The 133092-nt window shown below is 45.9% G+C and overlaps 2 protein-coding genes across 4 annotated transcripts; one reads left to right on the top strand and one right to left on the bottom strand.

The window, feature by feature from the left end:
* The first annotated feature begins 54944 nt into the window (after positions 1-54944).
* arf1 (ADP-ribosylation factor 1) lies at positions 54945-87682 on the top strand. 2 transcript variants are annotated; one of them, XM_067978818.1, is made up of 5 exons: positions 54945-55046; positions 82478-82659; positions 84117-84227; positions 85250-85374; positions 85907-87682. In XM_067978818.1, the coding sequence occupies exons 2-5, from the start codon at positions 82521-82523 to the stop codon at positions 86066-86068; spliced, it is 537 nt and encodes a 178-aa protein (XP_067834919.1). In that variant the 5' UTR covers positions 54945-55046; positions 82478-82520; the 3' UTR covers positions 86069-87682. The 2 variants fall into 2 exon arrangements, with proteins under 2 accessions (XP_067834919.1, XP_067834918.1); XM_067978817.1 differs by having other exon boundaries at positions 54976-55084.
* Positions 87683-88147: 465 nt separating this feature from the next.
* c3h1orf35 (chromosome 3 C1orf35 homolog) lies at positions 88148-121429 on the bottom strand. Of its 2 annotated transcripts, none has more exons than XM_067978831.1 (8): positions 121240-121429; positions 115997-116147; positions 110819-110864; positions 106290-106372; positions 103178-103250; positions 92174-92256; positions 90235-90351; positions 88148-88830 (listed from the first exon to the last, which is right to left on the bottom strand). In XM_067978831.1, the coding sequence occupies exons 1-8, from the start codon at positions 121331-121333 to the stop codon at positions 88608-88610; spliced, it is 870 nt and encodes a 289-aa protein (XP_067834932.1). In that variant the 5' UTR covers positions 121334-121429; the 3' UTR covers positions 88148-88607. The 2 variants fall into 2 exon arrangements, with proteins under 2 accessions (XP_067834932.1, XP_067834931.1); XM_067978830.1 differs by having other exon boundaries at positions 88148-88833; positions 121240-121427.
* Between the last annotated feature and the right edge of the window lie 11663 nt (positions 121430-133092).

The following is a 133092-nucleotide window of genomic DNA, read 5'->3' on the forward strand; positions in this document are numbered from 1 at the left end:
CCGTCTGGCCCCACTAAAGAAAGTTTTTTAATTACCTCATGGCATTTCAACACTTTTACCTGGCGGCCCGCTCAGGGGTGGATTAATACAACAACAACAATTTGCATTTATATAGCGTCGTTAACATAGTAAAACATCCCAAGGCACTTCACAGGAGCGTAATCGGGCAAAAATTGACACCGAGCCAAAGAAGGAGACATAAGGTCAGGTGACCAAAAGCTTGATCAAAGAGGTAGGTTTTAAGGAGCGCCTTAAAGGAAATGAGAGAGAAGGAGAGGTTTAGAGAGGGAATTCCAGAGCTTCGGGCCTAGATGGCTGAAGGCACGGATGCCAAAGTTGAGGCGAAGGCAGTGGACGATGGACAAGAGGCCAGAGTTAGAGGAATGCAGACTTCTCAGAGGGTTGTAGGGCTCGAGGAGGTTACAGAGATAGGGAGGGCCGAGGCTATGGAGGGATTTGAACACAAGGATAATAATTTTTAAAGTGAGGTGTTGGTGGACCGGGAACCAATATAGTTCAGCAAGCACAGGGGTGATGGGTGAACGGCACTTGGTGCGAGTTAGAATACTGGCAACAGAGTTTTGGATGAGCTCAAGTTTATGGAAGTTGGAAGATGGGCAGTCGGCCAAGAGAGCATTGGAATAGTCGAGTCTGGAGGTAACAGAAGCATGGATGAGAGTTTCAGCAGCAGATGGGCTGAGGCAGGGGTGGAGATGGGCCTGTTAGCAACAAAGATAATCAAATATTAGGACACATCTTAAGGGTATTTGACTGTACTTCAAAACAAGTTGTTCTAGCCATGAGTAAGTCACATTTGGAACACTGAGTACATTTTTGACAGTCTGCCTTCTAAGGGATGTTTCTGAATTGGATAGGGTTCAGAGTAGAGTGAGGGTTGTCCCAGGACTCCTGCGCCTCTCATGTAACAAAACATGAACAGGAAATGCCTATCAGGCACATTAGGCATATCTATATTTTGAAGATCATCCCATCCATCATTTTTGTCACCAGGGCCGATTTTCACTTAGGAAAAGGCCAAAAAATGGGGTCGGTAACCATACCGCACCGTTAAGGCCAATGATCGGCCAGCTGTAAATTTCACAGGGGCCTACCACTGGGTGGCCAAAACGCCTGCCTGAAACAAATAGTCAGCCTCTTTCCCATGCAAATCAGAGTCCTAATGACGTAGTTAGGACCCCGATTGCAATTTTAAGGGACATATGAGTAGAGCTTGCAATGTGTGCGCTCCACCCATGTGCATTGGCGGTCTGATCAGGAAACAGCCAGAAAAATTGGATTGGAGCTTAGGGGGATAGAACCTAGGCTGAGATCACCAAGACGCACTAGGTCCTGAGCTACTGAGATAGAAGGGGTGGCATTGAAGGTGGAATGTTGAATCAGAATGGTTGAATGTTCTGGAGAACAATCTTACCCTTGAGCCCCAAACCTTACCTGTATCCCAAAAAACTTTCCACTCATATAGTTATGAGTGCCCTTATATTTCTAGCACAAATATTGGTTTTATTAACCACCATATGGTGAGAAACTAGGAACGTAGAGGAGCAAAGAGATTTGGGAGTCCAAGTACACAAATCATTTAAAGCTTGGAATTAGGTGCAAAAAAACAATCAAAAAAACTATTGGAATATTGTCCTTTATCTCAAGGGGGCTGGAATACAAAATGGAGGAAGTTATTTTCAATTGTACAGAGCCTTTGTCAGACCCCATTTGAAGTACTGTGTTCAGTTTTGGGAACCGCACCTCAGGTAGGACATTTTGGCCTTGGAAGGGGTGCAGCATAGATTCACCAGAATGATACCGGGGATTAGAGGGTTAAATTATGAGGCCAGGTTGCATAAATTTGTCTTGTATTCCCTTGAGTATATAAAACTGAGGGATGATCTGATCGAGGTGCTTAAAATGTTAAAATGATTCGATAGGTTAGATACAGAGAAATTATTTCCTCTGTTGGGGAATCAAGAATGAGAGGACATGATCTTAAAGTTAGAGCTAGGCCATTTAGAAGGGAAATCAGGACGCACTTTTTCAAATAAAGGGTAGTAGAAATCTGGAATTCTTTCTCCCAAAAGGCAATGGATACTGAGACAATTGGAGCTTTCAAGACTGAGATTGATAGATTTTTTTTAGGTAAGGGTATCAAGGGATATGGAGCTAAGGCGGGTAAATGGAGCTGAGGTTCAGATCAGCCATGATCTAATTGAATGGCAGAGCAGACTCGAGGGGCTGAATGGCCTATTCCTGTTCCTATGTTCCTCCTCATAGCATTGAAAGGGTGGCCATTTTGGATCTGAGACCGCAAGCAGCCAGCCCTTTCCCATCATGCACTTGATGAAGCACAATAGGCTCTAGTTCTTTTGAAGAAAATAGAATTTATAAAGTTGATGGATAGATCCTAATGCTGGAAAATGGAAAGGTTTTTAATGATTCCTTCAGTTAAAAATATTTTTAGACTGCCTTTTGGTGTTGCATTACTTTTAAAAACTATTAGCAGATCTCCTGTGGCATTGCACACAGTGAGTCAGAGGGTGCACCTTTCATAAACACTGTATTTTACTATGTAATGCACAAAGTATTATTCTGTTGCATCAATAAAGCAAATTATCTGGCCATTATCTCATTGCTGTTTGTGGGACTTTGCTGTGCGCAAATTGGCTGCCGCATGTCCTATATTACAACAGTGACTATACTTCAAAAGTACTTCATTGACTGTAAAGTGCTTGGGACATCCTGAGGTCATAAAAGGCGTTATGTAAATGCAAGTCTTTCTTTTGGCTGAAGGGCACTGTCTGCCTTTAGGGCCACAATGTATCACCCCTGTTAAGTTAACATGAGGTGAAGTCAATCAGAGTTTAATTGCAGATTGGAATATACTTGTTAATTTCAGTCCTCAGGTCAATGACTGTGATGGTGTGACATCTGGAGTGTGATATCTGGTATGAGATCTGTGTGTGATGCGTGACACCTGGGGCTCAATTTTAAAAGGGTGGCGGGATGGCAGCGGTGGGGGGGGGGTCAATGGGCGGCGTGGCAAACCCAAATAAAAAAACTTACCTTTCCCCAGGTGATCGCAAGGTAACTGATGCTCATTAATCTTGTTTCCGGGCTGGCTGCCGACAGGAACTGCAACGCCGAGGTGGTGGGGGGTGGGGGGTGGGGGGTGGGGGGGGGATGGGAGAAAGATATTAAGAGAGATGAGAGACATCATTTGGCTCTGGAACAGAGAGTGGGGGGGGCACAAAGATCGGAGGGAGGGGTCAAAGATCGGAGGGAGGGGTCAAAGATCAGAGGGAGGGGTCAAAGATCGGAGGGAGGGGTCAAAGATCGGAGGGAGGGGACAAAGATTGAGGGGGACACAAAGATTGGGGGACATCGGACATCATCGGAGGTGGGGGGGAGACATCAGGGGTGAGACATCGGAGACATCGGGGGGGAGACATCGGACATCAGAGCAGGGGGGTGCAGGTGACATCGTTTGAAAGGTAAGTTTATTTTTTTTTTAACTTTGTGAAATGTTATTTTATTTAATTTATTTAGTTTATTTTTGCCTGATCCGCCCCTTCTTCACCAGGCGTGAATCAGACGCCATGGGAAAGCCGCCCAGGTAAGTTGAAAATCGTTGCAACTACCTACTATGTAACAAATAAAGTACCTTAAGTACCTCAGTGAGGTACATTTGCTTCTTTAAATATTGTCCCTCCGGCTTTAATTGCCAGCGGGACTTCCGGATTCCAGAAACCCGTGCGCAAAGATGCGTCTGTGTGAGACGCGGAAGTCAGCGGGTTGGAGCCGGGTTCTTTACCCGCTCCGGATTTTACCAATTTTCACTGCCCCTCTGCCCCCAACTCACCCGGACTTTCATTTGAAAATCGAGCCCCTGGTATATGACATCTGGTGTGTGACATCTGGTGCGTGTGATGTCTGTAGTATGATGTCTGGTGTGTGATGTCTGCAATATGTTGTCTGGCGTGTGACATCTGGAGTGTGATGCCTGGACTGTTACAGACTTGCACTAAACACAAGAATTTATGTACACAAATGGCATTTGTGATGCATTTGCAATCGTGCAAGGGAAAATGTAAATTAAAATGTTAAAAATAAAACAAGTAAAAGTCTGAATTCTAGTCAATCACTCACTTAAACAAAGTACCATCTACTGTCACAATAATAAATTAAACACCAAGATGGAATTAAAATAGATTCCTGTCAAAACTGTTTAGAGCAGAAGGCTATTAATACAATTTAAGTGGTAACTCAATTCTCTTCATACAAGGTTCGAATTGAAATTTCAGCATGTAGGTTGGGTCTGGCTGAGATTCCTGGCTCCCGTTCAAAGTCGACAGCCACAAGGAATCTTCAGGTGCGGAATAAAGCGAGACTGCAGCTAGGCATAACAGTAACTCTTTCGATGCCGAACCCAGAGACAGGATGAAGAGAATACCAAATTGAACTGTTTGCCCCAGGAATACTCATTCAGCGAGGCTTTGGCCTCTGGATCAGATGTTAAACCAAAGCTCAATCTGCTTGTAATGGTGGTTCCTATGGACGGTAACAGTGCCACCGTCACTGTCACTTTGGGGATGTTTTCTGCATTAAAGGTGCTATAAAAATGCAAATTGTTTTGGTTGTTGCTGTCATCATCTTGGCCAGCTTTGTCCTCAACCAACACTACCAAAAACAGATCCACCAATCATTTATTCATTGGTTGTTTGTGGGATCTTATTGTGTGCAAATTGTTGCCTATATAACAATATGTCAAAAAGTCATTCAGTGGCTTTCAAGTATTTTGGATGTCCTGGTGACGTGAAAGGTGCCATAGTGCTATATAAATGCAAATTCTTTCTTTAGCGCAGCCAGATATAGAGTAAAGCTATGTCTGCTTTGCCTCAATAATGTGCTTTATCCCTAACCTCATAAAACACACCAATTGCTTCTGTGATTTATTTTTCATCCTCAAGACCTCTCCGAGGAAAATTTGCATTAGTATGTGCACCGTGGAACTTCACCAACTGGTTGTGATTGTCCCAAACATATTGCATGCAGGAATGTTACAGCCAGCCAAGAGAGCAGACTTTCATCTTATCAGCTTGGATTGGATGTCAGAAAGAGTAAGGACAGTGTGTTAACCCCCCTGCATCAGCCACAGTAACACTCAGGCCCCGATTTTAACGGGGAGGCAGGAAGGGTGCAGGGAAGCCCGGTAGCAGGTGAAGGCCCTGCTGATCTTAATGGCATGATCTTCATCATTTAAATGATTCTGTGCAAACTCCCGCCTAACAGCCGACCAAATTGACTGCCTGGCCGAAGGACGGGAGCAGTAATTTAGCGGCAGGAGGGCGCAGCCGGTGACCCGTGGGAACAGTCCCCGGCAGTCAGTGGGGGGGGGAAAGTCTCATGCCATGGTGGGAGGGGGGGAGAAGGAAAGCTGAGGCCGCGATCGTTGGTGGGGGGGGGGGGGGGGGCGGTGTCGGGGCTGGGAAAGATGAAGGTTTTCTTATGTGTTCTGAGGGGAGCACTCCTGCTCCTCCTGGCCCACAAGCAGCTTAAAACCAGGCAAAGTTCTAAAACTTACCTGGGCCTCTTCTGGCCAGTCGACTCCTCCCGCCATGTTTCTACTGCCGGGCAGCAGACAGCATGGGAATCCCCCTGCATTGGGGTTAAAAATAAGTCCCGGCGCCGAGGAATGGGGTCGGGTTGGGGTCAGGTTGCTCGATTCCAATATTTTAACTGTGACCCCACCTGACCCACTCCCGCCCGTCAGGATGTTAAAATCGAGGCCTGTCACCAAAGGATCAAATATTGAAGAGTGGAATAAATCTTAATGGAGTTGAGCAAGCTGGTCAGGATTTGAGATGAAGGACGCATTGATAAAGGACTTGATCTACATTTGACAATTGGACAGACTGTGTCTCAAATGGAGCCCACGGTATTTGGGAACAGTCCAAGCTGTGTTAATAATGATGGGGCGGGGGGGTGAAAATGGTCTTGGGCAGCAGAGCAAAACGGGCGAAAGCGAATTGGCAACCCGTTTTACACCACTTCCGATTTACTTTTCCACTGTGGAAAAGAAAAATCAGACGAGATATAATACGGGCTGCCAATTCGCCATCGCCTGTTTTGCACTGCCCTCCCCAAGACCAATTTCACCCCTGCTGGCTCATATTTGAGGTTATGCCAGACCGTGTACTTGGCAGAGCAATGTCATTCACTGACCTTTTGTCGAGGGCCATTGCACCAGCCAATGTCTTGCTGGAGGCTCAGTGCGGGTAATGTTGCAACAATGCATCACAGAGTCATGGACTGTGGACCTTTTTTTTTATTTGTTCATGGGATGTGGGCATCCCTAATTGCCCACGAGAGCAGGTCAGAGGCTGGGGATTCTGCTGCGAGTGACTCACCTCCTGACTCCCCAAAGCCTTTCCACCATCTACAAGGCACAAGTCAGGAGTATGATGGAATACTCTCCACTTGCCTGGATGAGTGCAGCTCCAACAACACTCAAGAAGCTTGACATCATCCAAGGTGGTGAGCCGCCTTCTTGAACTGCTGCAGTCCGTGTGGTGAAGGTTCTCCCACAGTGCTGATAGGTAGGGAGTTCCAGGATTTTGACCCAGTGACAATGAAGGAACGGCGATATATTTCCAAGTTGGGATGGTGTGTGACTTGGAGGGGAACGTGCAGGTAGTGTTGATCCCATGTGCGTGCTGCCCTTGTCCTTCTAGGTGGTAGAGGTCGTTGGTTTGGGAGGTGCTGTCGAAGAAGCCTTGGTGAGTTGCTGCAGTGTATCCTGTAGATGGTACTCACTGCTGCCACGGTGCACCGGTGGTGAAGGGAGTGAATGTTTAGGGTGGTGGATGGGGTGCCAATCAAGTGGGCTGCTTTGTCCTGGATGATGTCAAGCTTCTTGAGTGTTGTTGGAGCTGCACTCATCCAGGCAAGTGGAGAGTATTCCATCATACTCCTGACTTGTGCCTTGTAGATGGTGGAAAGGCTTTGGGGAGTCAGGAGGTGAGTCACTCGCAGCAGAATCCCCAGCCTCTGACCTGCTCTTGTAGCCACAGTATTTATGTGGCTGGTCAAGTTAAGTTTCTGGTCAATGGTGACCCCCAGGATGTTGATGGTGGGGGATTCGGCGATGGTAATGCCGTTGAATGTCAAGGGGAGGTGGTGAGACTCTCTCTTGTTGGAGATGGTCATTTTCTGGCACATGTCTGGCGCGAATGTTACTTGCGATCTGCAGCTGCAAATCGCCTACATGTAAGCAGCTGATTTCAACCATGCCACCATAAGAAGTGGTCAATTGGAGACCAAGCACAAAACGAGCAAGAAGTAGTAAAGCTTTTGGAGTTACATAGAGCTTACAGCACAGAAACAAGCCATTCGGCCTAACTGGTCCGTGCCAGCGTTTATGCTCCACACATAGAAACATAGAATCATAGAAAATAAGAGCAGGTGTAGGCCTTTCGGCCCTCTGAGCCTGCTCCGCCATTCAATATGATCATGGCTGATCCTTTATCTCAATATCATATTCCCGTTCTTTCCCCATACCCCTTGATGCCTTTTGTGTCTAGAAATCTATCTAGCTCCTTCTTAAATATATTCAGTGACTTGGCCTCCACAACCTTCTGTGGTAGAGAATTCCACAGGTTCACCATCCTCTGACTGAAGAAATTTCTCCTCATCTCAGTCCTAAATGTCCTACCCCGTATTCTGAGACTGTGACCCCTCGTTCTAGACCCCCACCCCCCAGCCAGGGGAAACATCATCCCTGCATCCAGCCTATCTAGCCCTGTCAGAAATCTATATGTTTCAATGAGATCCCCTCTCATTCTTCTAAACTCGAGTGAATACAGGCCGAGTCGACCCAATCTCTCCTCACATGACAGTCCTGCCATCCCACGAATCAGTCTGGTGAACCTTTGCTGCAATCTCTCTATGGCAAGTATATCCTTTCTTAGGTAAGGAGGACGAAACTGCACACAATACTCCAGGTGTGGTCTCACCAAGGCTGCAGTAAGGCATCCTTGCTCCTGTACTCAAATCCTCTTGCAATGAGCCTCCTCCCAACCCTTTTCATCTAACCCTATCAGCATATCCTTCTTTTCCTTTCTCCCTCATGTGTTTATCTAGTTTCCCCTTAAATGCATCTATGCTAGTCGCCTCAACTATTCCTTGTGGTTGCGAGTTTCACATTCTTACCACTCTCTGGGTAAAGAAGTTTCTCCTTACTTCCTTATTGGATTTATTGGTAACTATCTTGTATCTGTGGCCCCTAGTTTTGGACTTCCCCACAAGCGGAAACATCTTCATCTTGTTCCATCCTCCGCCCTCAAAAAAAAGCAATGCTGAAATGAAACCCCTGAAATGATCACAAATCAAGGATGGGGAGGGAGACAACGCATAATCATAAAGATATAGTGTTAAATCATACAATGCTAAAAGTGTTGACTACACGTTTTAGTATAGTCAGCAAATAGATTTAGAACAAAAGTGCCGTTTATACAAGCAGCAGCCAATTCTTTCACTGTATTAAGGAACCGCACATGAAAGTCAACATCAGTCATTTGCACAGGCCCTGCCATGAGCAGTCTGGTTTGATTTAACAGCTCATGACAACGTGGTTATAGTTCTATTAAATAGTTCTATTTTAATAAGGCCATTCCACTCAATCTGTGGAGTCTGGGACATCCTTGGCTTCTTACAACTTTCCCTTGCCCTCATTTGTTGGGCTGCAAGAACAGGAGAGTGAACAGGACTGATTCCAGCTCAGTGAACATCCTCAGAGCTGGGCCAGCAACGAGTGCAAGACCAGACACACACGGGGCAACAAGTCTGCTGAGGGCCAGAAGAAATGGTTGAGGTGGGCCACAAATAGGCCTGGGGCTGTATTACGAGAGCCACTGTGATAGAATAACCAGTACAGGCCAAGCTATGTTGGCGGAGCAGGAGGGAGTGTTTACCTCACAAGCAGCTGCATAAACAGTGTAGGCTTCCCCCCACATGAACAGCGTGCACCTCCAGTGCTACAGCTGAAGTCACACATGCACAGTCACCTTTTCTGCTTTTCCACACAGTTTATTTTCCTTGGCAGTAAATTGTTGTGCTTTACTGTAGATGCTCCCTTTGTTTTTATTGGCCAAATGCCATCTAGGTGTGGTATGGTTATTTATACAAACGGTAACCCTGTTATTATATCTATAATACTCCATGTTGGCCAAATTAAAAGCACAACCTTCCAAATACTTGTGTACGAGGAAAGATCACAAGATCTTGCCCAAGACTTCAATACAATGGAGCTTCTTACCTCCATTAATCTTCCCTTCCTCCGACAACCTACAGGCTTTTAAAACTCAAACCTGACGTCACCTAACCGCTACTTGATTTGCTTCATCTTCTCTCCTATTCTTTTTGACCTCATTGCGGCCTTTCTCTGTATCGGGGGGCTTGATTTCTTTACCGAGGCGTCTCGATAAAATGAAAGTTTGCTCCAACGGTTATGAAGAGTTTCCCCAGTACACTTACACACCTGTCCCTGTCTCTGTTACCCTGACACAGAACTTGCCGGTTAGAGGCAGCCTCAAGGTGGACATTGTAGGTCTGATATTCTGACAGGCACTTCCACCTTGTACACTGGACCCCGCATATTGGGAAAACATAGGCACTGGGCCTGTGATTCTCTGTCTGTTGAATTCGATGCGACTTTCAGATATTCAAAGGCAGTGGACAAGGTTCTCTGCAGGCACTGCAAATTCAGCAAAATCATAGAATCTTTCAGCACAGAAGGAGGCCATTCAGCTCTTTCCCCATAGCCCTGCAAATTTTTCTTTTTCAAGTATATATCCAATTCCCTTTTGACAGTTACTGTTGAATCTGCTTCCACCACCCTTTCAGGCAGTGCATTCCAGATCATAACAACTTTCTGAGTAAAAATAATTCTCCTCGTCTCCCCTCTGGTTCTTTTGCCAATTATCTTAAATCTGTGTCCTCTGATGATCAACCCTCCTGACAGTGAAAACAGGTCCTCCTTATTTACTCTATCGAAATCACTCATAATTTTGAACACCTCTTTTAACCTTCTCTGCTCTAAGGGGAAAAATCCCAGCTTCTCTAATCTCTCCACATAACTAAAGTCCCTCACTCCTCCGCACCCTCTCCAAGGCCTTGACATCTTTCCAAAAGTGTGGTGCCCAGAATAGGACACAATTCCTCCAGCTGAGGCCTAACCAGTGATTTATAAAAAATTAGCATAACTTTCTTGCTTTTGTACTTTATGCCTCTATTTATAAAACCAAGGATCTTGTGTGCTTTTATAACAGCCTTCTCAACTAGCTGCTGGGTGCCCATTACGGATGACCCCTGTGTAGGGACAGATCATTACATTACAACAGTGACTACACTTCAAAAGCACTTAATTGGCCGTAAAGGGCTTTGGGACGTCCTGAGGTCATGAAAGGTGCTGTTTAAATGCAAGTCTTTCTTTTTTTACTTCCTTTTTAGCCACCACTAAGGAGCATGTATCCTACAATCAAGGTCCTCTCAAGTGATCCCCCAGCCGGAAGTGAGATCCGACTGTAAGTTGAAGCTTAAGGCTTCAACAACAGCAGATATGGTGTTAGCGAACACTTGAGCACTCTATCCTTGTGAGCTTCCCTCGAAAGTCGCCCTGGAATTTCCATTCACTCCATGGTGCTCTGCAGGCACCCCAGAACCTCTTACATTCTCGCACAAATGACAGATCAGCACTATTCTATCCCATTCCATGTATGGAGTTATGATGATTCTCAAAGGACTGCAAGAAGTATTTCTGCTGATTATTGAGTGCAGCTCAGCATGCAGCCCCTCAATACGAAGCTGTAGGGCCCATAGCAGCTTCCCATGTGCCCCAGGCTTCCCTTCTTCCTCAACAGTGACTACACTTGAAAAAGTATTTCATTGGCTGTAAAATGCTTTGGGACATCCTGAGGTCATGAAAGGTGCTCAGTGCTTCACCATGTGTTTCCTCCTGCATCCCCTCTATCTGATTCACCCAAAGGGGATGTAGCTGGGCTAGTGCTTGTGGGGTCTGGGTTGCTTGACAAGGCCCCATGTGGCATATTTCCTGGTACCGACCGCAATATCTTAGGAGCCTCCCTATACAAAATAAATGTTTGCATGGGGTATGCGGTAAATGGTACAGTAGCATGGCCAATACAATGGCTTGCAGCTGAGTGACTGCCTGATTGAGCATAAAGGGCTAACAAGAAGAGTTTGAAGAAAGCACTTACCACAAAACCACCAAGCACTCCTTCTCCCACCCCTAACGATGGCTCCACCCCAATTATTTAGAGGGCCTGTTCTTCATGTTGGTTATGATGGAACAGGTTAGGTCCACCACTAGTGCAGGGTCCCCCCTGAAGTTTGTGGACAGATTTCTCCAAGAAAAACATGCGTATAGTTTGAGGAACAAGAGTGAGTTGGTGAGAAAACATGCCAGAATTTCATGATGTAAAGGGACTTGCAGACACCAGTGGTTAAAGAAAGAAAGAACTTGCAATATATATATAGCGCCTGGCATGTAAGGTGATGTCCCCATGATCGAATAGCCTGCTGGCACTCACTGTCTGAAATATAAGAAGCCTGGGTACGAGAATAAGCTATTTAGCCCATTGATGACATTCCCTCTAAAGCTCTCTGGTCTAAAACACAAATGGTATAACTTTGACTTTGGGTGATAGTGTAAAACGGACGATATCAATTTAGCCACCCGTTATACATCTGTCCCGATTCTCATTTCTATTGAAGTCAATGGAAATGAAAATGGGGAGAGATGTATAATGGGCGGATGTTTTACACTATCACCCAAAGTTAAAGTTAGCCCCAAAAGAGCGGCTGGGAGAAAGCTGGTGCCTGTGGAACATACAATTCAGCACTGAGAGAGACAAAAGAAGAAAACTGGAGAAAACTAAAACTGAACTAGACTTTCTGGACTGATATCAAAGAAAGAAAGGAAAAGCTTGCATTTATATAGTGCCTTTCATGACCTCAGGATGCCCCAAAGCACTTTGCAGCCAATGAAGCACTTTTTGAAGTGTAATCACTGTTGCCATGTTATAATCAGGAAATTCACACAGAGTAATCTTTACATGGAATGAGCTTCCGTGTAAGGTAGTGAATGGAATCAGCTTGATGCAATGATTGGGGGAAGGGGGCTGTAGGTTTTCTCTGGATGGATGAACCCGAATGACACCCCCTCTGTATCTTGTACAGAGAACAAAAAAAATATTGTTGTTGACTCTGTGTGTGATCTAATCTTGATGCATTTTAATTTCCAGTCAGTGAATCTGGTAATTGTCGGCCTGCTAATTAAAGACTCCCACCAAACAGTGGTTGCTGATCTCAGTGAGTGAGGCCAGGGACACTTTCAATCTGATTCACGCCTCAACCTGTTGAAGGGGGTGACATGTTGGTGCTCGTCATAGTGAATGAGTCATTTCTGGAGGAATGGAAGTTATATTATCAGCACCGATAATTAGTCACAACTCAGGTTTTGGAGGGGGAAGGGGGTTGAAGTGAGGGCAGGTGTACTGAATAAATTTTTGCCAAATTCTGATGTACTGTTGATGATTAACCAGCCATGCACCTGCCCTGAGCTTGATTTCCCTCCCCCCACTGCTCCAACCGGGATCAGCCACCAGCCGCCCCTTCACCATGCACCACATATAAATCCTGGTGGAGTAAGAGGGTTAGGAACCTGGTTCCCAGCCCAGTTCCTTCTTTACTGCCACTAACTCCATCATCCTGAATGAGCGCTAGGCAGCCGGCATGCCAGGACAAGGCAAAGCAGGTGTACTTGCTCTCCGCCCAGTGCATCCCTGAAGATATTGTGCCAAGTTTGTGGGTAAATCAGTCCCGTTTACAAAGGGTCCAATAGAATTACATAGAATTACATAGAATTAAATAGCACAGAAACAGGCCATTCGGCCCAACAGATCCATGCCAGTGTTTATGCTCCACACAAGGCTCCTCCCTCCCTACTTCATCTCTATCAGCATATCCTTCTATTCCTTTCTCTCTCATGTGTTTATCGAGCTTCGCTTTAAATGCATCTATGCTGGTTTCCTCAACTACTTGCGGTAGCGAGTTCCACATTCTAACCACTCTCTGGGTAAAGAAGTTTCTCCTGAATTCCCTATTGGATTTATTAGTGACTATCTTATGTTTATGGTCCCTAGTTCTGGTATCCCCCACAAGCGAAAACATCTTCTCCACGACTACCCTATCAAAACCTTTCATAATCAGGTCACCCCTCATTCTTCTCTTTGCTAGAGAAAAAAGCCCCAGCCTGTTCAATCTTTCCTGATAGGTATAACCTCTCATTTCTGGTATTATCCTAGTAAATCTTTTTTGCGCCTCTCCAGTGCCTCAATATCCATATAATATGGAGACCAGAACTGTTCACAATACTCCAAGTGTGGTCTAACCAAGGTTCTGTACAAGTTTAACATGACTTCTCTGCTTTTCAATTCTATCCCTCTAGAAATGAACCCCACAGCTCGGATTGCTTTTTTATGGCCTTATTAACCTGCATCACTACTTTTAGTGATTTATGTATCTGTACCCCCAGATCCCTCAGCTCCTCTACCTCATTTAGACTCTTATTATCCAAGCAGTATGTGCCCCTTATTCTCCCTAACAAAATGTAATACCTCACACTTATCTATATTGAAATTCATTTGCCAATTACACACCCATTCTGCTAGTTTATTAATGTATTTTGTCGCAGTCCTCCTTAGTATTAGGTTATAGTCCAACAGTTGGACTATAACCTAATACTATAACCTAAAACTGTTGGACTATAACCTGGTGTTGTAAGATTCCTTACATTTGTCCACCCCAGTCCATCACCGGCATCTCCACATCATAGCTCCTCAGTATTAACTATACCCCCCAATTTGGTATCATCAGCAAATTTTGAAATTGTACTTCCGATTCCAGAGTCCAAATCGTTTATGTAAACGGTGAACAACAGTGCTTCCAGCAGCGATTCTTGTGGAACACCACTTCCCACCTATTGCCAATCTGAGTAACTACCCCTTCAATTCCTGCCACAGGGGCTGGATGGTAATTTATGGAAATGATTGGCTGTCAACCACCCCAATACCCACCCACTCTGTCAGTTGCAGCTCCAGTGGTGCAGGAACCTGCTACTTACATGTGAATCAGGATCCTGGTGGTCCTTCTCTTGTAGCCTTGGACCTTCCTCGCTCTGGATTTGCTGCTTTCTACTGCCTTATTTCAATCTTCAATGGAAAGAAAGAAAAGAAAGAAAGACTTGCATTTATATAAGGCCATAAAAAAGCAAACCGAGCACTGGGGTTCATTTCTCGAAGGAAAGAATTGAAAAACAGACAAGTTATGTTAAACTTATATAGAACCTTGGTTAGACCACACTTGGAGTATTGCGAACAGTCTGGTCTCCATATTATAAAAAAGATACAGAGACACTGGAGAATTGGAGAGACATTGCTGCAGGAGTTCCTCAGGGCAGTGTCCTAGGCCCAACCATCTTCAGCTGCTTCATCAATGACCTACCCTCCATCATAAGGTCAGAAATGGGGATGTTCGCTGACGACTGCACAGTGTTCAGTTCCATTCGCAACCCCTCAAATAATGAAGCAGTCCGAGCCTGCATGCAGCAAGACCTGGACAACATCCAGGCTTGGGCTGATAAGTGGCAAGTAACATTCGCGCCAGATAAGTGCCAGGCAATGACCATCTCCAACAAGAGAGAGTCTAACCACCTCCCCTTGACATTCAACGGCATTACCATCGCCGAATCCCCCACCATCAACATCCTGGGGGTCACCATTGACCAGAAACTTAACTGGACCAGCCATATAAATACTGTGGCTACGAGAGCAGGTCAGAGGCTGGGTATTCTGTGGCCAGTGACTCACTCCTGACTCCCCAAAGCCTTTCCACCATCTACAAGGCACAAGTCAGGAATGTGATAGAATACTCTCCACTTGCTTGGATGAGTGCAGCTCCAACAACACTCAAGAAGCTCGACACCATCCAAGATAAAGCAGCCCGCTTGATTGGCACCCCATCCACCACCCTAAACATTCACTCCCTTCACCACCGGCGCACTGTGGCTGCAGTGTGTACCATCCACAGGATGCACTGCAGCAACTCGCCAAGGCTTCTTCGACAGCACCTCCCAAACCCACGACCTCTACCATCTAGAAAGACAAGAGCAGCAGGCACATGGGAACAACACCACCTGCACGTTCCCCTCCAAGTCACACACGATCTCGACTTGGAAATATATCGCCGTTCCTTCATCATCGCTGGGTCAAAATCCTGGAACTCCCTTCCTAACAGCACTGTGGGAGAACCGTCACCACACGGACTGCAGCGGTTCAAGAAGGCGGCTCACCACCACCTTCTCGAGGGCAATTAGGGATGGGCAATAAATGCTGGCCTCGCCAGCAACGCCCACATCCCGTGAACGAATAAAAAAAAAGAAGGTGCAAAAAAGATTTACCAGGATGATACCAGGACTGAGAGGTTATACCTATCAGGAAAGATTGAACAGGCTGGAGTTCTTTTCTCTAGAAAAAAGAAGACTGAGGGATGACCAGATAGATTATGAAAGGGTTTAATAGGGTAGACGTAGAGAACATGCAGGGGAGACCAGAACTAGGGGTATAAATATAAGATAGTCACTAATAAATCCGATAGGGAATTCAGGAGAAACTTCTTTACCCAGAGAGTGGTTAGAATGTGGAACTCGCTACCACAAGGAGTAGTTGAGGTGACTAGCATAGATGCATTTAAGGGGAAGCAAGATAAACACATGAAGGAGAAAGAAATAGAAGGATATGCTGATAGGGTTAGATGAAGTAGGGAGGGACGAGGCTCAGGTGCTACATAAACACCGGCATGCACCTGTTGGGTCTTTCACGACCTCAGGACATCCCAAAGCACTTTGCAGCCAATGAAGCACTTTTTGAAGTGTAATCACTGTTGCCATGTTATAAGCAGGAAATTCACAGAGTAATCTTTACATGGAATGAGCTTCTGTGTCGGGTAGTGAATGGAATCAGCTTGATGCAATGAATGGGGGAACGGGGCTGTAGGTTTTCTCTGGATGGATGAACCCAAATGGCACCCCCTCTGTATCTTCAACAGCGAACTGAAAATTATATTGTTGTTGACTCTGTGTGTGATCTAATCTCGATGCATATTAATTTCCAGTCAGTGAATCTGTAGTTGTCGGCCTGCTAATTAAAGGCTCCCACCAAACAGTGGTTGCTGATCTCAGTGAGTGAGGCCGGGGACACTTTCAAACTGATTCACGCCTCAACCTGTTGAAGGGGGTGACATGTTGGTGCTCGTCAAAGTGAATGAGTCATTTTTAGAGGAATCAAAATTATATTGTCAGCACCGATAATTAGCCGCAGCTCAGGTTTTGGAGGGGGAAGGGGGCTGGAGTGAGGGCAGGTGTACTGAATAAATTTTTGCCAAATTCTGGTGTACTGTTGATGACTAATCAGCCATGCACCTGCCCTAAGCTCGATTTCCCTCCACTCCTGCTCCAACCGGGATCAGCCACCAGCCGCCCCTTCCCCACCTACCACTATAAATCCTGGTGGGGGCAAGAAATTTAGGACCCTGGGTCCCGGCCCTGATCCTTCTTTACCGCCACTATCTCTGCCATCCTGAAGAAGTGCTAGGCAGCCGGCATGCCAGGACAAAGCAAAGCAGGGCTACCTGCTCTCCGGCCATTGCATCCTTGAAGATATTGTGCCATGCTTGTGGGCAAATCAGTCCATTTACAAAGGTCCAATAGCCCCCTCAATTCCTGCCACAGGGGCTGGATGGGTAATTTATGGAAATGATTGGCTGTCAACCACACCAATACCCACCTCTAGTGGTGCAGGAACCTGCTGCTTAAATGTCAGATGCACCTCTAGTGCTGCAGGAACCTGCTGCTTACATATGAATCAGGGTCCTGGTGGTCCTTCTCTTGTAGAAAAGACATTCCCAGATAAAGAAAGAAGGAAAGAAAGACTTGCATATACATAGCACCTTTCACAACCTCAGGACGCCCAAAGCACTTCACAGCCAATGAAGTACTCTTGAAGTGAAGTCACTGTTGTAATATAGGGAAACGCAGCAGCCAATTTGCTCACAGCAAGGTCCCATGAACACCAATGAGACAAATGACCAGGTAATCTGTTTTTGTGCTGTTGGTTGAGGAATAAACCGAGGCCCATTTTACGGGCTCCCCCGGGATGTAAATACGACTTGCATCCTCTCAAGACCCAGGAAGTTTGAGGTCAAAGAGTTACAGCAAATGGGTGTTGTTTAGATTGGAGAAGAGTTGAAAGTGGTGTACCCCAATGGTCAGTGCTGGGCCCAGTTTCGTTGTCAATACCTATACACGATTTGGACTGGGACATTGAAGCACGATATTGAAATCTGCCGCCAATAGAAAAGTAAAGGGTTTAGCAAGCAGTTAGGAGGATTGTAAAAGAAACTTCAGGAAGACAGACAGATTAGTGGAACGGGAAGATGGATGGCAGATACAATTTAATATGGATAAGTCTGAGGTAATACATTTTGGGAGAAGAGGCAAGGAATGGGAATATACACTCAATGGAAAGACACTGAAGGGTGTGGAACAAAAAGACGTATGGCTTCGAATACATAATTCCCTGAAAGTGTGAGTGTGGATAGATAAAGCCATAAAAAAAATCAATAGCACTTAAGGTTTTGTAAATAGGGGCAAAATGTACATGAGTAAAGATGTCATTATAAATTTGGTTATGCCGATATTTGAAGCAGAGGAAGATGCAGGGTTATGAGGAGAGTAGGGCAGTGGGAGTAGTTTCGTATTACTCCAATAAAGATCTGATACAGACACAGTGGGCTAAATGGTCTCCTTCTGTGCTGTAAACTTCTAATTCTCATATCCAGTATGGCATTAATACTTACTCAATATATATTGGGGGAAAAATTGGACAGGGCCTATTATTGGGCACAGACAGCGCAATCTGCTATTACCCCTCGCCCAATGGTCCCTACACAGGCAGGACGAGACTTTCGTCAGCCCTGAGGACTTACCTTCAAGCAGCATTCCGAATCAGCGTTGCCACGAGGATTCCACTTTCCACCAGCAGGGGAAGCCCCAATTTCTTAAAGGCAGGCTGTCTCTTAAAAATCTCTTATAGGTCCCAGTACCTGTTATTTGCTGAAAATAACAGTCTGCTGTCTGCACGGAGTCTGAACGGAGATCAGACATCGCACATGTAAAACACAGATGCAGCTCCCGTCCCTATGTTTACAAACTGATGAGTTATGTAAAAACATTGAATAAAGGTTGCGCACTACTGAATCCCACATCCTCCAATCTGCGTGCCAGACCTCACCAATCTGCCGATTTGAGTTTGCACCAGGCTTGCGAGAGTGCATGCACCAAGGTTCTCTGCTGATGCACCAGAGAACTTGGTGCAAGAGGTGAACAGAAGGAGGGACATCCTATATCCCTGGAGAGGGGGGGTGGGGGGGCACAAGAGGCCCTCCAGACATATTCCCAAAAGGCAGTGGGAGGCAGCGGGGGATGAAGTCAATGCCAGGCGCACAGCATCATGAACATGGATGCAGTGCAGGAAGAAGCTCAATGGTTTGACATGAGTGGTCAAGGTGGAGTGAGGTCAACTGTCAAGTGGCATCTCCTACCAACTGCACCACTAGCCGCATCCACTGCTCCACGCACTACACCCCCCCATCACCCACATAACAACAAGCTCTTTCCATCAGTACTCAACTCTTCCAATCAGATGCTTCCTCTCACCCTTGCACATTACCACTGTTGCAAGCTGCCCAACCACAACTCACAGGCCATGCACACTGGCAGCTATTCAACAATGACAGGCAAATCACCCAGACACATGTCCCTCTTTCTTGCAGGAGAAGGTGGCGCATATCAGGAGGCAGCAAGTGCCAATGGCATTTAGCCCTCGAACCCTGTTCCGCCATTCAATGAGATCATGGTGGACCTATGACCTAACTCCATATGGGCCTTAGCCCCATACTCCTTAATATCCTTGGTTCACAGAAATCTATCAATCTCAGATTTAAAATTCACAATTGAGCTACCATCAAGTGCCGTTTGCAGAAGAGCACTCCAAACTTCTCCCACCCTTTGCGTGTAGAAGAGTTTCCTAATTTCACTCCTGCACGTCCTGGCTCTAAATGTATGTCCTGTCCACAAAAAGCAGGACAAATCCAATCCGGCCAATTACTGCCCCATCAGTCTACTCTCAATCATCAGCAAAGTGATGGAAGGTGTCATCGACAGTGCTATCAAGCGACACTTACTCACCAATAACCTGCTCACCAATGCTCAGTTTGGGTTCCGCCAGGACCACTCGGCTCCAGACCTCATTACAGCCTTGGTCCAAACATGGACATAAGAGCTGAATTTCAGAGGTGAGGTGAGAGTGACTGCCCTTGACATCAAGGCAGCATTTGATCGAGTGTAGCACCAAGGAGCCCTAGTAAAATTGAAGTCAATGGGAACCATGAGGAAAACTCTCCAGTGGCTGGAGTCATACCTAGCACAAAGGAAGATGGTAGTGGTTGTTGGAGGCCAATCATCTCAGCCCCAGGACATTGCTGCGAGAGTTTCTCAGGGCAGTGTCCTAGGCCCAACCATCGTCAGCTGCTTCATCAATGACCTTCCTTCCATCACAAGGTCAGAAATGGGGATGTTCGCTGATGATTGCACAGTGTTCAGTTCCATTCGCAACCCCTCAGATAATGAAGCAGTCCGTGCCCGCATGCAGCAAGACCTGGACAACATCCAGGCTTGGGCTGATAAGTGGCAAGTAACATTCGCGCCAGACAAGTGCCAGGCAATGACCATCTCCAACAAGAGAGAGTCCAACCACCTCCCCTTGACATTCAACGGCATTACCATCACCGAATCCCTCACCATCAACATCCTGGTGGTCAACAGTGATCAGAAACTTAACTGGACCAGCCATATAAATACTGTGGCTACAAGAGCAGGTCAGAGGCTGGGGATTCTGCGGCGAGTGACTCACCTGCTGACTCCCCAAAGCCTTTCCACCATCTACAAGGCACAGGTCAGGAGTGTGATGGAATACTCTCCACTTGCCTGGATGAGTGCAGCTCCAACAACACTCAAGAAGCTCGACACCAGGAAGGGAAAAGCAGCCCGCTTGATTGGCACCCCTCCACCACCCTAAACATTCACTCCCTTCACCACCGGCGCACCATGGCTGCAGTGTTTATCGTCTACAGGATGCACTTCAGCAACTCGCCAAGGCTTCTTCGACAGCACCTCCCAAACCGCATCCTCTACCACCTAGAAGGACAAGGGCAGCAGGCACATGGGAACAACACCACCTGCACATTCCCCTCCAAGTCAGACACCATCCTGACTTGGAAATATAACGTCGCTGAGTCAAAATCCTGGAACTCCCTACCTAATAGCACTGCGGGAGAAGCTTCACCACACGGACTTCACCACCTTCTCAAGGGCAATTAGGGATTGGCAATAAATGCTGGCCTTGCCAGCGACGCCCACATCCCATGAATGAATAACAAAAAAAAAGTCCCCTAGTCCTAGTATTCAAGTATAGCAGACCTCCAAAAACAGTTACAAATGTCTCGGCAGCCAGAAGCAATAATCCAGCCACTAACCTGTAAATCCTGCATGGTCTCTTTAAATAGCGCTGGTGGGGGTCTTCCATGCACTTTAAGACATGTTCAGATGGTCAAGGTTAAGACTGTGCGTTGAGTTGAGCGTTAAGTTCCAAAATGTTGTCTATCACTTTAAATTAACGTTGCACGTTGATTTTATTCATTTTCTCCTTACTTTACGTGCTTCCGGCGTTCAGTATTTGCGCATGCACTAACTCATATACCAAGATGGCGTCCAGCGCATGTCATGCTGGAAACGTGCGTGCACAGCCAAGACGCCATCTTGGATGTTGGAGAGGCCGCGTAGCACCGAAACAACAGGCACCACACGGCCCAATTTAGCGCCCATTGTGTCTTGGAGAGGATACAGAGAGGATTTACCAGAATGATACCAGGGATGAGGGGCTTCAATTATGTGGAGAGACTAGAGAAGCTGGTATTCACATGATAGAATGATAATGGAGTTGTTCTCTAATCATAGCAATCAATCTCTATCATTTAGTCTACGACAGACATGACACAAGGAAAATCCCAAGTGGTTGAGAGCTTTGGGAACCACAGGTCCAAAGTCCAAAGTCCAAAGTTCCACCCAATCATGCTACACTTACCACATGTCATGTCTCAAATTACTCATATATTGTATCCCAAAATGTTATTTTCTGAAATAAATCTATCTAATTTGCATTTGAATGAATCAATACTATCTGCTTCCACTGTCTCCCTAGGGAGTCTGTTCCATAGAGTGACCACTCGCTCTCTGAAATATTGTTTCCACAGATTAGTTTTGAATTTGCCTCCCTTTCAAGCACAGGCCGTGTCCTCTGTTTCTACTGTTCTGGACAAGGTGAAATAGCTTGTCATGGTCTACATTATCTCATCCCTTTAAAATCCTAAGAACAGTAATCATATGACTCGCAACCTTCTCTTTTCCAGTGAGAACATGCCCAAATTATATAATCGCTCTTCAAAATCCAATCCCTCCATCCCCTCAATCATTCTGGTTGCTCCCTTCTGTATCCTTGCAATAGCTGCAATATCCTTTTGGTACTGTGGTGACCAGAACTGTACACATAGTATGGTGGCACCAATAATTTCTAAAGTGGCAGGAATGCCTTACTATTTTGGCTCAATATTGACCTTTAATACATCCCAACAGCTGATTTGCTTTACTCACTGTCACTGATCATTGTTGCGATAGCTTCAATTTTTTGTCAATCAGGTCCACCAGATCACTTTCATTTTCCATGCCCATTATTTTCTTTAATTTAAGTGATAGTCCCTTCCTGGATTTTTTTTTTGTTCCCAAGTGAAGCACTTTGCATTTAGGACCATAGGACCATAGAAAAGATACAGCACAGATGGGGCCATTCGGCCCATCGTGTCCGCGCCGGCTCGAAGATCAACCAGATGCCCATTCTAATCCCACCTTCCAGCACCCAGTCCGTAGCCCCTCAGCTTATAGCACTTTAGGTGCAGGTCCAGGTACTTTTTAAAAGAGTTGAGGGTCCCTGCCTCTACCACCAATTTGGGCAGCGAATTCCATATGCCCACCACCCTCTGGGTAAAAAAGGTTTTCCTCATGTTCCCTCTAATCCTTCCGCCAATCAGCTTAAATCTATGTCCTCTAGTTCTTGAACTCTCCGCTAAGGGAAACAGGTACTTCCTGTCTACTCTATCTGGGCCCCTCATAATTTTGTACACCTCAATCAAGTCACCCCTCAGCCTCCTCTGCTCCAAGGAAAACAACCCCAGCCTATCCAATCCCTCCTCGTAGCTGCAATTTTCAAGCCCTGGCAACATTCTTGTAAATCTTCTCTGCACTCTCTCCACAGCAATTACGTCCTTCCTGTAATGTGGTGACCAGAACTGCACACAATACTCCAGCTGTGGCCTTACCAGCATTTTATACAGTCGCATCATTACATCCCTGCTTTTGTATTCTATACCTCGGCTAATAACCGAGACCATTCCGTATGCCTTCTTCACAACCTTATCTACCTGTACTGCCACCTTCAGGGACATGTGCAGATGCACTCCAAGGTCTCTCACTTCCTCTACCCCCATCAATATATTCCCATTTACTGCATATTCCCTTTTACTGTTTGCCCTCCCTAAGTGCATTATCTCAACCTTCTCCGGGTTGAACTCCATTTGCCACTTCTCCGCCCACTCCACCAACCCATTGATATCTTCTTGGAGTCTACAGCTATCCTCTTTTTTGTGTTGTCTGCAAATTTATTTCAGATTTATTTCAGAAAATAACATTTTGGGATATAATATATGAGTAATTTGAGACATGACATGTGGTAAGTGTCCTATGGGCTTTTACCTTTCTGACCAGTCTGCCATGTGGGACCTTGTCAAATGCCTTACTAAAATCCATGTAGACAACATCCACTGCACTACCCTCCTCAATCCTCCTTGTCACTTCCTCAAAGAAGTCAATCAGATTTGTAAGGCATGACCTTCCCTGAACAAATCCATGCTGACTATCCATGATTAAACCATGCCTTTCCAAGTGACAGTTTATCCTATCTCTCAGTATTGATTCTAATAGTTTGCCCACCACCGAGGTAAGACTGACCGGCCTATAATTGTTCGGCCTTTCCCTCATACCCTTTTTAAACAATGGTACTATGTTTGCAGTCTTCCATTTCTCCCTGTATCTAGTGAGGATTGGAAAACGATCCTCAGATCATCCGCTATTTCCTCCCTAGCTTCCTTCAATAGCCTATGAAACAATCCATCCGGCCCTGGTGACTTATCAACTTTCAAGGATTCCAGTCCCTCTAGTACTTCCTCTCTCGTAATGTTTACCTTATCCAATATTTCACACATCTCCTCTTTAACTACTATGTCCGGATCATCCCTTTCCTTTGTGAATACGGAGACAAAATATTCATTTAAAATCCTACCCACATCCTCTGCTTCTACACACAAGTTACCCTTATCATCCCTGATAGGTCCCACTTTTTCCTTAGCTATCCTCTTGTTCTTAATGTACCGATAAAACATCTTTGGGTTTTCTTTAATCTTACTAGCTAATTTTTTTCATGCCCTCTCTTTGCTCTCCTTATTTCCTTTTTTACGTCATCCCTGTACTTTCTATACTTCTCTAGGCTTTCTGCAGTATTTAGTTTTCTGTGACGGTCATAAGCTTTCTTTTTCTGCTTTATCTTGCCCCGTATACTACTAGACAACCAGGGGGTTCTAAATTTGGCAGTGCCACCCTTTTTCTTTGAGGGGACGTGTACCTGTAGAATTTCACTTTTTAGTGCCTCCCATTGGCTTGCCACTGATTTCTCCTCAAGTAGTTGTGTCCAGTCCACTTCTGCCAAATCACCTCTTAGTTCTGTAAAATTTGCCTTCCCCCCAATTTAAAACATTTACTCCTGATTTAACTCTGTCCTTTTCCATAATAATGCTAAAACTAACTGAATTGTGGTCACTATCCCTAATATGGTCACCCACTTGCCCATCTTCATTTCCCAGGACTAAATCTAGAATTGCTTCCCATCTTGTTGGGCTTGTCACGTACTGACTAAAAAAGTTCTCCTGGACACCGATCAAGAATTTTGCGCCCTCTGTGCCCCTCAATCCCAGTTGATGTTAGGGTAGTAGAAGTCCCCTACTATAATTGCCCTCTTATTTTTGCACTCAGAAATTTGCCTACATATTTGATCTTCTATCTCCCTTTCGCTATTTGGGGGTCTATAGTACACTCCTAGTAGTGTGACTGCCTCTTTTTTATTACTTAGCTCAACCCACATGGCCTCGATTGATGATCCATTCAGCATTTCATCCCTTCTCACAACTGTAATTGATTCATTAACCAATAATGCTACTCCTCCTCCTTTTTTATCACCCTCTCTATCCTGCCTAAAAACTCTATATCCAAGGAATCTTACAACACCAGGTTATAGTCCAACAATTTTATTTTAAAATCACAAGCTTTCAGAGATTATCCCCTTCATCAGGTGAATATTGAGCTGCCAATTATCCCCCTCTTTAAGCCAGGTTTCCATTATAGCAATGATATCATGCTGCCATGTGTATATCTGTGCCCTTAGCTCATCTGCTTTGTTTGTAATACTCCTTGCATTGAAGTATATACCCTTTAACCCCATCAAATTCCTGTACTGAACACTATTTAACCTTTGTTTCTTTTGCCTTTCTGATTTGCTAACTACGTCACTAACTGCTTTTCTACTTCCCGTTTCCTGGTCTGAATTTGTCCTATCTGTACCTGCCCTTTGGTTCCTATCTCCCTGCCATACTAGTTTAAACCCTCCCCTACAGAACTAGCAAATGCCCCCGCAAGGATATTGGTCCCGGTTCTGCTTGGGTGCAACCTGTCCAGCTTGTACAGTTCCCGCCTTTCCCAGAATCGGTCCCAAAGCCTCAGGAATTTAAACCCCTCCCTTCTACACCATCTCTCAAGCCACGCATTCATCTGGTCTATTCTCCCATTTCTGCTCTCTCAGTAGTAATCTCAGGATTACATTGGGAGCAATCCTGAGATTACTACCTTAGAGGTGCTGCTTTTTAATTTATTTCCTAACTCCCTATATTCTGCTTGCAGGACATTGAATTTGAGGTGTGTTCCATTTGATGTGCGTGCCACTTTATTGTGTGTTCTATTTGATGTGTGTTCCACTTGACGTGCGCGCCACTGGACGTGTGTGCCACTTCATTTGTTCTATTTGATGCATGTTCCACTTGACATGTGTTCCATTTGACGTGCGCTTCATTTGGCTCATGTTCCATTTCTAAAGGCTATTTTTGGAAAGTTAGATATCCACAAAAAGATCATGCAGTCGTTATATGTGAGCTGTTGAAACCATAATTGCAGTGTTCGTCATACTATGTTGCAACTCGGGATAATCACACCTGTCTTTATTAAGAGGTTTGGTCAGGTAAAAAATATTCACTGGAACTTGAGTCATTCATACTACAAAACAAGCATACAAAAAAGGACGCAGGAATCAGCTGTTCAGCGATTACAATATGACTCCTTGCCACTCACGCAGATTCTTGGGCTTTATAAAAAGGGATATTGAATACAGAAATGAGGAAGTGATGTTAAATTTGTACAAGACACTGGTTCAGCCACAGTTGGAGTATTGCATGCTGTTCCAGTCATCCAATTATATGGAGCATATTAGAGCCCTGGAAAAGGACGTTAGAGATTCAGTAGAATTATACCAGGAATGAGAGGCTAGAGTTAGAGGCTTGAAGAAGTGTAGCCGTCTTCACTGGAACAGAGAAGGTTAAGGTGGGGAATCTATTAGAAGTTCTCAAAATTATGAACTGCTTTGAAAGGGCAAATAATGCAAGTTTGTTTCCACTGGTTGGCTAATTGCTAATAAGGGGACATGACCTAAGAAGAATGAAGGGGAGAGTTAAAAGAAATTCTTTCACACAGAGGGTTATCACAACATGCAATGCTTTATCGCAAGTGGCTATTGAGGCAGGGCCTGATTCTCATCCACTGGACTATATGTCAATTCTAAAGGGGGCGTATTATCACGAATGGAGGGGCCGGTGGAATGCGCAGGCCGATCGTCCGGTAGGTGCGGCAGGAGGCCCAGACCCAGACGAGGGGGTTGGGCCTCTTTGAAATAGAACCGCCTGGCGCCTCGCCTCAAACCGGCATCATGATGCAGCTCGCCATTTTCAGGCTGGCGCAATATTGGATGGTAAGTCTTGGGGGATGGGGGGTTGGTGATTGCGAGGGGGAGGAACCCGGGGTGGCATTAGCCTAGATTATTTTTGTGGGGCCTGGAGGAGCATCCCACCAGCCCTGCCTTCACTAAACCAAGTTAATTTCTGTCTGAAAAAGCAGGTATGTAGGTGCCAGCAGGCCCCACGCCAGAGACTTGAGCAAAAAATCCAGGCAGACACTCGAGTGCATTACTGAGGGAGTGCTGCGGTGTCAGAGGTGCTGCTTTTCGGATGAGATGTCCTGTCTGCCCTTTCAGGTGAACGTAAAAGATCCCATGGCACTATTCAAAGAAGAGCAGGGGCGTTCTCCCAGGTGTCGAGGCCAATATTTATCTCTCTACCAACACCTAAAACAGATTATTTTGTCATTATCACACTGCTGTTTGTGGGGCCTTGCTGTGCGCAAATTGGCTGTAGCGTTTCCTATATTACAACAGTGACTACACTTCAAAAAAAGCACTTGGTTGGCTGTAAAGCGCTTTGGACATCCTGAGATCGCGAAAATTCTTTCTTTCATTAAAACCACGAACCACTGCTTGGCCCCCCTCCCAGAACTCATCTAAGGTGCTCGGCCGTATCTAAGCCTGCCGATCTTACTGCTCCCTCCACGGCTGGCGAGCTGCCTCTTGGGCTGCAATTGCCACCCACAGCTCGCCAATAATAAACAAATGAGTCGGGCGCACCAATTTGCCACCAGCCTCATTAGGCACGTACAATGCGTGCTGCACCCAGATCCTGCCCTGATTTGGGCACGATCCAGTTTCTAGGCCCAGATTTGGTAATTTATCTCATTGCTGTTTGTGGGACCTTGCTGTGCGCAGTTTGGCTGCTGCGTTTTCCTACATTACAACAGTGACTCCACTTCAAAAGTACTTATTGGCTGTAAAGCTCTTTGGGATGTCCTGAGGTCGTGAAAGGTGCTATATAAATGCAAGTTCTTCCTTTTTTATACAGCCACTGAGCTCTAATTGGACACATCGCTTTAAATTTCAGCTGCATGCTCCAGTGGTTTGAGTGCCAAAGCTGTGCTGGGATGTGATGATAACTATTCAAATAAGCTGACCTCATAAAATTGTGCTCTGTCAGCTGTGGGCTCACTTTATGCTGGCAGCCAGCCGTTCCCAGAACAGATTTTGTGGGGAGCGAAAAATCAAGGTCCAGGTGTCAGAGTAAAGAAAACGTAGGCTGAGATTTTCAGCTTCTGTGCTCTCCAGATCATGCTTTTCTATCTATTAGGAACATAGGAACCAGAGTAGACCAATTAGCCCCTCGAGCCTGTTCCGCCGTTCAATTAGACCATGGCTGATCTGTATCTCAACTCCATTTACCCACCTTTGATCCATATCCCCTGATATCCTTATCTAACAAAAATCTATTGATCTCAGTCTTGAAAGCTCCAATGGTCCCAGCATCCACAGCCTTTTGGGAGAGAGAATGCTAGATTTCTACTAGGAAATGGGTGGAAAATTTCAGGTGAGCGATAAAGCGGAAACATCTCGGCCTTGGGCTCTTCAGCTTTGAGAGGAGGTGAATGAGAGGGCACCATACGAAGTGGCCCTAATTATCTTCCAATGAGATTTAAATCTGCAAGCCCCACTCTGAGACAGGTGCTCAGCTGACTGTATTGAGAAGATGATTAGTGTTCATATTTTGGAAGAATGGGATCGTCCAATCATTAATTATTGATAAAGGTGGCTTGTGGAGAAAAACATCAACACAGACTTGATGGGCTGAGAAGCCTTTCTCTCTGCTATATTGTTTGATGGATCTATGATTAATCCCTTTATTTTAAACAGTTAACAAATGCATCAAATTGGTGCCGGAATTTATGCAAACCAGGGCAAATTTTCAAATTGCACTCTCCCAACACGGAGTCTCACCTGCTGGGAGCGCATTTTGAGAAATTGCTGGTGTGTTCCCTGTGATTTTCTGTCCATAATGGATGGGGAGGATGCCCACGAGTTCCCAGTGGGCAAGGCTCTGTGCCGGGAACGGGAACACATTCACAAAATGGCCCCCGTCGCTTTCTCTTTTAAACAGTAACAGTTTCTGTAAGCTGGCAGCATCTCTTAACATCTGAAACTTTTGTTTTTTGAGGAAAGGATTTGGCTAGACTGTGTTGCCCCCCCTTCCTCTCTCCCCACCTCCCCCCCCCCCCCACCAACCCCAATACCCTGCTGGCATTCACTGTCAAGGCTCACGCATATGCAGTAATGTCATTCAGGTCAGGTAACAGAAAATGACTGGCACCAGTGGAAGTAAACCCCTGTAAGGAGTTAATACTCTCAGGGGGGAGAAGAAAGCAGTGGAGAGGAGCAGAGGGGCATCAGTAAAAACTGTCTATGGCTAAAGCTAACACTTGAGACTTTCTATTGATCAAAACCTCAGCCACAGAGACCTTCAAACCAATCCAAACAAAGCTAACATACAGATCTTCAGGCCAATCCAAACAAAGCTAACATACAGATCTTCAGGCCAATCCAAACAAAACTAACATACAGATCTTCAGACCATTCAACTTGCATCAAAGGTGAACTTTGTATACCTGATTGTGTCATGGGTGTTGCTGTACCTGATGTCAGTGCCACTCCTTATAACCCAAACTCAGGCTATCACTTAAACAAATGCAAAATACTGCAGATGCTGGAAATCTGAATTAAAAACAGAAAACACTAGAAAGCACTCAGCAAGTCAGGTTGCATCTGTGGAGAGAGAAACAAGAGTTACAGTTTTAAACATTAACTCTGTTTCTCTCTCCACAGATGCTGCCTGATCTGCTGAGTGTTTTCCAGCATTTTCTGTTTCTTTACAGGCTAAAACTTTGCAATCTTAAAGATAGGAATTCCATTTCTGCACTCGCCAGCCCCTGATTCCCCACCAATTCACTTTAATAGAGATGAAATTGCAAGCTGATGTGAAGAGAAATGGCATTTCTGGACCTGAGTCTCCAGTTTTCGTCCACTAGGAAGATCTTTCTGCTACAAGCAAGGGATTCTCCATCAAGCGGACCAACTAACAACTGGCAAAATTCGCCCACAGAGCAGAGAACAAGGCCTTTTCAATAACATCAACTTACATTTATATAGCGCCTTTAACATAGTAAAACGTCCCAAGGTGTTTCACAGGAGTTTAATCAGACAAAAATTGACACCGAACCAAAGGAGACGTTAGGACAGGTAACCAAAAGCTTGGTCAAAGAGATAGGTTTTATGGAGCATCTTAAAGGAGGAGAGGTGGAGAGGCAAAGAAGTTTAGGAGGGGAATTCCAGAGCTTAGGGCCTAGACAGCTGAAGGCACAGCTGCCAATGGTGGGGTGAAGGAAGTGGGGGATGCACAAGAGGCCAGAATTGGAGGAACACAGAGGTCTCGGAAAGTTGTAGGACTAGCAGAAGTTACAAAGATAGTGAGGGGCGAAGCCATGGAGGGATTTGAACACGAGATGAGAATTTTAAAATCGAGGCATTAGTGGACCGGGAGCCAATGTAGGTCAGCAAGTACAGGGGCACTGGGTGAATGTGACTTGGTGCGAATTAGGATATCGGCAGTAGAGTTTTGGATAAGCTGAAGTTTATGGAGGGTGGAAGATGGGAGGCCGCCCAGGAGAGCATTGGAATAGTCGAGTCTGGGAGTATCAAAGCATGGATGAGGGTTTCAGAAGCAGATGGGGTGAGGCAGCGGCAGAGACGGAGGATGTTACGTAGGTGGGAGTAGGCAGTCTTGGTGATGGAGAGGATATGGAGTAGGAAGCTCAGCTCAGGATCAAATAGGACATCAAGATTGAGAACAACCTGGTTCATCAACACATTAGGTATTATTTGAGCTGAACATGAAAAAGAATAAATGAAGTAGGGTCGAGAGGGCAGGAAAATAATATTTAACTGTTCTGTACATTTCACAAGAGCTGACAAATGAAAGGCAAGTGCACAAAAGCTCACTACTACCCCCTGCTGTAGGTTCTATCATGCAATTGCAGAATAATCTTTGGGTTGGATTAATGTAATGTGTAAAGGAAAATCAACAGTGAAGAGTTTATTATAAGGTGCATTGAACAGTTCAGAGAATGTCAAGAGGAAAGCCAGTATCTTAACCCTAAGATCAGAACAGAAATTTCCCTTTTTGGTGAGAGAGCTTAAGGTGCTCAAATCAAATCCTGGCCAACATTGTTGTAAGCCAGACGTTAACCTTAAACTAACACACGCAAGAATTTTGTGAAGTGTTCACACGAGAGAACCACACGCTGAAAAATTTCCCCCATGGAGATTGTGGTCCTGAAATCATTCCTGGGTATCCTTTGCTTTTTCTATAAACTATGTGAGCTTTAAGGATTAGCTTTGGTCAGGTTTTGGGGTCCTGAGGGTGCAACAAAGACCTATATAAATGCAAGTTCTTTATTTCCTGCTCCAGGAGGTAAAGCAAAGGAGGACAGTGCTCTTTGGAGCAGAAGCTCACAGAGGTGGCCCAGCAAGCCACTCAGTCCAAACTGCATGAATGGAGGTTGCCGATTGCATTGATGTTGGGACTAAAACTTTTAACTAATTTCTGGGATGTGGGCATCACTGGCAAGGCCTGCATTGTGTGGCCTGGAAGGATCCTGTAGCATAGAAGCTTCATGTCATTGTAACCTCTGCAGCCATGATAAAAGGCATCCCAGTAATTGCAGCTGGCTGTAAGTCATAGCTCGAACTCTCACTATGGACTCAACGATAGGTGGGAAAGACAGGTCTACTCTGACATTACCAGCTAAAGAAACAAAGAAAGACTTGCATTTATATAGCGCCTTTCATGACCTCAGGATGTCCCAAAGTGCTTTACAGCCAATGAAGTACTTTTTTGAAGTGTAGTCACTATTGTAATGTAGGAAACACTGTTGTAATGTAGGCCCAGCCATCTTCAGCTGTTTCATTAATGACCTTCCCTCCATCATAAGGTCAGAAATGGGGATGTTCGCTGATGATTGCTCAGTGTTCAGTTCCATTCGCAACTCCTCGGATAATGAAGCAGTCTGTGCCCGCATGCAGCAAGATCTGGATAACATCCAGGCTTGGGCTGATAAGTGGCAAATAACATTCGCGCCAGACAAGTGCCAGGCAATGACCATCTCCAACAAGAGAGAGTCTAACCACCTCCCCTTAACATTCAATGGCGTAACCATCGCTGAATCCCCCACCATCAACATCCTACGGTTCACCATTGACCAAAAACTTAACTGGACCAGCCACATAAATACTGTGGCTACAAGAGCAGGTCAGAGGCTGGGAATTCTGCGGTGAGTGATTCACCTCCTGACTGCCCAAAGCCTTTCCACCATCTACAAGGCACAAGTCAGGAGTGTGATGGAATACTCTCCACTTGCCTGGATGAGTGCAGCTCCAACAACACTCAAGAAGCTCGACACCACCTAAGACAAAGCAGCCCACTTGATTGGCACTCCATCCACCACCCTAAACATTCACTCCCTTCACCACTGGCGCACTGTGGCTGCAGTGTGTACCATCCACAGGATGCACTGTAGCAACTGGACAAGGCTTCTTCGACAGCACTTCCCAAACCAACGACCTCTACCACCTAGAAGGACAAGGGCAGCAGGCACATGGGAACAACACCACCTGCACATTCCCCTCCAAGTCACACACCATCCCGACTTTGATGTTCCTTCATCGTCGCTGGGTCAAAATCCTGGAACTCCCTGCCTAACAGCACTGTGGGAGAACCTTCACCACACGGACTGCAGCGGTTCAAGAAGGCGACTCGCCACCACCTTCTCAATTAGGGATGGGCAATAAATGCTGGCCTTGCCAGCGACGCCCACGTCCCATGAACGAATAAAAAAAAACGTGGCAGCCAATTTGCGCACAGCAAGCTCCCATGAACAGCAATGTGATAATGACCAGATAATCTATTTTTTTTTGTGGTGTTGGTTGAGGGATAAATGTTCACCAGAACACCAAGGAGAATTCCTCAGCTTTTCTTTGAAATAGTACCATGGGATCTTTTAAGACCACCTTTTGGGGGAGTGAGTTCCAGATTTCTGCTACTTTTTGTGTGAAGAAGTGCTTTCTGATTTCGCTCCTGAATGGCCTAGCTCTAATCCCCCACCAGAGGCAATAGATTCTCCATATCTAACCTGTTGAATCATTTTATCACTTTAAACACCTCAATCAGATCACCCTTCAATCTCCTATACTCAAAGGAATATAAAGCATGTTTATGGAACCTGTCCTCATAATTTAACCCTTTAAGCCCCAGTATTATTCTGGTGATTCTGCGCTGTATGTCGTCCAAGGCCAATATATCCTTTCTGAGATGCGGAGCCCAGAACTGAACGCAGTACTCCAGATGGGGTCTGACCAAAGCTCAAGGGAATACAATCCAAGTTTATGCAACCACCTGAAGGCTTTGTTCCCTCATGAAATCATTTTCCAATTCATGCAGCACAGAGTGAATACCCAAAGGGATTCCCATCTTCCCCAACTTTCGGTTAGCTGTAACCTACAATTCTGTCTCTTATTGCAAATTGAAGACTTTTGCAAAAATGTAGAGGCAAAAAAAGTGATGCAAAATGTTAAATGCAGAAATTGATAAATGTTCAGTGCTTAAAAATAACAACAGGCCTCCAACAACTCCTACAACATCAGCCTTACTTGAAGAATTATACTGCAGCAGGCCAGGACAATGCAGAGGTGAAGCATTCATCTTGTCCATTCTACGGAGCGGAGCTGGGCCTGAAGTCACGGAATGGGCGAGGGAATTTAAATGATTTAAATCATTTTAATGATCATTTTAATGATTATTTAAATGATTATTATATTTAAATGGAGTTATCACCTGCCTGAAGGACAGCCTCATTTGGGCCAGCAATACCACATCCCATAAGATCAGGATCGCCGCGAATCGGGCGTGTGAAGTTATACCACTGGCAGACCATCACAAAATCAGAATGACGTTCCCACCCAATTATCTGATTGACCAATAATGACACGTAGTGCAGTGGGATCGAGAGCGATTATAGGGGTCATTTTTCAACTTCGCTCAAATTTTCGATGCAAAGTCAGAAAATTGCTCCTTACATAAAGGAGGAACTCGCATTTATGTCATGCCTTTCACATACTTGGGACATCCCAAAGCGCTTCACAGTCAATTAATTACTTTTTTTGTAGTGCAGTGGCTGCTGTTTTGTAGACAAACATGATAACCAATTTTCACACAGCAAACTGGTGAGATTTGAATTCATTTTATCTGGATCATTAGTCCAGACCTCTGGATTACCAGTAACATAACCACTACACTACCGTACCCTTCAGTGGACTAAAAGGATGGTCCATAGAACCATAGAAAACATACAGCACAGATGGGGCCATTCGGCCCATTGTGTCCGTGCCAGCTCGAAGAACAACCAGGTGCCCATTCTAATCCCACCTTCCAGCACCCGGTCAGTAGCCCTGCAGCTTACAGCACTTTAGGTGCAGGTCCAGGTACTTTTTAAAAGAGTTGAGGGTCCCTGCCTCTACCACCAATTCTGGCAGCGAATTCCATACGCCCACCACCCTCTGTGTAAAAAAGATTTTCCTCATGTCCCCTCTAATCCTTCCGCCAAACAGCTTAAATCTATGTCCTCTAGTTCTTGAACTCTCCGTTAGGGGAAACAGGTACTTCCTGTATACTCTATCTGGTCCCATCAAAATTTTGTACACCTCAATCAAGTCACCCCTCAGCCTCCTCTGCTCCAAGGAAAATAACTCCAGCCTATCCAATCTCTCCTCGTAGCTGCAATTTTCAAGCCCTGGCAACATTCTTGTAAATCTTCTCTGCACTCTCTCCACAGCAATTACGTCCTTCCTGTAATGTGGTTACCAGAACTGCGCACAATACTCCAGCTGTGGCCTTACCAGCGTTTTATACAGTTCCATCGTTACATCCCAGCTTTTGTATTCTATACCTCGGCTAATAACTAAGAACATTCCGTATGCCTTCTTCACAACCTTATCTACCTGTACTGCCACCTCCAGGGACCTGTGCACATGCACTCCAAGGTCTCTTACTTCCTCTACCTCTCTCAAAATATTCCCGTTTACTGAGTATTCCCTTTTACTGTTTGCCTTCCCTAAGTGCATTACCTCACACTTCTCCGGGTTGAACTCCATTTGCCACTTTTCCGCCCACTCCACCAACCCATTGATATTCTCGTGGAGTCTACAGCTATCCTCTTCGCTATCAACTACACGGCCAATTTTTGTGTCATCTGCAAATTTGCCAATCATGCCCCCTACATTCAAGTCCAAATCATTAATATATACCACAAACAGCAAGGGACCCAATACTGTGCCCTGTGGCACACCAATGGAAACGGATTTCCATTCGCAAAGACATCCATCGGCTTTTACCCTTTGTTTCCTGTTACTGAGCCAATTTTGGATCCAATTCGCCACATTTCCCGGTATCCCATGGGCTTTTACCTTTCTGATCGGTCTGCCATGTGGGACCTTGTCAAATGCCTTACTAAAATCCATGTAGACAACATCCACTGCACTACCCTCCTCAATCCTCCTTGTCACTTCCTCAAAGAAGTCAATCAGATTTGTAAGGCATGACCTTTCCTGAACAAATCCATGCTGACTATCCCTGATTAAACCATACCTTTCCAAGTGTCAGTTTATCCTATCTCTCAGAATTGATTCTAATAGTTTGCCCACCACCGAGGTAAGACTGACCGGCCTATAATTGTTCAGCCTTTCCCTCGAACCCTTTTTAAACAATGGTACTACGTTTGCAGTCTTCCAGTCCTCCGGTACCTCCCCTGTATCTAGTGAGGATTGGAAAATTATCCTCAGAGCATCCGCTATTTCCTCCCTGGCTTCCTTCAATAGCTTAGGAAACAATCCATCCGACCCTGGTGACTTATCAGCTTTCAAGGATTCCAGTCCCTCTCGTACTTCCTTTCTCGTTATGTTTACCTTATCCAATATTTCACACATCTCCTCTTTAACTACTACGTCCAGATCATCCCTTTCCTTTGTGAATACGGAGACAAAATATTCATTTAAAACCCTACCCACATCCTTTGCTTCTACAAACAAGTTATCCTTATCATCCCTGATAGGTCCCACCTTTTCCTTAGCTATCCTCTTGTTCTTAATGTACTGATAAAACATCTTTCGGTTTTCTTTAATCTTACTAGCTAATATTTTTTCATGCCCTCTCTTTGCTCTCCTTATTTCCTTTTTTACGTCATCCCTGTACTTTCTATACTTCTCTAGGCTTTCTGTGACAGTCATAAGCTTTCTTTTTCTGCTTTATCTTGCCCCATATACTTCTAGGCAACCAGGGGGCTCTAAATTTGGCAGTGCCACCCTTTTTCTTTGAGGGGACGTGTCTGCATTGTACCCGTAGAATTTCACTTTTTAGTGCCTCCCACTGGCTTGCCACTGATTTCTCCTCAAGTAGTTGTGTCCAGTCCACTTTTGCCAAATCACCTCTTAGTTCTGTAAAATTTGCCTTCCCCCAATTTAAAACGTTTACTCCTGATTTAACTCTGTCCTTTTCCATAATAATGCTAAAACTAACTTATTTGTGGTCACTATCCCCAATATGGTCACCCACTGTCACTTCACCCACTTGCCCATCTTCATTTCCCAGGACTAAATCTAGAATTGCATCCACTCTTGTTGGGCTTGTCACATACTGGCTAAAAAAGTTCTCCTGGACACCGATCAAGAATTTTGCACCCTCTGTGCCCCTCACACTGTTTGAATCCCAGTTGATGTTAGGGTAGTTGAAGTCCCCTACTATTATTGCCCTCTTATTTTTACACTCAGAAATTTGCCTACATATTTGTTCTTCTATCTCCCTTTTGCTATTCGAGGGTATACAGTACACTCCTAGTAGTGTGACTGCCCCTTTTTTATTTCAGCATATCATCCCTTCTCACAACTATAATTTGATTCTTTAACCAATAATGCTACCCCCCTCCTTTTTTATCTCCCGCTCTATCCTGCCTGAAAACTCTATATCTAGGGATATTGAGCTGCCAATCATCCCCCTCTTTAAGCCAGGTTTCCATTATAGCAATGACATCATGCTGCCATGTGTATATCTGTGCCGTCTGCTCGTCTGCTTTGTTTGTAATACTCCTTGCATTGAAGTACATACCCTTTAACCCCGTCAAATTCCTGTGCTGAACACTATTTAACCTTTGCTTCTTTTGCCTTTCTGAGTCGCTAACTACGTCACTAACTGCTTTTCTACTTCCCGTTTCCTGGTCTGAATTTGTCCTATCTGTACCTGCCCTTTGGTTCCTATCTCCCTCCCCTACAGAACTAGCAAATGCCCCCGCGAGGATATTGGTCCCGGTTCTGCTTGGGTGCAACCTGTCCAGCTTGTACTGGTCCCTCCTTTCCCAGAATCGGTCCCAATGCCTCAGGAATTTAAACCCCTCCCTCCTACACCATCTCTCAAGCCATGCATTCATCTGGTCTATTCTTCTATTTCTGCTCTTGCTAGCACGTGGCATTACTGAGATTACTACCTTAGAGGTCCTGCTTTTTAATTTATTTCCTAACTCCCTATATTCTGCTTGCAGGACCTCATCCCTTTTTTTACCGATGTCGTTGGTACCAATGTGGACCATGACCTCTGGCTGTTCACCTTCCCCTTCAGAATGTCCTGCAGCCGCTCCATGACATCCTTGACCCTAGCACCAGGGAGGCAACATACCACCCTGGAGTCACGTCTGCGGCCGCAGAAACACCCAACTGTTCCCCTTATGATGTAATCCCCTACCACTATTGCTCTCCCATTCTTTTTCCTCCCCTCCTGCGCAGCTGAGTCACTCATGGTGCCATGGTCTTGGCTCTTGCTGCATTCCTCTGATAAGCCATCTCCCCCAACAATATCCAAAGCACATATGGTCCCTTTCCTGATCCTGATCCTGAGTATTAGTTAATAAGCAGGGAAGTTGTGCTAAACCTTTATACAATACTGGTTAGGCTGGGGTATTATGTCCAATTCTGGGCGTCACACTTTAGGAAGGATGTCAAGTCATTGGAGAAGGTGCAGAGATTTTCCAGAATGATACCATGGATGAGGGCCGTCTGTTGTATAGAAAGACGAGAGAAACTTAGAGCAGAGAAGGTTAAAGTGAAATTTAATTAGAGATGTTCAAAAATTATGAGGGGTTTTGATAGAGTATATAGGGAGAAACTGTTTCCACTGATGGGAGGGTTGGTAACTAGAGGACACAGATTTAAGATAATTGGCAAAAGAACCAGAAGGGTGTTGAGGAGAATATTTTTACACAGCGATTTGTTATGATCTGGAATGCACTGCCTAAAACGGTGCTGGAAGCAGATTTAATAGTAATTTTCAACTTGTCGTATCCATTCCTCTTGCAGAGGTGTGAAAAATGTTAGCAAGCTGCAATTGGTGCTCAAAGTAAGAACTTACACTTATATAGTGCATTTCACATTCTCAGAATGTCACCAAGCACTTCATAGCCAATTAATTATTTTTGAAGTGCCATCACTGTTGTTATGTGCAGAAGGTTGAGAGGTGATCTAAATGATAAAAGGATTAGATAGAGTAGATACAGAGAAACTGTTTCCTCTGATTGGGGTATCCAGAACAAAGGGGCACAATCTTAAAATTAGAGCTAGGACATTCAGGATGAATTTATGAAGCACTTTTTCACACAAAGGGCAGTGGAAATCTTGAAAACTCTCTCCCAAAAGGCTGTGGATGATGGGTCAATTGAAATTTTCAAGACTGAGATCGAAATATTTTTATTAGGCAAAGGCTGGTAAATGGAGTTGAGGTATAGATCAGCCATAATCTGATTGAATGGCAGAACAGGCTCGAGGGACGGAATGGTCTAATCTCATTCCTTTGTTAAAATGTCCCAAGTTATGAGGGAAAACACAGCAGCCAGTTTGTGCACTGCAAGGTCCCACAAACAACAATGAAATAAATGAACAGATATCCATTTTTGGTGATTTTGGTTGAGGAAGAAATGTTGGCCAGGACACTTTGAGAGCTCACTGCTCTTCTTCAAAACATGTCATGGGCTTTTTCAGGTCCACCAGAACAGACAGACTGGTCCTCAGTTTAATATCTCATCCAAAATACAACAATGCAACACTCCCTCAGTGCTTCACTGAAATGGCAGCAGACATTCTAAGCTCATTTCAAAAGTGGGCTTGAACCCACAACTTTCCGACTGAGAGGTGAGAGTACTGCCAACTGAGATTGGCCAGTTAATTCTTAATCCTTCCCATTCAGTGCACATTCACACTATGCTCACACTGGCAGAAGCATGAAATTAATCACACAGGATGTCTGCTTGGTAGAGATTGAGTCATTATCAAATGTCAGGTCACCAGCCGTTCAAAAGTGTGATTCCTTCGAGTTCGGGAACAGAATAAAAGAGAAAGACTTGCATTTAAATAGCATCCTATCACATCTCTCCTCACACGGAAGCACATCTTAAAGTGTCAGGCGGATGCTAAATAAGGAGTCAAGAAATAAAGGGATTTCGAAAGACTCATCAATCAAGGCTGCAGCATAGGGCTGGAGAAAATTTCCAGGATGGATCGAGGTAGTGGAGGGATTTGAAAATGAGGCTGAGGCCAACAGTTAAAAGAGACGTGCTTTCCTCGTTGAGTTAGGAACATAGGAACAGCAATAGGCTATTCAGCCCCTCGAGCCTGTTCCACCATTCAATGAGATTATGACTGATCTGTATCCTAACACCATCCACCACCTTGACTCCATATCCCTTAATATCCTTGGCTAGCAAAAATCTATCGATCTCAGATTTAAAATTATTAATTGAGCTAGCATCTATTGCTTTTTGTGGGAGAGTGTTCCAGACTTCTACCATCCTTTGCATACAGAGGTGTTTCCTAACTTCTCTCCTGAATGGCCTGGTTCTGATTTTAAGGTTATGTCCCCTTGTCCTAGACTCCCCCACCAGCGGAAAAAGTTTCTATCTACCCTATCAATCAATTCCTTTCAACATCCTCAAAACCCCAATCAAATCACCCGTCTATATTCCAGGGAATACAAGCCTAGTTTATGTAATCTCTCCTCATAATCTAATCCTTGGAGCCCTGGAAACATTCTGATGAATCTGCGCTGCACTCCTTCCAAAGCCAATATATCCTTTCTAAGATGAGGTGCCCAGAACTGTACACAGTACTCCAGATAAGGTCTAACCAGGGCTTTGTATAGCTGTAGCAAAACTTCCTCCCCTTTATCTTCTAGCACTCTAGATATAAAGGCTAACATTCCATTAGCCTTTTTGATTTTTTTTTACCTGACTACTACATTTTAGTGATCTGTGTAAATCTATTTGGACCTCCACTGTTCCTAACTTTTCACCATTTAAAAAATACTCGGATCTATCCTTTTATGGTCCAAAATAGATGACCTCACACTTAACTGCGTTGAAATCCATCTGCCACAGTTTTGCCCACTCACTTAATCGATCAACGTCTCTTTGTAATTTTATGCTCCCGTCTATACTACTTACTATGCCACCAATCTTTGTGTCATCAGCAAACTTGGATATTTGGTTCTCTATTGTGTTATCTAAGTCATTAATAAATGCAGTGAATAGTTGAGGCCCCAGCACAGATCCTTGTGGGACACTATTAGTTGCTTCCTTGCAATTCGAGCACATACCCATTATCCTTACTCTCTGTCTTCTACTGCCTAACCAATCTCCTAACCAGGTCAATCATTTGCCTTCATTCATTGATTCATTGTTGTCACATTCATTGATTCTAGAAAGCCCAAATCCACCTAAGGTATGAATAGTGCTCCCATATCTAGCAAAGCTCTTCTCACACCTCACTTGCTCCCACTTAAAATGCGTACAGTATTGTATTGGTCATGGAACTGGACTGGACTAGCAATCCAGTGGTTGGGAGTTCGAATCCCAACACGGCAAAATTGAGAAATTGAATAAAATAAATTTGGTGATTTGTGTGCTGACACCTGAACAAAAGAATGATGATGAAAACTGCTGGATCGTGGGAGCACCATCACCAGAAGGACTGCAGCAATTCAGGGAAAAGTCCACCTTCTCAGGGCAACTAAGGTTGTGCAATAAATGATGGCCTTGCCAGCATCACCCACATCCTGAGAACAAACTAAATTAACTTGACATCCACTAAGGTGATCCTTCTCTCACCTCTGGGCTCCAAACCTTCTCACTACCACAACGTTTCTTATCACTCTATTTTATCAATGTTACTATGGTCACTGCTTCTCTGTACTTTCTTCTCTTGATTTTTGCTAAGTACCTCTTCCTCCCATCACTTTCATTATGTTGATATCATGTCATATTGCATTGCCGTTTCATTCTTTCTCAAGATGTCAATCCTTACCTTTCTCAATTTTCTCATTCCTGTACAGTCTATGGGCTTTTAGAAATCCAAGCTTGGCTTATTTCAGTCACTACTTATTGATTTACCTCATCTTCTCTCTGTTCAACCTCGGTGCTGCCCAGACCTTGATCCTTTCTCTAGCATTTACTCAATAAAAAGGTTACTTCATTACTTAGTATTTTTGGAAACTAATGGAATCAAGGGATATGGGGATCAGGTAGGAAAGTGGAGCTGAGGTAGAAGATCAGCCATGATCTTATTGAATGGCGGAGCTGGCCAGAGGGGTCATATGGCCTACTCCTGCTCCTATTTCTTATCTTCTTATGTTCATTCGTTATGATGGGATTCTTTTTGATTACACATCTATGCCTGTTTCTGTTACCCAGTTTCAGAACTTCTGATTATAGCCAGGCTTGAAGTGGACATAATGAGGACATAGTAACAGATTAGGGGCGATTTTAATCTTGCGAGCCCAGCGGAAACTGGGCGGGTAGGCAGTTAAACCTGGCGGGAGATTTACGCGTCGCATTCCCGCTGTCTTATATTTTAATCTGCTCTTCTGAGTAGGCGGGAAGGACGCCCATCTGAAATCGGCAGGGTCTTCTTTAAATATGCAGATCTGATTAGGTATTTGGGCCCGGATTGCAATTTTAACTGGTGACCTGAGATGAGGAAGCCGCTGTGGCTTTCCGGCCAGGAGAAGATAGTGGGAAGAGGAGCCAGGGCCAGAAGAGGCCCAAATAGGTACATTTTGTTTTACTTTTAAAAATAATTTCATTGAATAGAATCATAGAAAATTTATGGCATAGGAGGAGGCCATTTGGCCCATTGTGTCCGTGCCAGCCAAAAATGAGCCACCCAACCTAATCCCACTTTCCAGCACTTGGTCCGTAGCCTTGTAGGTTACAGCACTTCAGGTGCACATCCAGGTACTTTTTAAATGAGTTGAGGGTTTCTGCCTCTACCACCCTTTCAGGCAGTGAGTTACAGACCCCTCCCACCCTCTGGGTGAAAAGGTTTTTCCTCAGCTCCCCTCTAATCCTTCTACCAATTACTTTAAATCTATGCTCCCTGGTTAGTGACCTCTCTACTAAAGGAAATAGGTCCTTCCTATCCACTCTATCTAGACCCCTCATCATTTTGTACACCTCAATTAAATCACCCCTCAGCCTCCTCTGTTCCAAAGAGAACAACTCCAGCCTATCCAATCTTTCCTCATAGCTAAAATTCTCCAGTCTTGGCAACATCCTCGTAAATCTCCTTTGTACCCTCTCTAGTGCAATTACATCCTTCCTGTAATGTGGTGACCAAAACTGTACACTGTACTCAAGCTGTGGCCTAACCAGTGTTTTATACAGTTCCAGCATAAGCTCCCTGATCTAATATACAATGTCTCGGCTAATAAAGGAAACTATTCCATATGCTTTCTTAACCACCTTATCTACCTGTCCTGCTACCTTCAGGGATCTGTGGACATGTACTTCTTCTATACCTTTCAGTAATCTCCCATTTATTGTGTATTCCCTTGCCTTGTTTGCTCTCCCCAAATGCATTACCTCACACTTCTCCGGATTGAATTCCATTTGCCACTTTTCTGCCCACCTGATCAGTCCATTGATATCTTCCTGCATTCTACAGCTTTTCTCCTCACTATGAACCACACGGCCAATTTTTGTATCATCTGCAAACTTCTTAATCATGCCCTCTACATTTAAGTCTGAATCATTAATATATATCACAAAAAGCAAGGGGCCTAGTACTGAGCCCTACGGAACCCCACTGGAAACATCCTTCCAGTCACAAAAAACACCCGTCGACCATTACCCTTTGCTTCCTGCCACTGAGCCAATTTTGGATCCAACTTACCACTCTCCCTTGGATCCCATGGGCTTGTACATTTTTGACGAGTCTGCCATGATGGACCTTGTCAAAAGCCTTGCTAAAATCCATGTCGACTACATCAAATGCACTACCCTCATCAACTCTCCTTCTTATCGCCTCAAAAAATTCAATCAAGTTAGTCAGACACGACCTTCCCTTAACAAATCCATACTGACTGTCCTTGATTACTCTGTGCCTTTCTAAGTGACGGTTTATCCTGTCCCTCAGAATCGAATCCAACAATTTGTCCACCACTGAGATTGGACTGACTGGCTTATGAGGCCAGGAGAAGCAAGTTTAAGGCTGGCAACTGACCAGGTGAGTGCAGATGAAAATCTCCCAGGCCTTATGCTGCCAAGGACAGTGGGGGATTTGGCACTCGCCTCAGTCCCCCACCCACCCAATTCCCTCTCCAAGTTAAAATTGGGGCTATCATAACATATTTAGGCAGGAAATCTTTGATCTATCTAACCCACCTAATAATCCTGAAATGCACCAAGGGAATACTGTGGATAGTTGGGATAGACGGACCGTGGATTCTGGGTAGCAACTTAATTCATGATGTCATTGGTGATGTCACAGAAGGAGGAACTCAGCACAAACCATGAGGTCACAAGTTCACAAGGTATGTTCAGGTGATGAAGGCCCTTCAGCCCATTTGATCTCCTCCTTCCTGAAATACCAACTTCACTGTCTTCTCATTGCAGCATCTAGCTGCTTCATAAATGAAGCTGGTGTCTGGTCCTCAATCTCCATTCCAACTGGTGAAGACCCTCTGTGTGAAGAAGTACTTTCTGATGTCTGTCCTGCTGCCTTGTTGTACCTGATAGTATTGTTCCACCTTTATCTTCTCTATGCTGTTAAGTGTCTTATAAGCATCTGTTAGGTAACAAGGAGTGACTGGGAACATCGATGAATATACAAATAGCTCCCAATACGTTCTTTAGGATTGTGGGAGAATTCAATAGGCTGCATGTCCCATTTTAATTACAGATGCAGCTGCATTTGAGATCATGTGCAACCAGAGGGACATGACTCTAAATTGTGCTCTGAGTGGTGAGTGCGGGTTTGAAAATCGGGGCTGTATCACAGCCCTACGTTCAACCTGAGCTCATAACGAGCAAGGTTCCGCAGTTTCACCCCTTAAATACTTGACTTTTCTTTTGCTTCTTTAAGAATTTGCATTTATTTGGAACCTTTCACATCCTCAGGACATCCCAAAGTGCTGTACCGACAATGAATTACTTTTGAACTATAGTTACTGTTATGTAGCCAATTTGCTGTTAGCAAGGTCGCACAAACAACAAATGAATGAATGACCCGTTAATTAGATTTTGGTGGTGTTGATTTGAGGGATGAATGTTGGCCAGGGTACTGGGAGAACTCTCCTACTCTTCTTTGAAAAAGTGTGATGGGACTTTTTACATTCATCTGAAAAGGCAGACAGGGCCTCAGTCTAACATCTCATCCAAAAGATGGCACTTCTGACAGCAGCCCTCCCTCGGTACTGCACTGAAATATCAGCTTAGGTTATGTGCTCAAGTCCTGAAGTGGGGTTTGCACTGATAATCTTCTGAACTAAGCTGACAATGAATCATAAATGGTATGGAATAAACATGTGCTCTATAACCCATGGTTCAGCCATTTTTTCCAATGTTAACTGTGGGAAGGTAAATTAAACAGAAAGAAAGACTTGCCAGTGAAGTCCACATCCCAGCAATGAATTTAAGAAAGGCAAGGCTCCCAGGGGTACCGATGCTCTGGAGAACATAAAGTGCCCCCTGCCTCCCCCCACTCCGTCTCAATCAATGGAAATTTCCACAAACATTGTCCTTCACTTTGGAGTATTCTAGAGTGCAACAATGACAATGGAACCAACTTGTATTCATATAAAATAATTTCTCATCACTTTGTGGGATGGAGATGTCAAAAAGGAGATGGGAAGCAATTAAGAGTGAGAAGGAGTGAAAGGATGGTCAAATAGATAAGTTCAAAGGAGTCTTTTGAAGAAAGAGAGAGACCTATTAATGGAAAGCAGTTTTGGAAGAGAATGCCAAAAAGCAGGGACTTAGTGACTGAAAGATTGGTCTCTGATGGTGGAGCAAAGAAAGAAGTTTCATTTATATACATCCTCAGGACAGCCCCGAGTGCTTTACAGCCACTGAAATACTTTTTGAAGTGGAGTCACTGTTATAATGTGGGCAAAGACGACAGCTAGTTTCACATATTGCAAAGTCCCACAAATAGCAATGAGATAAATGATCAGATAACAACTGGTGCAGATTGAGGGATAAATGTTAGCCAAGACACCAGGAGAATTCCCCAGCTGTTCATCAAAATAGTGCCATGGGATCTTTCACATCACCTGAGAGAGCAGGCAGGGCCTCAATTTAACATCTCATCCAAAATGCAGAACCTTTGACAGAGCAGCACTCACTTGGTACTGCATTGAAGTGTCAGCATAAATTAAATGCTCAAGTCACTGAATTGGGGCTTCAACCCACAATCTTCTGACTCAGAGGTGAGAGTGATACCACTGAGCCCAGCTGACACCTAACCAATTTGACGGGGGAATGATAGATTTCTATGGAAGGATGAGCACGATGGGCCAAACGGCTTCCCTCAATGTTATGTGCCTTGGTGAAGAGAGTGTAAAGGTGCAGAAGGTGTGGACTGTAGCATACAGTTGGAGAAGTTTGCTGACATTAGCTGGAGGGAGACATGGTCCAGGGCCTTGAAATCAAAACACTGGAGAACCAGGAACCAGTGGCATTTGGCAAAGACATGGGTGATTGGTAAGTGGCACATTGTGTGTGAGAGGACTCGGTCATGGAGTTCTGGTTTGGTGCAAGAACCCCAACTATCTTTGATGCTGTTTGGGGTGTCCAGGCATAGGGTAAGCATGGAATACACTTTGGGGACATGTGTATCAACTTCCTGCTGATTGGATTTGGGTGCAGGTGATCCACAAATTCATTCCTTCACCCAGGTCATTCCATTGTGGTAGTCTACTCTATTCTCTTCATTTTATTTCAGTGCCTTTAAGTCATTCATGAAATTCCTCGTCAGTTAACGACCAATTGCTAAATTGAGTCACTGCTGTTGACTTCCTTTTTCACCCCCAATTTTTCTCTCTGTGTTTCCCAAAGGTACTGAATCATCCTAAGGTACAGTTCCATGGGCATCATCCAGTGCCAGCAGGTTATTCAACTGTGGAGGGCTTCATTGAAGAGTTAATGCTGCCTATACGTACACACTTGCTAGCAAGTCCCACTGGATAGTTATCAGCAGTGAGAAGCCGAGGGAATTAAAGGTACACCAGGCACGAGGCCTGAGCAGGCGATAAATAATTGGCCACACATCTGGGTCACAGGTACAGCCAGGAGAGGAGTGGGGCCAGAGGCAAAGAGCAGCGCAAGCACAGAGGTGAGTTGGAGTTGGGCACATCCATCAAAATATATCCATTAAATGAAATTACTTGTTTAAATCTTACATGCACTTTTCATGCTCCCAGCCCTAAGCATAGAATTTGAGGCCTTCATGTAGCTGTGCTTGGGATGGGGAAGGTTGCACAGCTCCCCCTGGTATAGCTCTACTTGATGGTGATGAGGGATGGTGAGGCCCTACGGCTCCACCTGGTGGTTCAACTCCACTTGATGGTATTGGTGGTGCTGAGGGACGAGGAGGTCTCACAACTCCACCTGGTGGTGCATCTCTACCTCATGGCTGCAGAATCTCCGAATTTAATCATGTTCCTCCAAATGTAGCCTAAAAAGGATAAGGTTTACGTTTTCACACTCCCAGTGTTTAACCACTGGGAGCACTCCTTTACCCAGGGAGTGGTTAGAATGTGGAACTTGCTACCACAAGGGGTAGTTAAGCAAATAGCATTGATGCATTTAAGGGAAAGCTGGATAAACACATGAGGGAGAAAGGAATAGAAGGGTATGCTGACAGGTTTAGATGAAGAGGGGTAGGAGGAAGCTCATGTGGAGTATAAACACCGGCATGGACTAGTTGGGCCAAATGGACCTGTTTCTGTGCTGCACATTCTACATAATTCTATGTAATTCTGTGCTCTAATCGAAGAGTGGGGGAATTCTTCCAGTGTTCTGGCCAGCCTTCCTCCCTCAACCAACACCACCAAAACGGATAAACTGGTCCTTCATCTCATTTAGTTTGTGGAATCTTGCTGTGCATAAATTGGCTGTCAAGTTTGCCTATATAATAACAGTGACAGTACGGCAAAAATAATTTATTGCATGCGAAACGCATTCAGATGTCCTGAGGATGTGATAATGTCGTCCTATGACGATTCAGTGAATTTATCTGGTAAGTAGCTGAGCCATACAGTTAGGGATGTTCTAGTTCAATCCTAGCAGAAGTCACTAGATACCAGGTATTAAGAGTGAGCTTCCTGGTGGCTCCCCAGTCAGCTGTGGCTCAGTTGATAACGCTCTCGCCTCTGAGATAGAAGGTTGTGGGTTCAAATGCTACTCCTTGATAATTTAATCTCATGGGGTATTTCAACGACCCTCATATTAACTGGGATATAATCAGTGCAAAAGGTATAGAGGGCACAGAATTCTTAAATTGCATTCAGGAGAACCTTTTTAGCCAGTACGTAGAAAGCCCAACAAGAGGGGGGCAGTTCTGGATTTAGTTTTAGGGAATGAAGCTGGGCAGGTGGAAGGAGTATCAGTGGGAGAACATTTTGGTGATAGTGACCATAATTCAGTTAGATTTAGCATTGTTATGGAAAAGGACAAAGATAGAACAGGAGTAAAAGTTCTAAATTGGGGAAAGGCCAATTTTACCAAGCTGAGAAGTGATTTAGCAAAAGTGGACTGGAAACAGCTACTTGAAGGTAAATCAGTGTCACGGCAGTGGGAGGCATTTAAGGGGGAGATTCAAGGGATAAACATGTTCCCACAAAGAAAAAGAGTGGGACTGCCAAATCTAGAGCCCCTTGGATGACAAGGAGTATACAGGGTAAGATAAGGCAAAAAAGGGAAGCTTATATCAGACACCAACAGCTCAATACTGCAGAAAGCCTAGAGGAGTATAGAAAGTGCAGGGGTGAAATTAAAAAGGAAATTAGGAAAGCAAAGAGAGGGCATGAAATAATATTGGCAAGTAAAATTAAGGAAAACCCAAAGATGATTTATAAATACATAAAGAGCAAGAGGATAACTAAGGAAAGAGTAGGGCCTATTGGAGACCAAAAAGGTAACCTGTGTGTGGAGGCGAAAGATTTTTTTTTATTCATTCATGGGATGTGGGCGTCGCTGGCAAGGCCAGCATTTATTGCCCATCCCTAATTGCCTTTGAGAAGGTGGTGGTGAGCCGCCTTCTTAGCGCGCTGCAGTCCGTATGGTGAAGGTTCTCCCACAGTGCTGTTAGGAAGGGAGTTCCAGGATTTTGACCCAGCGACGATGAAGGAATGGGAATATATTTCCAAGTCGGGATGGTGTGTGACTTGGAGGGGAACGTGCAGGTGGTGTTGTTCCCATGTGCCTGCTGCCCTTGTCCTTCTAGGTGGTAGAGGTCGCGGGTTTGGGAGGTGCTGTCGAAGAAGCCTTAGCGAGTAGCTGCAGTGTATCCTGTGGATAGTAGACACTGCAGCCACGGTGCACCGGTGGTGAAGGGAGTGAATGTTTAGGGTGGTGGATGGGGTGCCAATCAAGCGGGCTGCTTCGTCCTGGATGGTGTCGAGCTTCTTGAGTGTTGTCGGAGCTGCACTCATTCAGGCAAGTGGAGAGTATTCCATCACACTCCTGACTTGTGCCTTGCGGATGGTGGAAAGGCTTTGGGGAGTCAGGAGGTGAGTCACTTGCCGCAGAATCCCCAGCCTCTGACCTGCTCTTGTAGCCACAGTATTTATGTGGCTGGTCCAGTTAAGTTTCTGGTCAATGGTAACCCCCAGAATGTTGATGGTGGGGGATTTGGCGATGGTAATGCCATTGAATTTCAAGGGGAGGTGTTTAGACTCTCTTGTTGGAGATGGTCATTGCCTGGCACGAATGTTACTTGCCGCTTATGAGTCTAAGCCTGGAAGTTGTCCAGGTCTTGCAGCATGCGAGCACAGACTGCTTCATTATCTGAGGGGTTGCGAATGGAACTGAACACTGTGCAATCATCAGCGAACATCCCCATTTCTAAACATATGATGGAGGGAAGGTCATTGATGAAGCAGCTGAAGATGGTTGGGCCTAGGACACTGCCCTGAAGAACTCCTGCAGCAATGTCCTGGGGCTGGGATGATTGGCTTCCAACAACCACTACCATCTTCCTTTGTGTTAGGTATGACTCCAGTCGCTGGAGAGTTTTCCCCCTGATTCCCATCGACTTCAATTTTACCAGGGCGTCTTGGTGCCACACTCGGTCAAATGCTGCCTTGATCTCAAGAGCAGTGACTCTCACCTCACCTGGGTATGGTTCTTATTGAATACTTTGCATCTGTCTTCACAAAAGAGGGGGACGATGCAGAGATTGTAGTTAAGGAGGAGTGTGAAATATTGGATGGAATAAACATAGTGAGAGAGGAAGTATTAAGGGGATTAGCATCTTTGAAAGTAGATAAATCACCAGGCTCGGATGAAATGTATCCCAGGCTGTTAAGAGAAGCAAGGGAGGAAATAGCGGAGGCTCTGACCATCATTTTGCAATCCTCCCTGGCTACAGGCATGGTGCCGGAGGATTGGAGGACTGCTAACATTGTACCGTTGTTTAAAAAGGGAGAAAGAGATATACCGTGTAATTAAAGGCCAATCAGTCTAACCTTGGTGGTGGGCAAATTATTGGATCAATTCTGAGGGACAGCATAAATCGTCATTTAGAAAGGCACGGGTTAATAAAGGACAGTCAACGTGGATTTGTTAAGGGAAGGTCGTGTCTGACTAACTTGATTGAATTTTTTGAGCAGATAACAAGGAGGGTCGATGAGGGTAATGCGTTTGATGTAGTGTACATGGATTTTAGCATGGCTTTTGACAAGGTCCCACAAGGCAGACAGGTCAAAAAAGTAAAAGCCCATGGGATTCAAGGGAAAGTGGCTAGTTGGAACCAAAATTGGCTCAGTGGCAGGAAGCATAATGGTTGATGGGTGTTTTTGTGACTGGAAGGCTGTTTCCAGTGGGGCCCCACAAGGCTCAGTACTAGGTGCCTTGCTTTTTGTGGTACATATTAATGATTTAGATTTGAATGTGGGGGGCTTGATCAAGAAGTTTGCAGATGATACAAAAATTGGCCGTGTGGTTGATAGTGAGGAGGAAAGCTGTAGACTGCAGGAAGATATCGATGGACTGGTCAGGTGGGCAGAAAAGTGGCAAATGGAATTCAATCCAGAGAAGTGTGAGGTAATGCATTTGGGGAGGGCAAACAAGACAAGGGAGTACACAATAAATGGGAGGACACTGAGAGGTGTAGAGGAATAAAGGTTCCTTGGAATGCATGTCCACAGATCCCTGAAGGTAGCAGGACAGGTAGATAAGGTGGTTAAGAAGGCATATGGAAAAGTTTCCTTTATTAGCTGAGGCATAGAATATAAGAGCAGGGAGGTTACGCTGGAACTGTATAAAACACTGGTTAGGCCACAGCTTGAGTACTGCGTACAGTTCTGGTCACCACATTACAGGAAAGATGTGATTGCACAGAGTGGGTACAGAAGAGATTGACGAGGATATTGCCAGGGCTGGAGAATTTTAGCTATGAGAAAAGATTGGATAGGCTGGAGTTGTTTTCTTTGGAACAAAGGAGACTGTGGGGAGATTTAATTGAGGTATATAAAATTAAGACGGGACTAGATAGAGTGGACAGGGAGGACCTATTTCTCTTAGCAGAGGGGTCAGTGACCAGGGGGCATAGATTGAAAGTAATTGGTAGAAGGATCAGAGGGAAGCTGAGGAGAATTTTTTTCACCCAGAGGGTGGTGAGGGACTGGAACTCACTGCCTGAAAGGGTGGTCGAGGCAGAAACCCTCAACTCATTTAAAAAGTACTTGGATGAGCACTTGAAGTGCCGTAACCTACAAGGCTACGGACCAAGTGCTGGAAAGTGGGATTAAGCTGGATAGCTCTTTTTTGGCTGGCACAGACACGATGGGCCAAATGGCCTCCTTCTGTGTCGTAACTTTCTATGATTCTACTGTTGTAATGCAGGAAACACAATAGCCAATTTGTGCACAACAAGCTTCGACAAACAGCAATGAAATAATGAGCAGATAATCTGTTTAAGTAATATTGATTGAGGGATAAATATTGGCCAGAACACCAAGGACAACTCTCTCATTCTTCTTTGAAACAGTGCCCTGGGATCTTTAACGTCCACCTGAGAAGGCAGACATCTCATCTGAAAGGTGGCACCTCCAACAGTGCAGCACTCTCTCTGTACTGCACTGGAGTGTCAGCTTGGATTTTGTTCTTAGGTCCCTGGAGTAGGACTTGAACCCACAACCAACTGACTCAGGCGAAAATACTACCACTGAGCCACAGCTGACCCCTCTAGAATCATGTGTAGGCCAGCTCCCTGTGAACCAACTGAGTTTTTGTATCAATCCAGCAGCTTCTATTGTCATTTTTGTTTCCTGGCATAAGATTCTACAACTTTCCATGGTTGGATTGTGAACACACTTCTTGGTTGCCCATCCAGTACCATAATTACAACACTATCAACCCTGCTTCCAGTTAAGGTAGGTTGGCCCTACAAGCTCCATCTCCTCTCTGGAATGTGCAACACTGATCACTGACTTCACAATCATGTTCTGACTACTCGATTGGCATGGAAAATATATCCATGCAGGAATCAGATCCTCTTCTCCACTTCCCAATTGCAAATCTAAACAGTTAAATTCCTGATGACATCAGGCATTCCCACAAAGTCTAGCACAGATCCAGGTTGTGTAAACCTTCCAGCACAAGGCTATAGCCAAAATCACCTATGGCTCTCTTAAAAAAACAGACTTTACCCTGGAGGAAGGCCTTCTCGGAACCACTGCAATGCAGCAACAAGCTGCAATTGACGTGAAGTAGGAGCAGGATCTATCAACTCGGTTGTCTTATCTCACTGTATGGCAAAGCTATGGCTCTTGGATTTAGAAGATATTACAGATGAACTGCATTTAAAAAAGGAACAGAACAAAGGGGAGGGAAAACACTCACACACATACACGGAAATATCTATAAACTGCATGAGTGAAAAACAGGAGATGGTTAAATGGCAAAAGTGATTTTAGCAAGAGACGGTAGGAGGCATAAGAGAAATCAAAGAGATTAAAGACATTTAGGAAAAGAAAGACTTGCATTTATACTGCGTCATTCATGACCTCAGGACATCACAAAGCGCTTCACAGTCAATTAAGTACTTTTGAAGTGTAGTCACTCTTGTAATGTAGGAAACGCGGCAGCCAATTTGCACACAGCAAGGTCCCACAAACAGCAATGAAATAATAACCAGATAATTTGATGTTGGTTGAAGGATAAATATTGACCAGGATTCAGGGGCGAACTCCCCTGCTTTTCTTTGAATAGTATTGTGGATCTTTTACATCCACCTGAGAGGGCAGACAGGGCCTCAGTTTAACGCTTCATCCGAAAGACGGCACCTCCGGCAGTGCGGTATGCCCTCAGTACTGCACTGGAGTGTGAGCCTGGATTATGTGCTCAGGTCTCTGGAGCGGACAAGAATCCACAACCTTCTGACTCAGAGGCAAGAGTGCTACCACTGAGCCACAGCTGACGCAGCCACAGAAAATGTGTGAATAGCTGAGGACGTGGGTACTTATAAATGGAAGCATGACAAATTGGCAAAGCACTGCAGGCTCCAGTGGCCCAGGAGAACGGGAGATGAAAACAGCAGGTTATGGCTCTCAGGTTTTCCACACGACATGCAGTTCCAGCTACTACACAAATAGTTGTGAGAATATGGAATACTCTTCCCCAAAAGGCCACTGGGCTAATTTTCATATACAGTACACAATGGGCAGGCAATGAGAAGAGAAATCACACCAGCCCTACACTATTCCACAGGTCCACTATTCTCTGGGAAAAGAAGAACCTCCTAACATCTAACCTAATTCTTCATAGAATCATAGAAAGGTTACAGCACGGAAGGAGGCCAATCAGCCCATTGAGTCTGCGCCGGATCTGTGCAAGAGCAATCCAGCTGGTCCCACTGCCCCGCCCTATCCCCGAAGCCCTGCAAATTTTTTTCTTTCAAGTGCCTATCCAGTTCCCTTTTGAAGACCATGATTGAATCTGCCTCCACCACCCCCTCGAACTGTGCATTCCAGATCCTAATCACTCGCAGTGTAAAAAAGTTTTTCCTCATGTCACCTTTGGTTCTTTTGCCAACGCCTTAAATCTATGTCCTCTGGTTCTTGACCCTTCTGCCAATGGGAACAGTTTCTCTCTATCTACTCTGTCTAGACCCTTCATGATTTTGAATACCTCTATTAAATCTCCTCTCAACCGTCTTTGTTTCAAGGAGAACAACCCCAGCTTCTCTAGTCTATCATGTAACTAAAGTTCCTCATCCCTGGAATCATTCTAGTAAATCTCTTCTTCACCCTTTCTGAGGCCTTCACATCTTTCCTAAAATGCAGTGCCCAGAACCGGACACAATACTCCAGTTGTGGCCGAACCAGTGTTTTATAAAGGTTCATCATGATTTCCTTACTTTTGTACTCTATGCTTCTATTTATAAAGCCCAGGATCCCGTATGCTTTTTTAACCGCTTTCTCAACCTGCCTTGCCACCATCAACGATTTGTGCACATATACACCCAGATTTCTCTGTACCCCTTTTAGAGTTGTGCCCTCTAGTTTATATTGCCTCTCCTCGTTCTACCTATAGAAATGTATCACTTTGCGTTTTTTCTGCGTTAAATTTCATCTGCCACGTGTCCGCCCATGCCACCAGCCTGTCTATAGCCTCTTGAAGTCTATCACTATCCTCCTCAATGTTTACTACCTTTCCAAGTTTTGTGTCATCTGCAAATTTTGAAATTATGCCCTGTACACCCAAGTCCAAGTCATTAATATATATCAGGAAAAGCAGTGGTCCCAGCACCGACCCCTAGGGTACACCACTGTACATCTCCCTCCAGTCCGAAAAACAACCGGTCACCACTACTCTCTGTTTCCGGTCATTTAGTCAATTCTGTATCCGTGTTGCTACTGCCTCCTTTATTCCATGGGCCACAATCTTGAAGATAAGCCTACCATGCTGCACTTTATCAAACGCCTTTTGAAAGTCCATATAAACCACATCAACTGCATTGCCCACATCTACCCTCTCTGTCACCTCATTGAAAATCTATCAGGTTAGTTAATTTAACACAATTTGCCTTTAACAAATCCGTGCTGGCTTTCCCTGATCAATCCACACTTGTCCAAATGACTGTTAATTCTATTCCGGATTATCCTTTCTAAATGTTTCCTCACCGCTGAGGTTAAACTGACTGGCCTATAGTTGCTGGGTTTATCCTTACAACCTTTTTTGAACAAGGGTGTAACATTTTCAATTCTCCAGTTCTGTCCTTACATAATTTGTAAGCGTGACCCCTGGTCCTCCCTAACCTATTCAGTTAGAACAACTGGTCTACAGGAACACTAATCCCTTCATTATCTTATAAACCTTGATCAAATTACCCCACGTTTATGCTTCTCTGAATTATACAGACCCAGCTCTTTCAGCCTATCTGGGTAACTAAGATGGTTTAGACTGGGAATTAATCTTGTGGCCTTCCTCTGCATCCTTTCTAAAGCCTCAATATAACTCACCACGTGAGGAGACCAAAACTGGACACAATATACTAAGTGAGGCCTAACCAAGGTTCTTGTACAAGGACAAAATGGTATGCTTGGTTTTATAGTGAATTGTCTTGTAAATACACTCTAATCTTGGGCTCAATGGCCTTACTAATCCATATTTATATTTTGAATTTGAGCCAAATTTGTGGTCATAGAATCATTGAAAGTTACTACACTGGAGGCCATTCGGCCCATCGTGATTTGGGCAGGGGGGACAGCCTCCCTAATCACTTTATCTTCGAATGGCCCCAATGCTTTCGCTTTCCCCATTACCGATATGATGCTGCAAGGCCTTCTTTACTCCTCCTCTCTCTGGCGACTGTTTGAGTGACATTGGGCCGTCCTTGGGTTTCTATGGCAACCGATTCCTGCCGCTGGCAGGTGACGACGTGAGGGGGGCGTGTCCCGGCTCGCTATTGGGTGACCTCAGCTCGTCACCCTCCCCCTCCACCCCGCACGGCGCAAAGAGAGAGAGAGGGAGAGGAAAAGCTCGACGGCCGCCATCTTGAGCCGAGGTGAGGAGATTAAATGACCGGGGCGGCTTGTGGCTAAGGTAAGGAGCGGGCGGTGGGTATAGGAGGAGTAAGCGTCCCGGGAACGGGTAGAACCGGCGGGAACACAGGCGGATAAGTATCCCGCCAGAAATAAAGAGCTGCCGTTCGTGTGAAGACGGCTGCCATTGTTCAGGGATGTGGGGGGGCCTCCGGAGTATCGACCGCCGACTTGATGCCGCCCCGCAGACCCCGTTACTGCCGCCCCTTCGATTTCTCTTCGTGCGCTCGGTATCGGAGCCGATTTTAATCAGTTTGCGCTCTCGGCCGAGGCATGGTGGTTTGAGTTCCGCCACCTTGGGTTCGTGAAGGAGAGGGAGGGGTGGATGGGCGGGTGATAAAATGTGCCCTTTAATGCATCAGTTCCTTTTATTTAAAGATTCCCCCTTCTCTTGTCACGGATATATCTCGATTATAATCGTATGGAGAGGAGAGATGTTTCCTATGAGATTAATTTAAAGTGTGTATTAGTTAGTATCTTCCTATTAAATGGCACTTTAGGTTACATGTTAGGACTGAAATAATTCAAATGTTCACATTTTTAAAACAAAGTTAAGGCCTAGAATTTGCTCCAAAAATAAGGAGAGCCGACGACCGCTCACCGTTATAAAGATACCTCAATACATGTCGCATGTCACGTGACATGTTGGAGTACTAGCATGTTGATTGAGCAAAGGTATGTGTGAGTAGTCGATGTGAACTAAATAAGTCATGTCATTCATTGTTTTAAATGCTGCGTGAAGCATCACCGTATTGCTAAGTGTGTGTGTCTGAGACTAGCTTTTCATACGGATAAAATCTTCCTAAATCCTTTTGTCTTTTCTCCCCATATGATAACTTTTTTTAAATGTCCATCTAATAAGTTGCACTCTTCCCTTTCTCCATTAGCTGTACTTTAGTCCAGGGTTTCCACTGCTCGATGTGATTCAATGATTCATTTATTTTCTGTTATTCTGCACCAAGGCCCAAGTACATTTTCGCCCTATGTTTTGTTTCCATGTGGAGATGTTTATTTTTGTTTGTACAACTAGAAAAACCATCAGAATTTTTTTTTTTAAAAAGGGCTACAGAGTTGCAAGCGTCTCATTCTTTTTAATTGAGGGACGATTTGCAAATTTAAAAAAAATCTCCTACTATTGATTACTATTTTGTTGTTTCATCCTTTTATTTTGTGGCCCAAGCTCGCTGAAAATGTAAATTTTGGGTTGAGGTTTGCGGGGTCTCCCAGGTGAAAAGTTTGCAATCCTTCCAGTCCATGCTTGGAGGACTCTGCTAGTGATTCCTCTCCTTTGGAGGCGAATGCCTGGGCTTGCCACAGTTTAAATGTATGATAAAAATCCCTAGTCGGTGCTAGTCTCTTTGGGGGGAGAAAAGTAGGTGTGTTGCTGAGGGTCAAATGTTTTCTATTCAATTAAATGTTTGCTGGAGGTAATTCTTCCTAACAAAAATATTGGATGCATTGGTCATGATCTTTCAAAATTCCCTAGATTCTAGAACAGTCCCAGTGTATTGGAAGTGGCAAATGTAACCCTGCTATTTGAGAAAAGAGGGAGAGAACACACTGAACTACAGACCAGTTAGCTAGACATCAGTAGTCGGCAAAGTGCTGGAATCCATTATTAAGGAAGTGGTAACAGGGCAGAGTCAATACGGTTTTATGAAAGGGAAGTCGTGTTTGACAAATTTATTAGAGTTTTTTGAGGATGTAACTAGCAGGGTAGATAAAGGGGAACCAACGGATGTAGTATATTTGGATTTTCAAAAGGCATTCGATAATGTGCCGCATAAAAGGTTGTTACACAAGATAAGGGGTTGAGGGTTTAAGGCATTGATAGATGATTGGTTAACAGACATGGAGTAGGGATAAACGGGTAATTTTCCGGTTGGTGGGCTGTAACTAATGGGATAGCGCAAGGATCAGTGTTTGGGCCTCAGCTGTTTACAATCTATATTGATGACTTAGATGAAGGAACTGAGTGTAATGTATCCAAGTTTGCTGACGCTACAAAGCTAGGTGGGAAAGTAAGCTGTGAGGAAGATGGCAGATGGAATATAATGTGGGGAAATGTGAGGTTATTTACTTTAGTAAGAAGAATAGAAAAACAGAGTATTAAATGGTGAGAACCTATTAAATGTTGGTGTTCAGAGTGATTTGGGTGTCCTCGCATGAGAAATGCAAAAAGTTAGCATGTAAGCAATTGGGAAGGCAAATGGTATGTTGGCTTTTATTGTAAGGAGGTTGGAGTATAAGAGTAAGGAAGTCTTACTATTGTTACAGGGCTTTGGTGAGACCACACCTGGAGTACTGTGTACAGTTTTGGTCTCCTTACCTAAGGAAGGATATACTTGACTTAGAGGTGGTGCAAGAAAGGTTCACTAGATTGATTCCTGGGATGAGAGGCTTGTCTTATGAGGAAAGATTGAGTGGAATGGGCTTTTACTCTGGAGCTTAGAAGAATGAGGTGATCTCATTGAAACATAAGATTCTGAGGAGGCTTGACAGGGTAGATGCTGAGGTGGTTTCCCCTGGCTGGAGAGTCTAGGATAAGGGGTTAGCCATTTAAGACTGAGATGAGAAGGAATTTCTTCACTCAGAGGGTTGTGAGTCTTTGAAATTCTCTACCTCAGAGGACTGTGGATGCTGAGTTGTTGAATATGTTCAAGGCTGAGATAGATTTTTGGACTCTACGGGAGTCAAGAGGAATGGGGATTGGTCAGGAAAGTGGAGTTAAGGTCTAAGATCAGCCATGATCTTATTGAATGGCTGAGCAGACTCGAGGGGCCGTATGGCCTACTCCTGCTCCTATTTCTTATTCTTATATCATGAGCCTGTTGGCTTTGGGTTGTTTTTCTTTCATGGGAAATAACATTGCAACATCCTGTTAAATAAATAAGGCCAAAATAGTTAGTAAGTCTTTTTGAGAAAAAACACATTATAGTTCACATTCAGTACATCTGTAATGTTGATTTAAAGCTGATGCGGCCTAGATTTATTTCATGTGTATGCTTTGCTTAGGAATAAATACAGTGGGTAGGGCACCTAGCCTAATGTTCGATTTAATTGCAAACAATGTTCTAAACAAATCAATAAAAGATTAGCCTTTTCTTTCTCGTGGCCATCGCGCATTGCTATCCACCTTGCATTTAAGGCTTGTAATCCAACATGGCCACTGGAAGTTATCGTGTGACGTCATCAGGAACACCCAAGGGCAAATGGAAGAGCAACTTCCAGCGAGTGCGTCTGCGCAGTCAAACGCTCAAATCTGGATGTTGCTCTAAGGGATTCCTAGCTCGTTTGAAAGCTACGCAAGGACAACTTGCGTTAAAATGAATGGACCAGCGCGAAGTTGTTGCACCGCCCAGCTAGAAATAGACTAATTTGTACAGAAAAAGGTACGCAGGGTTTTTTAGGTCTAAACTCACTTTTAATGGCGTGGTAAGTCTTGAGGACTGCCAGACAACCTCTCTGGTACTGAAAATTAACTTTTAAAAATGTGGAGTCTCATTACTTTTTTTTAATTTCTGTCTTTTAATTCAGTTTTTCTTATCCTCCATTTATTTTGTTTTCTCTAACTGATTTTACATTGAATTTACTGTTGTAGCTTTCTCTTCCTGGTTCTGACTGCGTGGCTTGTCAAGGATGCTTCAAGCTGATTGAGGGGAAAGAGATCCTTTCCCTCTTTGTAGCCTGGGAAAGACCACTGCACTTTTTGCAGCTCATCATTGAAGCAAGTTGCCACCCAAAAGCCCACGAATAGTTTGTGGGTGAGTTTATAATTAACGAGCGGCAAGCGACGTTCGTTCACCACTCAGAGCAAATTCTGGCCATAGAATTTTACAAACAGGAGACAGCCTCATGTCTGTCTCTCTATTAAAAAGCTGTCCATTTAGTCCCATTGCCTTGCCCTTTCCCTGACTTATCACCACATTAAAAATCTTCTGCCTGTGTACTGTTCTTGTCATCTTATTTCACTATGAATTTCTATGTCTATATTTACAATGGGAACGCCTATGAAAGCTTGTCATTGCTGTAATTACAATGCCCTGTCAATGGTGATGCTGCAGCACCCCCACTGGAAGGAGGGTGTAATTAAAGCAGACGTTTACTTGGGCAGTTAACACTATAAATATAGATGTAGGAATTTATAATGGAAATATAAAATAACCAGAGGGGAGATGTGGCAAAAAAAATTACGCAGCTAGTAATGGTCTGGAATGCACTGCTTGGCCTGAAAAGATGGTGGAAGCAGATTCAATAGTAATTTTCAAAAGGGAATTGGATATATAATAGAGAAGGAAAAATTTGTAGAGCTATGGGGACAGAATGAACGAGTGGGACTAACTAGATAGCTCTTTCAAAGAGCCGGTATGGGCCAAATGGCCACCTTCTGTGCTGTAAGATTTTATGAATAAGGACAGAAGCTATGACTAAAGTGCGGGCTGAATTCTTTCTGCGGCCCCAGCCTCTAACGCCACTTCACTGTAAACTACTTTTGCTCTACATGTGCATTGCCATGGGAGAGCGATTATAGAAAGAACTTACATTTATATAGCACCTTTCACAGCCTCAGGATGTCCCATAGTGCTACATAGCCAATGAAGTAATTTTGAACTGCAATCACTTGTGGGGGGAATGGCAGCAGATAATTTGCGCACAGCAAGGTCCCACAAACAGCAATGAGATTGTGACCAGCTAATCTGTTTGTGATGTTGGTTGAGGGATCAATAATGGCCAGGACACCAGGAAAACTCAACTCTTCAAATAGTGCCATGGGATCTTTTTAACATCTCAGTTTTTCTTTTTTCAACATTTATTAACTTCCATTTTAAGGGCTATTCTAGATTTTGCTTCAATTGCTGTTTCTGTTGCGTATTCCATGTCTTAATCCTCTGCAAAAGAAGAAAATTTCTCCAAACCCCTCCCTTCATTCTTTTGGGGCTCTTAAACTTACGTCCTCTAGTTAGGCTTGCCAACCTATGAATTATTAAAATGATATTGAAAGCCCGGCGTTAAGATCCACTGTAGCACTGGTAGATATATCAACTGATGGGTCGAATTGACTCTCTTGAACTCTGGTTTGCCTATGATTAAGGCATGGTAGTGTAGTCCATTGCCAAATCTTGCACATCTACTTAGTGTGTTGCACGTGATAGAGATGTGGTGAGAGATTTTATGCCTCTACATTAATTATATACAAAAAGTTTGTATCGTTAATAAGGTAACAGAGCATTCAGTTAGAATTTGCAGTTTGTGAAGTTGGATGTAGCTCCTTGGTTGTGTATCAGAGACTTGTTCAGTCACTGGATTATTTTCTCACTTCCCAATGTTTTGCCCAGGGTGTATTTTTCTGTGTTTGTGGGAATTTAAAGTTTGCCATCAGACCGCTTGCCAAAGCAGTGATGTTCTTTCATTTGCTTTGTTGGTTAACCTGTAACAATCCCATTCATTTTGTGTGTAGACGACACCAAATTGGGGGGTATATTTAATATGGAGGAGGCCTGCAACAGAATACAGGAAGATGTTATAAACTTGCAGAATGTGTGTGTAATTGGCAAATTAATTTCAGTATAGGTAAGTGTAAGGTATTACATTCTGGTAGGAAGAATAAGGGGGCCACATACTGTTTGGATAATAGTTTTAAATGGGTTAGAGGAGCAGAGGGATCTGGGGATACAGAAACACAAATCACTAAAAGTAGTGATGCAGGTTAATAAGGCCATTTTATATATTTTTTTTAAAAAAGCAAACCAAGCAATGGGGTTCACTTCTGGAGGGGTAGATTTGAAAAGCAGAGAAGTTGTGTTAAACTTGTATAGAACCTTGGTTACACCACACTTGGAGTATTGTGAACAGTTCTGGTCTCCATATTATAAAAAGGATATAGAGGCACTGGAGAAGGTGCAAAAAGGATTTACTATGATGATACCAGAACTGAAAGATTAAACTTATCAGGAAAGAATGAGCTGGCTGGGGCTCTTTTCTCTAGAAAAGAGATGACTGAGGGGTGACCTGTTAGAGGTCTTTAAGATTATGAAAGGTTTTGATAGGGTAGACATAAAGATGTTTCTACTTGTGGGGGAGACCAGAATTGGGAGCCATAAATATAAGATAATCACTAATAAATCCAATAGGGAATTTAGGAGAAACTTCTTTACCCAGAGAGTGGTTAGAATGTAGAACTCCCTACCACAGGGAGTAGTTGAGGCGGCTCGCACAGATGCATTTAAGGGGAAGCTAGATAAACATTTTTGGGAGAAAGGAAAGAAGGCTTCAACTGCTTCATCAATGACATAGAAAATAGGAGCAAGAGTAGGCCTTTCAGGCCTGCTCTGCCATTCAAAATGATCATGGCTGATCGTCTAACTCAGTACCCTGTTCCCGTTTTTTCCCCATATCCCTTGATCCCTTTAGCATTAAGAAATATATCTATCTCCTTGAATACATCTAATGACTTGGCCTCCACTGCCTTTTGTGGTAGAGAATTCCACAGGTTCACCACCCTCTGAGTGAAGAAATTTCTCCTCAACTCTGTTCTAAATGGCATACCCCATATCCTGAGACTGTGACCCCTGGTTCTGGACTCCCTAGCCATCGGGAACATCCTCCCTGCATCTAGTCTGTCTAGTCCTGTTAAAATTTTATATTCCATCCCTCTATCATAAGGTCAGAAATGGGGATATTTGCCGATGATTGCACAGTGTTCAGTTCCATTTGCAACCCCTCAGATAATGAAGCAGTCTGTGCCCGCATGCAGCAAGACCTGGACGACATCCAGGCTTGGGCTGATAAGTGGCAAGTAATGTTTGCGCCAGGCAATGACCATCTCCGACAAGAGAGTGTCTAACCACCTCCCCTTGACATTCAACGGCAATATCATCGCCGAATCCCCCACCATCAACATCCTGGGGTCACCAATGACCAGAAACTTAACTGAACCAGCCACGTAAATACTGTGGCTACAAGAGCAGGTCATAGGCTGGGTATTCTGTGGCAAGTGACTCACCTCCTGACTCCCCAAAGCCTTTCCACCATCTACAAGGCACAAGTCAGGAGTGTGATGGAATACTCTCCACTTGCCTGGATGAGTGCAGCTCCAACAGTACTCAAGAAGCTTGACCCCATCCAGGGCAAAGCAGCCCACTTGATTGGCACCCCATCAACCACCCTAAACATTCACTCCCTTCACCACCGGTGCTCAGTGGCTGCAGCGTGTACCATCTACAGGATGCACTTCAGCAACTTGCCAAGGCTTTTTCAACAGCACCTCCCAAACCCATGACTTCTACCACCTAGAAGGACAAGGGCAGCAGGCACATGGGAACAACACCACCTGTACCTTCCCCTCCAAGTCACACACCATCCCAACTTGGAAATATATCGCCATTCCTTCATCATCGCTGGGTCAAAATCCTGGAACTCCCTTCCTAACAGCACTGTGGGAGAACCTTCACCACACGGACTGCAGAGGTTCAAGAAGGCAGCTCGCCGCCGCCACCACCACCACAAGAGCAATTAGGGATGGGCAATAAATGCTGGCCTCGCCAGCGATGCCCACATCCTACGAATGAATTTTTAAAAAAAATATGCTGATAAGGTTAGAGGGATGGGAGGAGGCTTGTGTGGAGCATAAACACCGGCATAGACCTGTTGTGCTGTACGTTCTATGTAAAATCTGTGGGCAAGCTGCCACAATAAGCAGTTCGATTGGCTTGTTAGTAATTTTGAGTTTCGCAAAACTTACTTTGAGTATTCAAGAGAATCGATGGTTCAGATATCTGCCCATTTTGGGTGTCCTGATTGATCTGATGTTCTAATTACACGTGCAAATGGTTACTTGAACATAGGCTTTCAAAAACACCCAAAAATAGATAAAATAACAAAGATTTTGTTTTTTGAACACATTTAATCAAACAGATTAAATTACAGCTGCCAATCTCTCTCTGCTTCATTTTTTTTTAAAAAAACTGACCTGAGAACTGGTTCTGAATCCTCATCAGGGTGATTGCGATGCACTTGCTATTAAACTAGGTCTCTCCATGTGCCCAGTTCAGAGTTGTGTTGACACGTGCCACATTAGCTGACTCTATCCCCTTCTACAACTGTATCCATGTCAAGAATGCTTTTTTCTAAGGAGATAATGATGTAATCAGCATGTTGTCTCTTTCCCTGTGTGCTGAAAGTCTTTGCCTGTATGGTTCCCATGTGAAATAAAAACAGAAAATGCTGCAAATGTTCAGGTCAGGCAACATCTGGGTAGAGAGGCAGGGTTAATGTTTCAGGTCGATGACCTTTCCATGGATTCAGTCTCACCCCTGATTATAGTTGGGTACAACATAAACTATTAATGGTTTATAGGTAATTATCATACCTGCTTTGGCAGCCTCCTTAAGTAGGTGCAAGAATCACTGATGTGGTGAACAGTAATGTTGCATTAATGCACAAGTCAGATTTCTTCTCAAGTTGGCATCTTGGTAATAGTTGCACGAATAGAAGCCTGGAACACAGGCAACCCACTGCACCCTAACTGCTGTGGGAATTTGGAAACTATACCCTGCTGCTTCTCTATCTGGCAGGGCATGGATGACCCATCTGCCCCCCATTGTCCCTACAACAAAACAATATCAAAATACTAGCGCATATTTGTATAGATCACAGTTGGAGGGTCAGTAATAATGCAGTGGTGTTTCCTGTGAAGTATTCTAGACATGCAGGCTAGGTCCAAATGGTAGGTATTCCTGATAGTGAGGAAAAGGAGTCTATTATTTGCTATGGACTTGGTTATGTGTGCTTGTCTGAATGGATGAAATAAAAAGTAAGCCTGTGTGTGAGAGAGACACACATCACAGAAGCAGGCCATTCAGCTTTCGTGCCTGTGCTGGCTTTTTGCCAGAGCAATCCAAAACTAATTCCACTGCCCCAATCTCTTCACAGCTCTATATCTTCCCTTGCTTAAAATATTGGCACAACCAAATTTACTTTTACTTCTGTACTCTTGTTCTCTATGCTTCTTTATAAAACGCTAAGTGCTGTTGTTTTATTAATGGTTTTATCTATATGCATTCACACTTTCAGGGAATTATGTATTTGAACCCCAGGTGTCTCTCTCCAAATTTTTCAAAACCTATATTAAGTCTTAGCCTGAAACAGTCCCAGTATTTAAAGTCGCTCCTCATAACTATAGTTTCCCATCCTGGCATCATCCCGATGAACCTATGCTGTACACCCTCTGGCTTTAATGAGCCACTTAAAACTGTACACAGTACTCTTAACAATGACCCAACCAATGTTTCGTACAAACTTATTACTTCTTTACTCTTGTACTCTATCCCTACTTCTTTACCCTTGTACTCTATCCCTACTTCTTTACCCTTGTACTCTATCCCTACTTCTTTACCCTTGTACTCTATCCCTACTTCTTTACCCTTGTACTCTATCCCTACTTCTTTACCCTTGTACTCTATCCCTACTTCTTTACTCTTGTACTCTATCCCTATTCAAAAAACACAATCTACCTCCACTTACTCTTTCAGGAAATTATGTTTTTGCACCCCATGGTGTCTCTTCATCCACACCCCTACGTGTCTTTCCATTGAGTGTATACTCCCGTTCTTACAGTCAGAAATGGGGAACAAAGAAATGGCAGAACAATTAAACACGTATTTTGGTTCTGTCTTCACAAAGGAGGACACAAATAACCTGCAGAAATGTTAGGGAACCAAGGGTCTGGGAGGAACTGAAGGAAACCAGTATTAGTAAAAAAAAAAGTGCTAGGGAAATTAATGGGGCTAAAGGCTGACAAATCCCCAGGGCCTGATAATCTACATCCCAGAGTACTAAAGGAAGTGGCCCTGGAAATAGTGGATGCATTGGTGATCATCTTCCAAAATTATATAGACACTGGAACAGTCCCTACAGATTGGAGGGTGGCAAATGTAACCCCCCAGTATTTTAAAAAAAGGATGGAGAGAAAAAACGGAATTACAGACTAACATTGTTAGCCTAACATTGGTAGTGGGGAAAATGCTAGAGTCTATTATAAAAGATGTGATAACAGAACACTTGGAAGGCATTAACGGGATTGGACAATGTCAGCATGGGTTTATGAAAGGGAAGTCATGCTTAACAAATCTACTGGAGTTTTTTGAGGATTTTCAGAAGGCTTTTGATAAGGTCCCACACAAAATTAAAGCACATGGGATTGGGGGGAGTATACTGGCATGGATTGAGAATTAGTTGACAGACAGGAAACAGAGTAGGAATAAACGGGTCTTTTTCTGGGTGGCAGGCAGTGACTAGTGGGGTACCGCAGGGATCAGCTATTCACTATGTATCGATGATTTGGATGAAGGAACTAAGTGTAACTTTTCCAAGTTTGCAGACGACACAAAGCTGGGGTGGAATGTGAGCTGTGAGGAGGATGCAAAGAGGCTCCAATGTGATTTAGACAAGTTGGGTGAGTGGGCAAGAACATGGCAGATGCAGTATAATGTGGATAAATGTGAGGTTATCCATTTTGGTTGTAAAAACAGAAAGGCAGATTATTATCTGAATGGTGATAGATTGGGAAACGGGGAGGTGCAACGAGACCTGGGTGTCCTTGTACACCAGTTGCTGAAAGTGAGCATTCAGGTGCAGCAAGCAGTTAGGAAGGCAAATGGTATATTGGCCTTCATTGCAAGAGGATTTGAGTACAGGAGCAGGGATGTCTTACTGCAGTTATACAGGGCCTTGGTGAGACCACATCTGGAGTATTGTGTGCAGTCCTTATCTGAGGAAGGATGTCCTTGCCATGGAGGGAGTGTAACGAAGGTTTACCAGACTGATTCCTGAGATGGCAGGACTGATGTATGAGGGGAGATTGGGTTGACTAGGCCTATATTCACTAGAGTTTAGAAGAATGAGAAGTGATCTCATCAAAACATATAAAATTCTAACGGGACTAGACAGACTAGATGCAGGGAGGAAGTTCCCGAATACTGGGCAGTCCAGAACCAGGGGTCACAGTCTCGGGATACTGGGTATGCCACTTAGAACTGAGACAAGGAGAAATATCTTCACTCGGAGGGTGGTGAACCTGTGGAATTCTCTACCACAGAAGGCAGTGGAGGCCAAGTCATTAGATGTATTCAAGAAGGAGATAGATATATTTCTTAATGCTAAAGGGATCAAGGGATATGGAGAAAATGCGGGAACAGGTTACTGAGTTAGACGATCAGCCATGATCATTTTGAATGGCAGAGCAGTCCCGTAGTGGCGAATGGCCTACTGTTGCTCCTATTTTCTATGTTATGTTGTTTTTCCTCAAACAATCTGCTACCTCGCACCAATCCTCATTAAAATGTACCTGCCAGTTGTCTGTCCATTCCACTAACCTGTGAGACTTTAACATCCTCTTTCAGTTTGCCAAACCCCGTACTTTTGTGTTGTCAGCAAATTCCAAGATTGGTCGCTATTTCCAAGTCCAAATCATCTATACGAACCAAGAATAAAAATGGACCCAGCCCTGACCATTGGGCTACACCACTTCTAACCCTTCTCCAATCTGAGCAACACCCATTTACCCTAACTCCATTTCCTGTCCATGCTGTTACATTTCATCTTATACCATATGCCTGAATTTTTCTAAAGTCTCGTGAGACACCTTATTTCTGCCTTCTAGATACATATGCATTACATTTGGTGCATTCTATACATCAAATCAGTCACCTTTTCAAAAAAAAAACACATTGCATTCCTAGCGAAAACTCCAGGCCCATCAGCAAAATGCGCCCGACACTGTTCTAATTTTGCCGAGGGAAGTTACACCCAAGTTTCCTAGAAAACTCATCAAAATCTCCCATGAATCAGCCTAATTGATTTGAGACTAGAACAGAGCCAATGGGGCCTCGAGGTGCTATGGTGGAGTAGTATATAAGGTGAGGAGAAAAATATTTCCCCTGCAGAGTGAGGCTGGAGACCACTTTTCTCTGTTTAATCTAATTGATTTCTGCAGCAGCAGGGCAGACCTGTGGCTTCAATTAGTTGATTAGGTCAGGTGATTAACACTGGATTACTGTGAGCACGGGTGCCTGAGATACTGGGTGCAATGTGATGACACTCTCCAAATGAGCACAATCGGCGGAAACTTGTCTTTCCGACCTGGGGGTTGTGGCCAAATTTGTAGGCGGGGTCTGATTCGAGTGAAGGGACTGTTGAACTAGCGTAAAAGATTGTGCATACTTGGGCACAACTCACTTACGCTTAAAATTCCGCAATCTTTTGCGCTATTTGTTTTTTCCTAGATTAAGATGTTGTCTGGGCAGGAATCATGCAGAAACTCCAGGCCATTAAATTTGTCAAATTCAACTTGCTTTTACTAATTCCATGTTGGGTGTCCTTGATGAACTCATGCATTTCTAGATGTTCGAGTAGCTGGACCTTTGTTACTGGGTTTATCTCACTCTCAACAAAGCTGTTACATTGATGGCTCACCAGTCCTATGGCACAATTTGCATATTTAAGGAAGGTTGAAAAATTATGAAGAGATTCTGCTATCTTCTCAACAGTCTAGGGTTCATTCATCAGGGCCCAGTGACTCATCTACCCTGTGTTCAGCTTACCTTTTTATAGAACTAATTCCTCTTCTAAAGTTATCACTAACAATTGTTCCATGTCCTCTGCTAGTGCACCTATTTTCTAATTCTCACCATTTTAAAAAAAAAAGCAAAGTATTTAAACTCTGCCATATCATCATTTTCCATACATAGACTCCCTCCTTCATCCATGAGCGGTCCTGCTCTCCAACTATTTTGGTGCATTTTGTATGTTCATAAAAGCCCGTACCATTTTATTTTATATTATCTGCTAGTCTTCTTTCATATTCCCCATTAGCCTTTCTAATCTTCCTTTTATGCCTCCCTACTACTTTCAGTATTTATAATTATCTTTAGCATTGTCAGCCCTTTATTTTATCATGTGCTTCCCTTTTAAGTTTAGTTTACCCTCTATCCAACAATTCTGTTCTTTTGCACCCTCTTTTCTCCTTATACAAATATTTATTTTATGTTCTATACATCTTGTATTCGCAGGTTTCCAATTACCAATCATATTTGCTAACTTTTGTGCCTTTTGTGCCCAGTTAGTTTGGTCCTGTTCCCTTCTTATCTGACTGAACTTTGCCCATTTCCGGTCTGGCCCTCCTATCTTTGACCCTCAATTATCCTTTTCTATTCTTGCATTGAGCCTAGCTATGTTGTAATTGCCATTTCCCAATTGTTATCCCACTCATCATTTATTTGCCCCATTTCATTTCCCAGAACTAAATTTCCTAGTAGACTAGAAATGGACTTATCCAGGAAGTAGGCCAGGTTGCATTCTAAAAAGTGTTCTCCACTTTGATTAGATGCCTTGCCTTTATTCCAGCCTATTTTGGGATTGTTTAAGTCAACCAGTATCGTTGCCATGTTCTTGCATATCTCTGAACTGTGCAGATCTCCTATCATCTCAAAGATTGTACCATTTATGTTCCTATTTCTTAGAATCCATATGGATAGTTATCTTAATGCAACCCTTTATGTTCTAGTTCTGCAATAGAATCCTTTACTAACATTCCCTGCAAGTCCCTCCTTATCTCTCCTGAAAATGTTATAATCAGGAATATTAACTTTTAACGGTCCTGTACAAATCCAAAGAGTGGTAAGAATGTGGAATGTGCTACCACAAGAAGTAGTTGAGGCAAATAGCATAGGTGCATTTAAGGGGCAGCGAGATAAGCACAAGAGGGAGAAAGGAATAGAAGGATATGCTGATAGGGTTAGATGAAGTAGGGAGGGAGGAGGCTCATATGGAGCATAAACACCGGCATAGACCAGTTGGGCCGAATGGCCTGTTTCTGTGCTGTAAACCCAGTGTAACCTAAGCCATGTCTCTGTTTATAGCTACTATATTATATCCCTCCATTGTTGATGCTTAAACTCCAATTTTATTGACTGCTTTGTGCATTCACTTACACATGACTCAATCCTGACTCCAGTTTTTGAACCATTCTTATTCTTGGTTTTCTTATTTTAATTTTTTATTAACTCTTCTTCAGTATTTTGATCTCACAACCTCAAATTCTCTTTTTCCTTTTCTCCTCTGACTTCTATCAGCTAAGCCATCTGCTATTCTAACAGCTGTATCAATCTTGCTTCTCCCTCTCTAGACTTCCCTACCACTGCTACATTAGTTTAAATCCCCCCCCTTTCGATTTACCCTCTCCACATGCATATTGATGCTCTCTCAACTCAGCCTTCCCTTTGGTATAGCTTTTCTTCGATCCATACTCACTCCAAGAATGTGAATCCTTCCCTCCAGCTCTGCAGCCATGTGTTGACCGTCCCAATCTTCCTTTCCAGCACTGCGCGGCACAGGAAGGAGGTTACCACTCTTAAGGTTTCGTCTTTCAATTCCTTAAACGCCTTCTGCAAGACCTCAAATGTACTTCTGTCTGTGTCATTGATTGCAACACAGACAGCAACTTTTGGCTACTCTCCCTCCCTTTTCTGTAGAATTTTGACTTGTTCTATGGTGGCTTTCACCCCAAAACTAGGGAAGCAACATACCATTCAAGACTCCTGGTCACAACTGCCAAAAAAAAGGGAGCTATCTTAGAATTTGCCACTGTTTTTTAGTGAATCGTGTCGCACCTAAGTTTGGGGAGGAGGGAGAGAGAGAAATTTGCTTTAAAAACAATTTTCTCCAGAGCTTCCGCCATTGGTAATGGCACTGTGTAATTGTGGTGCGAACAAGGCTATGGTGACCTCCAGAGTCAAATAGCCTACTTAAAGAAAAGCCCCATCAGTGGTATGGGTGTACACTTCACTTACATTTTTTTAAAAACAGAAGTTTATTATTATGTATTTATTTCCTCTTGGGAAATAAGGAAGGGCAGGTGACAGAAGTGTTGGTGAGGGATCACTTTGGAACAAGTGATCATAATTCCATTAGTTTTAAGATAGCTATGGAGAAGGATAGGTCTGGCCCAAAAGTTAAAATTCTAAATTGGGGAAAGGCCAATTTTGATGGTATTAGACAGGAACTTTCAGAAGTTGATTGGGAGAGTCTGTTGGCAGGCAAAGGGACGTCTGGTAAGTGGGAGGCTTTCAAAAGTGTGTTAACCAGGGTTCAGGGTAAGCACATTCCTTATAAAGTGAAGGGCAAGGCTGGTAGAAGTAGGGAACCTTGGATGACTCGGGAGATTGAGGCACTAGTCAAAAAGAAGAAGGAGGCATATGACATGCATAGGCAGCTGGGATCAAGTGGATCCCTTGAAGAGTATAGAGATTACCGGAGTAGAGTTAAGAGAGAAATCAGGAGGGCAAAAAGGGGATATGAGATTGCTTTGGCAGATCAGGCAAAGGTGAATCCAAAGAGCTTCTACAAATACATAAAGGGTAACTAGGGAGAGAGTAGGGCCTCTTAAGGATCAACAAGGTCATCTATGTGCGGAACCACAAGAGATGGGTGAGATCCTGAATGAATATTTCACATCGGTATTTACGGTTGAGAAAGACATGGATGTTAGGGAACTTGGGGAAATAAATAGTGATGTCTTGAGGAGTGTACATATTACAGAGAGGGAGGTGCTGGAAGTCTTAACGCGCATCAAGGTAGATAAATCTCCGGGACCTGATGAAATGTATCCCAGGACGTTATGGGAGGTTAGGGAGGAAATTGCGGGTCCCCTAGCAGAGATATTTGAATCATCCACCGCTACAGGTGAGGTGCCTGAAGATTGGAGGGTAGCAAATGTTGTGCCTTTGTTTAAGAAGGGCGGCAGGGAAAAGCCTGGGAACTACAGACCGGTGAGCCTGACATCTGTAGTGGGTAAGTTGTTAGAGGGTATTCTGAGGGACAGAATCTACAGGCATTTGGAGAGGCAGGGACTAATTAGGAACAGTCAGCATGGTTTTGTGAGAGGAAAATCATGTCTCACGAATTTGATTGAGTTTTTTGAAGGGGTAACCCAGAAGATAGATGAGGGCTGTGCAGTAGACGTGGTCTACATGGACTTCAGCAAAGCCTTTGACAAGGTACCGCATGGTAGGTTGTTATATATGGTTAAATCTCATGGGATCCAAGGTGAGGTAGCCAATTGGATACAAAATTGGCTTGACGACAGAAGACAGAGGGTGGTTGTAGAGGGTTGTTTTTCAAACTGGATGCCTGTGTCCAGCGGTGTGCCTCAGGGATCGGTGCTGGGTCCGCTGTTATTTGTTATTTATATTAATGATTTGGATGAGAATTTAGGAGGCATGGTTAGTAAGTTTGCAGATGACACCAAGATTGGTGGCATTGTGGACAGTGAAGAAGGTTATCTGGGATTACAACGGGATCTTGATAAATTGGGCCAGTGGGCCGATGAATGGCAGATGGAGTTTAATTTAGATAAATGTGAGGTGATGCATTTTGGTAGATCGAATCGGGCCAGGACCTACTCCGTTAATGGTAGGGCGTTGGGGAGAGTTATAGAACAAAGAGATCTAGGAGTACAGATTCATAGCTCCTTGAAAGTGGAGTCACAGGTGGATAGGGTGGTGAAGAAGGCATTCGGCATGCTTGGTTTCATTGGTCAGAACATTGAATGCAGGAGTTGGGATGTCTTGTTGAAGTTGTACAGGGCATTGGTGAGGCCACACTTGGAATACTGTGTACAGTTCTGGTCACCCTATTATAGAAAGGATATTATTAAACTAGAAAGAGTGCAGAAAAGATTTACTAGGATGCTACCGGGACTTGATAGTTTGACTTACAGGGAGAGGTTAGACAGACTGGGACTTTTTTCCCTGGAGAGTAGGAGGTTAAGGGGTGATCTTATAGAAGTCTATAAAATAATGAGGGGCATAGATAAGGTCGATAGTCAAAATCTTTTCCCAAAGGTAGGGGAGTCTATAACGAGGGGGCATAGATTTAAGGGGAGAGATACAAAAGGGTCCAGAGGGGCAATTTTTTCACTCAAAGGGTGATGAGTGTCTGGAACGAGCTGCCAGAGGCAGTAGTAGAGGCGGGTACAATTTTGTCTTTTAAAAAGCATTTGGACAGTTATATGGGTAAGATGGGTATAGAGGGATATGGGCCCAGTGCAGGCAATTGGGACTAGCTTAGTGGTATAAACTGGGCGACATGGACATGTTGGGCCGAAGGGCCTGTTTCCATGATGTAACTTCTATGATTCTATCAACCGGCTCTACTGCCCTTAAGCACCAGCCTTAAAGCATTGTGTTTAGTTTAGTTTGGCTTCTGTTCCAAACTAAACATCCTGTGGGTTGGAGGCATACAGCATCTAACCCGGCTGTTCATAAGTAAGCAAATGCAGTAAGCAAATTCTGGTATTCATAGGAACTGGAGTAGGCCATTCAGCCCCTCGTGCCTGCTCTGCCATTTGATAAGATCATAGCTGATCTGTGATCTAACTCCATATACCTGCCTTTGGCCCATATCCCTTAATACCTTTGGTTGCCAAAGAACTATCTATCTCAGATTTAAATTTAGCAATTGAGCTAGTATCAATTGCCGTTTGCGGAAGAGAGTTCCAAACTTCTACCACGCTTTGTGTGTAGAAATGTTTTCTAATCTGGCTCTAATTTTTAGACTGTGCCCCCTACTCCTAGAATCCCCAACCAGCGGAAATAGTTTTTCTCTATCCACCCTATCTATTCCCCTTAATATCTTTTAAACTTCGATCAGATCACCCTTTAACCTTCAAAACTCTAGAGACTACAACCCCAATTTGTGTAATCTCTCCTCGTAACTTAACCCTTGAAGTCCGGGTATCATTCTAGTAAACCTACGCTGCACTCCAAGGCCAATATGTCCTTCCGAAGGTGCGGTGCCCAGAACTGCTCACAGTACTCCAGGTGCGGTGTAACCAGGGTTTTGTATAGCTGCAGCATAACTTCGGCCCCCTTGTACTCTAGTCCTCTAGATATAAAGGCCAGAATTCCATTAGCCTTATTGATTATTTTCTGCACCTGTTCATGACACTTCAATGATCTATGTACCTGAACCCCTAGGTCCCTTTGGACATCCACTGTTTTTAACTTTTTACCATTTAGAAAGTACCCTGTTCTGTCCTTTTTTGATCCAAAGTGGATGACCTCACATTTGTCTACATTGAATTCCATTTGCCACAGTTTTGCCCATTCACCTAATCTATCAATATCGCTTTGTAATTTTACGTTTTCATCTACACTGCTTACAATGCCACCAATCTTTGTGTCATCGGCAAACTTAGATATGAGACTTTCAATGCCTTCATCTAAGTCGTCAATAAGTATTGTGAATAATTGAGGTCCCAGGACAGATCCCTGCGGGACTCCACTAGTCACATCCTGCCAATGTGAGTACCTGCTCATTATCCCTACTCTGTCGCCTTTCGCTCAGCCAACTTCCTAACCAAGTCCGTACTTTTCCCTCGATTCCATGGGCTTCTATCTTAGCTAACAGTCTCTTAAGTGGCACCTTATCAAATGCCTTCTGGAAGTCCATATAAATAACATCAATTGACATTCCTCTGTCCACTACTTTAGTCACCTCTTCAAAAAATTCAATCAGGTTTGTCAGGCACGACCTACCTTTCACAAATCCATGCTGGCTCTCTCTGATTAACAGAAAATTCTCGGTGTTCAGCCACCCTATCCTTAATTATAGACTCCAGCATTTTCCCCACAACTCACCAAAGCTTCTTCGACAGCACCTCCCAAACCCGCGATCTCCACCACCTAGAAGGACAAGAGCAGCAGGCACATGGGAACAACACCGCCTGCACGATCCCCTCCAAGTCACACACCATCCCGACTTGGAAATATATCGCCGTTCCTTCATCGTCGCTGGGTCAAAATCCTGGAACTCCCTAACGGCACTGTGGGAGAACCGTCACCACATGGACTGCAGCGGTTCAAGAACGCAGCTCACCACCACCTTCTCAAGGGCAATTAGGGATGGGCAATAAATGCCGACCTCGCCAGTGATGCCCACATCCCATGAACAAATTTTTTTTTTAAAGTTAGGCTAACTGGTCTATAATTGCCTGGTTTCCCTCTCCTTTCTTAAAAAGCGGAGTGACGTGCAATTTTCCAATCTAGAGGGACAGTTCCTGAATCTAGAGAACTTTGAAAGATTATAATTAGGGCATCTGCAATGTGCTCACCTTCCTTTAAAACCCTGGGATGGAAACCATCTGATCCTGGGGATTTGTCACTCTTTAGTGCTATTATTTTCTTCATTACTGTTGCGTTACTTATGTTAATTTTATCGAGTCCCTGTCCCCGATTCAATATTAATTTTCTTTGGATTTCCAGCATGCTATCCTCTTTTTCTACTGTAAATACTGACGCAAAGTAATTATTCAACATGTCTGCCATTTCCCCATTGTCAATGACAATATCCCCACCTTCAGTTTTTAAGGGGCCCACACTGCTCCTGACCACCCGCTTTTTCCTAATGTAACTATAAAAGTTCTTTGTATTGGTTTTGATATCCCTTGCAAGTTTCTTTTCATATTCTCCTTTTGTAGCTCTTACTATCTGTTTTGTGACCCTTTGTTGATCTTTGTATCTTTCCCATTCGCCAGGATCTGTGCCATTTTTTGTCTTTTTGTATGCCCTTTCCTTATGTCTTACACTGTCCCTTACCTCTTTAGTTGTCCATGGCTGTGTTTTTTTGGCAAGTAGAGTTCATGCCCCTCGGGTATAAACCGGTTCTGTATCTCGTTAAATGTTTCTTTAAACATTTCCCACTGATCATCAGTCGTTTTACCCATTAACAGATTTGCCCACTTTACTGTGGACAGTCTCTCTCATCCCATTGAAGTCCGCCTTATCAAAGTCTAGAATCTTAGCAGCTGACTCACTTTTTTCCCTTTCAAACACTACATTGAACTCGATCATGTTATGATCGCTATTGGATAGATGTTCACGCACAGTTAAGCTGTTAACTAAATCTGGTTCATTACTCATTACTAAATCTAGTATGGCTTGCCCCCTTGTTGCCTTTAGGACATACTGCTGTAGAAAACTATTCTGGGCACACTCAAGAAATTCACTACCTTTCTGACAGATTGGGAAAAGCAGACTAGCAACTACGTGAAGGTTAAAGACCCCCTTTAAGACCACTATGCCTTTGCTACACGCTTGTCTAATCTCTGCATTTATACAATCTAACACTTCAGAGCTGCTGCCAGTGGTCCTATATACCACTCCCACTATAGTCTTAGATCCTGTCCTATTTCTCAATTCAACCCATAAGATCTCTGTTGGCTGCTTACGTCTCGTTATATCCTCCTTTATCATTGAAGTGATTTCATCTCTAATCATTAAGGCTACTCCTCCCCCTCTTCCATTTTCCCTATCCCTCCTGTAGACCTTATAACCCGGTATATTTAGTTCCCAATCCTGACCATCCTGCAGTCATGTCTCAGTAATAGCTATCATGTCATACCCTCCAATTTGAATTTGAACCTGTAGTTCATTTAATTTATTCCTTGTACTCCGTGCATTTGTATATAGAACTCTTAGTTGGGCCACATACCGTAGCCTGGCCTTCAGCTTTGATGCTGGGTTAATTGCCTTACACCTTCAAGTTTTCACTGGTCTCTGTCAGTTTAACCTCGGTGGTGGCAACTTTTAGAAACAATTCTGTCCCGCATTATCAACAGTAACTTGGACGAATGCGGATTAATTAGGGAAAGTCAGCATGGATTTGTTGAAGGCACATCGTGTTTAACTAACCTGATAGCGTTTTTTGATGAGGTAACGAGAGGGCAGATGAGGGCAATGCAGTTGATGTGTATATGGACTTTCAAAAGGCTTTTGACAAAGTACTGCATGGTAGGCTTGTCGTCAAGATTGCGGCCCATGGAATAAAGGGGGCAGTAGCAACATGAATACAGAATTGGCTAAGCGACAGGAAGCAGAGCGTAGTGGTGTTTTTCGGACTGGAGGGAGATGTACCATGGTGTTCCCCAGTGGTTGGTGCTGGGACCACTGCTTTTCTTGATATATATTAATGACTTGGACTTGGGTGTACAGGGCACAATTTCAAAATTTGCAGATGACACAAAATTTGGAAGGGTAGTGAACAGTGAGGAGGATAGTGATAGACTTCAAGAGGATATAGACAGGCTGGTGGCATGGGCGGATACATGGCAGATGAAATTTAAAGCAGAAAAATGCAAAGTGATAAATTTCGGTAGGAAGAACGAGAAGAGGCAATATAAACCAGAGGGCACAACTCCTAAAAGGGGTACAGGTACGGAGAGATCTGGGGGTATATGTGCACAAATCGTTGAAGGTGGCAGGGCAGGTTGAGAAAGCGGTTTCAAAAAAAGGCATACGGGATCCTGGGCTTTATAAATAGAGGCATAGAGTCCAAAAGTAAGGTGATGAACTTTTATAAAACACTGGTTCAGCCACAACTGGAGTATTGTGTCCAGTTCTGGGCACCGCACTTCAGGAAAGATGTGAAGGCCTCAGAGAGCGCGCAGAAGAAATTTACTAGAATGATTCCAGGGATAAGGGACTGTAGTTACATGGGTAGACTGGAGAAGATGGGGTGGTTCTCCTTGGGACTGAAAAGTTTGCGAGGAGATTTGATAGAGGTATTCAAAATCATGAAGGGTCTAGAAAGTTTTTTTATTCGTTAATGAGATGTCGGAGTCGCTGGCAAGGCCAGCATTTATTGTCCATCCCTAATTGCCCTTGAGAAGGTGGTGGTGAGCTGCCCTCTTGACTGCTGCAGTTCGTGTGGTGAACAGTGCTGTTAGGTAGGGAGTTCCAGGATTTTGACCCAGCGATGAAGGAATGGCGATATATTTCCAAGTCTGGATGTTGTGACTTGGAGGGGAACGTGCAAGTGGTGTTCCCATGTGCCTGCTGCCCTTGTCCTTCTAGGTGGTAGAGGTCGCGGGTTTGGGAGGTGCTGTTGAAGAAGCCTTGGCGAGTTGCTGCAGTGCATCCTGTGGATGGTACACACTCCAGCCACAGTGCGCAGCTGGTGAAGGGAGTGAATGTTTAGGGTGGTGGATGGGGTGCCAATTAAGCGAGCTGCTTCGCCTGGAAGGTGTCGAGCTTCTTGAGTGTTGTTGGAGCTGCACTCATCCAGGCAAGTGGAGCGTTTTCAATCACACTCCTGACTTGTGCCTTGTAGATGGTGGAAAGGCTTTGGGAATCAGGAGTTGAGTCACTCGCCGCAGAACTCCCAGCCTCTGACCTGCTCTTGTAGCCACAGGATTTGTGTTTTTGGTCCAGTTAAGTTTCTGGTCAGTGGTGACCCCCAGGATGTTGATGGGGGATTCGGCAATGGTAATGCCGTTGAATGTCAAGGGGAGGTGTTTGGACTCTCTCTTGTTGCAGATGGTCATTGCCTGGCACTTGTCTGGCGTGAATGTTTCTTAGATAGAGGGAAACTGTTCCCATTAGCGGAAGGGTCAAGAACCAGAGGACGTAGATTTAAGGTGATTGGCAAAAGAGCCAAAGATGACATGAGGAAAAACTTTTTTACACATTGAGTGGTTAGGATCTGGAATGCACTGCCCAAGGGGTCGGGGAGCCAGAGTCAATCACTGCCTTCAATAGCGAACTGGATAATTACTTGAAAATGTGAAATTTGCAGGGCTTGGGGATAGGGTAGGGGAGTGGGACTGGGACTGGATGTATTGTTCTTGCATAGATCAGACGTGGACTCGATGGGCCAAATGGCCTCCTTCCATGCTGTAACCTTTCTATGATTCTATGAATACTTTATAAATGTCAACAGTGAGGCCTATTAAAGTATAAGGTTCAAATGTCTGAATCTGGTCAGGTACTTTCATCTTGAGGAACAATTCAAATGATCGCTAATGAGTCAGGCCATTCGGCCCATTTTAGTCCATTGATCCAGAAATACCTGAAGATCCATTTGGTTATTAAACAGTTTCTGGGTTTTTGCTTCCATTACTCTGAGTCCATTCCTCGTGTTGATCATACTTTGTGTGCAGAACTTCTTGAAATCAGCCCAAATTTGCATTTTACAGGTTTGAACCTATCTCCTTGTCCTGCTCACACTATTTAGTTTAAAGTAACTTTCGCGATTTACTTTCTCCATACTGTTTACTACCTTATATGTTTCTATAAGATCAGCTCTTGGACATCTCCTTTCCAAATTGAAAAGCCCAAGCTTCTGCAATCTTTCCTCGTTAGTCAGATCTCTGGTATTAGGGATCAGCCTCGTGGCTTGTCTCTGCACTGCCTTCAGCATTTGGAAGTGTCTCTTCGAATCGTAGAATCTTGCAGCACAGAAGGAGTCCAATCAGCCCTTCGGGCCTGTACCAACTCTTAGAAAGAGCCATCTAATTAGTCCCACTCCCCCGCTCTTTCCCTGTGTCCCTTCAAAATTTTCCCCTATATCTCAGAGCTATGATATTCCATATATGGAGTGAGCAGATAGCCGAGAATGATTAGAGACGTTGGGGACATTAACATTTGAAATCTCTTGAATCCAGTTTTAATTTAGTAGCCTTCCCTGTTGACTTATTCCATACGCTCATACCCTCTGTAATAGGCAGTCTTCTTTCCATTCACTGTGTGCTCTAATTTTTTTTTAAACGTGCCCTGTAGTTTTGAGTCCCTCATCAATATGAACAATTTGTTTGGTTCAGCTTTACCAATTCCCATATCAAAATTTTGAAAATGCCAGTTAAATTGCCTAATTTGCCTTCAAGGGGAACCATTCTCAATTAGGGAAAATGTATGAGTTATTGTAAACTCACATCAGACAACAAAGGCCTATTGAGCATTTGAACTGCCTCCAGCTATACTGGAACTAAACCTCAAAGGAGCATAGTGCACTATTAAACCCACCCACATACCTCTTCACCTAAATGTTTACCTAATATTTTATGGTATCCATGAATACTTTATGAAGACCCATAGGACTGGATATTTATTCCAACGATGACTTGGTAAATAATATCCCATGGGCTGTTTTATTGAAGCAGTCAGTGTTCTCACTAGAATGTCAATGAAGCAGTAAAGAACACCCTGCAGTGTAACTACAGAATTTGTCCTTTTAGACACAGGCTGCGTCTTAAGATCTTGTAACTCAGGGTGAAATACTGAGGAGGGTTGAGGCCTAAAAGGATTTAAAGACGAGGATGGGAATTTTAAATTTGTGGTATTGGGGGACTGGGAGCCAGTATAGATCAGTGAGGACAGGGGTGATGGGTGAGTGAGGCTTGGTGCAGTAGTTTGCAAGTACAGAGTAGGTGGGGGAGGAGGTTGCTGCAGTTTTGCAAGGGAGGGGGGAACAGTATCTGAGGACAGAGAACCATTTACAATATCAGCTAGCATAGGGGCCAGGAAGGGAAGTTGGGTGGTCAGCAGTTTAGTGGGAATTCAAAGGAGCAGTAGGTGGGTCTCTTGGACTTGAACTCGACACCATCCAGTGTTGGAATAAAGATAATGCAGCTTCAGTAGAAAGTGGTAGTGAAATTAGAGGTCACTGCAAAGCTCAGAAGCCAGTGGAGAAATTAGATTTGGCCCAAGAGAAAGCAGATTTCTTCCCAGTACAGTAAGGTCCTGAGTTCCAACAGGTAACAGCAGCACTGTAGGCTGGAAGAGGTTACCTTAATCTTGAGATTGAGCAGAAGGACAGAGTCACAGCAGCCGAGGCAAGTAGTCTAGTCCGGCAGACCAGCGCAGTCCTGATGGCAGAGGAATCCAGGAAATCAAATGTGAGCCAAGTCACAACTTAAGAGCACTGGTTTTTAAAAAAAACACACAACAAGCTGGTAGCTTGAACTTGTAGATTGAGCTAAAATGTACCCACGAGTAGGAGGTTCTAAACAGTGGAGGAGAGGGGATGGGAGGGAGGGTGTTGGATGGAGTTACATCGACTCTACAGCTTAGAAACAGGCCATTCGGCCCAGCTGGTCTATGCTGGCGTTTATGATCCACATGAGCCTCCTCCCACCCCTCTTCATCTAACCCTATCAGCATTCCTTTCTTCCTTGTGTGCTTATCTAGTTTCCCCTTAAATACATCTATGCTATTTGCCTCTACTCCTTGTGGTAGTGTGTTCCACATTCTTACCACTCTTTGGGTAAAGAAGTTTCTTCTGAATTCCCTATTGAATTTATTAGTGACTCTTCCATTTATGACCTTAAGTTTTGGACTCCTCCATAAGTAGAAATATTTTCTCTACGTCTACCCTATTATAACCTTTCATTATCTTAAAGACCTCTATCAGGTCACCCCTCCGCTGTTTTTTTTCTAGAGAGTTACAAAGGAGACGAGTGGGGTGCTGCAAGGATCAGTGTTTGGGCCTCAACTGTTCACAAACTATATCAATGACTTAGATGAGGGCACTGAGTATAATGTATCCAATTTTGCTGATGATACAAAGCTGGGTAGAAAAGTAATCTGTGAGGAGGACACAGAGGCTGCAAATGGATATAGACAGGTTAAGTTAGTGGGCAAGAAGGTGGCAGATGGAGTTATAATGTGGAGAAATGTGAAATTATCCACTTTTTGGTAGGAAGAATAGAAAAGCAGAATATTTTATAAAAGGTGAGCAACTAAGAAATGTTGGTATTCAGAGGGATTTGGGTGTCCTTGTACACGAATCACAGAAAGTTAACATGCAGGTACAGCAAGCAATTAGGAAGGCAAATGGTATGTTAGCCTTTATTGCAAGGGGGTTGGAGTATGAGTAAGGAGGTCTTACTGCAATTATATAGGGCTCTGGTGAGATCACACCATTGTGTACAATTTTGGTCTCCTTACCTAAGGAAGGATATACTTGCCTTTAGAGGGGATGCAACAAAAGTTCACTAGATTGACTCCTGGAATGAGGGTTGTCCTATGAAGAAAGATTGAGTAGAATGGACCTATATTCTCGGGAGTTTAGAAGAATGAGAGTTAATCTCATTGAAATGTATCAAATTCTTAAAGGGCTTGACAGGGTAGATGCTGAGAGGCTCCTGCCTGGAGAGTCTAGAACTAGGGGTCATAGTTTTAAGATAAGAGGTCGGCCATTTAGGACCGCGATGAGGAAAAATTTCTTCACTCAAAGGGTTGACAGTCTTTGGAATTCTCTACCCCAGAGGGCTGTGGATACTCAGTCGTTGAGTATATTCAAGACTGAGATCAATAGATTTTTGGACACTAAGGGAATCAAGGGATATGGGGATCGGCTGGGAAAGTGGAGTTGAGGTGGAAGATCATCAGTGATCTTATTGAATGGCGGAGCAGGCTCGAGGGGCCATGTGGCCTACTCCTGCTCCTAATTCTTATGTTCTTGTGCTCTTAGGAGAGGAGCTGCCAGCCTGGGAGCTATCTTCCTTCACTTTTAATCACACAAGAAGCACGTAACTAACATTGTATTTTTTTCAGCCTTAGTGTGATGTGTTGCTGCCTTCCCTCTGAGCTGCTTGCCCTCTCCCATGTGCTGGATCCTATCTCCTCTCATGTGCTAGCCTTTTCTGTTCTTTCCAACCTGATGCACTTGATCTTCCTGATTAAATTTCTTGTTCTGCTGGATTTTTCCTCTTTAATTTTACCAGCTTGGCCAGTTGGAAAGGCCTGCTTAGTGTTGTGTGTTTTTCAGTGCATTCAGGAATTATCGCACCAGTGTGCGGGAGTGATATTAAGAAGGCCTTTCTAAACTACCAGACCTGTGAAATTCAATTAGGAGAAACTAGCAGCAAATAGAAAATGTCACCAGGGCTCACAGCCATGGTTTGAACACTGCTGTTATGGTGTATCCTTTCACACTTCTGAAACAGTATTCCATGCCTTACAGCTCTTATTTCCACTGTTAAGCTGAACTCGGTATCAGAGTTTAAACCTGTTCTTCCACCACACAAATCTCTAGATTGTATAACCTAATAGCTTGTGGTCTAGTGGTATGCTCTCTGCATTTATTGGCATCACTGTGATGAACAATGTTCAAGCTATTCTTAAACCAGGTGCTTCCATTTTCTGCTACATTCATTTTGGAGATTACAATTGTGCTGGCGTCATCACAAAAGCAAATCCCAGGAGACCCATGATCGGCAAAATCTACTTTAGGTTATCCTGGATGTCCCAGAGCCACTTTCTGCAGGAGGTACAATGAACTGTTGTCATCTCTGTTCTTGGCATGTATAGTTGGATGAGATTGTTGATGCCCAGGTGTTAAAAAGAACTAAAACCTGTGATGCAGCTGCTCGGTATCACCCCACAGGGCTCTGTCGAGAGGGGAATTGAACCTGCATCCCGCAGTGTGGGAGCTGGTTGGGGTTTACCAGTTTGCAGCATAGGTTACAAAAAGGCACATTGCTGTTCCAACAGACATTTGAATGTGCTAATTATCGTGTCCCTCTCCTCTATACCTGACATTTTTTATCTTTCCTTTTCAGATTAATATTAACGCCTTTTTGGGTCTAACCAGACGTTTTAGCCATGGGGCTTGCATTCATAAAATCCATATTTGGCAGAAAGGAAATGCGTATTCTCATGGTGGGTCTAGATGCAGCTGGCAAGACCACCATTTTATACAAACTTAAATTGGGTGAAATTGTAACCACTATTCCCACTATAGGTAAGTGAGTTGCACAAGGTTTGAATATGCCACTTGATTACCTGTGAACTGTGGAAGATTGTGTTATCTAAAATTATTAGATTATGCGTGAGAGCATGTGGGACAGTGGCAGTAAAATCTCCCTAAGCTGCAACCATAGCAACAGAAGCAACTAGGGATAGAAAACTGCAGTGAGAATGTTTATCTTTTAAAAGCTGTGTTTATGACATCTTATCAGAAACTTCTCAAAGCACATTACATCAAAACTACAGCACAGAAACAGGCCTTTTGGACCAACTGGTCTATGCTGGTATTTATGCTCCACATGAGCCTCCTCCATCCCTACTCCATCTAACCCTATCAGGATACCCTTCTATTCCTTTCTCCCTCATGTGATTATCTAGCTTCCCCTTAAATACTTCTATGTTATTTGTCTCAACTACTCCTTGTGATAGCGCGTTCCACATTCTTAGCACTTTTTGGGTAAAGTTGTTTCTCCTGAATTCCCTATTGGATTTATTAGCGACTATTATATATTTATGACCTCTAGTTTTGGGTCCCCACAAGTGGAAACATTTTCTCAATGTCTACTGTATCAAATCATTATCTTAAAGACTTCTGTCCAGTCACCCCTCAGCCTTTTTTTCTAGAGAAAAGAGCCCCAGCCTGTTCAGCCTTTCCTGATAAGGATACCCTCTGTTCTGGTATCATCCTTGTGAATCTTTTTTTGCACCTTCTCCAGTGCTTCTATATTCTTCCTATAATATGGAGACCAGAACTGTGCACAGTGCTCTAAGCAAGGTTATATACAAGTTTAATAAAACTTCTTTGCTTTTCAATTCTATCCCTCTAGAAATGAACCCTAGTGCTTGATTTGACTTTTTAATGGCCTTATTAACCTGCGTTGTTACTTTGTGATTTGTGTATCTGCACCCCTGGATCCCTTTGTTCCTCTATCCCTTTTAGACTTATTATCCAAGCAGTATGTGGCCTCCTTATTCTTCCTACCAAAATGCACCACCTCACACTTACCTATATTAAAATTAATTTGCCAATTACATGCCCATACACTGCTTTGCTCTGAAGTGCAGTGCCTCCAATGGCAATTAAATTTTTCATTCATGTTGACCACAATTACTTATTTTCCATAACTTCCTTGCACCACTAGTTGCAATCTTGGTTGGATAACTTCAGAATAGACTGATCTGGAGTGTATGTTCAGGAATCTCTGAAAAACACGGTGCTCCATTTTCCTACTGATATTCTGCTGTTGGATCACTCCAGGATCTAGTGTGCTGTACACACCATCTTGAACAATAGGCTAATCTGTGGGATACAGTGGGGAAGGGGTTGCCCCCAAGGATGTTAGGGTTTTGCACGGATCAAGAGTCAATCGCTGATGTGCTGATTGGAAGGTACAAGGGCCGCTAGTTTGACGTTCTATAGATTTATTGAGTGATGTCCTGTTTTTCTCCTAGGCTTCAACGTAGAAACTGTGGAATATAGGAACATTAGTTTTACAGTGTGGGACGTGGGTGGACAGGACAAAATCCGCCCACTTTGGCGCCACTACTTTCAGAACACACAAGGTAAGTACAGTTCAACTTTGCTTCGAATCTGTGATGTGCTCGTCTTTGGAAGATCCTAAATGTTGAATGTTCATTAATATTTTCACTTTTCCGTTGTTGACAGGCTAACTTTTTCTTTCAACGTTTGAGACAGGTTTATCTGAGTGTGGTGAAGTCACACTGTCTGAGTGGGAGGATGTGGGCTTTGCGTTCGTGGTTGCTCAGCTCCTGGTATCAACCCGTCCCAATTGAGGCAGGGAAAATTGGAGGGAAGCCACTCCATTGTCAAGAACCGAGTGCTCGATGAGTCACTGAAACGGCTCTATTAGATGAATGGCCACATTTCACCTGCTGTAAGCTCCAGGTGGGCTGCATCACCAGACTAAATTCCACCTTTTATTTTGTTCAGTTTTGGTTGCGATCTAAAACTGAACAGTTGAAGCCTCCCAGCAAGACATAAGCAAATACAGGCCTGGGAGAGTTCACAGCTTACTCCAGCCTGCTTTCAGCAGTGTATTTTTGGTGAATCTTTCTGCTCATATAGTAATGGACATTGATGCTCAGGAGTGGAGCCCCCTCCATTTCAGCTCTCCAGCTTATTCAGCATTAGAATCAATACCCAGATCAATTATAATGAGTTGTGTCCAGGGAAAGACTCCTATGCCATTGCAACACAGTGTGCCTTAAACCATTAGAGACCTTTCACTAGAGAAAGCTGCAGGCACGAGCATCTCCATAGTGTAACCCACCCACAATTTGGTGATCTGGTAAGGTTGACCTACGAAGAGGCCACTGGTTTCAGCTACATGCAGGGATACAGTCCCACTCCTTTTCACTTGGGGTTTCCTCATTACTCAGCGGAGCCCAAGGCATCAGCGGAGACTGCCTCCTGATGCCAAGCGGTCACTCGGGTAAAGAGCCCAGAAAGCAACTGTTGTAGTGGGGAGTTGATGGCATGGAAGAGGAGAGTAGAAAATTTGGAGGAGAGGTGGGGTAGAAACGGCCTTTCCTATTGTCAACGTCTTCTCACTGCTGTGTTCCAGGTTTGATTTTTGTGGTTGACAGTAATGACAGGGAGAGAGTGAATGAAGCTAAAGAAGAGTTGATGAGAATGCTCGCAGAAGATGAGCTTCGAGATGCGGTGTTGTTACTTTTCGCAAATAAACAGGTGAGCACGTAAACTTGGGGATAGGACAGTCAATGCCAACGTCCCCGGTCTCGACCTTCAGGGGAGCACACTCGAACAGAGACCCACCAGCCACAGGTTGAGTCGGCTGTAGTGGAGACCTGCGTCCCCTGACCTTCTGCCAGTGCCCCTGCCCACCGTGCCTATCTGATTCGGGGCGCTTACGTCCTAGTATGCGCACACAGGAGCGCTCCAACAGTGGGTGGATTTTCATGGTGTTTCAAACATTTGCGTGTGCGCCGTTCTGAGGTCATCGTGCCTGTCATGGGTGTCAGTTCGGTTCAGTCTGCATGCTAGATGATATGAACCGTGCCTCCACTTAAATGCAGGTGAGCAGGCATGTGGCTCACTTGCCAACAACCCGGTTTAGTTGCTGGCACTCTCCCATGTGGTGTCTTTTGTCAAACTGTGTGCTCCCCTCCCAATATCACTGTGCGGCACCAAGGGTAGGTGCAGGGCTGGATTTGAATCTGTCGGAGCTCTGTTTCCAATTCTGTATTTCTCTTCTTCCCAGGACCTGCCTAATGCAATGAATGCCGCAGAGATCACAGATAAGCTGGGTCTGCATTCTCTCCGCCAGAGGAACTGGTACATCCAGGCAACCTGTGCAACCAGCGGTGACGGCCTGTACGAAGGACTGGACTGGCTGTCCAACCAGTTCAAAAACACCAAATAACTCTTTCTTCCTTCCTACCACCCCTCCTGCCCGTCCCTTCTTCCTGCTTTATTATGTAGTGTGGCAAACTGCTACTTGTGGTATTGGGTGCCAGGAACCTGCTTCATTACATCCGATCACTAGAACTATAAATAACACTGCTGTATGGGTGAGAAGTACAGACTTGAAAGTAAATATGAGGTTTCTTATTTAAAATGTGTATATATCGACCCTTTTTGTAACGAAGCAGTTTCCTGCTACTCCTATGCAATATTTACCCCCATGGTTGTTCTTTGTTTTCCCTTCTTTTGAAGGTTTAAATTGACTTGTAAGTATTTAGTGTATGAAAGGGTTACACAAACAGCCCTTAGAAATGGGAGCTGTTTGTGCACACTCCCAGCTGTACTGAAATCTCGTAGCAGATTTGGCTTGCTAGCTCTGGAACTAGGCTTTTCTGGGATGTGGGGCTTGTCTTTTTGATGGAGGGAATCCTGCATCTGACCACCTTGATTTTTCAGCTTGTGTTTTCTTCGTTGCCCAAAGCTGGGATTTCAGGAGTGAAGGACTACTTGTGTTTATTTTTTAAACTTCTAACACACACTCTTTGAAGTGATCTCTGGGTTTGGATTCTCTCGCACTGACCGAGACGGTCTCTGTTAAAGCTTGCTCCAATATCCCTTTCTTAGACCTATGCAGGCTAGATTTGAAGTACAGTGGAATAAAATATATTGTAACCCACTTTTTTTCTGCCTTCTGAATAATTTAAAGTCCAACTCTTCAACGGCTTAATTTAAAATCTGATCTGATAGTGGTTAAATGATTTTATAGTGAAGAGCTTGGAGGTTTTTGTTTTTATGAACTAGGGGCCACAATGTTAAACTTAGCTTTACGATATCATGAATTGCGTCAGGGAAGAGCAAGGGAGAAAGAAGGGAAGAGAAAGTTAGTAACCATAGCAGCAAGTCTTGAACTGTTAACTGAAGCGAAAGTTGTGAGTAGCCAGGAATGCTAGCTTTATCTAATTTATATCGCCTGTTCGAGTCTTGTGCCGACTCTTCCTTTCTCCCCCACAGCTCAACCCACACCAACACAGTAAGCTGACCACAGCATGCAGGCACTGTTGGGTCAGATGGAAAAGGAGCTCTATTTTGGCTTTTGTTAGCTAGTCCCTTGGCTAATGTATGGCAGGTAGCAATGTCCAATGAATGCACCCAAGTCCCCTCCCCTCCCCCTCTTTGTTTTTCCCAATGTGTTGAAATTATATGTATGAGTCATTCCATTTTTGGTGTTGCGCAGGACATCATATTTCCATCAATTCCTATTCCCCCTTTCCCCTTCCCCCACACCATCCTCCAACTATCTGTGTGGAACTCAAAGCAAGACCCATCCATCTGATACATGAATACTGCAAGGACCTGGTTTGCCAGCAGAAAGGTGCTTTCTTTTCTTTACCTTGGTTGAGGCTGAGAAACTATTTGGACAGTAAATACCTGGGTCTGATCAGGATGGGTTATTGGTGTGAACTTAATTGTTTCATTACACTAATTAAATGTTTTGTATACTTGTTTCAATTTTCATTTTGACAAACAAGCACTGTAATTAAAGCTGTTAAGAATAAAATCTAAGATTCCTGAACTTGACTTTTGGTTCCATCCATTTTGCCCTTGCCTCACTGTAATTTTTTTTAAAAATACAATCAGACACTCGAGCTTTCAAATAATTTTCCACTTCAGTTTGGTGCTACACATACATGATCGGTAAAGTGGTGTGACATGGCAAATCTCAATTTCACATGTGGTAAGATTCACCATGCACACTGCTATTTAAGTAAAGGGCCCAGGAGGCACACCAGTGCTGGTATCCAAGCAATAATAAATAACCATCCTATCGAGCACTCTGGGACAAAGATATTCAGGGTCAAACTGTCTTTTAAGAGGAGACCGGCTTGGAAAATCCTGTCTCGGCTGCTGCTCAGACACAACAGGCAGGATAAGTGAAAATTGTGGACACAGCCACCTTGCAGCACTACCTCCACCTTTTCTTTATAGAGCGCTCAGTTCTCCAGTAGCAAGGGGGGAGAAAAAAATAGCCCATACAAGGAACAGTTCAGTGTTTTATTTAATGTGAACATTCAGTAAAATAAAGTAAATGGAAATATTTACACCTCTAGATTATGGAAACTGCCCATACACCCACTAGGACAGACTAATGTTGCAGTTAATTGCTATCTTGGCAGTCCAACAAGACAAAGGAAGAACTGTCAGCTTCAGAGGCAGACACCTGGTATCCCACTAACCTGCAGCCTCAAGCACTGAGCAGCAGCACCAACCAATGTAGATTTATGCTACTGTAGATTCTTAACAGTTCAAGTGAATATTGCATTAAAAAAAATTCACACCTACTCTTGCAGGTTAATCTTGATTAATTTTTAAAAATTCAAAACAGAAGTCCGATTCAAACAAACTTCATTTGTACAGATCAATACTCAATGGCTGGGATGGTAAGTCCACTGTTCTATCTCTTCCACCTCACAATGGATAAGTACTCTGTGCCATTGAGTTTAACCACTTGAGTCACTGTCATGTTGCTGCTGTGAGCCATGTGCTGATTTTGAGCTGGTTCTCTGCCTGTTGCCTGCCGAATGTTGCCCCTTACAGCTAAGACTCCTACCCCTGGGCAGTGACTGTGGGTGAGGGGAGGCTCCACTGCCCTCAGAAGAATCAGTGTCGTGCCGTCGTCTACTGCGCTGCTCGTGCACTTCGTGCTCAGATGGTGAATGGTGCCTTCTGGGAAATTGGGGGGGGGGGGGAAAGAAGAGGTGTTAGACATTTAAACCATGGCCCCATCAAACAGCACAGGGTTAGATACAGATTAAAGCTCCCACTACGCTGTCCGAACAATGAGCCTCAGACATGAGCTCCGTTGCTCTAGTGTGATATTTCCCATTTTCCAGACCAGCCCTCAGGCCTCTGACAGATTGCCAAATTATGGGTGTTTTTAGTGGTGTGGACCCATGTCCTTTGCAGCCAGGTTAAAATGAGAACTATATCTGCTGGGGAACTGCCAGCTGGTGATGACACTGCAAATCTCTTTTCTGTTATTGAGAAAAAGCCACTGGATACAGGATGGTCAAGCTTGGTAGGCAGCCCTAATGTGCAGCAACGAGACTAACAGTTGGGCTATTTTATCCAAATCTACTTGATCAGCAGACATTTGTCCATATGTCTGCTGCTCAGTAACAACCTAGATGTCCTAGGCCTGACAAACCTGGCACTGTCCCATCTGGCTTTACCTTCCACCATGTTCCCTGCACAAATAGTCACAGTGAGCATAGCACTTATCTCTAGCTCCTAGCCCACCCTCTCCCTTCACTCCTTGGACCTCTCCTCTACTAACCTCTCACCAAAATTTCCTCCCTCCTGTCCAAGCTCAGCACCTGCACTGAGTGACACTTGCCACTGATTCTATCCCTTTTCCCCAGCCACTGTTCGCAACCTCGGGCTCCCTGTTCAATCCCGAGCTGAGCTTCCAAACCCATATGCTCTCCATCACAAAGTCCACTTACTTCCACCGCTAAGATTGCCCACGTCATCCCTTTATCCATACCTCATCACCTCCAGACACGCTTACCCCAACGCTCTCCTGGCTGGCCTCCTGTTCTCCACCCTCTAAACTCCAACTTGTCCAAAACTCTTGTGCTGTTCCACACCATGTCTGACTCTCCCCTCACTGATCCTGCCAAGGAATCTAATTTAAATCCCTATTACATATAAATCCCTCTACGGCTTATTCCCCCCATCCTTACATCTACAATGTCCTCCAGTCCTACATCCTCCCCTGACCATTCCTCTGACTAAGCCTTTGTCCATCCTCCCCCTATGCCCTACAATTGGCCTTCAGCCACCTGGGTCCTAGTCTCTAGAATTCTCCAAATCGCTCTTAAAAACCTCCTCAAAAAAACATCTTAACTAAGCTTTCGGTTCCCTCTCCCCTCTCACTCGGCATCCATTTTCTGTGAAGTTCTTTGAATTAAAGGCCCTGTCGATGCAATTTATTGTTTCTTTCGAAGCTCCTTTTCCTGTGGGTGGTAGAAGGTGCTTTTTTTAAAAAAACATCAAACCAATCCGTTCACTCCCAATTATGAGGCACAGGGTCACCCCTTCCCCCACCCCTCGTCCGTCATCTACCTGTCTCGAGGGTTTGACTCAGACAGTGACGATTTTGCTCTGTTCTTGTGCTGCTTGTTCTTTTTTTCCTTTTTCTTTTTCTTTTTTTCTTTCTTGTGTCGCTTTCGGCCTTCAAACCTAGAGTGTGGGATACAGACTACTGTGAAATTGAGCCATCCAGACCCTATATGTTTATCCATAATCCAATCAGACACCGGCCTAGAAAACATTGCCACCTAATCACAACCCCATTGCACCTTTAAGATGTGTAACTGCCCAACCAACCGTATTTTCAAATGCCTTCTCGGAAGCACCCCTATCACAGTGCGTCATGCTTTCAGTAGTGCTGTGTGAAAGAACTTGCACTTATATAGCCTTTCTTGACCTCAGGATGCCGTAAAGTGCTTCACAGCCAATTAAATACTTTTGAAGTGCAGTCACTGTTGTAATTTGCACAGCAGACAATTTGCACACAGCAATGTCCCTCAAATATTGGCCAGAACTCCCCTGCTCTTCGAACGGGGCCAGCAGATCTTTTACATTCACCTGAGGGTAGATGGGGCTTTGGTTCAACATCTCATTCGAAAGACAGTGCAGCACTCCCTCACTACTTCACTGAAGTGGGACTTGAACCCACAACCTTCTGACTCCACAGCAAGAATGCTACCACTGAGCAAAGGCCAACACTTAGCCTGAGGTGACCAGCAGGCAACAGATCCTGATTGGCTGCATCCACTAAGATGCCATGAATCATATCTACAGACAGTATCACACGTGCCTGGCAATGATCACAGGGTTCGAGTCAGCAGACACACAGCTGTCATGTTGCCCATGGAGCGTATGGCTGGAACATGCAGTGTCTGTAATGGTTGGCTGCAGCCTGAAGCTTGGCTCCGTCTCCTTCCAGGCATATCGCAACGCTGAGGTTGGGCTGCTGTTATGTCGCTGCAGACTCATAACCTGTACTTTCATTTTTGCCTGTCTTTTCTCCATCCCCTGCCCTTTCAGCGGGCTGCTAATAAGCTGAGTGACTTCTGAGTCTTTTTAAAAAAAAAGCTTAGAGATTTTTCCCCCAAACCAAACAGTCCCCTTTAATTGCCTTTTCCATTCCTACCACTAGAGGGCTCCCTGCAACCGTCCAAATGAAACTATGCAAATGAGCTGAAAACAGGGTGCAAACAGCCCACTTTCATTAGAGCCGTTCAGGTTTAAACCATACCACCAGTACAACATAGGAACAGGAGTAGGCGATTCAGCCCCTTGAATTGATCTATTCAATTAGATCGTGGCTGATCTGTATCTCAACTCCATTTAACCACCTTTGATCTATATCCTTTCACACCCTTACCTAACAAAAATCTATCTATCTCAGTCTTGAAAGCTCAATTGTCCCAGTATCCACAGCCTTTTGTGGGGAGAGTGTTCCAAATTTCCACAACACTTTGTGAAAAATTGCTTCCTCATTTCACTCCTGAACAGCCTGCCTTTAATTTAAAGATTATGCCCCTTGTTCTGGATTCCCCCACCACAGGAATCCTTTTATAATTTTAAACACCTCAATTAGATCATCCCTTCAACCTTCTAAACTCAAGGGAATACAAGCCCAGTTTATGCAACCCATCCTCACAATTTAACCCTTGAAGCCCCGGTATCGTGCTAGAGAATCTGCAGTGCACCCCCACCAAGACCGCTACATCCTTACTGAGAAGCGGTGCCCAGAGCTGAACTCAGTACTCCAGATGGTGTCTGATTATCATTCTGTACAACTGAAGCATAACTTCCTCCCCTTTGTATTCCAGCCACCCTTGAGATAAAGGCCAACATTCCATTAGCCTTTTTCATAACACGACAGTCAGCGACTTCAGGAGAGGGGTCAAGGAAAGGAGAGAAATGGCCAGGGTGGGGAACGACACAGCGGCCGTGATCACTGGTCTGCTGTCAGCAGTCCCTGGTCTCTCACCTCAGGGTTTCGGGCTCTCGGCTCTCTCCCTCTGGTTTCCGCTTCCGGCTCCACGACTCCCCAATGTCATCTGCTTTGTGGTGCTGTAACGAGAGAGAAAGGAACGTGGATACCCGAGAAAAATAGAAACCCGAGAATGCTGGAAATACACAGCACATCTGTCGACATTTGTACAGATAATAAGGCAGGTTGAACGTCTGGGGCCGTGGTCCTCTATTGGAATTCTGCTAAAACCAATTCTCTTCCTGGTGCTGGCAGTGCATTTCCAGCACTCTCCTCTCATTTTTGATTGGTTTAACAGCAATGTACATTCCGTTATGTCAGTAACATTGCTAAAATGTGTCCGAAAGGTGAACAGTGCAATTTATTCCAGGGCTCCCATCTTGCAGGAATTCCCAGTTTCCGGCAAAGTGAGCTTCTGTAGGCCTGTGATTTTCAAACGTTCTGTGGGGGGGGACCCCCTTTGACAATATCAGCGCAACCACCTCCCCCCACCCCCCCCCCCCCACCACCCCAGGAACCACTGAAAATACTGCAACACTCCTGGGGACCCCCTGAAAATATCAGCACACACCTGTGAAAAGTGTGTAAATAGTGTCGGCCCGCTGCCTAGGAGCCGTTGCCGGCATCGGCATGCTCTCTGAGACGGGATGGCAGCTGGCGGGGACAATTGGGCGCGTGGGTAACCTGCCCAATAAAATCTGTCCGTTCCCCACGTGATCGTGGGTAAATTGGAGCCACTTACCGTGGCTTCCGGGTTTGGTGTCAGTAACCTGCGCAGTGGGCGGAGTGTGCACCCGCATCACAGGCTGTCAGCTGGGGGAGCTCTATTTAAGTGAGCAATCCTCCAATGGCTCCTGCTGGAGGAAACACCCAAATAGCACAATGGAGCAGCCCAGGGGAAAGGTTGCTCCTAGATGCAGTGATGCCTCATTTCAGGTGCTACTGGATGGGGTGGAGGAGGAGGAGGAGGGATGTGTTCCCAATCCTCAGGCTTACTACTCTTCTTGGCAACACTATAAGCCTTTTTTAATCTAATACTATCTTTAACTTCTTTAGTTAACCACGGATGAATCACTTTTCCCGTGGGGTTTTTATTCCTCAAAGGAATGTATATTCGTTAAGAATTGTGAAATATTTCTTTAAATGTTCACCATTGCTTATCTACTGTCATATCTTTTAATCTAATTTCCCAATCAACTTTAGCCAACTCGCCTCTCATACCTATGTAATTGGCTTTGTTTAAGTCTAAGACACTAATTTCTGACTTAAGCACATCACTCTTAAACTCAATATGAAATTCCATCACATTATGATCACTCTTACTGTGGCTTCCGGGTTTGGTGTCAGTAACCTGCGCAGTGGGCGGAGTGTGCACCCGCATCACAGGCTGTCAGCTGGGGGAGCTCTATTTAAGTGAGCAAGCCAATGGTAGGGCGTTGGGGAGAGTTATAGAACAAAGAGATCTAGGAGTACAGGTTCATAGCTCCTTGAAAGTGGAGTCACAGGTGGATAGGGTGGTGAAGAAGGCATTCGGCATGCTTGGTTTCATTGGTCAGAACATTGAATGCAGGAGTTGGGATGTCTTGTTGAAGTTGTACAGGGCATTGGTGAGGCCACACTTGGAATACTGTGTACAGTTCTGGTCACCCTATTATAGAAAGGATATTATTAAACTAGAAAGAGTGCAGAAAAGATTTACTAGGATGCTACCGGGACTTGATGGTTTGACTTATAGGGAGAGGTTAGACAGACTGGGACTTTTTTCCCTGGAGAGTAGGAGGTTTAGGGGTGATCTTATAGAAGTCTATAAAATAATGAGGGGCATAGATAAGGTAGATAGTCAAAATCTTTTCCCAAAGGTAGGGGAGTCTATAACAAGGGGGCATAGATTTAAGGTGAGAGGGGAGAGATACAAAAGGGTCCAGAGGGGCAGTTTTTCACTCAAAGGGTGGTGAGTGTCTGGAACGAGCTGCCAGAGGCAGTAGTAGAGGCGGGTACAATTTTGTCTTTTAAAAAGCATTTGGACAGTTACATGGGTAAGATGGGTATAGAGGGATATGGGCCAAGTGCAGGCAATTGGGACTAGCTTAGTGGTATAAACTGGGCGACATGGACATGTTGGGCCGAAGGGCCTGTTTCCATGTTGTAACTTCTATGATTCTATGATTCTTCCTCAGAGGATCCCTTACTATGAAATTACTAATAACCCTGTCTCACTACACAAGACAAGATCTAAAATGGCATGTTCCCTGGTTGGTTCCACGAATTATTGTTCTAGAAAACTGTCTCGAATGCATTTCATGAACTCGTCCTCCAAACTTGTTTTTTTTATTCGTTCATGGGATGTGGGCGTCACTGGCGAGGCCAGCATTTATTGCACATCCCTAATTGCCCTTGAGAAGGTGGTGGTGAGCCGCCGACTTGAACTACTGCAGTCCGTGTGGTGAAGGTTCTCCCACAGTGCTGTTAGGAAGGGAGTTCCAGGATTTTGACCCAGTGACGATGAAGGAACGGCAATATATTTCCAAGTCGGGATGGTGTGAGACTTGGAGGGGAACGTGCAGGTGGTGTTGTTCCCACGTACCTGCTGCCCTTGTCCTTCTAGGTGGTAGAGGTCGCGGGTTTGGGAGGTGCTGTCGAAGAAGCCTTGGCGAGTTGCCACAGTGCATCCTGTGAATGGTACACGCTGCAGCCACAGTGCGCCAGTGGTGAAGGGAGTGAATGTTTAGGGTGGTGGATGGGGTGCCAATCAAGCGGGCTGCTTTGTCCTGGATGGTGTCGAGCTTCTTGAGTGTTGTTGGAGCTGCACTCATCCAAGCAAGTGGAGAGTATTCCATCACACTCCTGACTTGTGCCTTGTGGATGGTGGAAAGGCTTTGGGGAGTCAGGAGGTGAGTCACTCGCCGCAGAATACTCAGCCTCTGACCTGCTCTTGTAGCCACAGTATTTATGTGGCAGGGCCAGATAAGTTTCTGGTCAATGGTGACCCACAATGGTGATTGTGTGGGATTCAGCGATGGTAATGCCGTTGAATGTAATAGAAACATAGAAAATAGGAGCAAAAGTAGGCCATTCAGCCCTTCGGGCCTGCGCAGCCATTCAAAATGATCATGGCTGATCATCTAACTCAGTCCCCTCTTCCCGCTTTTTCCCCGTATCCCTTGATCCCTTTAGCATTAAGAAATATATCTATCTCCTTCTTGAATACACCGAATGACTTGGCCTCCACTGCCTTCTGTGGTAGAGAATTCCACAGGTTCACCACCCTCTGAGTGAAGAAATTTCTCCTCATCTCGGTTCTAAAACGCATACCCTGTATCCTGAGACTGTGACCCCTGGTTCTGGACTCTCCAGCCATCGGGAACATCCTCCCTGCATCTAGGAACAGAGGAACAGGAGGAGACCATTCAGCCCCTCGTGCCTGCTCCGCCATTTGATAAGATCATGGCTGATCTGTGCTCTAACTCCATATACCTGCCTTTGGCCCATATCCCTTAATACCTTTGGTTGCCAAAAAGCTATCTATCTCAGATTTAAATTTAGCAATTGAGCGAGTATCAATTGCCGTTTGCGGAAGAGAGTTCCAAACTTCTACAACGCTTTGTGCGTAGAAATGTTTTCTAATCTCGCTCCTGAAAGGTCTGGCTCTAATTTTTAGACTGTGCCCCCTACTCCTAAAATCCCCAACCAGCGGAAATAGTTTCTCTCTATCCACCCTATCTGTTCCCCTTAATATCTTATAAACTTCGATCACATCACCCCTTAACCTTCGAAACTCCAGAGAATACAACCCCAATGTGTGTAATCTCTCCTCGTAACTTAACCCTTGAAGTCCGGGTATCATTCTAGTAAACCTACGCTGCACTCCCTCCAAGGCCAATATGTCCTTCCGAAGGTGCGGTGCCCAGAACTGCTCACAGTACTCCAGCTGCGGTCTAACCAGGGTTTTGTATAGCTGCAGCATAACTTCTTACCCCTTGTACTCTAGTCATCTGGATATAAAGGCCAACATTCCATTTGCCTTCTTGATTATTTTCTGCACCTGTTCATGACACTTCAATGATCTATGTACCTGAATGTATCTAGTCTGATTAGTCCTGTTAGAATTTTATATGTTTCGATGAGATCACCTCTCATTCTTCCAAACTCTAGTGAATATAGGCCTAGTCGACCCAATCTCTCCTCATAAGTCAGTCCTGCCATCCCAGGAATCAGTCTGTAAACCTTTGTTGCACTCCCTCCTTGGCAAGCACATCCTTCCTCAGATAAGGACACCAAAACTGCATACAATACTCCAGATGTGGTCTCACCAAGGCCCTGTATAACTGCAGTAAGACATCCCTGCTCCTGTACTCAAATCCTCTTGCAATGAAGGCCAACATACCATTCGCCTTCCTAACTGCTTGCTGCACCTGAATGCTCGCTTTCAGCGACTGGTGTACAAGGACACCCAGGTCTCGTTGCACCTCTCCGTTTCCCAATCTATCACCATTCAGATAATAATCTGCCTTTCTGTTTTTACAACCAAAGTGGATAACCTCACATTTATCCAAGTTATACTGTATCTGCCATGTTCTTGCCCACTCACCCAACTTGTCTAAATCACATTGGAGCCTCTTTGCATCCTCCTCACAGCTCACATTCCACCCCAGCTTTGTGTCGTCTGCAAACTTGGAAATGTTACATTTAGTTCCCTCATCCAAATCATTGATATATATTGTGAATAGCTGGGGCCCAAGCACTGATCCCTGCGGTACCCCACTAGTCGCTGCCTGCCACCCGTTTATTCCTACTCTCGCATTCCTGTCTGCCAACCAATTCTCAATCCATGCCAGTATATTCCCCCTAATCCCATGTGCTTTAATTTTGCACACTAACCTCTTGTGTGGGTCCTTATCAAAAGCCCTCTGAAAATCCAAATACACCACATCCACTGGTTCTCCCCTATCCATTCTACTAGTTACCTCCTCAAAAAACTCCAGTAGATTTGTTAAGCATGATTTCCCTTTCATAAACCCATGCTGACTTTGTCCAATCCTGTTAATGCCTTCCAAGTGTTCTGTTATCACATCCTTTATAATAGACTCTAGCATTTTCCCCACTACTGATGTTAGGCTAACTGGTCTGTAATTCCCTGTTTTTTCTCTCCCTCCTTTTTTAAATAGTGGGGTTACATTTGCCACCCTCCAATCTGTAGGAACTGTTCCAGAGTCTATAGAATTTTGGAAGATGATTACCAATGCATCCACTATTTCCAGGGCCACTTCCTTTAGTACTCTGGGATGTAGATTATCAGGCCCTGGGGATTTGTCAGCCTTTAGCCCCATTAAAAATCCCTAGCACTATTTTTTTACTAATACTGGTTTCCTTCAGTTCCTCCCTCTCACTGGACCTTTGGTTCCCACATTTCTGGGAGGTTATTTGTGTCCTCCTTTGTGAAGACAGAACCAAAATACATGTTTAATTGTTCTGCCATTTCTTTGTTCCCCATTATAATTTCCCCCATTTCTGACTGTAAGGGACCTACATTTGTCTTCACTAATCTTTTTCTCTTGACATATTTATAGAACCTGTTACAGTCAGTTTTTATGTTCCCTGCTAGTTTACTCTCATACTCTATTTTTCCCCTCTTAATCAATCTCTCTGTCCTCCTTTGCTGAATTCTGATCTGCTCCCAATCCTTAGGCTTGCCGCTTTTTCTGCCAATTTTATATGCCTCCTCTTTGGATCTAATACCATCCCTAATTTCTTTTGTAAGCCATGGTTGAGCCACCTTTCCTGTTTTTATTTTTGCGCCAGACAGGAATGAATAATTGTTGTAATTCCTGCACACGTTCTTTAAATATTAGCCGTTGCCTATCCACCGTCATCCCTTTTAGTAAAGTTCCCCAATCTATCATAACCAACTCGCACCTCATACTTACGAAATTTCCTTGATTTAGATTCAGGACTCTAGTTTCGAATTCGACTACTTCACTCTCCATCTTAATGAGGAATTCTATCATGTTATGGTCGCTCTTCCCTAAGGGACCCCGCACAACAAGATTGTTAATTAATCCTTTCTCATTGCACAATACCCAGTCTAGGATCATCTGTTCTCTAGTTGGTTCCTCAACGTATTGGTCTAGAAAACCATCACGTACACACTCTTGGAATTTCTCCCCCACAGTATTATTGCTAATTTGGTTTGACCAATCTATATGTAGATTGAAGTCACCCATGATTATAGTTGTACCCTTCTTGCATGCGTCTCTAATTTCCTGTTTAATGCCCTCCCCTACATCTCCACTACTGTTTGGGGGCCTATAGACAACCCCCACCAACGTTTTCTGCCCCTTGGTGTTTCTTAGCTCCACCCATACAGATTCCACATCGTGATTTTCCGAGCCAATATCCTTCCTCACTATTGCATTGATTTCCTCCTTTACTAACAACACAACCCACCTCCTTTCCCTTTTTGCCTGTCCTTCCTAAATATTGACTACCCCTGGATGTTCGGTTCCCATCCTTGGTCACCCGGCAGCCATGTCTCCGTAATCGCAACTATATCATAACCGCTAATATCTATCTGCGCTGTTAATTCATCTACCTTATTGTGAATGCTCCGCGCATTTAGACACAATGCCTTTAGACTTGTCTTCTTAAGATTGCTAGTCATCTTAGTTTTATTTTGCACTATGGCCCTATTGGTTTTTCGCCCTTGTTTTCTCTGCCTTCCACTATTGCTTCTTCTCTCTCTGTCTTTTGTTTCTATCCTCATTTCCCCCCCACCACTGTCTCCCTGCTCAGGTTCCCATCCCCCTGCCATTCTAGTTTAAACCTTCCCCAACAGCACGAGCAAACACCCCCCCGAGGTCATTGGTCCCAGTCCTGCTCGGGTGTAACATGTCCCGCTTGTACAGGTCCCACCTTCCCCAGAGCCAGTCCCAATATCCCAGGAATCTCAATCCCTCCCTCCTACACCATCCTTGCAGCCACACATTCATCTGTTCTATTCTCCTGTCCCTATACTCACTAGCACGTGGCACTGGTAGTAATCCTGAGATCACCACCATTGAGGTCCTGCTTTTTAATTTATCTCCTAACTCCTTAAATTCACCTTGCAGGACCTCATCCCTTTCTTTTAAAACCTATTTCGTTGGTACCGATATGGACCACAACTACTGGCTGTTCACCCTCTCCCTCCAGAATGCCCTGCAGCCGCTCCGTGACATCCTTGATCCAGGGAGGCAATATACCATCCTGCAGTCACGTTTGCGGCCGCAGAAACGCCTATCTGTTCCCCTTACAATTGAATCCCCTTTCACTATAGCCCTGCCACTCTTATTCCTCCCCTCCTGTGCAGCAGAGCCACCCGTGGTGCCACGATCTTGGCTCTTGCTGCTTTCCCCTGATAAGCCATCTCCCCCAACAGTATCCAAAGCGGTATATCTGTTGGAGAGGGAGATGGAGATGGCCCCAGGGGACTCCTGCTCTACCCGCCTAGTCCTTTTACTCTGCCTGGCGGTCACCCATTTCCTTTCTGCCTGCGTAATCTTTACCTGCGGTGTGACCACCTCACTGAACGTGCTAACCACAATAATTTCAGCATCGCGGATGCTCCACAGTGAATCCACCCGCAGCTCCAGCCCCGAAAAGTAGTTAGCCAGTAGCTGCAGCTGGACACACTTCCTGCACACATGGTCACCGGGGACACCTGTAGTGTCCATGACTTCCTATATAGTGCAGGAGGAGCATATCACGGGTGCAAGCTCTGCTGCCATGACTTGCCTTAGATTTACACTGCGTTCACCTCTCGGACTCTCTTCCCGCTCTCTAGACTCTCCTTTTACAAGGGGAGGTGTTTAGACTCTCTCTTGTTGGAGATGGTCATTGCCTGGCACTCGTCTGGCACGAATGTTACTAGCCACTTATCAGCCCAAGCCTGAATGTTGTCCAGGTCTTGCTGCATACGAGCACGGACTACTGCATTATCTTAGGGGTTGCGAATGGAACTGAACACTGTGCAATCATCAGCGAACATCCCCATTTCTGACCTTATGATGGAGGGAAGGTCATTGATGAAGCAGCTGAAGATGGTTGGGCCTAGGACACTGCCCTAAGGAACTCCTGCAGCAATGTCCTGGAGCTGAGATGATTGACCTCCAACAACCTCTACCATCTTCCTTTGTGCTAGGTATAACTCCAGCCACTGGAGAGTTTTCCACGATTCCCATTGACTTCAATTTTACTAGGGCTCCTTGGTGTCACACTCTGTCAAATGCTGCCTTGATGTCAAGGGCTGTCACTCTCACCTCACCTCTGGAATTCAGCTCTTTTGTCCATGTTTGGACCAAGGCTGCAATGAGATCTGGAGCCGAGTGGTCCTGGCGGAACCCAAACTGAGCATCGGTGAGCAGGTTATTGGTGAGTAAGTGCCGGTTGATAGCACTGTCGACGACACCTTTCATCACTTTGCTGATGATTGAGATTAGGCTGATGGGGCAGTAATTGGCTGGATTGGATTTGTCCTGCTTTTTGTGGACAGGACATACCTGGGCAATTTTCCACATTGTTTGGGTAGATGCCAGTGTTGTAGCTGTACTGGAACATTTTGGCTAGAGGCGCGCGCGGCTAGTTCTGGAGCACAAGTCTTCAGCACTACAGCCGGGATGTTGTCGGGGTCCATAGCCTTTGCTGTATCCCGTGCACTCAGCCTTTTCTTGATATCACATGTAATGAATCGAATTGGCTGAAGACTGGCTTCTGTGATGGTGGGGATATCGGGAGGAGGCAGAGATGGATCATCCACTCGGCACTTCTGGCTGAAGATGGTTTCAAACGCTTCAGCCTTGTCTTTTGCATTGCTGCAGGAGTTCCTCAGGGCAGTGTCGTAGGCCCAACCATCTTCAGCTGCTTCATCAATGACCTTCCCTCCATCATAAGGTCAGAAATGGGGATGTTTGCCGATGACTGCACAGTGTTCAGTTCCATTCGCAACCCCTCAGATAATGAAGCAGTCCGAGCCCGCATGCAGCAAGACCTGGACAACATCCAGGCTTGGGCTCACAAGTGGCAAGTAACATTCGCGCCAGATAAGTGCCAGGCAATGACCATCTCCAACAAGAGAGAGTCTAACCACCTCCCCTTGACATTCAACGGCATTACCATCGCCAAATCCCCCACCATCAACATCCTGGGGGTCACCATTGACCAGAAACTTAACTGGACCAGCCATATAAATACTGTGGCTACGAGAGCAGGTCAGAGGCTGGGTATTCTGCGGCGAGTGACTCACCTCCTGACTCCCCAAAGCCTTTCCACCATCTACAAGGCACAAGTCAGGAGTGTGACGGAATACTCTCCACTTGCCTGGATGAGTGCAGCTCCAACAACACTCAAGAAGCTCGACACCATCCAAGATAAAGCAGCCCGCTTGATTGGCACCCCATCCACCACCCTAAACATTCACACCCTTCACCACCGGCGCACTGTGGCTGCAGTGTGCACCATCCACAGGATGCACTGCAGCAACTCGCCAAGGCTTCTTCGACAGCACCTCCCAAACCCGCGACCTCTACCACCTAGAAGGACAAGGGCAGCAGGCGCATGGGAACAACACCACCTGCACGTTCCCCTCCAAGTCACACACCATCCCGACTTGGAAATATATCGCCGTTCCTTCATTGTCGCTGGGTCAAAATCCTGGAACTCCCTTCCTAACAGCACTGTGGGAGAACCGTCACCACACGGACTGCAGCGGTTCAAGAAGGCGGCTCACCACCACCTTCTCAAGGGCAATTAGGGATGGGCAATAAATGCCGGCCTTGCCAGCGACGCCCACATCCCGTGAACGAATAAAAAAAACTCACGTGCTGGACTCCGCCATCATTGAGAATGGGGATGTTTACAGAGCCTCCTCCTCCCGTTAGTTGTTCAATTGTCCACCACCATTCACGACTGGATGTGGCAGGACTGCAGAGCTTTGATCTGATCCGTTGGTTGTGGAATCACTTAGCTCTGTCAATAGCATGTTGCTTCTGCTGTTTAGCATGCATGTAGTCCTGAGTTGTAGCTTCACCAGGTTGGCACCTCATTTTTAAGTACGCCTGGTGCTGCTCCTGGCATGCTCTTCGACACTCCTCATTGAATCAGGGTTGATCCCCTGGCTTGTTGGTAATGGTAGAGTGAGGAATATGCCAGGCCATGAGGTTACAGATTGTGCTGGAATACAATTCTGCTGCTGCTGATGGCCCACAGCGCCTCATGGATGCCCAGTTTTGAGCTGCGAGATCTGTTCTGAATCTATCCCATTTAGCACGGTGATAGTGCCACACAACACATTGGATGGTGTCCTCAGTACGAAGACAGGACTTCATCTCCACGAGGACTGTGCGGTGATCACTCCTACCGATACTGTCATGGACAAATGCATCTGCGACAGGTAGATTGGTGAGGACGAGGTCAAGAAGGTTTTTCCCTCATGATGGTTCGCTCACCACCTGCCACAGGCCCAGTCTGGCAACTATGTCCTTCAGGACTTGGCCAGCTCGGTCAATAGTGGTGCTACCAAGCCACTCTTGGCGATGGACATTGAAGTCCCCCACCCAGATTACATTCTGTGCCCTTGCTACCCTCAGTGCTTCCTCCAAGTGGTGCTCAACATGGAGGAGGACTGATTCATCAGCTGAGGGAGCACGATAGCTGGTAATCAGCAGGACGTTTCCAATTTGCCAATTTGATTTGCCCAGTCTATATGAAGATTAAAGTCCCCCATGATTACTGCATTACCTTTGTTACAAGCTCCTCTTATTTCTTGATTAATACTCTGTCCAACAGTATAATTGCTGTTGGGGGGGGTCTGTAAACTGATGAATCTGCACTGTACCCCATTCCAAAGAAAATATATTCTTCCTGAGGTTTGACCAAGGCTCTTTACATCTGAAGCATAACTTCCTCACTTTTGTATTCTAGCCCCCTGATCCTGACTTAAATTCAATTGAATGATGCACCATTTCCTACCGTAAAAATAGCCAGTCCAAGCTTAGCTGCTTCACGGTCCTCTCTGGTCAACATCATCCTGGAAGTGGTGCCACTGTAAGGAAACAAGTTGGAACAGGCTGATTAATCAGATGCCAACTCTCCCTTGCCAGGTCCTTATTTTACTTCAAAGATTACAAGTCTCCCTACTTTCTCCCTGGGTGTCCATGGACTGGGCGCCAACGGAATTGCCAGGCAGCCTGCTCTCAGGCCTCTACCAGGGTCACTGTACATCAGCTGCAAGGAGATGTGTGACCAAGGCATCGGAGCAGAGTCTCCCTCTGTGTTGTAAACTGCACTCGCACAGCAATGGGACCAAGATCCGGAGTTTGGAAGTTGGCGTGGAGGGGAGATGAAATTAAACCCCCAGATGCCATCACGCTTCGAGACAGCACACTGGCACTCTATGAGCTGTGCCATCTCACTCTCCTCACCAACACCAGGACCCAGATGGATCGAAATGACTCCCCTCCTTCCTGTTGTTGGCCCCCACTCACCTGCCCATTACTGAGGGGGCAGGGGAGGGGAGAGATGTAAGCCAGAACAGTCAGAGTGATATCCTCACAGAGAGACTCTGCAATTACTAAGGCCAGTCACAGTGCAGAGATGAAACCTCAGGACCTCAGCCCACCCTCTCCTGAGGAATTAAAGCTCATCACCTTAGTAGCACTCGGACCTCTGTGCCAGAGGTTTGTGGACACTCCAGGACTTGAATACATAATCCAGGCCGAGGCTCTAGTGCAATAGTAAGGGAGTGCCGTCCTTTGGATGAGATGTTAAACCGAGGCTCCGTATGCCTGGTTGGGTGGATGTTAAAGATCACAAGACATTATTTAAAGAAGAGTGTGATCTTATTGAAGGGTGGAGCAGGCTCGCGGGACTGCATGGCCTACTCCTATTTGTTATGCTCTTGTGTTCTTCCAGTGTCCTGGGACAACATTCCTCCCTGAACTGACACCACCAAAAACAGATGAACCAGTCAATCATCTCACAGCTGTAAAGTAATTTGTTATATGTGAAAATATTTATATCACTATTGTGATAAGATACTATGTGAATGCAAATGTTTCTCATATATAATTTGCTCTCGAGGCAGTACAAAGAAGGTTCACTCGGCTAATCCCGGGGATGAGGGGGTGGACATATGAGGAGAGGTTGAGTAGATTGGGACTCTACTCATTGGAGTTCAGAAGAATGAGAGGCGATCTTATTGAAACATAAGATTGTGAAGGGGCTTGATATCGGGTGGATACGGTAAGGATGTTCCCAAAGATGGGCGAAACTAGAACTGGGGGCATAATCTTAGAATAAGGGGCTGCTCTTTCAATACTGAGATGAGGAGAAACTTCTTCACTCAAAGGGTAGTAGGTCTGTAGAATTTGCTGCCCCAGGAAGCTGTGGAAGCTACATCATTAAATAAATTTAAAACAGAAATAGACAAGTTTCCTAGAAGTAAAGGGAATTAGGGGTTATGGGGAGTGGGCAGGAAATTGGACATGAAGCTGAGTTCGGATCGGTCAAGGCCCTGTGGGTGGCGGAGCGGACCCAGGGGCTGAGTGGCCGGGTCCTGCTCCTACTTCTTGTGTTCTTTAGATTTGAGGTTAGGATCAGATCAGCCATGATCTTATTGAATGGCGGAGCAGGCTCGAGGGGCCGATTGGCCTACTCCTGCTCCTATTTCTTATGTTCTTATAATTTCCAGTGCAGAATCGCTGACATATCAGGGAGAATTATTCACCTATTTCTCTCCCCCTCTCCTGAAGGCGCTGCCTGTCCTGATTGTTGGCTGCACTTAGCCGACAGTTAGAGACGAGGTAGAGTTTGGAGCATTTGAATAGTTTTATAATAAGTTAGAATGTAGTCTATTTTGTATTCTTCAGTGACCCAAGAAAGCAGACATTCCTCCAAAATTCAACAGCACAAAGGAAAGGAAAAAAACAAATCCAATTAAATATTTAAAATCCGCCCGTGACATTAATTCTTTGAGAACTAATTTCAAATTCCTGTCCCAAAGCAGCTGGGATGGAAATTGGGCCGAGTGAGATCGACAGGTCCTATTCACCCTCAATTAATATTAGCTCTACGGTGCCACCTCATGGCTGGTTCTCAGCATTACAACAGCTCATTTCAGAACAGAAATCCAGGATAGCCCCACATTGCCAATAGTGGGACCCACCACCACCTGCTCCAGGGCAACCAGGGATGGGCAATATGTCGGCATTCTGAGAATGAAAAAAAAATTACATTAACAGCTGGGTTCATGCTTGATCAGCGCAACGGGACACAGCTGGAGCACTGCATGTAATTCTGGTCTCCGCATAAGAACATAAGAAATAGCAGGAATGGGCCCCTTGAGCCTGCTCCACCATTCAATAAGATTCATGGCTGATCTTTGACCTCAACGCCACTTTCCCACCCTATCCCCCTTGATTCTCTTAGAATCCAAAAATCTATCAATCTCAGCCTTGATTATATTCAACGAATGAGTATCCACAGTCCCCTGGGGTAAAGAATTCCAAAGATTTATAACCCTCAGTGAAGAAATTTCTCATCTCAGTCCTAAATGATCGACCCCTTATACTGAGACTATGCCCCCTAATTCTAGACTCTCCAGCCAGAGGAAACAGCCTCTCAGCATCTACCCTGTCAAGCCCTCTCAAAATCTTATGTTTCAATGAGATCACCTCTCATTCTTCTAAACTCCAGAGAATATAGACCCATTCTACTCAATCTCTCCTCATAGGAAAACCGTAACAGACGGGAATTCTCCAGTACAGAAGAGAGCAACGAAGCTCTAACCTTGCTGCTGGGGGTTAACCAATGAGGCAGAACTAGACAAGCTGAGGTCTTTGACCTTATAGAGATATAGAAACAACTGACCAGGACAAAATAAACCAAACCAGGTCAGCAGAGCAAAAGGCAGGGTTCAGGGTTGTGAATATATACAGGTGGGTTATTATAGAATATATAAAGCAGTGTTATACCCAGTATCACATGGTGTGTTACTATAAAATATGGGGGTGTTATACCAAGTACCACATGGTGTAGTATATAATGGTTAGATATGGGAGGGCTATAACACAGATCTCCCTACCTGGAACTGCCAAGCCCAAGGACTCGGTCAACATCTTTACTGTCTGGATCTAGGGCCTCGCGCTTACAGACCTCTGCCAGTTCCTGAAATTAGATGAGAACGAATTTTTAAAAAGACAGCATTCAACAACATATACCATGCAACTCTCAGTAAACAGAGATCCTGGTCAGGGTATTTCACAAGAACAGTGCAAAGGGAATGGTGATAAGCATAGAAGTTAGAGAAAAGAACAGGCTGTATTATAATAAGGACACAGGGTGCAGTGTGCTGTGCAGAGGATCGCACACAGGGTGCAGTGTGCTGTGTAGGGGATCGCACACAGGGTGCAGTGTGCTGTGTAGGGGATCGCACACAGGGTGCAGTGTATTATATAGAGGATCGCACACAGGGTGCAGTGTGCTGTGTAGGGGATCGCACACAGGGTGCACTGTGCTGTGTCGGGGATCGCACACAGGGTGCAGTGTGCTGTGTCGGGGATCGCACACAGGGTGCAGTGTGCTGTGTAGGGGATCGCACACAGGGTGCAGTGTGCTGTGTAGAGGATCGCACACAGGGTGCAATGTGCTGTGTAGAGGATCGCACACAGGGTGCAGTGTGCTGTGTAGGGGATCGCACACAGGGTGCAGTGTGCTGTGTAGGGGATCGCACACAGGGTGCAGTGTGCTGTGTCGGGGATCGCACACAGGGTGCAGTGTGCTGTGTCGGGGATCGCACACAGGGTGCAGTGTGCTGTGTCGGGGATCGCACACAGGGTGCAGTGTGCTGTGTCGGGGATCGCACACAGGGTGCAGTGTGCCGTGTCGGGGATCGCACACAGGGTGCAGTGTGCCGTGTCGGGGATCGCACACAGGGTGCAGTGTGCCGTGTCGGGGATCGCACACAGGGTGCAGTGTGCCGTGTCGGGGATCGCACACAGGGTGCAGTGTGCCGTGTCGGGGATCGCACACAGGGTGCAGTGTGCCGTGTCGGGGATCGCACACAGGGTGCAGTGTGCCGTGTCGGGGATCGCACACAGGGTGCAGTGTGCCGTGTCGGGGATCGCACACAGGGTGCAGTGTGCCGTGTCGGGGATCGCACACAGGGTGCAGTGTGCCGTGTCGGGGATCGCACACAGGGTGCAGTGTGCCGTGTCGGGGATCGCACACAGGGTGCAGTGTGCCGTGTCGGGGATCGCACACAGGGTGCAGTGTGCCGTGTCGGGGATCGCACACAGGGTGCAGTGTGCCGTGTCGGGGATCGCACACAGGGTGCAGTGTGCCGTGTCGGGGATCGCACACAGGGTGCAGTGTGCCGTGTCGGGGATCGCACACAGGGTGCAGTGTGCTGTGTAGGGGATCGCACACAGGGTGCAGTGTGCTGTGTAGGGGATCGCACACAGGGTGCAGTGTGCTGTGTAGGGGATCGCACACAGGATGCAGTGTGCTGTGTAGGGGATCGCACACAGGGTGCAGTGTATTATATAGAGGATCGCACACAGGGTGCAGTGTGCTGTGTAGGGGATCGCACACAGGGTGCAGTGTGCTGTGTCGGGGATCGCACACAGGGTGCAGTGTGCTGTGTCGGGGATCGCACACAGGGTGCAGTGTGCTGTGTCGGGGATCGCACACAGGGTGCAGTGTGCTGTGTCGGGGATCGCACACAGGGTGCAGTGTGCTGTGTCGGGGATCGCACACAGGGTGCAGTGTGCTGTGTCGGGGATCGCACACAGGGTGCAGTGTGCCGTGTCGGGGATCGCACACAGGGTGCAGTGTGCCGTGTCGGGGATCGCACACAGGGTGCAGTGTGCCGTGTCGGGGATCGCACACAGGGTGCAGTGTGCCGTGTCGGGGATCGCACACAGGGTGCAGTGTGCCGTGTCGGGGATCGCACACAGGGTGCAGTGTGCCGTGTCGGGGATCGCACACAGGGTGCAGTGTGCCGTGTCGGGGATCGCACACAGGGTGCAGTGTGCCGTGTCGGGGATCGCACACAGGGTGCAGTGTGCCGTGTCGGGGATCGCACACAGGGTGCAGTGTGCCGTGTCGGGGATCGCACACAGGGTGCAGTGTGCTGTGTAGGGGATCGCACACAGGATGCAGTGTGCTGTGTAGGGGATCGCACACAGGGTGCAGTGTATTATATAGAGGATCGCACACAGGGTGCAGTGTGCTGTGTAGGGGATCGCACACAGGGTGCAGTGTGCTGTGTCGGGGATCGCACACAGGGTGCAGTGTGCTGTGTCGAGGATCGCACACAGGGTGCAGTGTGCTGTGTCGAGGATCGCACACAGGGTGCAGTGTGCTGTGTAGGGGATCGCACACAGGGTGCAGTGTGCCGTGTCGGGGATCGCACACAGGGTGCAGTGTGCCGTGTCGGGGATCGCACACAGGGTGCAGTGTGCTGTGTCGGGGATCGCACACAGGGTGCAGTGTGCTGTGTCGGGGATCGCACACAGGGTGCAGTGTGCTGTGTAGGGGATCGCACACAGGGTGCAGTGTGCTGTGTAGGGGATCGCACACAGGGTGCAGTGTGCTGTGTAGGGGATCGCACACAGGATGCAGTGTGCTGTGTAGGGGATCGCACACAGGGTGCAGTGTATTATATAGAGGATCGCACACAGGGTGCAGTGTGCTGTGTAGGGGATCGCACACAGGGTGCAGTGTGCTGTGTCGGGGATCGCACACAGGGTGCAGTGTGCTGTGTCGAGGATCGCACACAGGGTGCAGTGTGCTGTGTAGGGGATCGCACACAGGGTGCAGTGTGCTGTGTAGGGGATCGCACACAGGGTGCAGTGTGCTGTGTAGGGGATCGCACACAGGGTGCAGTGTGCTGTGTAGGGGATCGCACACAGGGTGCAGTGTGCTGTGTAGGGGATCGCACACAGGGTGCAGTGTGCTGTGTAGAGGATCGCACACAGGGTGCAGTGTGCTGTGTAGAGGATCGCACACAGGGTGCAGTGTGCTGTGTAGGGGATCGCACACAGGGTGCAGTGTGCTGTGTAGGGGATCGCACACAGGGTGCAGTGTGCTGTGTAGGGGATCGCACACAGGGTGCAGTGTGCTGTGTAGAGGATCGCACACAGGGTGCAGTGTGCTGTGTAGAGGATCGCACACAGGGTGCAGTGTGCTGTGTAGGGGATCGCACACAGGGTGCAGTGTGCTGTGTAGGGGATCGCACACAGGGTGCAGTGTGCTGTGTAGGGGATCGCACACAGGGTGCAGTGTGCTGTGTAGGGGATCGCACACAGGGTGCAGTGTGCTGTGTAGAGGATCGCACACAGGGTGCAGTGTGCTGTGTAGAGGATCGCACACAGGGTGCAGTGTGCTGTGTAGGGGATCGCACACAGGGTGCAGTGTGCTGTGTAGAGGATCGCACACAGGGTGCAGTGTGCTGTGTAGAGGATCGCACACAGGGTGCAGTGTGCTGTGTAGAGGATCGCACACAGGGTGCAGTGTGCTGTGTAGAGGATCGCACACAGGGTGCAGTGTGCTGTGTAGGGGATCGCACACAGGGTGCAGTGTGCTGTGTAGGGGATCGCACACAGGGTGCAGTGTGCTGTGTAGGGGATCGCACACAGGGTGCAGTGTGCTGTGTCGAGGATCGCACACAGGGTGCAGTGTGCTGTGTCGAGGATCGCACACAGGGTGCAGTGTGCTGTGTCGAGGATCGCACACAGGGTGCAGTGTGCTGTGTAGGGGATCGCACACAGGGTGCAGTGTGCTGTGTAGGGGATCGCACACAGGGTGCAGTGTGCTGTGTAGGGGATCGCACACAGGGTGCAGTGTGCTGTGTAGAGGATCGCACACAGGGTGCAGTGTGCTGTGTAGAGGATCGCACACAGGGTGCAGTGTGCTGTGTAGAGGATCGCACACAGGGTGCAGTGTGCTGTGTAGAGGATCGCACACAGGGTGCAGTGTGCTGTGTAGAGGATCGCACACAGGGTGCAGTGTGCTGTGTAGAGGATCGCACACAGGGTGCAGTGTGCTGTGTCGGGGATCGCACACAGGGTGCAGTGTGCTGTGTCGGGGATCGCACACAGGGTGCAGTGTGCTGTGTCGGGGATCGCACACAGGGTGCAGTGTGCTGTGTCGGGGATCGCACACAGGGTGCAGTGTGCTGTGTCGGGGATCGCACACATGGTGCAGTGTGCTGTGTCGGGGATCGCACACAGGGTGCAGTGTGCTGTGTCGGGGATCGCACACAGGGTGCAGTGTGCTGTGTCGGGGATCGCACACAGGGTGCAGTGTGCTGTGTCGGGGATCGCACACAGGGTGCAGTGTGCTGTGTCGAGGATCGCATACAGGGTGCAGTGTGCTGTGTGGAGGATCGCATACAGGGTGCTGTGTATTATATAGAGGATTGCACACAGGGTGCAGCGTATTATATAGAGGATTGCATACAGGGTGCAGGGTGCTGTGTCGAGGATCGCATACAGGGTGCAGGGTGCTGTGTCGAGGATCGCATACAGGGTGCAGTGTGCTATCTAGAGAATCGCAACCCTGCTGTGGTGAAGTTTCCATTCATAACAGCATGCTTCACTCATTCCTTACCTCTTTGGTTACTCCAGTGGGTTTCCTTTTGGGATTCTTGTGCCCTCTAAGGACAACAGAAGAAAATATCACTCAATTTTATGTTAAAATCCTGTTTGAGGAATGTCTTTCTTTTTTGGTGCTCGATTTGCATCATTGTTGTGAGTATTGTGAAATGGAACACTTAACCTTCCAACCCAAAAACTCCCAGGGCAGGTACAGCACGGAGTAAAGTTCCCTCTGCACTTTTTTAAAAATTTGTTCATGGCATGTGGGCGTCGCTGGCGAGGCCGGCATTTATTGCCCATCCCTAATTGCCCTTGAGAAGGTGGTGGTGAGCCGCCTTCTTGAACCGCTGCAGTCCGTGTGGTGACGGTTCTCCCACAGTGCTGTTAGGAAGGGAGTTCCAGGATTTTGACCCACCGACGATGAAGGAACGGCGATATATTTCCAAGTCAGGATGGTGTGTGACTTGGAGGGGAACGTGCAGGTGGTGTTGTTCCCATGTGCCTGCTGCTCTTGTCCTTCTAGGTGGTAGAGGTCGCGGGTTTGGGAGGTGCTGTCGAAGAAGCCTTGGCGAGTTGCTGCAGTGCATCCTGTGCGCCAGTGGTGAAGGGAGTGAATGTTTAGGGTGGTGGATGGGGTGCCAATCAAGTCGGCTGCTTTGTCCTGGATGGTGTCGAGCTTCTCGAGTGTTGTTGGAGCTGCACTCATCCAGGCAAGTGGAGAGTATTCCATCACACTCCTGACTTGTGCCTTGTAGATGGTGGAAAGGCTTTGGGGAGTCAGGAGGTGAGTCACTCGCTACAGAATACCCAGCCTCTGACCTGCTCTTGTAGCCACAGTATTTATATGGCTGGTCCAGTTAAGTTTCTGGTCAATGGTGACCCCCAAGATGATGATGGTGGGGGATTCGGCGATGGTAATGCCATTGAATGTCAAGGGGAGGTGGTTAGACTCTCTCTTGTTGGAGATGGTTATTGCCTGCCACTTGTCTGGCGCGAATGTTACTTGCCACTTATCAGCCCAAGCCTGGATGTTGTCCAGGTCTTGCTGCATGCGGGCATGGACTGCTTCATTATTTGAGGGGTTGCGAGGAACTGAACACTGTGCAATCATCAGCGAACATTCCCATTTCTGACCTTATGATGAAGGGAAGGTCATTGATGAAGCAGCTGAAGACGGTTGGGCCTCGGACTCTGCCCTGAGGAACTCCTGCTGCAATGTCCTGCGGCTGAGATGATTGGCCTCCAACAACCACTACCATCTTCCATTGTGCTAGGTATGACTCCAGCCACTGGAGAGATTTCCCCCTGATTCCTATTGACTTCAAATTTTACTCGGGCTCCTTGGTGCCACACTCGGTCAAATGCTGCCTTGATGTCAAGAGCAGTCACTTCACCTCACCTCTGGAATTCAGCTCTTTTGTCCATGTTTGGACCAAGGCTGTAATGAGGTCTGGAGCCGAGTGGTCCTGGCAGAACCCAAACTGAACATCGGTGAGCAGGTTATTGGTGAGTAAGTGCCGCTTTATAGCACTGTTGACAACACCTTCCATCACTTTGCTGATGATTGAGAGTAGACTGAAGGGGCGGTAATTGGCTGAATTGGATTTGTCCTGCTTTTTGTGGACAGGACATACCTGGGCAATTTTCCACATTGTCAGGTAGATGCCAGTGTTGTAGCTGTACTGGAACAGCTTGGCTAGAGGCGCAGCGAGTTCTGGAGCACAAATCTTCAGCACTGCCGCCGGGATGTTGTCGGGGCCCATAGCCTTTACTGTATCCAGTGCACTCAGCCGTTTATTGATATCACGTGGAGTGAATCGAATTGGCTGAAGACTGGCTTCTGTGATGGTGGGGATATCGGGAGGAGGCCGAGATGGATCATCCACTCGGCACTTCTGGCTGAAGATGGTTGCAACCACTTCAGCCTTGTCTTTTGCACTCACGTGCTGGACTCCACCATCATTGAGGAAGGGGATGTTTACAGAGCCTCCTCCTCCCATTAGTTGTATAATTGCCCACCACAATTTACGACTGGATGTGGCAGGACTGCAGAGCTTTGAACTGATCCGTTGGTTGTGGAATCGCTTAGCTCTGTCTATAGCATGTTGCTTCTGCTGTTTAGCATGCATGTAGTCCTGAGTTGTAGCTTCACCAGGTTGGCACCTCATTTTTAGGTACACCTGGTGCTGCTCCTGGCATGCTTTTCTACACTCCTCACTGAACCAGGGTTGATCCCCTGGCTTGTTGGTAATGGTAGAGTGAGGAATATGCCGGGCCATGAAGTTACAGATTGTGCTGGAATACAATTCTGCTGCTGCTGATGGCCCACAGCGCCTCATGGATGCCCAGTTTTGAGCTGCTAGATCTGTTCTGAATCTATCCCATTTAGCACGGTGGTAGTGCCACACAACACGTTGGATGGTGTCCTCAGTGCGAAGACGGGGCTTCGTCTCCACGAGGACTGTGCGGTGGTCATTCCTACCAATACTGTCATGGACAGATGCATTTGCGACAGGTAGATTGGTGAGGACGAGGTCAAGTAAGTTTTTCCCTCGTGTTGGTTCGCTCACCACCTGCCGCAGGCCCAGTCTGGCAGTTGTGTGCTTCAGGACTCGGCCAGCTCAGTCAGTAGTGGTGCTACCGAGCCACTCTTGGTGATGGACATTGAAGTCCCCCACCCAGAGTACATTCTGTGCCCTTGCTACCCTCAGTGCTTCCTCCAAGTGGTGTTCAACATGGAGGAGGACTGATTCATCAGCTGAGGGAGGGCGGTAGGTGATAATCAGCAGGAGGTTTCCTTGCCCATGTTTGACCTGATGCCATGAGATTTCATGGGGTCCAGAGTCAATGTTGAGGACTCCCAGGGCCACTCCCTCCTGACTGTATATCACTGTACCGCCACCTCTGGTCGGTCTGTCCTGCTGGTGGGACAGGGCATACCCAGGGATGGTGATGGAAGAGTCTGGAACATTAGCTGAAAGGTATGATTCTGTGAGTATGGCTATGTCAGGCTGTTGCTTGACTAGTCTGTGGGACAGTCTCCCAATTTTGGCACAAGTCCCTAGATGTTAGTGAGGAGGACTTTGCAGGGACTTTGCCTTTGTCGTGTCCGGTGCCGGGTGGTCCGTCCGGTTTTATTCTTATTATGACTTTTTTTTAAGCGAGATTTTACAACTGAGTGGCTTGCTAGGCCATTTCAGAGGGCAATTAAGAATCAATCACATTGCTGTGGGTCTGGAGTCACATATAGGCCAGACCAGGTAAGGTCGGCAGGTTTCCTTCCCTAAAGGAAAGGAGCGCAAACTATCCCACTAAACACACCAGGGCAGGTGCAGCTAGTCTTAGATACATAGGAACATAAGAACGAGGAGCAGGAGTAGGCCACATGGCCCCTCGAGCCTGCTCCACCATTCAATCAGATCATGGCTGATCATACATTAAAGCTCCCTTTTGACTGTCCCATCAAACACTTCCAGGGCAGGTACAGCACAGGTTAGATACAGAATAAAGCTCCCTCTACACTGTCCCATCAAACACTCCCAGGACATGTATAGCTAGGGTTAGATACAGAGCAAAGCTCCCTCTACATGTGTCGCCGTAGCCACATCTGTGGCTAATCATTGACTTCTATTGGACAATACTGACCTAAACTTTGCACAGCTCCTTCGAGCATCATAGGCATGAAAGTAACAATGGGAGGAGCTCAGAGTATTTTTTAAAAGACACATCGAGAGGTAAATACTAGCCATTCATTGTGCAGTTGTCTTCCCTTTCAAGAAATAGTCAACGCTTTCAAAATTTTACTTATTTATACTTTATAATACAAGGGTCAAAAGTTAATTATACCGAGGGCTAGGGTTTGGACAGTTTATATACAGGATAATGGGTACCAGGAGTGAGTTGCAAGCTGGAATCTAATTGAGGGGTTCAGGTGGTTTATATATAGGAAATCTAGTGAGTAAATCACCAGTTGTAATTTAATGGAGGGATTTGGATCTTAGGTGCAGAATAATGAATAACAGGTGGGATAAATAAGACACTTGCTTGAGTCGACGGAGCAGCTCTTCAATGTTTGAAAAAGCAGATCTTACAATGAACCTTATTACACAGGACACGTACTGTGTGTGCAGCAGGGTACCCATGGGACCACTTCCACGGATTCACATTTATAAACATACAGGGCAGCAGGGCTGCGTGGCACAGCAAGTTAGCAGTCTGCAGCCTGACACCAGGAAATCTGGGTTCAGACCCATCATAGTAAGACGGGAGGGAGGTCAGTGACGGCTGCTGAGAAATGACACTCAGGGCTGCTGAGAAATTGCAGTGTGCCATCTTATTTATACAAATCACTGAATCAAAAGGAGGTTGTTTTATTAAATACAAATTTTAAAATTATTATCCTAGTTTTCGAATCACTCCATGGCCTTGTCCCTCCCTATCTGTGTCCTCCTCCAGCCCTACAACCCTCCGAGAACTCTGCGTTCCTCCAACTCTGGTCTCTTTTGCAGCCCCAACTTCTTTCGACCCACCACAGGCAGACGTGCCTTCAGCCGTCTAGGCCCTAAACTCTGGAATTCCCTCCCGAAGCCTCTTCATCTCTCTCTCTCCTCCTTTAAGGCACTGCTTACCCCTTTGACCAAACTTTTGGTCACTTGTCCTAATGTCTCCTTCTTTGGCACAGTGTCAATTGTGGTCTGATTACACTCCTGTGAAGCGTCTTGGGGCATTTTACCACATTAAAGGCCCTATATAAATGCAAGTTGTTGTTGTAAGGGCATCCCCCCACCACCCTGATGGCTCAACAGGAAAACGTATGGCCCAGCATCGAGCTGTACATACAGACCAGGAACGTCTTGCGCTCCTTTCCTTATTGGTCCTCAGTTTGCTGACCTCAGTGATGGTGGGGTGCTACAATTGGCCTCAACCATCTGAGTTAGAGATTATATAGATATATAGATTTTAAAAATCAGCACGGGTTCCCATTCCTGATCACTATCCAGTGACCCTGCTGCAAAGTGCAGGTGTGTCGATGTGGGGTGCGCTCCTGACGATTAAATGGCCCTGCAGCGCTCCATATAGAAGCTTGGGTGAGGTACTGCAGGGCTGCCACCGTCCACGGAACCGTATCCCAGAGCCTTCAGGAGAGGAGGTGAGGCAATGGGGGATGGCACAGCCAATTGTCAAGACTCACAGTGCGGCCATCAGGGCCTCTTGCTCAGCTTTTCGAACGGCCATCAACTCCTCCTCACGAGACTGCGCCCCCTCTGTTTTCTTCCCCTTCGCATACCAGGTGAGGTCCTTCCCTTTCTGCCATCGCCCAACTGGCGCCATCAGTGAGTTTCCTGCGTGTGGTCAGGAACAAGACACAAATAAATATATATTTTTTAAAAAAACAATCAACCCTAGGGAGTTTAGATCCAATTGCCCAGGATCCCACCTTGGGCCAAATGTGCCAGGGCTCACATTGGCACGTGTTATATCCCAACAAAACAAAATCACTGTATTGCAAGTCCACGGCCTGTTGCTCCGATAATGACCTGCATCCAAAGAATCATAGAAAGGTTAAAACATGGAAGGAGGCCATTCGGCCCATCAAGTCCGCACAGACTCAATGCAAGAGCAATACAACTAGTCCCACTCCCCCACCCTATCCCCATAGGCCTGCAAATTTTTTCCTTTCAAGTACTTATCCAGTTCCCTTTTGTAGGCCATGATTGAATCTGCCTCCACCACCGCCTCGGGCAGTACATTCCATATCCTAACCACTCGCTGTGTAAAAAAGTTTTTCTTCATGTCACGTTTGGTTCTTTTGCCAATCACCTTAAATCTATGACCTCTGCTTCTTGACCCTTCCGCCAATGGAAACAGTTTCTCTCTATCTACTCTGTCTGAACCCTTCATGATTTTGAATACCTCCATCAAATCTCCTTGCAACCATCTTGTTCCAAGGAGAACAACCTCAGCTTCTCCAGTCTATCCATGTAACTAAATCTCTTCTGCACCCTCTCTAAGATCTTCACACCTTTCCTAAAGTGCGGTGCCCAGAACTGGACACAATACTCCAGTTGTGGCCGAACCAGTGTTTTATAAAGGTTCATCGTGACTTCCATACTTTTGTACTCTATGCCTCTATTTATAAAGCCTAGGATCCTGTATGCTTCTTTAAACGCTTTCTCAACCTGCCATGCCACCTTCAACGATTTGTGCACATAAAGCCCCAGATCTCCCTGTTTCTGTACCCCTTTTAGAGTTGTGCCCTCTAGTTTATATTGCATCTCCTTGTTCTTCCTACCGAAATGTATCACTTCCTATTCTTCTGCGTTAAATTTCATCTGCCATGTATCCACCCATGCCACCAGCATGTCTATGTCCTCTTGAAGTCTATCACTATCCTCCTCACTGTTCACCACTCTTCCAAGTTTTTTGTCATCTGCAAATTTTGAAATTGTGCCCTGTGCACCCGAGTCCAAGTCATTAATATATATAAAAAAAAGCAGTGGTCCCGGCACAGACCCCTGGGGAACACCACTGCATACCTCCCTCCAGTCCGAAAAACAATCAGTCAGCACTATTCTGTTTCCTGTCACCTAGCCAATTCTGTATCCATGTTGCTACTGCCCCCTTTATTCCATGGGCCTACCATGCGGCACTTTATCAAACGCCTTTTGAAAGTCTATATACACATCAACTGGATTGCCCTTATCTACCCTCTCTATTACCTCATCAAAAAACTCTATCAGGTTAGTTAAACACGATTTGCCTTTAACAAATCCATGCTGGCTTTCTCTGATCAATCCACACTCATCCAAGTGACTGCTAATTCTGTTCCGGATTATCGTTTCTAAAAGTTTCCCCACCACTGAGGTTAAACTGACTGGCCTATAGTTACTGGGTTTATCCTTACACCCTTTTTTGAACAAAGGTGTGACATTTGCAATTCTCCAGTCCTCTGGCACCACCCCCGATTCTACGGATGTTTGGAAGATTATGGCCAGTACCTCTGCAATTTCCACCCTTAGTTCCATCAGCAACCTAGGATGCATCCCATCCGGACTGGGTGACTTATCTACTTTAAGTACAGAGAGCCTTTCTAGTACCTCTATTAATTTTTAACCTGCTAATCACACAAGTTTCCTTTTTAGCCTGCCAATCACATAAGTTTCCTGCCAATTTTCTCTTGAGATCTGTGCAACCGCCCATTAGTAAAGAATTCACAGCCTCTAACGTTTGATATTTAAAAAATCGTTTCTGTACCATGATATTCCTCACATTAGTGACTGTGTCTCTGCTTCTCTGTGTAGCCTGACAGTGTGAAAGAGCTGGATTAACATCAGTGGAGATTCAGTTAGTAACACAGGGCGCTGAGGGAGGGGTTACTGAGAAACAGCGAGAGGGACCTACAACAACTTGCATTTATATAGCGTCTTTAATGTAGTAAAACGTCCCAAGGCGCTTCACGGGTGCGATTATTAAACAAAATTGGACACCGAGCCACATAAGGAGATATTAGAACAGGTGACCAAAAGCTTGGTCAAAGAGGTAGGTTTTAAGGAGCGTCTTAAAGGAGGGAAAGGTAGAGAGGTTAGGGAGGGAATTCCAGAGCTTAGGGTCTAGGCAGTTGCAGGCATAGCTGCCAATGGTGGAGCAAAGAAAATCAGGGATGCACAAGAAATAAGAATTGGAGGAGTGCAGAGATCTCAGAGGGTTGTAGGAGGTTACAGAAATAGGGAGGGGCGACGCCATAGAGGGATTTGAAAACAAGGATGAGAATTTTAAAATCGAGGCATTCCCGGACCGGGAGCCAATGTAAGTCAGCAAGCATAGGGACGATGAGTGAACAGGACTTGGTGCGAGTTAGGGTACGGGAGGCAGAGTTTTGGATGGGCTCAAGTTTATGGAGGCTGGAAGATGGGAGACCAGCCAGAAGAGCATTGGAATAGTCAAGTTTAGAGATAACAAAGGCATGGATGAGGGTTGAGCAGCAGGAGAGCTGGGGCAGGGGCAGAATCGGGCGATGTAACGGAGACTGAAGTAGACGGTCATGGTAATGAAGCGGATATGTGGTCGGAAGCTCATCTCAGGGTCAAAGAGGACGCCAAGGATGCGAACGGTCCGGTTCAGCCTCAGACAGCGACCAAGGAGAGGGATGGAGTCCCTAGATTATCAGTGGAGATAGAGTCATTAACACAGGGCGCTGAAGGGAGGGGTTACTGAGTGATACTGTCTCAGGGATTACTTCTTCCCCTCCAACCTTCCCTCCAGTCTCAGGGGTTACAGCCCCCACACCAACCCCACCCCACCATCCACCCCTTCCTTTTCCCTCACTGTCTCAGAGCTTAACCCCCCCTTCCCCCTCTCAGAGGTTAACCCCCCCCCCTTCCCCGTCTCACAGGTTAACCCCCCCCCCTTCCCCGTCTCACAGGTTAACCCCCCCCCCTTCCCCGTCTCAGAGGTTAACCCCCTCCCCCCTTCCCCGTCTCACAGGTTAACCCCCCCCCCCCTTCCCCGTCTCACAGGTTAACCCCCCCCCTTCCCCGTCTCACAGGTTAGCCCCCCCCTTCCCCGTCTCACAGGTTAACCCCCCCCACCTTCCCCGTCTCACAGGTTAACCCCCCCCCACCTTCCCCGTCTCACAGGTTAACCCCCCCCCACCTTCCCCGTCTCACAGGTTAACCCCACCCCACCTTCCCCGTCTCACCCCCCCCACCTTCCCCGTCTCACCCCCCCCACCTTCCCCGTCTCACCCCCCCCACCTTCCCCGTCTCACCCCCCCCACCTTCCCCGTCTCACCCCCCCCACCTTCCCCGTCTCACCCCCCCCACCTTCCCCGTCTCACCCCCCCCACCTTCCCCGTCTCACCCCCCCCCCCTTCCCCGTCTCACCCCCCCCCCCTCCCTGTCTCAAGGGCTAAACCCTCTTTCCCCCCCCCTCTCCGTGTCTCAGGGGTTAAACCCTCTCCCTCCCCGTGTCTCAGGGGTTAAACCCTCTCCCTCCCCCTGTCTCAGGGGTTAAACCCTCTTCCCCCCCCCCCCTCCCTGTCTCAGGGGTTAAACCCTCTTTCCCCCCCCCCTCTCCCTGTCTCAGGGGTTAAACCCTCTCCCTCTCCCTGTCTCAGGGGTTAAACCCTCTCCCTCTCCCTGTCTCAGGAGTTAAACCCTCTTTCCCCCCCCCCTTCCCCGTCTCAGAGGTTAACCCCCCTTCCCCGTCTCACCCCCCCCTCCCTGTCTCACCCCCCCTCCCTGTCTCACCCCCCCTCCCTGTCTCACCCCCCCCTCCCTGTCTCACCGGTTAACCCCCCCCCCCTCACTGTCTCAGGGGCTAACTCCCCCTTCCCCCCTCACTGTCTCAAGGGCTAAACCCTCTTTCCCCCCCTCTCCGTGTCTCAGGGGTTAAACCCTCTCCCTCCCCCTGTCTCAGGGGTTAAACCCTCTCCCCCCCCCCTCTCCCTGTCTCAGGGGTTAAACCCTCTTTCCCCCCCCCCCCTCTCCCTGTCTCAGGGGTTAAACCCTCTCCCTCCCCCCCTCTCCCTGTCTCAGGGGTTAAACCCTCTCCCTCCCCCCCTCTCCCTGTCTCAGGGGTTAAACCCTCTCCCTCCCCCCTCACTGTCTCAGGGGTTAAACCCTCTCCCTCCCCCCCTCTCCCTGTCTCAGGGGTTAAACCCTCTCCCTCCCCCCCTCTCCCTGTCTCAGGGGTTAAACCCTCTCCCTCCCCCCTCACTGTCTCAGGGGTTAAACCCTCTCCCTCCCCCCCTCCCTGTCTCAGGGGTTAAACCCTCTCCCTCCCCCCCTCCCTGTCTCAGGGGTTAAACCCTCTCCCTCCCCCCTCACTGTCTCAGGGGTTAAACCCTCTCCCTCCCCCCCTCACTGTCTCAGGGGTTAAACCCTCTCCCTCCCCTCTCCCTGTCTCAGGGGTTAAACCCTCTCCCTCCCCCCTCACTGTCTCAGGGGTTAAACCCTCTCCCTCCCCCCCCTCACTGTCTCAGGGGTTAAACCCTCTCCCTCCCCCCCCCCTCACTGTCTCAGGGGTTAAACCCTCTCCCTCCCCCCCTCACTGTCTCAGGGGTTAAACCCTCTCCCTCCCCCCCTCACTGTCTCAGGGGTTAAACCCTCTCCCTCCCCCCCTCCCTGTCTCAGGGGTTAAACCCTCTCCCTCCCCCCCTCACTGTCTCAGGGGTTAAACCCTCTCCCTCCCCCCCTCACTGTCTCAGGGGTTAAACCCTCTCCCTCCCCCCCTCCCTGTCTCAGGGGTTAAACCCTCTCCCTCCCCCCTCACTGTCTCAGGGGTTAAACCCTCTCCCTCCCCCCCTCCCTGTCTCAGGGGTTAAACCCTCTCCCTCCCCCCTCACTGTCTCAGGGGTTAAACCCTCTCCCTCCCCCCCTCTCCCTGTCTCAGGGGTTAAACCCTCTCCCTCTCCCTCCCCAGGCCTCTTCTTACCCAGGTAATTCTCCCGATGTTTATCCCCTTTCACCTCCTCCCAGGTGAACTGATCCTGTCCGCCGCGGACCCCGCCCCGGGCCGAGCCCATCATCCTGCGGCCAAACAACGAAAACCGAACCCAAAATCGGCTGCGAACCGCGGCCTAGCGCTCTGTGCGCAGCAGGAAAAGCGACTCCTCGTTCTTTCACTCGTTGCGCAGGTGGATGACGATTTAACCCCACCATCTTTGTGAGGGGCATCGTACTGCGGCTGGAAACCGTGCGTCGCCATTTTTGTGCGGGGCTAAATCCCTGCCGCCATCTTGTGTATCTCACTTGCTTTGTGCGGATTAGAACTTTTCCAGTTGCGCGCCGCTCTCTTTGTGTGGGGTAATATCACGGCCTTTCTCATAATTGTGTGGGACAATCTCCCCCGCCATTGGTAAAATAGTTTAGTATTTTGGGTGCGGGGAGGGCGGGGCTAAAATTTAGGCCTCTTACGCATCCTCGATTTTCTTGGCGACCGTGCCTTCAGCTGCTTAGGCCCTAGGTTCTGGAATTCCCTCCTTAAACCTCTCCTTTTAAGAGGCTTCTTAAAACCTATCTCTTTGACCAAGTTTCTGGTCACTTGTCCTAATATCCCCTTATGTGGCTCATGTCAAATTTTGTTTGATAACGTTCCTGTGAAGCGCCTTGGGTCGTTTTACTACGTAAATGCAAGTTGTTGTTCAATACGGATGAGACAGGATGTCCCAAATCACTTCACAATGAATTAAGTACTTTTTGAAATGTAGTTGCTGTTGTAATGTATGAAATTTTCACACAGCAATGAGATAAATGACCAGATAATCTGTTTTACGTGTTGGTTGAGGGATAAATATTGGCCAGGGCACTAGAAGAATTCCCCTGTTCTCTTTGAAGTAGGGCTATGTGATCTTAAACATCCACCTAAGAGAGCAGATGGGGCGTCGGTTAAAAGTCTTACACATAAGTCAGCTCCGACAATGCATCACTCCCTCTACTGCACGTGAGTGTCAGCCTAGATTATGTGCTGTAGATTGGGGCATGAACCCACGACCATCTGACTCGAGGTACTGAAGTAAAAGTTTTAGTAAAGGCATTAAATGATTCAGTGGATACATATAATCATGTTATTGTGAAATATGTTTTGTTAAAACCCTTATTTTGGACGTTAGACATTTCAGTAAGTGAAAAAAATGGTGAATATAAAAATTTGCAGAATGCAGTTTGCAAGTTCATAGTGAGAGTTTACATAGGAACAACCCATTTCTAAATGTGGGCACAGGAATTTATAATGCAAAAAATTGACAAAAATGTCTGACAAAAACATGACAACAGGAAGTCAAATTGTGCAGACAGGAAGTGTGCACAGGCATAATATTTTAAATATAAATTAGAAATATAAGCACCAGTGCTGAAACTCCATCTCCTCATCCTGCACACTTGACCATAAGATGGCAACTCTACCTGAGAAAGAGATCTGGGGGTGGGGGAGGAATGTAACAGGCAGGGCAGAAACTGTGGCCCTATAATCAATCTCAATGTCCCTGGGCCAGGAAGAAAATAAAAAAAGCCAGGATTCCTAATCCTCCTTACTATCCACAGCTCCCTGCTGCAATATGCGTGTGGGCATTGGGTGAGGACAGGGTCAGGCTTGGCTGTGATACCCTCTCCTCCTGGTGCTCATTGTCTAGGCTTTCATCTGAAGAACTGTTCACTTGGGTGACATCACGGAGGGTTGCAGGTTGTGCATGTGGATCTGTACTCCAGAGAAGAGTCTTAGCATTCAAGAGGTTAATTTGTCCCGTACTGTAGTCGGCAGTTTTTTAGACCAGCGGATCTAGTCATTAATTTATATAATCCAGCTGCGTAGAACTCAGCAGGATCTAAATTTTTGATAACTGTCAGGCAGAGTCTAGCTTGATGATGCCTGAAGCACTTTCAGTGAGATCATTCGATGTCATTGCCATAGTGATCATAATAGATCACTTATTTTTTTGCAATAAAAAACAACCAGAGAATGATTTACTATAAGGTGTCAGCCTTAGCTCATTGATCGCACTCTTGCTTCTGATCAGACGGTTGTGGGTTCCCACGCCAGAGACTTTAGCACATAATCCAGGTTGATACCTGAGTGCAGTATTGAGGGAGTGCTGCACTGTCAGAGGAACGTCTTTCGGCTGAGATGTTAAACCAAGGCCCCGTCTACCCTCTCAGATGGATGTAAAAGATCCCATGGCACCATTGGAAGAAAAGCAGGAGAATTCTCCTGGTGTCCTGGCTAATATTTACCCCTCAAACCAACATCACTAAACAGATTATCTGGGCATTTGGCTCATTGCTGTTTGTGGGACCTTGCTGTGTGCAAATTATCTGACACATTTCCCTGCATTACAACAGTGACCACACTTCAAAAGTACTTAAATTAGCAATTCTTCATTTGGGAGTTCAGACAGTGTCATATGGCTATTTGGTACTGCAGGTATCACAGCTGAGTACAATTCCTTTCTAATTATTTTCCTCTCCCTCGCCCTGGGGAGCTGAGGCAAACTGTAACACCCTCACTGCCACCCAGGTAGAGATCAGCTAACTCATGACAGAACATAGGTCAAATGTGGGACATTCCTGATCTGTATGATTCAGTATCACATCATATAGGATATTTACCATTTGGGGAGCTACTGTTTTATTCAGGCTGCCAACCATTATGTGGGGAGACAGTATTTGTAAACCTTTCTAATGTTGGGACAACGCACCAGTATGATATCTCCAATTCCCACCATCACAGCAATGCTTGATGCTGTGCTCGCCTGATGTCCAAGGGTTGCTGACTGACAGTCAGGAATATGGACCCTGGTTGATTTTAAAAGCTCAATTCTCCCCTTGGCCAAGTTCAGCTAACTCAGAGAGCAGGGATTGAACCTGCTGCTGAAACCCTCATCTATGTTTTTGTTACCTCTAGACTAGACTATTCCAATGCTCTCCTGGCCGTGCTCCCATCTTCCACCCTCCATAAACTTAAGTTCATTCAAAACTCTGCTGCCCGTATCCTAACTTGCACCAAGTCCCATTCACCCATCACCCATATGCTCGCTGACCTACATTGGCTCCTGATCCAGCAACGTATCAATTTTTAAATTCTTATCCTCATGTTCAAATGCCTTCGTGGCCTCACCCCTTAATATCTGTCACCTCCTAAAGCCCTACAACCCTCTGAGAACTCCGTGTTCCTCCAACTCTGGACTCTTGTGCATCCCCCACTTCCTTCGCCCCACATTTACCTGAGGAAGGAGGAAGTCTCCGAAAGCTTGTGAATTTAAAATAAAATTGCTGGACTATAACTTGGTGTTGTAAAATTGTTTACAATTGTCGCTCCACAATTGGCAGCCGTGCCTTCAGCCATCTAGGCCCTAAGCTCTAGAATTCCTTCCCTAAACTCTCTCTCCTCCTTTAATACCCTCGTTAAAACCATGATGTGGAGATGCCGGTGATGGACTGGGGTGGACAAATGTAAGGAGTCGCACAACACCAGGTTATAGTCCAACAGCTTTATTTGAAATCACAAGCTTTCGGAGCTTTGCTCCTTCGTCAGGTGAAGTGAAGAGTTACATAAAGGCACAGCATATTTAGTCAGAGAACAATGCCTGGTGATTACAGATAATCTTTCTAACTGCCCTTTATCACACCTTAAAACTTACCTCTTTGACCAAGCTTTTAGTCACCTGTCCCAAGGGTTTCCTTTGGCTTTGTGTCAATTTTTGTCTGATTACACTCCTGGAAAACGCCTTGGAATATTTTACTACATTAAAGGCACTATATAAATGCAAGTTGTTGTTGAACCTGGTGGTTTCCTAATCTGTATCAATTAATTCTACACAGGGCTGTGCATTTACCACCCATGATCTGATTTAATAATGACCCTCCTGTTCTATGGGTAGGGCCACACGACAGTCAAAACGCCAGCTGGTCAATAACAAATTAACAGGAACAGTTGAAGAGAATGCTCTCAGGAACAGTTGAAGAGAATGCTCTCAGCAACAGTTGAAATACAGTTTACACCAAGTCCCGTTCAGCCATCACCCCTGTGCTCGCTGACCTACGTTGGCTCCCGGTCCAGGAATGACTCGATTTAAAAATTCTCATCCTTGTTTTCAAATCCCTCCATAGCCTCGCCCCTCCTTATTTCTGTAATCTCCTCCAGCCTTACAAGCCTCCGAGATCTCCGCGCTCCTCCAATTCTTGCCTCTTGCGCATCCCCAATTTTAATCGCCATTGGCGGCCGTGCCTTCAGCTACCTAGGCCCTAAGCTCTGGAATTCACTCCCTAAACATCACCACCTCTTTAAGACACTCTTTAAAACCTACCTCTAACCAAATTTTACGTCACCTGTCGTAATATCTCCTTGTGTGGCTGTGTGTCAAATTTTGTTTGAAAAATCGCGCATTTGAAGTGCCTTGGGACGTTTTACTATGTTAAAGGTGCTATATAAAAGCACGTTGTTGTTGTTGTTGCATATCCCTTTGATTTTCCAACAGTGCAATTAGTGCCTTGAATCTTCTGCACAAAAACAGATGTGACAGGCATTTTGCAAGTAAAAAGGATAACAAGCACCGATCACTCAAGGACATCAAAATGTTCAAAACAGAATTGAAATCAGTGATCCTCCACCATCTAAGTGCATAAAATTCTAAATGTGGACATAAGAATTTATAATGGGAAAAGTTGACACGAAAAATATGACAAAAACATAACGACAGGAAGTAAGGTTTTGCAGACAGGAGTGCGTGCTGACGTAATTACATAAACTGGATTTTCAATGCGCTTCTGCCCAAGTTACGGCAGCGGGAGCAGGAGCGGGCACGAGGTTCGAGGAATTTCCTGGCTAATATCGAAAGAACAAAATCAGATCCTAGCTCCAAAAACAGAAGGCGGCAAATCATACAAGGTCAATCAATACAGGCAGCATTTTCTGACGAAAATCATCAGCCTTGGTGCCAGTTGCTTTAATGAGGGGCTATTTTTATACTGTACTATTATATTATCGGTGGTTCATTTTGGGACCAAACACTTGAACTTACTATTGCTGATATTAGAGATCGATTGCTTGATTGGCACCCAACCCACCACCCTAAACATTCACTCCCTTCACCACAGGCGCACTGTTGCTGCAGTGTGTACTGTCCACAGGATGCACTGCAGCAACTCACCAAGGCTTCTTCGACAGCACCTCCCAAACCTGCGACCTCTACCACCTAAAAGGACAAGAACAGCAGGTACATGGGAACAACACCACCTGCATGTTCCCCTCCAAGTCACACACCATCCCGACTCGGAAATATATCGCCGTTCCTTCATCGTCGCTGGGTCAAAATCCTGGAATTCCCCACCTAGCAGCACTGTGGGAGAACCTTCACCACACGGACTGCAGCGGTTCAAGAAGGTGGCTCACCACCACCTTCTCAAGGGCAATTAGGGATGGGCAATAAATGCTGGCCTTGCCAGCGATGCCCACATCCCATGAACGAATAAAAAATACCACATTCATATCACTTTACTCCATCTGCTAATTAACTGAGATGTTAATCTGAAATAATTGGTTAATTAATACGTGTGTTAGGACAGCGGACAGAGGAATATCAGACTAATATCTGAGGAATATCAGACTAATATCTGAGGAAATTCAAAGTAAAATCTTAAGAACATAAGAAATAGGAGCAGGAGTTGGACATACAGCCCTTCAAACCTGCTTAGGCCATTCATTAAGATCATGGCTGATCTTCGACCTGAGCTCGGCTTTCCCACCCAATCCCCATATCCCTTGATTCCCTTAGAGTCCAAAAATCTATCAATCTCAGTCTTGAACATACTCAGCCCTCTGGGGTAGAGAATTCCAAATATTCACAACCCTCTGAGTGAAGAAATTCTTCCTCATCTCAGTCCAAAATGTCCGACCCCTTATCCTGTCACTATATCCCCTAGTTCTAGACTCTTCAGCCAGGAGAAACAGCCTCTCAGCATCTACCCTGTCAAGCCCTCTTAGAATCTTATATATTTCAATGAGATCACCTCTCATTCTTTTAAACTCCAGAGAGTATAGGCCCATTCTACTGAATCTTTTCTCATAGGACAACCCTCTCATCCCAGGAATGAGGTCCTCATCCCAGTTCTAGACTCTCCAGCCAGGGGAAACACCTCTCAGCATCAACCCTGTCAAGACTCCTCAGAATCTTATATGTTTCAATGAGATCCCCTCTTATTCTTCTAAACTCCAGAGAATATCAGCCCATTCTACTCAATCTCTCCTCATAGGACAACTCTCTCGTCCCAGGAATCAATCTAGTAAACCTTCATTGCACAGCCTCTAAGGTGAGTATATCCTTCCTTAGACAAGGAGGCCAAAACTGTACACAGTACTCCAGGTGAGGTCTCACCAAAGCCCTGTACAATTGAGGTAAGACTTCGTTACTCTTGTACTCCAACCCCTTGCAATAAAGGCCAACAAGCCATTTGTTTTCCTAATTGCTTGCTGTACCTGCATGCTAACTTTCTGTGTTTCTTGTACGAGGATACCCAAATCGCTCTGAACGGCAACATTTAATAATTCCTCACCATTTAAAAAATATTCTTTTTTCTATTCTTCCTACCAAAGTGAATAACCTAACATCTCCCCACATTATACTCCATCTGCCATCTTTTTGCCCATTCACTTAACCTGTCTATATCCCTTTGCAGACTCTTTGGGTCCGATATTAGGAGGGGGGCGGGTTGGCAGCGGGGGGGGGGGGGTCGACTGTGAAATCGGGGTGCTCAGCACGCGATCGCAGCCTAATTGAAGGTACTTACACGTGCTTCCAGATTTCCCGTTGCAGACCTGCGCAGCGGGCGCACTGCGCACCTGCATCACAGGCTATCAGCAGGAGGAGCACTATTTAAACGGCAGTCCTCCAATGCTCCTCCTGTAGCAAAGAACCAAATTGGCAGCATGGAGCAGCCCAGAGGCAAGGCTGCTCCAACGTTCTCAGACTCCTCACTCCAGGTGCTGCTCGATGGAGTCAAGAGGAGGAGGGAAATGTTTTTCCCAGCAGGCGGGAGGAAGTGGCCTGCCTATGCCCAAGAAGGCCTGGCTCGAGGTGGCAGAGGAGGTCAGCAACAGCAGGAACATCTCCCGAACCTGGGTCCAGTGCAGGAAGCGCTTTAATGACCTAACCAGGTCAGCCAAAGTGAGTATACTTACGCATTCTCCTACACTCCGTCTTTCACATCGCCTCCACCACCACACAACCCCTTCTGCACTGCCACCACAACGCTCTCGCATCACTCCTCACATCCACTCAATCATCATCCTCACCTTGCCTGCACTTACTCACCGCCCCAGTTCCCATTCGAACACTACCACGTAACCCATCCTCATATAATCTCATGGCTATGTCTCACACGCATCCTCCCATGCATCTCCCTCACGGTCACCCCCACCCAAACCAATGCATGCAGCGGGTCACTATGCAACCATCACTCAATTACGCCTCTTCGTGTTTTGCCTTGATAGGAGAAGAGATGCCAGAAGGCCCAGGAGAGGGATGATGACGAAAGGGGACATGGAAGTGGGGACGCCACTCAAAGCACTTCCACGTCTCACCTGTTGCCCCCTCTCAACCAATACCCACAATGCTGCCTCCTCTCCAGGTGGTCGAGTCTGCCCCTTCACAGGTGGAGGTGGAGCAGCCTTTGGAGGGATCCTCACGGGCATCGAAACCCAGAGGGCGTCGGCCCAAAGCATCTAATCGGTCAGGGCATGAGCAAGAGCAACCTGCCACTACCTCTGCTGCAGCCACAGGGGAAGCACCACGTAGGAGTAGTAGGAAGCGTAAGCCAAAGGTTTTCTGAACACAAAGGGGATGCACAAGGGTGTTTGATGATTTGTCATGTTTTATTTATATTTGTTTTCTTTCACATCCACAATAAATCTTATAATTACCACCACTACTGCCACGTCTTGCCCATTCTTGACTGGCTTGTGCAATAAGTCCCTTTCATGAGGTTCACCACAAACACCCACACTTGATGCCACCCACTGGGTGATTCTACAGTGGGTGTAGGTGTGTTGCACCACTGTTTTGTGCAGGGGGCAGGGGAGGGAGCTGGTGTGGCCGCTCCTCTGCCCAGGTGATGAGGACTGGACTCTTCACACTGTCTGATGTTAGGAGAACCGTTCACATACCAGTGACTCCCTGACCTCACGAGCAGTTAGGTGAACTGCTGTTCTGCCCATGGGTTGCTCCTCCTCCTCAATATGGGTGGTAGATGTGGATGGGGCCTCCTCCAGCGGCACCCCACTCTGTTGTGCCATGTTGTACAGGGTACAACACACGACTATAATGCGTTCCACTCTGTCTGGTGTGTATTGAAGCGCTCCCCCAGAACGATCAAGGCACCTGAAGCGTATTTTGAGCAGCCCTATAGCATGCTCAACTGTAGACCTGGTAGCAATGTGACTGTCGTTATATCGACGCTGTTGCTCGGTGGTGGGGTTTCTCAGAGGTGTCATGAGCTACGTGTGCGGGGGGTATCCCTTGTCCCCGAGGAGCCAGACCTTGCGGGTGTTGGGTGTGTGGAAGAGGGGCGGGACGTTGGACTCCCTGAGGATGAAGGAATCGTGGCAATTGCCAGGGTATCTGGCGCACACGTGAAGGAATCTCTTGCAGTGGTCACAGATGAGCTGAGTGTTGATGGAGTGATAGCCCTTCCTGTTGATGAACAGTCCTGGCTCATGTGGAGGTGCTCGTATTGCTATATGGGTGCAATCCATTACACCCTGCACCTGTGGGAAGCCAGCCACGGCGTGGAATCCCACTGCCCTCTCCGTCTGGCTGAGGTCATACTTGGGGAAGATGATATAGTGTGAGGCCCTGCAGAACAAGCCGTTGGTGACCTGCCTTATGCACTTGTGTGCAGACGACAGAGAGGCCCCGGCGATGTCCCCGGTGGCACCCTGGAAGGATCCGGAGGTGAAGAAGTTGAAGGCAGTGGTGACTTTGACACCGACAGGTAAGAAGATGCTACTCCGTCCATCTGGGAGTAGCTCACCATTAAGGAGGCTGCAGATGTCCGCGACTACCTGGCGACTGACTCTGAGCCTCCAAATGCACTGCTCCTTAGAGAGGTCCAGGAAGCTGAGCCTCGGTCTGTAGACCCTGTGGCGAGGGTAGTGCCTTCTGTGACGTATCTCTCTCTGCGGTTGCCCTCCCTCCTGCTGTGCAGGTGGATGTGTCACAGCACTGTGTTGTGGAGCTCCACGTGTCTGAGGTGGACGGCGAGGCTGGTGATGCTGCTCGTCCTCCGAGCAGGTCATGACTGCAGCTATGGCGGCCCCCATCCGGAAGATATATGTTTGAGGGGGTCCGCAAGGTAGGTAAATGTGTCTGCACATCGGGGTTGAGGTTCCAAGTTGGTGAATTTTAGTGTTAGGAGGAGGGTGGTGCAGGCCAAACTTTGTCCAAAGTGACAGAGTGGCCTCCTGCAATGTGTGAGGGTCTCCCCCACACATGTCAAATGGATCTTTGCAGCTTCCACTGGCTGGTGGCTGCAACACGTCTGTTTCAACGGGGAGTGTTTCCCCCAGCACGGGAAACACGCTCTGTTGACATGAAAATCCCACCCCTCCTAAAATATCCTCCCAATCAGGTCTGCAAACGACCTGAACTATGTAATTAATTGCTTTAAGTGGGATCCTGCCGGCTTTACTTGCCGGTGGGAGTCCCGCATGCGGGGGCTGTGCGCGCATCTAAGCGAGTCATTGGGGAAACCGGAAGTGGGTGGGTTGGAGCCAGGCTCCGGACCCGCCCCGGGAATCCCCAATTTTAGGACCCCCCCCACCCCCCCCCCGCCACAAACGCACCCGCTCGGCCATCTGAAAATTGACCCCTTTGTGTCCTCCTCACAGTTTACTTTCCCACCTGTGTTAAACAGTAATTTCTTGGTTCAGTACAATGAGATTACAAGAATACTGTCACCACATGGGAGCACCTTCACCACACAGACTGTAGTGGTTCAAGAAAAAGGCTCACCACTACTTTCTCGAGGGAAATTAAGGATGGGCAATAAATGCCAGCCTTGCCAGTGATGCCCATATCCTGAAAATGAATTAAAAAAAACAAGAGCCAAGGAACAAGTCCATTATTTTGTTCACAGATGACCACAACATACTTAAGAAAAACGCAAGATTCTCTCACTACAGCACTGAAGTATCAGCCTAGATTATGTGCTCAATTCTTTGGAGTGGAGCTTGAACCCACAACCTTCCAACTCAGAGGCAAGAGTGCTACCAACTGAGACATGGCTGACATCATTAATGTCCTTTCTTGAAGGAAACCTGCAGTTCGTACCCGGTCTGGACTATATGGGACTCCAATGTGGTTGACTCTTAACTTCCCTCTGAAGTATCAAACCACTATAAAGAGCCACAGTAGTTCAAGAAGATGGCCCAACACCACCTTCTCGAGGGCAACTAGGGATGGGCAATAAACGCCCACATCCCGAGAATGAATAAAAAAGGTGAGCTTCTGTTTAATCAGAAAGGAACAGGCCTGATTGGCACTATTCAAAGAGGAGCAGGGGAGTTCAATTATTGTGCCCTTGCTGTTCACAAATTGGCTGTCGTGTTTCTGTACATTACAGTGACTGCACTTCAAAAGTACTTCATTGCCTGTGATTTTCTTTGGAACATCTTCAGAACGAAAAATATGCTATATAAATGCAAGTTTTTTGGCTTACCCAGATGGAAAATTCCCCACTATTAGGGATGGGCAATAAATGCTGGCCTTGCCAGCGACACCCACATCCCATGAACAAATTTTAAAAAGTCACACTATCCCTTTAACTGACTGGAATCTGTTTGATACAGTGCCACCATCCCTTTAATTTTGCCTGACAGAAAGCTGTCTGATACAGTGCCACTGCCCCTTTAAGAGAAGCGAGTACTGCTGTAAGCAGCTTGTACTAAAATATATTTTTAGCTGTTTGGGAATTCCCACTGCCACTAATTCCCATAAAAAATTAATTTAATGTACCAATTTGTTTTCCTTTGATCAGATATGTTTCTGATCAGTATACCCCATCCCTCACTCTTACTATTTGATCAGGACTGACACCAGGGGATCAATTGTTTCAAAACAGCACAGTTTTAAGTGGAGCAATCGATAAATCATAGCACATGGGCAGCAATAAGGGGGCTGCATTTGGCCTCAGCACCCCTTGGTTAGGAAGGGACAAGAAAAAAATGAGCTTGCTTGGGATCCGGGGACACCCCCCCGCTAGCATCAACAACTTGTATTTACATAGCGCCTTTAACAGTGAAATGTCTCACGGCGCTTCATAAGAGCGTTATCAAACAAAATTTGACTCCGAGCCACATAAGGAGATATTAGGACAGGTGACCAAAAAAGCTTGGTCAAAGTAGGTTTTAAGTAGCATCTTAAAGGAGGACAGAGAGGTAGAGAGGTTTAGGGAGAGAATTCCAGAGATAGGGCCTAGGCAGCTGAAAGCACAGGCGCCAATAGTGGAGCGACTAAAATCGGGGATGTGCAAGAGGCAAGCATTGGAGGAGCACAGAGATCTTGGAGAGACATAGGGCTGGAGGAGGTTACAGATAGGGAAGGGCAAGGCCATGGAGGGATTTGAAAACAAGGATGAGAATTTTAAAATGAAGGCATTGCCATACTGGGAGCCAATGTAGATCAGCGAGAATAGGGGTGGTAAGTGAATGGGACTTGGTGCAAATGAGGATATGGGAGCTGAGTTTTGGATGAGCTCAAATTTAGGGAGGATGCAAGGTGGGAGGCCGACTTGGAAAGCA

This window comes from Heptranchias perlo, chromosome 3 (genome assembly GCF_035084215.1).
Source record: "Heptranchias perlo isolate sHepPer1 chromosome 3, sHepPer1.hap1, whole genome shotgun sequence".
In the NCBI taxonomy this organism is placed as follows: domain Eukaryota; kingdom Metazoa; phylum Chordata; class Chondrichthyes; order Hexanchiformes; family Hexanchidae; genus Heptranchias; species Heptranchias perlo.

Excerpts from the sequence above, each read along its gene's own strand:
- arf1 (XM_067978818.1), top strand. The coding sequence starts at position 82,521 with ATGGGGCTTGCATTCATAAAATCCATATTTGGCAGAAAGGAAATGCGT. Across the intron at positions 82,660-84,116 it reads AACCACTATTCCCACTATAG|GCTTCAACGTAGAAACTGTG; the intron begins GTAAGTGAGTTG and ends TTTTTCTCCTAG. Across the intron at positions 84,228-85,249 it reads CTACTTTCAGAACACACAAG|GTTTGATTTTTGTGGTTGAC; the intron begins GTAAGTACAGTT and ends GCTGTGTTCCAG.
- c3h1orf35 (XM_067978830.1), bottom strand. The coding sequence starts at position 121,333 with ATGATGGGCTCGGCCCGGGGCGGGGTCCGCGGCGGACAGGATCAGTTC. Across the intron at positions 116,148-121,239 it reads ACATCGGGAGAATTACCTGG|GAAACTCACTGATGGCGCCA; the intron begins GTAAGAAGAGGC and ends GACCACACGCAG. Across the intron at positions 92,257-103,177 it reads TTGGACTGGCTATTTTTACG|CACCACAAAGCAGATGACAT; the intron begins GTAGGAAATGGT and ends CTCTCGTTACAG.